At 39.2% G+C, this 114,041-nt stretch overlaps 2 protein-coding genes and 1 long non-coding RNA gene across 3 annotated transcripts; 1 reads left to right on the forward strand and 2 right to left on the reverse strand.

Moving 5' to 3' along the window:
* Window positions 1–27,599: 27,599 nt before the first annotated feature.
* Window positions 27,600–34,521, reverse strand: LOC134550581 (uncharacterized). Its single transcript, XR_010080362.1, has 3 exons — window positions 33,755–34,521; window positions 29,782–29,959; window positions 27,600–28,962 (listed from the first exon to the last, which is right to left on the reverse strand). It is a non-coding gene; the product is annotated as an uncharacterized LOC134550581 (long non-coding RNA).
* Window positions 34,522–50,230: 15,709 nt separating this feature from the next.
* APIP (APAF1 interacting protein) lies at window positions 50,231–62,881 on the reverse strand. Its single transcript, XM_063398302.1, is given in 9 exon segments — window positions 50,231–50,684; window positions 51,743–51,865; window positions 52,399–52,566; window positions 55,108–55,243; window positions 56,280–56,397; window positions 57,679–57,727; window positions 60,445–60,545; window positions 62,763–62,824; window positions 62,827–62,881. Coding segments are annotated over 8 exon segments (774 nt in total). The 5' UTR covers window positions 62,867–62,881; the 3' UTR covers window positions 50,231–50,684; window positions 51,743–51,765.
* Window positions 62,882–63,026: 145 nt separating this feature from the next.
* On the forward strand, window positions 63,027–96,608 carry PDHX (pyruvate dehydrogenase complex component X). Its single transcript, XM_063398301.1, has 11 exons — window positions 63,027–63,315; window positions 69,431–69,514; window positions 74,116–74,216; window positions 79,080–79,285; window positions 80,535–80,633; window positions 85,103–85,274; window positions 86,683–86,830; window positions 90,199–90,257; window positions 91,370–91,528; window positions 93,712–93,776; window positions 95,020–96,608. The coding sequence occupies exons 1-11, from the start codon at window positions 63,174–63,176 to the stop codon at window positions 95,282–95,284; spliced, it is 1,500 nt and encodes a 499-aa protein (XP_063254371.1). The 5' UTR covers window positions 63,027–63,173; the 3' UTR covers window positions 95,285–96,608.
* The last annotated feature ends 17,433 nt before the right edge of the window (window positions 96,609–114,041 follow it).

Below are 114,041 nucleotides of genomic sequence, written 5' to 3' on the forward strand. Positions count from 1 at the left end.
GTGTTCAGTCTATATTGAATCAGTTTATCTTTGAACCTGTAATTTCAAAGGGGCTCCAATATTATGTCCACATAAGTAGGAGGATGGGTTTGAATTTTGAATGTAGGTACAAACCCCGTGTTTAGCATACAAAATCAGTGTCCCAAAAGAGTGGTCATAGTTGGACAACTTGGGAGTCTCAAACTGGATTTCAAAAGGAATTGGAACTAGATTTCAGGCAAGTTCAGACTCAGATTTGAATAAGCACAGCTGGTTTTCCAGTAAATGGTTGGGGCTTTTGTTTCAAACAAGCTGAGGCCAATATGTGAAACAAACACAGATGAGAATATTATTTGGAAACATGCAAATAAGTGCACACTTAATATACTCCCCCTACAAAAAAACCCAACCAAACCAACCAAACCCCAAAAACCCCAAACAAGCAAACAAAAAAAACCCCAACCCCCTTCCCCCATAAAACCACCACCAGCAACAACAAAACAACAACAACAAAACCCCCACAAAAAACACACAAAAAACCCCAAGCAAACCGAGACTCTTCTTTGGCTGTCACTTAAAATTGAGGAAAACTTCAGCTTTCAGCTGTGTTCTAAGGCCACCTGAAATAAAAATTCAAGGCAAAATTCAGTTTACAAATCCTATGTAAACTGAGAATAAGTAAGAGGAGTGGTGTAAACAGTCTGCCTACATCCTAATGTTATATAAATTTGGGTGCATGTCTGCATCAAAGACAAGTGAGAACTGCTTCAGGTAAGTGAAATCTGGTGAAAGTGAAATCTGGTAAGTGAAACTAGCAAAAAAAAAAAAAAAGGTGGTTTAGAGTTACCATTACTAATAGCTTCCAATAAATGGGTTAGTTACAATAATTTGAAAGATAGGTTATCTATCTGGATTTTCAGTATTTGCTCCCTTGCTGGTGAAGCTTTGCACACTAAGTCCTAAACTTTGTGCAAGCCAAGAATTTCCTCCAACAACCACCCTTTCCCCAGATATTTAGCTCCTTCAGTACTTGAATGTTAGAGAAAATGTTAGGGAAAGAAACAAATAAGGCAGGAGGAAGAGACTGAGTTGATGACCAAGTCTTAATGCACCAAAAGTTCTGTGTGGAAATACAAAGGCTGTATGTGCAAAAAAATTTAATAACATCCACGCCAGTCTATTTATAGTCTTTCCATCAGAGGATGGTTGCAAAAATTGAACATAAATTAGTGTTTACAAGTTTAATTATAACTTTTAGAAGAACAAGAAATTATAGTACTATGTGTACAGCATCATCTTTTGTACGTGAAAAAATCAATTATGAAAAATGACTGAAGCATTATTTCTGCTGAAGAGTTTCTCCCCTCTGTATTCAGTATGGTGTGATACCCTCCTTGCTTTCATCTTGGTTTGAAATTCAGCAATAAGATTCAATCTCAACAGAGGGAATGAAGATGGAGATGGAGGATCTGTATTGTTGTAGCAGGTATTTCAAAACAAATAGGCAAACTGTAGCTTCTTCTTGCTAAATTTTTCGTTCCTTATTTAGCATTTATACTGTCCCTGGGAACAACATATGAAATTGGGGATAAATAACAGTATCAGTGACACATCTTGTGAATTTTGCAGAGGAGTCTCCCTGTCTGTCTGTAGGAGTGGTGAGGAGACCTCCATAGCATGAAGATTGTGAAAGCCTCCTTCTTACACGTGAGTATGTTGAGAGGCTGAATACAACACCTTAAAAACTGTTTTCTAAAGCTCCTGTGTTTTGAAAGCTTTGGACAATAATGCAGCCTTCAGCATTGTGTAGGAAGGGGATTATTGTACTTCACATCTGACTAGGGATGCGCAGGATGGCCTCAGAGCAGCCCATGGGTGAGGAGAGGTGCTGTGTTTGAATCCTTGCTGCAGCCTCTGGAGACCGCAGGACTCGCTCTGTTCTGGGGTCTGGTGCCACTGCACACCTTCATCTGCATTTCTCAGATGTGCCAAGGCAAAGGCTGAGGACTTTTAAGAATGCATCCCGATGCTTTTGTGAGTGCTGCAGAAAGGTCAGAGGATTACAGGCACTGCTAAAGTTCCTGGAGGTGCCATGAGGATGCTAAGACACAGCTGCCAGCTGGAGATACTGAAGTGGTTTGGGAGAGGAGACTGTCCCTTCTTCAAGTGTTGCCAGTTTTGCTCTCTATTTGTCAGCTTCTGTCTCCATTTTTTTTCTCACATCCCCTTTCCGCAAGGGGTGTGGTGGTTGTAAATCACTGGCTGTACTCATTGGAAACTCCTCTTTCCCTGGAAGGGGATGTAAAATGTTTGTTTTCTGAGTTGGCTTTCATGGGCTAAGACCAAACCCTTTGGCTCAAGTTCACATCTTTATAGGCTGTTAATATGCCAAGATGGGGAATTTCAAAAGTGCAACACAAATCTGTGACCAGGGCTCTCTTAGAGAGTCACTGAAGTTCAGAGAGGATGGAGGCTCACGCCACAGGTCTGATCTTGCCCAGCTCCTGTGGACTATGGTGCTTCTCAGCACAGTCATCCCGTGAAGCCTGTGCCCAAACACTGACAGAAGGAGAAACAACATTCACCACCAAATACTCACAGACTGGAATCTTATGCTGTCTAAGATCCCTGTATTTTCAAAGAAAGCTTAAATAGACAGACAATTAATTAAAAAAAAGAAAAAGAGGAGAGATCACCTTGAGTTTCATCCTGCTCACAGCAGATAGAATCATAATGTCTCAGGTAATTAGCTTTGCCTGAGATGATGATCGCTCATTTTAGGAGTGTATAAAATCTATGAGTTGTGAGGTGAGGCAACCTGCAACTCTCCATGCATCCTTCTAGAATTCCCTCTGTACTCCTATATCTCTCTCTAAATCATACCTCCTCTCCTGGGGAAAGGCTCACCAGAGTTTATCAGATTCAATTACTGCTGTTTCATATCAATGTTCTCATGTGAAATCAGAATACAAATAAGCCAAGACTACCTCCATACCCCCAAACAATTACAAATGCCGATGATTCACCAGTTATTCATGCCAAACCAATATTTTTCAGTATTTTATAGTTCATGAGTGAAACATTTCAGCATGTTCAGACTGAAATCACTGGCATGCCAGGAGGCATTTCGTGTAGAAGGGCATTCTGCATGGGGACACATGGCATACCCAGCAGCTGTCATGCAATCACATTTGCTTTATGGACACTTTTTACTTTTCCAGGAGGTTTGGAGGTGAAGGGTTAATAAAAGTTCTATTTACTTTCAAGAAAGTTTAGAGTTTGATGATAAAGATAATCCAATTTTTTACTTTACTGTAAGACACACACATTGCCCTGCTACTTGCCAGACTTTTCATCTGATGTAATTTTTAAATACACATACAATGAAAAGTTATGTGCTGGTGTTAAAACTTTTTTTTTCCTGGTGTGTAGAAAGAATTCAATTCACTATGCATGGATAACCCATTTGTTTATACTCAGGTTAAGAACAAAGCCAGCTAATAAGCTTTGCTGTCACCTTAAATAAATGGTTTCACAAGATAATAACTCCATGCAGCTACGCCCAAGGGTCATCAGCATTTTTAAAGACTCTTTATGTTTCAGAAAAAGAAGACACACTGTAAAAACCAGCAACACTGTGGAGAGCTATTAAAAACTGCTATTTTGTTTGGATGTCAAGGTTAAGTGTTACTGAGGACCTGTGGCCACCAAGGCTTTAAGCAGATCCCGCAACCCAAAAAGGGTGTACACCATCAAGCCTTTCCCCAGCTTGGAGGAAGGCAAGGCTGGAAATTCAGCCTTATCACAAACATATGTCCCAGCTCATCCACCATGTGAAACACCTTGAGCTTGATTGCAGATAATAGTCATAGCCTGTTCAAGCTGACTTGAAATCCTGCTGAAAGGGCAGCTCTGGCTCTCTCGTCTTGTTTCTCTGTGCCTGTTTGTTGCCTAGGGTTTGTATCAGCACTGCCAGATGTGGAAGTTACTCTGAGTGAAAGAGGGTAAGTCTTTTTGTTACATCGCCCTATGCTGAGGCCACAGGATCATTAGTCCCAACTCAAGGGAGCAACTGGAAACCTGTAGTCAGAGGAACAGGAGTGGGAGATTACTTCCTACCCCTTTAGCAGCTCTTTGAGTTAGATCAGTGTAAGCCAATCTGTGAAACCTCAAGTGATCACCTGCTTCCTGCGTATGTGTGTGAGAAACTATGATGTGTACAAATATATAAATTAGCAACACCTTTCTTTTAATTTTGTTAATGAGATAATTTTGTGTTTTACTTTTGTGATGACGTTTCTCTGGCCTTAAGATGTTTCTTTATACTTAGCAAAGCACAAATCTCCAGGGACCAGTGAGATTGGGGTAACATAAAATGTGGCAATCCAGGGGCATTGCACACTTCCTCTGCCAGGCAACACAGCTGAGTTTTCTGGGGAGTCAGTAACACTGGGTATTCATTTGAGAAAGATACCTCCTACTGTGTGTCCTCACAGGATGGTGAGGAGGTCACATGAATCACATCATGAATCAAGGATCTCTGAAACTCCGACAACCATGCCTGGGGAGTAAGGGAAGAGAGGGGATCAAAGCTACTTATAAACGGGGTGGGGGTTGGTGTTATTTATATCTCTATCTAAGATAAAGAGATATTAGTGGTGGAATATAATTTTTAAAAAGGAGAAACTGTAAAGATGAATTTTGGGAGTAACTTCTTAACGGTGCAGCTTGTACTTCTGAAGGGCAGGTTGAGTAACTGGAGGTACTTGTCTGCAGAGCTGCTCTGTGCTCACTGTTCTGCAGCACACTGTCAGAACTAGAAAATATTTTAACAGTTATGACTGGCATTGCTGTATGATGCATTAATTGAGTCCTTTTGAACTCTGAATGCTGCATTTGCCCCTTAATGTCTGAGAATAATTACCTCATCTCTCCTAAGGGACGTGGTTGAGGCCCCGTCACTGAGCACCAGTAGGGCCTGATTTTCAGAGGCAGTGAGCAATCACCTATCCCGTGAAAGCTGAAGATGGAAAATAAATTGCAGATAAAAATCTGGTGCCAGCAGAGGGACGGGATAGCTGTGACCTGTTATATATTTTTTCCGTTTCAAACGTCTGGGATTGTGCTATTTGTGTTCACCTGATATGCTAGTAAATACATTTAAAAAAAAAAATACTCTGTACTCAACCCACACAGCTCAGTTCCTCTGCCAATTCCCACCACTTGTTTCCTCAGCCCATTGAAAATGCTTGGTTGAAAAAAAACCCTATGAAACCACAAGTGGAGTGGATCATTACACCCCTGCAAAGGCTTGGTTGCAGACAATTAATTTCTTTTGGCTAGATTATTCCCAGGGCTTACACATCTGCCCAAAGGAGCGAAGCAGCAAAATGCATCTCCTACCTAACGCTGAGCAGCAACTACACATTTGGTTTTGGGTGTGGTGTACAGGCCAGAAATCTGTTCTGTACTCATGAGCATGGGCATAGAGGTGATATGGAGACATGGCAATGTTTCTCTGCCTCAGGTGGTGGACAAGAGGAGATGAGAACTGCCCTGTGAGGAGTAGATGCTCCTACTTCCTTCCAGGAAAAGTTAGGAAAGAAAATACAACTCTGAGTAAGTTTATGGGTTTATTTGAACCAAGACAGCTGCAAGTATCCTTTTATGTCCTACTTAAGGAGCTTGAGGTACTGTGAGGTCTCTGGTCCAAATGTTTATGTAGTGGAAGGTGGATCTCTTTATGGCTGGGGAGGCCAAGACACTGCAGTAACAGTGCCCATCCTCCCTTTTGTGCTATGTCCCGGTGAAAAGGCAGGCACACACACTGCAGTGGAAAGGGATAGCATTGAGAGAGTTCAAGTTTTGCTATCTTGAGATGCTCTGGAGTATGTTGGTTTTTTTGAATCTACCAAATGCAATAAAGTATAAATCCTAACTATGACCTGGATCATTACCTGCATGTGGAAATGTACCCATGACCCATTGTGTCACACACGTATTTGTACGTGAGTGGGTTCCCAGAGAAATTATCCTACATATGGAGTCCAAACTTGCCAGTCACTTCAGGATGTGTCCTCTCATTTTCTCACTGGCAAAGTCTGATTTTTTTTTTCCTCCTCTGGCTATTGTAGCAAAACTATTGTTTTGAGATAATGGAGTTGGAGGCTACATTCTTATTTCCTTTAGAGTAATCCTAATCCATTTCTCCTAAATTCTGCTTTTGATAACCAGGGTGGTGTGCTCATACCTCTATGAAGTGCTGTGTGTTTACTTATTAAGGGACTTTGTTGAGTGCACAGGAATATAAAAAGAATTGTTTTGGTTTCGGTCACTTGGAGGGATCTTGCAGTGGATGGTATCAACCATTTCAGACAGAGACTCTGCAGAGTTCACTGCTGTGCCATGTTGTATTCAGACACAGATCTTTCTCAGTGCTTCAGGTGATTGCAGCTGAAGCACAAAGCTGGCTTTAGACAAATGTGTAAGTGGGAGATGCAGCAGCAACACCTATTCTCACGGAGTTATTTCTGGAGTGTGATATGCTTGAAAAGACCATTTCTGCAATGCCTTTTGGTTTATTATACAGCTTTATTTTCTGCTCTAATGTGGGTAAAGCAATAGTTTGCCACAGGTATATACTCCATATATCCCACAGATGAGACAGCATGAGTAATGGTCTCTGGAGTTTTTTACTCATAAATTTCTAACTCTGGGCCTGTCAGTCTCATTTCACCACGTAGAAACTATAGCCTAGGTACTGAGCATGGTATAAAAGTGAAAAATTTCTACTAGTAGGTTTTCCTTGATGCATGTCTCAGGGAAAAAACAGGAAAGAAATACTAGGTTCTTAAATTAATCACAATGTTTTTTGTGTTGGGTTGGTTTTATGCTTATTTTTCATCCAGAAGGCATGTTGCAAATAAGTAGAAGCAGCCATGACTTATAACTTCTAAAATTTTAACATACTATTTTTAAAAATATCTTGAATTTTTAAAAAAATATACTACAATATATATAAAAAAAGTTATTTTTTAGTTTGGAATAGCTTTCTTTTATTTTTCCTTTTTTTCTCTTTACCCATATGACCAATGAGAGCCTTTTGAAACTTTCCCACTGGAAATTTGGTTGGACTCCTGATTACCACACCCACACAAATTAAGATCAGAAAAAAAGAAATAACAACTCAGAATGGAATGCTAAAAGAACATGAATGTTTCACATCAGCATTCTTTCCAAAATCTACTCAAAAGGTTTAGGAAGGTGTTTGATGCGATCTTTGAGTTGTTAACAATTTGTTCAGAAAAGCAAATCAGAGCTATGGTAAACAGAACAAGGTAAATACAGAAAATGTACTGTAAAGGGGGATGGTGAGGAGAAGAGGACCAAGTCAAATGTAGGTCAGAAAATGTAACTTCAGCATCTCCAAAATTGCTACCCATACTCTATTTGCAAAATACGTGTAAAGACACAATGGATTTCCAAGCACAATCCCAACCACTCTTATTCTGTGTCAGCATGACAGGCTGATATCTCTTTATAAATAGGAGAAAGAGCATGTTAGGTTTACCGTGGTGGGCTTTTGACTGCTTCATAGATACCTTCATAAACAAGGTATGGAAACAGGATCCTAAAGAAATTACTCTAAATTGTGCTCAAACTACTTGCAAAATTGTACTCCAGGAGTAGCTATTAATGATTCACTGTTAAACTAAGTTGAATTAAATGTGACTCCACTGTGATCTTTCATGGGCCAAATACTATTCAGTATTTTCATTAATGACTTTGCTTATGAAAAACAGAGTCAGTTTGCTGAGTTTGTAGGTCATGCCAGCCAGCTCTTTGAAGGAAAGGATGAAAATTCTGAACAATGATGATACATGAGAGAAATGATAAAGTAAATAAGTAAAAGGCCATTCCAGACAAACAAAAGCAAGAGCAATGGCTCAATGTGTTGCACAAATATACAAGTTGCACAAATATGAAGTGGTAAATAACTTACTGGATGGTTGTTTTGTAAAAAGAAGGAATGCAGTGCTGCAGTGGATCACTGGTTATAAATGAGTTGGCAGTGCCATGCTGCTGTGGAAAAATAGATGAGAACGTATAAATAGGTGTGACAGCTGTGAGATAATAGCACTGCCCTTCCAGCCTACTCAGCAGAGGAGGGACTAGCTTTAGATACAGCAACATGTTCAGCTTTGGACACTGTACTTCTTTTAAAATTAAAAATAAAAAGCCAAACAAAACTGGTTGCCTGGTAGTGCAACAAGAATGACTGGAGAGCTAGTAAAGATGTTTTATGGAGAAAGTCTGGAAAACCAGGGTTATTTTACAGAAGAATGGTAGCAGTCTTCAAACATGTAAGAAGTTGTGAGAAAAAAAGAAAAAAACCCTTCTTCTGTTAGTGAGACAAAATGAGAAATAACAAGCCAAAACTATACTGAATGAAATTTGGATTACATGTATGCAAGAGATTTGTGATGATGTGGATAGGAATCCCAGCACCAGACATTTGTTAGACCAGTATCTTGGGGAATTACATAAGTGCAGGCGATCTTTTGTTTGGATGAGGGATGAACTGGCATCATCTAAGATCTTTTCCAGCTTGGCTTTTTATGACTCTGCAATATGCCTTTGTGAATCATGTAAGCATTGATGAAACACAAATGTCTCCATGAAAAAAAAATTTTTTCAAGATCTTCTGACCAAGCTACATGCCTTGACAGTTCATAAAGTTGGCTTTTGTAAGGATTTCACTGTTGTATTTGGTCACTTCTTTCTATATTTTGCAAGAAATTATAGGCATTTCTTGGACAGAAGAGTAGCATGTGGACAAACCTTTTAAATTCCAACATGTGCAGTATTCAAACTGACTGCAGAGGACAAGTGGGAGAACAGCTCACAATGACCTACTCTGAATCATGTTTGAGCCTCACCTTTCTAACCTGTTAAGAAATTGTTTACTGTGTCCTGTTTCCCTGCAGGTGAGTGATAATGAAAGTTCAAATGTTAAAAGAAATTGAGAGGTTGTTGTTCTCATTAGATTGTGGGGAGCATTAACCTAGATTGGTCTATACTGCTACACCAGCAGCATCATGTGCTGCAGATAGCTGCCCTCCTATCTACAAAAAATACAACAAAAAAATTCCTGTTTGTGTATACCACAATTACATCACCCATCCTGCTGCAGTATCCTAAAATACCTTTCAATCCTGTCTTCAAAATATTTTTCCAGAAACAGAAGTACAATAATCCTTACACCATTTATATGCACAAAAGAATGCCAGTCTCTAGTTGGTGTTTTTGAGATGTTTATGTACATGCCTGTGTAGACTTGAGCTGAATCAACTTCCTCAATGACATATGAATAGATCCTGAATGCAAATGCATCTGCCAGATACAAGCAGCTGTGCTGGGATTGCCCTTTCCTTTCATTTAGCTGTCATGAAGCACTCTCCTTTCTAGTGAAATGCTTTTGCTGAAAGTGTTAGAAAATAAATGTTGTCTATTTGTTAGAAAAAATTTAAATTCTTAACCTTAAAAAATGAAAGGTAATATAGACATTTCTAGTTTGGCAGAAAAGATTACCCATCCTGTTAATCAGCTTGCCTAGTTGGCTTTTGTTTCATGAAAATTGAAACTTTTAGCCAATCCCATTTTTCTTGTTGACCAGTGGTAGACACCTAGTGAAAGGTGAATATGTGTAATCTGCTTCAAAAGAAACAGAACAAGTTAAAGGAGTTTTGCTATTTGCTTTCTTTCACTTGTGGATCATCTCTTCTGCAACAGTTTCATTCTCTGGTTTCATTCTCCAGTGTAGTCTTCAGTTGAATTCTCAGCTAAAGAGAAAAGCTGAGGAAGCTTATCCTCAAACTTCAATATCACTATCAACAAAGCAACAAGGAAAGGAGATCTAGCCATCCAAAATACAGCTGGTATGAACAAAATGCATTGGTGTCGATCTTCTAAGCTGAGTGATACCTGCTATGTAGGAAAGTAGTAACAAAGGGCTGGCTGCAGCCTGCTGAGGTCAATAGTCTGAGGATTGTCTGTAGTGAATGAACAGTTTTTCTGTTTGCATGTGGGTTTGGGACATGCAGGATGTGCAATGCCTGTGTTGGGAGAGGCAGCAGACAAACATTGCAGGTCAGCAGCACACACTGCACGACACTGCAGGAAGAGTAAAAATCCTATGCAAAGAAAGAGCAAGCCTATGCCGGCTGTGGTGTCAGATCAGTTTGTGGCAACAACAGATAAGTGCTAATGACTAATTTACTTAGCACTACTAAGTTAATTCTATTCCCTTGAACAAGGTTCTGTCTCTTGGAGTTTGGAGAATTCCAGTGCAAAATCAAAAGAGAGAAAATGACCCAAGAGTTAAACAAGGGGGAAACATCTCACTGCACTTGCCAGACCACAGCAAAATGGATTTGGCACTTGGTACTGTCATCCTCAGGTGCATGAAATGATGTCAGGCTCGGCTATATCAAGGAGCAAGGACTGAGCCTCATGCTGCTATCTTCTGAGGATAACTTGCTGTCTTCCTGATGCTTAATAGGAACGGGGATATGCCTAATCAGACCATACAAAAGATGGAGAGATTAAACTGCACCTTTGGTATGCACTGGTGAGATGACTGGAGAAGATCTCTCACATGCAACAGCTTCATTTCCATGCTTAAATGATTTACTTCTTTATTAAGTCGACTTGAATCAGCATTTCATCCCAGGAAATTAAATGTATGTGGAAGAAGAGTTGGCATCTTGACCACAAGCTATGCTATAGGTGTGGATTTAAATACACAAGCCTGCAAAGTTACATATTACTAATGCGGGAAATAGAGCAGAAAAATAATTTTCATATGCTCACTCTTGGGGGAAAAAAAACCTTACAGAAACCCTAAAAGATCAATGAAAAGTATTTAAAAGATAAAAGAAACCAGAGCTATCACAAATATATAATTTCTTAAAGAACTGCTGTTTCACTTCATGGGTAGACTGTTGATTTCAGCAATGTAGGAAAGGTGGCAGAACTATCTGCTTATAGCTATGATATTCACAGCTTTAAGACTCTCTGAATATTTTCATCATTCTGGGGAAAAAAAACCCCTATGTCTTGTGAATGACTCTGTCCTCCCCTCCTTGAGACAGAAGCAGTCAAGATATTTTGGCATGAAATGTTTTATTTCCAGGAACTGCTAAGGTAAAATTTTGCTAATGATTGTCTGTAGATTTCATGGACATTTTAAAATCAGCTCCTGCCTCACCCCTTTTCAACTGCAGGGTACAGGAGGAGGTTTGGAGAGATGGTGCTGGAGGTGGCAGTCCTGTTAGGCACCAGCTTTGTGCACCAGGGACGATAGGCTCCATCCAGCAAGACATTTTAGACATTCTTAACGTGAGTTGTGAATTGGAGTTGACTGCTGTAGGTGAAAGATCCATATCCCAGTCACTCACTGCTCAGTTATCCAACACCCTCCAAGGTTTTAAATTTTTAACAAAAACACACTTTGATCTTGGTTGTCTGGAAAGAGGACAATTTGTTAACCACAAATCAATAGGATTGCCTCAGCCATGCTTTGAGATCTTTGTAAAATCACTGTGGCACAGAAACTGGGAACTTCTCCCACTTAGAGTTTTCTCTGTTATTTACAGAATCTAGGATGTGATATAACTTTTCAGCCTCGATTTAGGTTGAATTTGTCAGTGAAATGAAGATGTCAGGGAAAATAACAATTCAGAGGCATTCCAAGTTCGTTATGGGAGAAATCTTCACAAACAGCTATTTGTATTCATATGAAGTACCTTAGATTAATATTTATTTAATTATTAGCTGATAACAGATTTACTTTGTTGTTGTAAAGTGAAGTTGTAGAGGCACATGGAGAATTAGTCATCACAACTGATGGAGAAACATTAAACCCTTCCCAGAAGCTGACAAGAAGGGGCACAGAGAGATGGCAGGCAATGCATTGGATACTTGAACTTAGAGCAAAAAACATCCCTAAATGGGATTTGTTGGTAACTGAGCACCTTGCAACCATCATCACAGCACCCATCACATAACTAGCCTGGCCTACTGAAGAACAGCATGTTTTTCTGGGGGCAGATCTGCACATTAGCACAGAGGAGAACAGGGGTTGTCCCAGGCCACACAGGCAGCACCAGGATGAGGACATTCCTGTGGCTTCTGTTAATCCAATACATTTCTGTTCATCCTATAGAAGAATATAGTCTAAACAAAAACCTGGCAGATGGGTGAAATTTTTGAAGTAGTTGAAGCAGTGAAAGAATTTTATAAATAAACATAGGTGAGCAAGTATTTGAGAGATTTTCCCAAGAAAATAGCAGAAAATCTCTGCTTTTTAAAGGCTGGGAGGAAAGATTTGAGAAAACAATTGCAGGTCACTGGGGAGCTGCCCAGGAATAACACTAGTATCTCTGTGGCCTTTCCAATGCCTCTGAACAATATCCCAGCAGTGAATCAGTGCCTGGTGGAGGCTGGGCACCTGCTGGTCCCATGGCAGAGTCCCTGTTGGTCACACAAGCTTGTTCCTCTCCCTCAGTGCTTGCTCAGCAATGCTGTGGTTGCTTTGAATCAGGCAGCCAAAAGCAGCTGCAGTTTTTTCCTGCAGTGACTTTGTTTCCCTTGGTTTACAGGCTGTAGTCATACATGTTCCAGAGGTGACAGGGCACAGCTTTGGACAGAAGGCATAGCCAATGGCTTTCTTTCTCAGTCCCTTGTGCTCTGACCCAGCACTCCCTTCCATGTGAGCTGCACAATGCTTGGCTTCTCTGTTGGTGGCTGGTGGCATAACCCAGTGGTCACCTTGAAATGTGGGCGCTAACCCAAGTGCCTGGGAGGCAACGCTTTGTGCCCCGGTAAGTGTCCCCTCCGACTTCTGTACATAAAAGAGATAATTTTCTTTATATCTGACATTTTCTTGTCTACCTTACATGTAACTTGGTGAAGTTGCAAAAGGAGTCAGTTTATCTGATTGTATTTGTTTTCCTTCACACTTCTTTAAAAATAATTAGATGTGATTAGTAATATTTGCTGTAGCCTGGCAATACATATAGCGGCAACAGACAAGATTCAATCTCAGGTGAAACCATCATCCCCGGCTAATGTGTGTGGGAGAGGCATGCAGACAAGATTTGCAGCCCGTTTATTCAGTTATGTAATGGCCTTTTAAACATTTTCCATTTATGGTCCCTATTTAGTTTACTCTAAGTCACAGTGGCTTCATGTCAACCCAAGCCATAACATACACCAGACAGCCCAGCCATAAATCAGAGCAGCCTATGATCTCTGTGCATTTCTTATTTAATGAAAAACCAAAGTGTCCATTCCCTGCCCTTTAAAATCAGACTTGAGAAAATAATTAATTTTGGTTGCTGCATAGAACAAACCTGTTCAGGGAGACTATATCTTCACCCATAACAAGTGAAACAAGGGCTTAGAAACTCCTCCTTTGAAAAACATTTGAACTTACCATTTGTGTTATCTGTCTTCAATCATGATTGAAAGAGAAAACATGGTGGGGAAAATCAGGCCTGCAGTATAATTTTCAAACTTTTCAAAGTCAGGAGCACTGACAGGCTCTTTTTGCAGTATTTCCATACATCTCATTAAACGAGGTTGATGTCTAAATTAGGATATTTACTGGACTAAGAAAAACCCTGGTTCTACTGGAAACTAGTCATGACATGAGTTTCAGCAGTGTTTGCTTCTTTAATTATCTTCACTTTAGCACTTCACTCTCTTAACTTTTTCAACCACCATGTACCTAACACTCAGGATGTTTGTTTTTTTTTGTTAAGCATGTCAGGGGTGAGTTATTTGAGCTTCAGTGTTGGGAGTCAATGCTTTTCCTTCCATCCCACCTCCCTCTGGGCCCTCACCATAGGCATGAGCCAGAATGCAAACCATGAAGATGAGGTTCTAGGGAGTGTAACACAAACACTGTGGTGTCCATCAAAGGGATGCTGTACCCCAGCATCTACTGTCCTGGGTTATGCAGTGCGGTCAGGCCCTCTGCAAGGTGCATCTCATACATCTTTCCAGAAAATGAGTAGAAAAAGTGAGCGAGGAACACGGTGATGCTGGCAAAAGCTGTGTTTTTAAGAAAACCATTGTGATGTGCTGGGGCTTCCCCCATGTCAGAGTCAGGTGTGACTCAGGACAGGGTGTAGTGTTGAGGTGCCCTGGGTCATCCTCAGCAACCAAGCTGGGTGAAGGCTTTTGTGGAACCAGGCTGGCCACAAAATTAGCACAGCTGTTCTGCTGAACTGCCTGTGCACAGTGCTCAGTGCAGCAGAAATCCATCCCCTGTGGTTTCTCACCTGCTGCCCAGGGCTGTTGTAGCTCCATAATTAGCAGGGTTCACCTCTTACATCATTAGGTGGATCTCTGTTTTAAGGGTGATGTTGTTTCTGGTGTTTGGACTGGCTTGCACAATTTTGCGTGGTGCTGCTTGTCACCCTGAGCACACAAACTGAAAGCTCTGATCAGCTCTCTTGCCTCTGTACTGGGCAATGAAAGACACGTGGACATTTATGCACCCAGCTTGTGAAGGGAGACAACCCCTGTGATAGGAGAGCGTGCCAGGTGTGCATGCAGATGTGCCCAAGGTGGCTTCCACTTACTGTGCTCACGTACTGGTGGCACCTGAATTGTGTGTGTGGCCAACAGCCAAACCTTCCCAGGAAATGGGATAAACCTCCAGGCAATCAGCCCGTGCAGCACTCCATACAGACACAGCTGGGTCTCCAAGCTCGGGGTCTGCCCCCACTGTGCTGCCTCCTGTGTGCCCTTGGGATGCACCCCCAGTGTCCTGGGTGCTCCTGGTGCTGACAGCCAGTGCAGGAAGGAGAGGGGTGGCTGTGCTGTGGCACTGCTGAGCCACTGGGCTTCAACACCGATGGCCAGGGCTCAGCCTCTCCTGCTCTCCACCTTTTCACTGTGATGCACCCACATTCTTTTTTAATGTATTTCTTTCTTGTTACAAGGGACACATTAAGCCACAGTAGGCCCTAGGATGGATGTTAAGGTTCTGCCAGCTGACTGACTACCTCAGTGGGTGCCTCCCTTTTAGCTACAGGCAGAGATGGGGATAGAGGTCAGTCCCTTGTTGAAGGTCTCTGGACAGGTGCTCCCAGGAAACCAAAATGCTGCCTGGTCTGTCTGCCTGGGGGAGGGCAAGTCCCTTCCAGGGCATTTCTGAGGGAAGTGAGCTCTGGTGGAAAAATGCAGATCTTCAAATTCCAAACTGCCAATATTTCAGCCTAAGAGGCTGATTCCTGCTTCTGTTGGGTTAAGAGCATGCTGCAGAGGGAGAGTGGAACTGCTGTGCCTATTCCTGTGTTAATGAAGACAGACTGTACCCTATATTTCTTCTCTGTATTGACTTTATCAGATTGAAATCTGACAGGTCTGGTATATTTGTGAGAGCCTTGTGTGCATTGTTCTGGTGTTTGGTTTTGATAAAACGTGGTATTGTACTTGATGTTCTTTAGCTACGTCAAACCTTGCTTCATGGCTAATGCATGGCATCAGTCCATACCAAAAGTTGTGCAATGCTTTACAGCAAAAATATTGATGCTTCTTGGGGATTAAGAGTGTTATTTCAGTGTAAGTTCAATTGAAGAGGGAAAGACAGAATTGAGGGAAGGATAATTTCACTGCAAAATTAGCTTTGGTGAGTTGGTTAAAAGAACAATCCCAGTTTCCTTTACTCATTCACGCATTATGTATTCATCTGTTTCTAAAAGCAAACTTTTTTTCCTTTTTCATTTTAGTTTTAAGCTGAAACAAAAGAGTAATGATAAAAAAGCAAAAAAAAGTTAAAGTTTTGTCTGGAGTCCTTCAGAAAACTCATCTAACCCAGGCTGGGGGAGAGAATTATGAAAGATTTTACAGTATCTGGTCTTTTTCCCAGTCAATATTTCCAGTAAAATACCAAGAACTGTGAGAGTTCAAGCTAGTAATGTTTCCTGTATCTGACCAAATTCCTATAATTCTGCTGAAAAGAATGAGGTGTCAGCAGAGTTAGATTTGATCCATTCTGCGCAGAGCTGGCACTTGGATATAATCATTCTGGGAAGCTCTGATGGGAACTGAATACTTATGGCCTCTGTGGTTATATCTGAGCTGCTAAATTGAACAGTGAAGAAACACTCCTTGCTCGATTGTTTATGCCATTACACTTTCACAACATGCCTGGCACACTTTTCCAGCAGTTCCCAGCATGTTTCAGGATAGGCTGCTCCCTGATAGAAGTCTGCATGGAGAGAGGCAGCCCAATGGTCTTGAGGACTGCAAGGTTCAGTTTGCCTGCAGGGACATCGTGGCAGGATCTGCAAACTGAAGGGGCTTTGCAGCATTCTTTGAAGCAGGGGTGACAAAACCACTCTGCCCTTTGGGCACCCCAGGCTGAAGGCTGCTTGTTTAGCTGAGCCCTTGGTGAGCTTGCAGAAGTGTGGTCTTTGCCTTTATCATGAGATTTTTCCCCTGCCAAGTAGATAGCTCCTTGTCCTAGCAGTGAATTTATTCTGCTCCTTCTTTTTCCCAGCCAAGGAGGCCCCTGTAGTCTGGGGGACAAGGACCAGTGTGGATTCAATGGTCCTGCTTACAGGAGAAGTGCCACCTCCATTTCCCCAGGTAGCAGCAAGATAATTCTCTCACATCCACCCTTTGGACTCTGATTCATGAGCCCTGTGCATGCATGCTGGGCTGATAAAAGAGATTACCAGCCTGATGGGCTGCCACACCTGTCTGTCTGTTATTGCCCTGCAACAGGGGCAGAGAAAAGGCAGAGTGTCAGCTTTGTACGCTCTCCAGGTCATATGCTGATAAAGACAAACAAGCTGCTTTTTTGCTTTTGTTTTATGCTACTCTGCCTTAAGACAGTGTGTGGCAGTGACACATCACCCTTCAAATAAAGAAAAAAAAAGTTTTAAAATTTTATTTCCAGCATAAATTCTTTGAGACTTGTTCTGCCTTTTTTCTTCCCTGCAAAGCTCAGTCTCTGCTAAGACTGGCAGATTGTTATTAGGACTGCTGCTATTAACCACAAGAATAATAACAGCAGTGAGTACCTACATGAACCAGATAATGAGTTTATTAGATGCCACAAACACTTTTTATCATGCAATGAAAACATTTATATCATATAGCCTAAATGTCTTGACTCCAGCTAAAACCCAGACCACTGGCTTCCAGAGTATCTGTGACTATCCACATAGCAATTCTGGGGTCAGTGTTGCATGTTCAGAGCCAGGCTGTCTGAATCCAGAAAGTCAGAGAAGGATGTTCCACACTTATGCAATGATTTACTCCAGCAGAATCTCTCCATCCTGCTCTAAAGCCAGCACTCATACATATTGCAGGGATCTCTACCCACTGAAGTTTGCATGTGGTGTTTTTGCATATTAAATTCCCAAGTCCTCGGGTCATCATTTGCATGGTGTATCTTCCACTCTTGGGCTGATCATGTTGCAGTATAAAAACACTGAGGCTAATTGTTCTAGTATTACAAAGATCTCTTGAAACAAAGCAGGTCTGGAGGATAATGCAGAGCAGGTGTTTAGAAAACAGGATGTTCTTTTGTCCAGTGACAGGCACCACATGAAGCCACAGATACTCTCCTTGGTATTGGCTACATTTGTCTCTAGAGCTTTCAAACCTTCACAGAAAGAGAGGCAGCATAGACAACCTCCACAAGTATCTTCCACATCTAATCCCATAAGCATAACATTAATTTATGTTTTGCATAACTAGGCATGTCTTTCTGGAAGTGGGTCTGCCTTTATTTTATTTACACTGTGTTACAGCTGTTAGTACTTTCAAGGACATAGATTCAAAACTGCATTTAATTTCTGTGGATAAGTCATCTTGAGCAGATGAAAGAAGGAAATCCTGCAAAGTCCCGTAAAAGTATTTTCAAGTCATACATAAATAATTTTTTTAGTAGGATGTTGTAATTCACCTTAATGATCCTTACAGAGGGATATTGCTGTAGCAGAGCTGCATAGGGGCTTTAAGGTTTTTACAGGAATGTTAGACATTAAATTCCACAAAATTTCCAGAAGAAAATGAGAATATATGCTTTTATTATGACTATTTTTTCCTCAGGCTATAGTAAGGGAAACAAAACTTCAGCCAGTGAAAGAAGAGAAAGCTGAACATCACACTGCAGATTCCTTGCAAAATCTTTTTTTTTTTTTCTGTTTAGCTGCAAGTATTAATTGGTGGCAAAGAAAAGTGAGTAAGACTGCAGTGGAGCCAGACATAGCAGCAACCTTGTAAAGGGCCACTCCATTTTTGAAGGTAATTTCCATATTCACATGACATAAAACATTTTTTTAAAATGCTTTGTTTTGTTCCTGGAACCTTTGTAGTTGTAATCAAAATAGAACAATAGACATTTTACTATAAATTATTAATGAAATACTGAAGCAAAAAAATAAGGTAGAAAAAACTGTAGAAATGAATGTGAAGAGGGTTGAGAGGTAGCGTTGGTTTTTTTTTTTCTTGGTGTTTTTATAAAATATCTTATTTTTCTTCTTCAATATGAGTAGCATAGGATAAAGGAAAACCTTAGTAAAACACAGCAATTCCAAAAGTGATCCTGAAGAAGCTGTTACATTATTTTACCCTGAAAGAAAAACTGTTTTAAGCTAGCCTGTGCAATTTGCTGGTTGATTGAGGTGGACATTCCAGGAAAATCCCTTCCATATAATACCTAAATATTTCAACTGCAAACCCAGTGGCAACTGTAGCAATATCCAATTACAGCACTCAATAGTCAAGCAACATTATTTTATGGCAAATACCTTTGATAACAATTTGCTGGGGTTTTTTATGTTTAATTTAAAGCAGGCTCATAATATAGCAGCCTATAATGGTATGACTCCTTGTAATATATATTTATATACTGTACCTCATCAGTTAAAAAAAAAAAATCCCACAAACCAAGAGAAACAGTCATGATTAGCAGCAGAATGTGCAGGGGAAATTAAAAAAAAATAACAAAAAGCCTAAATGACATGTAAATGAGCACTTATCTCTTATCCAGCTGTGATGCCCAGATGAATAAACAAGAATTAGTGTAAACTTTTTTTTTTGTTAACAGATCATTCCTTAGAATTATATATGTTTGGTTCGTTATGAGCTTGTGAGCTGTAATTGGGGATTTTCTAGGTGCTGTGCAATGAGGTGGTAATTTATAATTTTGTAGTGGCCCTCACATTAACCCCCCCCCACGTACATGTGCTTTCAAGTGCACTCATTATTAGCAGCTAACTAATGAAGAGAATGGGCTGAAATTACTGCATGTGAGGAGTTAATGAAGAGTTTTTAATACGCTTTATGATCGTAATTTAGTGTACGGCACAATTACAAACATGGGAAGAGTAGAGCTTTCAGCCTGATCAGAGGATAATATGGTGGATCATTTCTCTTTTATAAAGGCCTGCTGATTTAGCATTCCTTGCTTGATAGAGTTGATCTCCATAAAAATACATGGTAAGAACCAGGTAGAAATAATAACTAATTGCATAAGGCATTTGGGATATGCATTTGCCTTGCATGTATTCATGCCTTCCTGCTAGCTGCCAGCTAAGAAATTGATGTATGTATACACATGCGCCTTATGTGAATGGGTGAATGGGTTATTCATGTTTTTCAGAAATTTTATAGACAGAAATTCAAATATTTATACTAGCTTTAGGAGCACCACGAAGTTAGATTTCTTAATAAATAGCTTGTTTTCTTTCTAGAGATAATGAATCACATTTTATGTTTCTTAACTACCTAGGAGTAGTTCATGAATAGTCAGTCATGCAAAGCTGTCACACTTGGTTAAATAGCTCAGTCCTGTTTTTACTGCTTCAGTCCTTTATATCTTTAATTACCTTTATTTAGCTGATATGAATCACCCCAGAACACATACTCTCCTAGGCAGCCATACCTCTGCATGTATTCTGCAAAGCACCCATTGAACTTCTGGCTGAAGTGCAAAATACAACAATGTCTCTCTTTTTCTTTGCCATGGTTATGGAAATATTTTCCATAGTTCTTAATCCTTTTATCTACAGAGAACTTGTTCTTCCCCCCTCCACCATCCTCCATTCACCCCCTGCTCCCCTTTCTTAGACATATTACACTACACTGGTATTCTTGCTCATGGTTGCCTTCTCATACAGATACACATTTTTGTTTTGTGCAAAGTCCCTTGTGAGAGTATTTCTTCCAGACCTTCACTACTGGAACAAAGTTCTTTGGATATGCAGCCCAAAATGCTTTCATGAATCCTGCATTTGCTATTGGCTCTGCACTCCCCTGTGCCTGAATCCATTGACTCTAAAACCACCCCACACAGCTGGTCTCTAGCTGACAGCATGAAACTGAGTTTTAGACAACAATTCACTCAGAAAGGGCTTGATAATTTCAGACATAAACATTGCTGCTGTAATAAATGCCTGAAAAAGTCACTTGCCAGCCTAAACCTACTCCACTGCTTGGGTACTTGTAATGAAAAAGTGATGATGGGTTAAAGTCATAGTAACTAGAAGAGCCAGTTAATGACTGCCAGAAACACTCTCAGGCTAATGTGAATGTCACTTTCCATTTATTTTTTCATAATCCTGCTGTTACAGTGGACAGATTTGGTATAATGGCTAGTGTCTGCAGATTAAATGTGATTAATTCTCCAAAATGAAAGGACTTCATCTTCATGCAAAAAGTTAATTAGGCTCTAAAAATTGTCTTGCAAATCTCCAAAGGAAAGACAGACAAAAAACCCCCCAAAGATAAACTAGCTGGATTATTTCATGAAGATAATTTCGTTAGATTTATTACTTCAAATTCTTTCCTCTCTTTTGAATATGTTTTAATGTCTTTTCAAGGACTGCAGCTGATTATGTATACATGAATATAAACAAAGGACTCTTCCCTGTTCATTGCAAGGGGGTTGGACTAGATGACATTTAAAGGTCCGAAATAATTCAATGATTCTATTACTGCAGCTGAGAAGATGAGTTTGTGTCCAGTATTTCTGATTTTTTGATAGGCTTGTGACTAAGGACATGGTATTTCACGTTTGTGTTTTGGACTGAGTAATGTGAGGGTTCAGACAAGCTTTCTCTCTCCCTTCTTCTCTGCCCCCTTGAGCTTTTATCTTGTTTTCAAAATTTTCCCTTGAAACTTCCAGCTCATGAGTAATAGGGAAACATCTATAAAAACAACACTTACTGTGAAAATACCTGCTCAGAGATAGCTGCATAATGTCAAACACATCAACAAGTCATTAGCACCCTAACCTTCTGATGCATTGTCTGACATCAGCAATGCCTGCAATCAGACTGGCAGAGGCTGCTGTTCTGGCTGGTCTTGCTTTTTCAAATTCCTCTTTGCATATTCACTGCCAGCTGCACAAAACTGATACGCCTTTTTGATGAAACAAAGGAAATATTATTGGACAAACTGCTGATAACAATATGTTGTTATTTGCATATCTAAGTGCTGGCTTGTGAGTAAGCACTATAGGTCTGGGAATGGGTGGGTTTCTGTTAGAATGACTGAGGCTGTACGTCTGCTTTAGAGAGTTATACTCACCAAGTGTCCTCCCATGGTGTGTACACAGAAAGATAGGAGCTGCTTTTTCCTGTCCACAGAAACGTTTGCCTCAGTACATGTAGAAAAAGCAGTAAGTTTTTACTCTAATGTGATTTTTTTTCTTGATGGTCCATTGATAATTTTCATCCCAGAAAGTTACGTGAAATGTTCACAGAGGTTTAACCACGTTTGAAGTTTCTGATACCCAAAACTGTGACCCCACTTGAGTGCAGTGTATTGATTTTTCTAACACAAATGTGTTTTTTCCAAGCCTTGGACAATGAAGCAGATGAGATCATTTGCGCCTCAGTCTGAATGTTTTACCTCTTTAACTGGGATATAGTTTTAATGTTTTCCCATTCTTCTTTTCATCCCAGGGAGGTACCTGCTTACCTTAATTGCCTTTTACAGTACTGCTCCTCCACAATTTTAGTGATAGACATCGATGTCCCTTCCACTTCCTCTTGTACTTCCAACGTTGGATCTATTCTGGTAAACAAGTTCATAAAGCTGCTCTCTTGCACATTGTGCCAGGTACACCACTGCTCATACAGGGTTTTATTCACCTACTGCTTATTTATTCCCTCCAAACTCAAGTATGCACTTGGGAGTCAGCATGGATAGAACAGCTCCAGGTACCCACCCTTTGAAGGGAAAATCCCAGGTGAAAATCAAAATGCAGCAAACTCTTGATGACCTATGGACGTGTTTCTTGTATAACAGGTGTTTGCAACACTGGAAATTCAGGTGCTTTTTGTGCTGCTCCAGGCTTTGGAGGTGGTCCAAAGCTGCTCTTAGAAGACCCTGGTGAGACAGGTGTATTTTGCATGCCATAAGACAAAGTGTCACTAGTCCACAGTCTCTCTGAGCTCCATAATTTCCCAAAAAAAAAAAAAAAAGGTTCTTCCTTCCAAGTTCTTTGACAGATGAAGACCTTTCTCTAGATACTACAGCTTTCCACCCACCAAAGAGATTAATTTGGAAAATGCTACTGGTGGGGCCTCACACTGACAAAAACTCTTCTGCCTTGCATTTAGCTGAGCAGGAAGTGCTCCCTGTGCCATCCCTGTGCACAGACAGGGAAACACAAATCCTGTGGCCCTGTCACACCCACTCCGCACCTGAGTTGTGGGACTGGGACATGGGGATGATAAGCAGGGGGCAGCCTGTACCTGGGTTTCGCCCTGGTGTGAATTTGTATGTGTGTAGAACGGTCTGTAATAAGATTCAAGGGATCAGAATCTCCCTGACTCTCAGGCTGTGTGTGCATTCTTTACCACCAGGAAATCTGTCCAAGCATTGATCTTATTAAGGGTTCTGGGGCAGTGGGAATTGTGCTTATGGTTAAAACTTCAAAGCTGTGGAGATGATACCCTGTGGGACTTTAGGAAGACAGGAAGGAAGAGAGAAAAGGATAAATAAATAATGGGGCTGATGGACCTTCTCCCCTATGGTTTTAGTTCATGCAACACCCAGATCTTTCAATTCTCAAGTTCACTGTAAGAGCCCTTGTGGAAAAATGAGAGCTGGGTTGTGTTAGGAGTGCTGCACAGTAGACACATCCATGGGGAATCTGTGGGAGATAATTGCTGCCCTGCGTCTTACAAAGCTACCCATCTTCTCTTGTTCTATTCAGCATTTTGTCTTTCCAAATGGTCAGGGCAGTTTGGAAGTTTACAAATAGTCCCACAAAGAAGTGAAGGAAGTCAGTGGCCAGGTCTCTTTAGTAGTGCCATTTTTAAGGATTCTCCTCTCTGCTGTAACCCAAAGTAGGCCATTCATTCTCACTGTGCCCCTGCACGACCTCCTCTGCTAGGGCTATGGGAAAGACTGGAATCTGACTTTCCAGAGCTCTGCAGAAGCCACTTCTACAGAGAGCAGCATAGCTTGTGGAGGGTGGGGTATGACAGATCTCACCTGGTCTGCTGGCAGGATTGGGTAGGTGATGATGCCCTCTAGTGACACCCGAAAGAGAAAATGGGATGGAGCAAATAATGAGGGAATGTTTTTGAGCTGGTAAAAGACCTATGCTGATAAAGAATTCTGTCTTTATTTCTTGGTCTGACTGAATGCAATTATTGTATTTAATGCCAGCAGTATTTTAAGTTGTTCCAACATGATGAGGCCTTTGTGAAATGTTTGGTTTGGTACAGTTTAGCTCTTGAGCCCTTTTTGTTAAAGAGTTCTGTTCTACTCTAATGGAGTTTGTATAAATAAAATATGCAGCTATGCTATTCCTCTTTAAATAGGAGAGAACTTTTTATAATACAAGGGCTTTGTTTTCATACAAACCTTATTAGTCATACTATGTCTGTTTTCTTGCCATGGAAAATTCAGGTTAAAAAATGTAAAAACTGGTTTATTATCTGCACTCATTTAGAGGACCTTACTTAACTTTTCGAGATGTCTCCACAATTTCCTTATTTTTTTCCAGCAGAGTAAAGTGGAATTTGAATCAGGTGCTTTATAAGAACAATGTTAGTTATGTGGGCAGTGCTTGCTGAATGCAGATGAGTCACTTGTAAGAACGGTGGATATAAAAGGTTGACAACCACCACGTTTGCATTCAAAGTGCTCTGATCCACTCACCCCCTTTGGTACTCCCTCAGTTTTCCATGAACGGATCCATTCTGCAGAGATGCTCTTGTGTCTGTGCAGCTTTTCTTGTTTCCCTTGTAACAAAACATTCCCAAAGATCCTCTTCTGTGAGATCTATCACATATACACATACTACTTAACTTTAATGCTTGAATTACAGCAGAGTTTTGCTATGCCATTTCTCTTGGAAAGAGACCTCTTTTGTGTGTGTATATGTGCATCTTCTCTTATTACTGAAAATATGTTAATGCTAAAGAAAAAATTCCAAATCACCTCATGTCCAAAACCTCCAGTAGTTTCCCTTGTTGTTTCACCATGGCTGTTCATGGCTTTGTTTAGCCTTAGTCTGAGGTGAAGGAGTAGGATAATGAGGAGGGGATGATATATCCTCTTTGTGCTTGGCAAAGGAGCCACCATCCTGCCCCTTCAGTGTCTTTTATTTGTGCCTGGAATGCGTGAATATGGCCAAACATACGATAAGCAAATGTTGTACCTTGTACAAAATCTGCATCCTCTTTGTTTGCTTTACCCCTTGGATCTTCAAATACTCTTTGTGCAGGATCTCCAGGATGAAGGGAGGGCTGTCCTGCTCTGTGGGTTCTGCCCAGCCTCACCATCACCTCTAGACCAACACTGTACCTGTGGGTGGTGCATGAGTTTGCAAGGACTGCATGAGAAGCCTGCAGGCAAAATGAGAACCAGGTAGTACTGGTGAGGTGAAGAGGGATGCAAAAAAGAGAGGACACGCAGGAGAACAGAGGTGATAAATTGAAAAATGCAGGGAAACCAAAAGGATGTATTTGCCTTCCAAACCGTCCAGGTTTTTGTGTTTCAGTGCTCCCAAACCTGGGAAGCAGAGGAGTCATGTTCGCAAGAGATCGACAGTAACAAGGGCAATAGAGAAGGAAAGAAATACACAAAGAAAAGTGTGTTGGAAATGGGACAGATAAAACCCAGGTACATGTCACAACATACCCCAGCCTTTTATCTTTGCTGTCACTTGCCAAGTGACCATCTGAAATAATCAGAGGGTATTAATTAGATTAACAACAAAAATTCAGTGGGTGGAAAAGTGGGCCAGTCTGCTTGCATTTCACATGTCAGCACTGTGACTTCTGTGCTAACTCAAGGTGTCTGTTTTGACAGTTCTTGGTGCTCCCTCAAGCTGACAAAAAAGTTCTCTGTGTGGAAAGAGGTGTACTTAATCTGTATTTCACTACTTACAGACCTCAATTAAAAGAGTAAAAAGTGTTCTAGGCCCTGTGTGAAAAGGGCATTATACCTACAGAACCTCCCATCTGAGAGGATAAAATGAGATGTGAAATAGAGGGAGGTGTCTCTATTTGTTTGGTTTTAGGAGTCTTCAAGTAAGACTGTCAGTTATCAAGGTTAATCTTATTCTTTGATCATGCTCTTTTTTTCATGTAGTAGCTGTCCTTTTCTAGTGTACACAAATGCTTAAAGAAAACGAAAGCCCTACCTTTTTTGTGCTATTATAATTCAAATTATTTTCTTGGTAACTTTTTGTGCACAGGTTGTTTTTATATATAGATAATGTTTTTGAAAACTTGAGTGAGTTCATGCAGTACTGGAGGAGAAGAAAGCAAGCCTGTGCAGGTGAATTTGAAAGAGCAGATCTCTCTAGGACATGTGATGTACAAGCTTAGAACTGTATGACATGGCTTTACTGGCTGTTCTGTCTGCACTTGTGGGAATCCCTTCAGCTATCACTCTGCCTGACTCACTCCTGTGGAAGTGCTCTTTAGGATGTGCCTCGCCATCATCAGAGGACAGTTTCAATATATTTGTTGTTTTTCTGCACTAACAGTACAGATGGTGCAGGATGTTACACCTGTGTGCCTACGTGGGGTGAGGAAGAAGATAGGTTTTCTCCTTGGCAGGCAGGGTGATAGAGAAGCAAAAAGACTTTCCTAGATATACACTGAATATTGGAGCAGGATTGATAACAGAACTGGAGAATGCCTCACTGCTACGTCCCTTTAGTTTACCAGGGGAAAAAATAAAAATCATAAAATGAATTAATAAATAACTTCCATTAGGAATTGTTGACGGATGTGTTACTCATTTACCTTATCTCTGTATAAGGGTTTACCATGAACCTTGAAAATTTTATTTCTGAGTGTATACAGTCTCTGTGTGTTGATGTATCGGGGTTTATGTTGTTTCTTCAATATCAAGTAACAATCTTTGAAACTGTGGTTTTTAAAGTACCTCTGTGCATGTACTCAAACCACAGGGCTTCCAAATTTATGCTTTTTTCTTCATGCAATATCTGAAAAAGCTGAACAGATAAGAGAAACTTATCACATTTTCAAGGGAATCAATACTTCCAAGTGAATGGACGGCTCTTACATTTAAGCAAGTTGTTCTTTGATATTGTTAGTCTGTCACAGACAGACTGACAGGAATAGGTCTCTACAGGTAGAACTGAGAGCAGGGTTTGGCTGCAAAGCCTGGATGACTGGGAAGGGTACACAGGAGGGCAAGGATTGTAATTGCATAACTGACAGTTGAAAAAAGACTGCTTTCAATTATGAGCTAAAAAGTGCACAAGAAACACTGAGATAGTGATTCCTTTAATCCTACACTTTCAGTCACATGATGGGACAGGACCACACTTTGAGGCAATCTGATTTTCTTCCTATAGATTTAGCATTCTTCCACAATTCCCTAAGTGCTGTGGAATGTTGGTAATAACAACCAGAGCATTATCACTACATCTGGATTGTACAGTACTAGAATAGTTTGCATTTCTTTAGTCTCATTTACCATGGGCAATTTAGATGTAACCTGACTGGTGAACCTACATGATTAATATTCCTTTTTTTAGGCATGAAGAAATTGAGATGAACTCTGCTGGTATTTTTTTCCTCCACTCTGTACAGACTAGAAAAGTCTGAGATTGGAACACATCCTGAAAGGGTCAATTGCTTTAACCCCTAAAGTATATCTACAGCTTGCACAAAAATCTTCATTCTCAGCGTCAGGGTCTTGGGCATACTCCGAAGAAATTCACAGAAGGAACTTCTTTAATGACTCTTCTGTGTTCTTTAACACAGAGTAGTTTTATTAGGCTTTCAATATCCACTGTACTTCTAAGAAATGCATTAAAAATATATTAATACTGAGAACATGCTCAGTAATCTGTTCCTGAGACCTGCTTTGTGAATGGTTGAGTGGTCAGATCACAGTTCCAACATTCCTTCTAGGGTCTATTTCCATAGCACACAAAATTCATATGCTTCTTAGATACTGGTTTTGACTGCACTGTAAGACAGCAAAAGATTTGCACCAAGGCTTACTGAACTAAATCAAAAATTTTAATGCTTTTAAAATCTACACAGATTACTTCTAAATACCACTTTATTTTGAGCAAAATATATTAGATCTTCTCAGTAGAGTGTGGATCTTTATTTTCCCAGAACTGACATCTGAGAAACATGTTGGCATTTCTGCTCCTCTGGCGGATCAGGTTTACAATTTAAGGGAAAGTGTGTCGCATGCTGACTACTTTAAAATGCTTCATTATTATCTTTTTTTTTCCTGCCAGAGAAACACATGTAATACAACAGAGTGGTTTGGATGGTGATTACCAGACAGTGGTACACAAAGAACCAAATGTATTAAAGACAGGAGCATCGTGTGTGTGCTGGGTTTGGCTGGGATAGAGTTAATTTTCTTCATAGTAGCCTAAAATAGGGCTGTGTTTGGATTTGTGCTGGAAACACTGTTGATAACACAGGGACGCAAGCAGCTGTGTGGAGTTTAGTGGCTGGCTGGCTTTGAATCCAAACACTGTGGGCTGAACTCTCTCTGTGCTCTTCCAGTGTTAAAGTGCAAGTCACAAGAAGCAAAATGACAGTCTCTCCCTTCCATACAAATGTGCAAACAACTAAACCTGTGTTGATAGTTGGAGAAAAAAATGACATAATGCTTGGGTTTTCTGTTTCCCAGCAGCACAGTTAGCAGTATGCCCAATAGCTCACTGTAATTATGATCCCAAAAGTGTAAAATCAGAGTCACATAGAAGTAGTTTTTTGGCTGATTTACTTGGTGAGAGCTGAAGACCCTGGAGTTATGGATATTTTGTTTTTCCTTCTCCCCTCACTGTTTTTCTGAGGGATGTGTACTGAAGTGCCCTGCTTATTGCCCAGGGATCTCTCAGCCATCTGATGACCCCTACTAACCTTGGCCAGACTGGAATGATTGTTCAGCCATTTAACTGTGGGAGATAAGGTTAGTCCAAGTTCTTGGCCATAGCTCCCCTGTTTCCAGGCTAGTGATGAACCTATCACAGCTGTGGTTTAATGGGCAGAAACAATTAAGTAATTACAAATCAATGAGCTCTGTAACCCTGGTATTACAATAATTACATTTTAAAAGGCACTACTTAGTTACAACTCAGGAATTATTTACAGGCAATAATTAAGGTCAAACTGACTTCCTCCTGTTACACAGAGTACTTGTATGAGCAGCATGTCAAACTATAAATAATTAAAGGCAAACCTAATTGCCTGGTGTACTGAAGTGTGTCATTATCCTAGAGATTATGCTCTCGTGTCCATCACTGGTTGTATTTTAAAGATAAAATATGTCTTTTTTAATAAAAATGCAAATTGTCTTAATACATTACTTTTTGGTTAGAATGGTATAATTTCCTTCAGGGTTTTTTTACTCAACCCACAGGAAAGGGAATAAAGTAACAGGAAAAAGAGGATGGCAGATTCCATGTATGAAGCAATCCTATGAAGAAAGAATAGATGAGAAAAATTAGTGCAATCATTTTACAGGATTATTCCCCACAGTATATTTCCCAGTGCTTTGTCTGGTCTAGTTTGCAAAGATGCAAATGATGTTGGTTTTATTGCTTCCCTTAGGGGAGATTATTCCAGTCTAATAACACTCACAGTTAGGAAATTTTACTGATGTTCAAACTGTTTTTCTTTACCTGACTTTACCCCCATGGCTCCTAGTCATAAATTCCCACAGGCAATTCGGGATAGTTCCTCTCCTTCCTGGGTGTTCTGAGCCAAGCAATACACAAGTATTTTTTTCAATCTGCCATTGAAGTCTATCCACACGATGGACGCTGCAGCCTTGGAGAGCCTCCGAGCTTGAAGGAAGCCTCTGGTCCCTGCCCTGTGTCCACATGAGTGTCTGTGCCTGGACACACTTGTGTGCAGAGATTTGGCTGTTCCCAAAATGCTCACCCCAGACAGGGCCCTCATGGGACCCACTGACCCATCAAGCATTCTCTTACAAATGGATTTCTTTTGCAGTTAGAAGAAAAGTCACCTCCAAGGCTGGTAACCTCAAGGAAAGGTGAATCCATAGGCATCAGCACAGTCATAAAGGTGGGGAAGGATCCCAGGAGGTCTCTGGTCGTACCTCCACCACAGAACATGGCAAATTATGAAAGCAGACCATGTTGTAGAAGGTTTGCCCAGATGGCTCTCAAAAGTTCTCAAAACCCCACATTCCCCAGCCTTTCTCAGTGACCTGTTTGGACACTCCATTTTGTCATTGAAATATTTTTTCCTTTGCACACAGCCAGAAACTAACCTTGTACTTAGTAGTCTTCTAGGATTCATTTTATGTTTGAGCAGAAACAGCAGTCAAAAATTGTCTCATGAGCTTTGAAAGGTAGAACAGACTTCTGCAATTTTGGGTCAACAGGATGTTGTAAAGTTACCTTCCCTCTTTCTTTCCAGTCCACTGACAATTTTTTTAAATGTTAAACCTGGGGGGAAAAAGAGTATTTGCAGTAACATCTTAACAAGGCATACTTAAAATGGTTGTGTTAAAATGCTTCAAATTTAGTCTTGTAATTATGAGAGTAATTTCATAAAATGTTGATAAGTTTCTAATAAAATAATTCACATTACATGACCATTGTTGTCACACTGTGCAGTCTTTCTGTATTATTTGTATGGAGAGTGGAATTTCCTATAGGGAATACTCTTCCTTCCTGTCATGATATTGACATCAGATGCCCTTGGTGGCATCTCCTGAGGGGATTTGCTTTCAGAGCCTGGTGTACAATAGACTCTGTCACCAAACTGCTGTTCCTGCTTGGTGCTCCTCTGTTTTCTCTGCATTCCTACTGCTGAACAGGATCTGAGCCTTTTCTTGCTCCATCTTACTAGTGCAAACCTCCATTGGCACTGGATAATTAAGTCACCTACTGGTCCCATTCCCTGAGATATATCGCTGTATCTCAGAGTTCTGGCACACTTGATAATCATCTGGGAATAGTGCTCCTCCCAGATGAATGTGTCGCTGATAAATGGATAATACCTATAGTTTTTGCAAAAGAAAGTGTAGCGCACATATATTTGCACTTTTGTTTTTAGCTGACAACCTCTATTTCTTGCAGTCTTTTGAAGACCCCTGCCTCTTCTTGCTCTCCTCTGTCACTCCGAGATGCCATATTGACTGAACTGGGATTATCAGTTCCATGGACTCAGCATTCCAGCTAAAGTCTCACAAACACAGAGAACAGATATTTCATGTGTCTGTCACGCTGTGCTCTGCTTCACACATCCAAGGATGATGTCAGTCTCTCATTTTTTGGTTGTGGCAGCATAATCTTTACTCAAGTGTGGCCTGGGCTTTGGTAGATTCCCTGCCTTCATGTACTCAAGTTTTTTAAAAATGGTCATACCCTGTTCTCTTTTTATTGAGTTGAACACATCTGTGTAATGTAGCATCTTCTGCCTGACCCTTTTTCAAGTTCTGTTTTTCTTCCAGTTTTGTGAATTTTCTTATTGAGAACTACAACAGTCAGTACTGTTTTCTGAGGCTCTTCTCCATATTTTATTCAGAGTTAAGGGCTTTGTAAAAGATAGTTGTAGTGCCCCATAGACCAGCAGAATAATTTCACTAAAATCAAAAAGCCAGTATTTGTAGTGGGGAAAATAGGCATTAGTTTAGGAACAGATGTATCTGTAAAGGCAACAAAATAGAATGCCTGCTTTATAAGTTATTGCAAGGAAAAAATGATATGTCTTTGTGATAAAAAGTTTCCAAAACTCAAGGATGACGTATTTCATGCAGAGGCTGCCTAGGAAACTGTTTCAAAAATAACAAATGAAAGAGTTATGTTCTAAAGCAAATGTGTTTATTTTTCATTTAACAAAATATTGGGTTGACAATAAGATTCTTTTGAGGAGATGTACAGATATGCATAGAATCCAAAATAATAACTTAGGGATACTGGAATAGCCTTTAGCAAAAATATTTCAAAGGGGACAGGAGTTTCAAAAACTTGGCTTTGCCTTAAGAGCCAAATCAACTCACCGTGTTCTTAAAGACTTGTGGCACATATGGCTTTGAGCACTTCTGAAAATTTGCCTATGGAGGTGGATCCTGAACACTTGAAAAAATTATCCTTGAGCTCTTTGGAAAATCTGGCTACATTTTAGACAAATGCCTGTTCTATGATCTCTTGCCCTGTGATATACCAAAGCTTCTCATTGCTATTTGATGAACTGCTTGCTGACAGATATTTATTAATATTTAGCTGACTTAAAAAAAATAAGGGATGAGGGGAATCCTGCATTTTGTAGAGATGTGGCTAAACTATAGAGGGAAAATAAACCAGCCAGCCAAGCAATCAATGAAATTTCTCAGTCCCTTGAGATAACCCAGAGTGTACAGTCCAACTGCAGGCCTGGAGAGACTTTCTCACACTCCAGTCTTTAGTTGCATTGAGGTTTTGAGGTTTTATTAATGTTACTGAGAAGTGTTTGCATAGCCTTTTCCACCAGCAAAGGGAAAGAAAATACAGCAAAACTTAGTGCTGATGCAGAGAATTGTTAGACAGTTTGGAATGTATTTTACAGGTAAGTACCATAACTAATCCCACTGCAGATTTTTTTTTCTGGTAAAAGAAACAATAAGAGCATGTGTAGTGGGATGTATCCAATATTTCTCAAAAAACTGATTTTAAATATCACCTACGGTGGCTTTATTAATCTAATTTAGTGTAGCAGGCATTTATTAAGGTTTCTGGATTACATTCTTGTTTTCAGGTATACATTTTGACACAACACATTGTGCCTATTTTCCATTCTGATAGTGCAAATGTTAACCTGAGCATCCCATTCCAACCTCCCACCCTCTGAAGAGCATCTAAAGTGAATGTGCAGAATACACATTCCTGTGTATTCAACTGACGATTAAAATCTTGTGGCTTCCCTGCATTTCTGAACATATATCAGACAAAATGTGATCTGGTGCAAATTCAGATTGGATCAGCAGGGATATCCTGGCTGGCCTGGAAGTGTCCTAGGTGAAACTGTAAGGCTACCTGCTGTAATTATACCCCCAACTGTTACATGAGCAGAGATTGATTCCTGTCAGACTGTCTGGAAGAACACTGTTGAATTCTTTTCTACCCATGTATATTGAAATGTGAATTTTTTTAAACATATGCCTCTCTTGCTGTATTCACAGATGTTAAATTTACAAGAGTAGTAATTATTTACAGGACTAGGTGGTTAACTTGCTCTTCTTCCAACTACCAATGCTATCCTGACTAATCAGTATTTAATTCTGCATTCCACCTCTCTAATGACCTTTGAAAATACTTTTTGCTATCTATCAGATAATAGCATATAGTAGGAATTATTTTAGATCTTATGTGGATGATTAATTCTCTGCTCTTTAACATGGTCAGAAGGGTAGACTTCTTCAATGTGTTTCTCAAAATTACATTGAAGTAGTTTCTGAGCAATAGAAGTGGCAGAATTGTGCCATTGGTGCAGTGATCCAAGCTACATGAGAGAAGACAACATGAATGTTTTGTTTTTAGAAGTTGTTTGCTTATTCCCCATAGCCTCTTTTCAAAGATTATCCAAGAGATGCTTAACTATACCAGCAAGGTGAAGATATGATTGCATAATAGATATGGTTAAGGATGAGTTTTAATCTGTACTGAATCTTCTTACTTAAATAATGAATGATATGTAGCTGATGGAAGAGATACAGGAGAGAAAGAGCAGCTGGTGTTTTGACTGATTCTGTGATACTGTAATTATGTTTCTAAATCTGTGCCAGGTGCTTTAACAATTCTAGCTAGGATTTATTTTATGTGGATGTAAATAAATAGAGATTGTGGTTAATTTTCCTATTTCCTGAAATAAGACTTTATATGTGTCACTGAAAACAATGTGATTGAGACCTGGAAAAAATAGGAGACTGGATTATTGGAACTGTGCAGCAAAAGTAATGGGGTACAAGGGGTGATTTAGAGATGATTTATCAGGTTATTTTAGTCCATCAAAGGGTCTGTATTTGTCTTAGTAAGCACATGAAAGCTAGGAAGTGACCAAACTTAGGGCAAGGTGCAGAAGACTGGAGTGAGCATAGGTACATACTGTATGGGTAAGTCATTAATCAATTGAAAAATGCCTTGCAGATTGATGACAGAAGCTAAGCAGCAGGGAATACAGGGGGGGAAATCAAAACAAACAGATTAGATGTAATTAAAGAGCAAGGGAGAAGAGATTTGCATACAATTTTTTTGACTCACCTGCCTGAAAGCTTGACCGGCATCATGCTTCATTAGTTACTGAGCTACACCAGGACAGGGAACCCAAGCAACAAATCTGCTCTGGATTTAAGTGTGTGGTTAAGGGTGAATGGCTGAGTGAAAGTTCCTGACTGGCAGCAGAGAGAGGCTCCTGCCAGGGATGAGGAGCTGATGAATGCACAGCCAAACCTAGAGCAGCATCCAGGGACCCTGGACAGCCAGTGTGAGTGGGGCAAGAAAAGATTTGCAGCTGCCAATAGCACACACGTCAGTTTTAGGAGATCCTAATTATTATATTCTTAAGGGTTTATCTTGATTTAAATTTAGATATTTATTTAAATGCAACATAAGTCAGATAGCATTGGGAATAAAATGTTATTACTTACTCCCAAATAACTGTATTTAGCACTGGTTGCCTTCACTGAAAGCATAGAAGTAAATAGGAAAGAAACAATCTTGTTCAATCCAGAATGGAAAAGGACTGAGGTTTTTGTGAAATGTGGACATATTTTCTATTTTTTTTTTGTTTGTTTGTTTTTGTTTAAAGTATCCTCTAAAGCCATACAAGATTATAACAAATCTCATAATATTCCATTTAAGTCTCTATGACAATGGTTATTGTGCAATTTGCATTTCAACATACAGTTATGCTCTCTGGACCTGAGCCCTACTGGAATATGATCAACCTCAGGATAAACAACAAAGAGAGAATATAATTATATGTACTCACAGGAGATGAAAATTAAAACTGTTTTCCAGTTTATAGATGTCAAATGGGCTTGAGTCAATTAGAAAAATCATCTTTCACCATATGTTACAGCAGTTAATTAATTTTAAAGTGAGGGATGGTCACCTAGTGCAACTGCTTAAGCACTTGTGCTTCTTTCAGTGATAAGCAAAAGTATTAAATCTTCTCCTGCTGCAGTGCCTAGCAGCAGAAACCAGTCCTTGCCAAAATCCATAAAGCCTTATGCCTTATCCTCCTCTAAATCCCTCCTCAAAACCTTTTTCTGCTGTGATGCTCATGAACCACTCCCATCAGTCAGGCAAGTAGTGAGCTGTAGTGAAGTCTGTCTGCTTCACAACTGTAAAGCAGCCTTTCCAATCCACTCCCACCCTGTTCATCTCTTTCATCCATTGCTTTTATCCTGTCTGATAAGAACCCTGTTAGATCTGTGATGCAGGAACTCTTTCTTATTATTGTTTGCAAAATACCTAATTAAATGGAATCCTTTCATTTGGGGTTTCTAAGTGCAACTATAATATAAACAGTAAATAATAACTTTGTGAGATTATCATTATCTCTAACCCAAAAATCTCAAAATAAGACTTCATTAGTAGGTGATGTGCACTGCACTGGGGTGCCACAAGAGAACCTCAGCACCAGACAAATCCTGCCCACTAACATGGAGGAATGTTCATAGATTTGTGGAACTGTGCATGTGTAAGTCTGTACAGCTTGTTCTCAAAACACCATCCAGACTAGGAAGTTAGAACAAAAAGTATTTCCATTGTAAGAAATTTTGTAGTAAGCAGCAAAATATTCTGTACATACTTAGGTCTGTTTTATTGGTCTTCTGGTTGACCACCTGTGCCCAAAGTGCCTCCCACATTAAGAGAGCTTAGGAGTAAAGTGTAACCTGAGATTGCTCACACTGGGACCATAACAGCATAGCTTGTCCTGCTGTGAAAAGTGTTTCATTGCAGAAGTTAAACCTTACAGGAGAGGTTGCAGGTGAAAAGTGCTGGGTCATTTCTGTGTGACTGGGCTTTTAGTATGTCAACATGGCTGTGATATTGATAATTAATTCAAAACTGGCAATGAAAATGAATACCCAAGGCATCACTAAGCCAGGAGGAGAACACTATGTCTTTTGAGAAGTCTGTGTAACTGGTCATACCTGTTCTAAAATGAGCACATTCTTTGAAAAGCATTAAAGGAAACTGACCTTACCTTAGTGCCTAATCATAATAAATGACAGACTGAGTTAATTATTACTTGGCAATTCTTTATTTAAACTTTGTACTAAGATTCATTTGCAGTATATTCTTTCATGCAGAACATAAAAGATGTAATTGTGTGCAGAGTGGGAGTGGTGTTTCCCTAGGTCAAGTAAGGAATAATTCCTTTATATCTTTGCCCTGTATGAAAAATACATGCATGCTGTACTTGAGTATCCCAGTTTATGGGACTGCTTCTAGTAATTGTTTGCACAAATTGGGGACAGTCACTTTCCTAATGCTTGGGTGTCACTTTTCTTCTTAGACTGGTAGAAGGGAGCAAGATACTGATGTGTTTGCACAGTGCAGTAGAAACTAGGTAAGCCCTTCAACACCCAGTCTTCATCCTTCCTCACTTCATATATCAGTATTTCTAAATTAGCTGGCCTGATCACTCCATCTCACAGTCTTTTAAAAAAGTAAAAGAAAAAGACTGGTAAAAAGTCAGGCCCAGACTTTGCTCCCAGGCTGTTGATTAGCCATCCCCAGGGATAAAACAAAGTAATTTTCCCTGAACCTTTATACTCAGTGGGCTGAAGCTGGCCTTTTGCCTTAAGAAACCTTTTCCAGACACTGTCTCACTGGGTAACTTTTCTGACCCAAAACATATGTGTAGCTTTTGTACGTGTCCCACACATGTAGCTGTGAAGAAATTTTTGTGAACTAACAGAGGTATAGAACTTGTGGAATGAGACGTAAGCAAATAAAAGCAGACATCATGTTGGAAAGCATTAATGACATTTTCTGAAAATAGTGTGGCACCATGAGAAAGGGGGAGTACTACCAAATAGTCTAGGGTTTTCTTCTGCTAATCATCCTCTTGCCCCCTCCCCAGCTCTCCCATCCTCCAAATAACAAACTTCACCTCCCTCCTTCCCTCTTCCAACCCCCCAAAATAAAAACAAAAAACAACCCTCTAAAAACCCCTGAACCTAATTTCCCTGGATAGCCATCAGGTTTCTATCAAAATCAATAGGATCCTGTTGAGATTGAGATAATTCAATGCCAAACTTGTAAATAATTCTCAGCCAGGCATGGAAGAATTCTTCCAGCACATTGTTCCTCAAAACTCCTACCCTTTCTCCCATCTTTGAGCACACTTCCTACAGCTCACAACTGTATTTTGAGCTGAAAGCCCTTGGCATTCCCTACCTTGGGAACTGGTGGCAGGCTGGCAGCATCTCCTTGTGCTTGTTTTTAGCATAGCACAAAGCTCCCCATGCACAAGGAAGGGTGAATGAGCTGAGACAACATCAACACAAAGGTTAAGAATGAAAGTCAAACCCAATCACTTCAGTCATGGCTGGCTGAGGTTTGTCAGTAGTATCTGGGCCAGTACAGGTGAATTAGAGAACACCAACAAAATTTATTCATTCAACTTTAGAAGTTTCCATAGAGAGGGAAAAGGAAGAAAAGTAATTGCCTTTGCTCCAGGGGATCAGGAGTGATGTGTTAGCTGCTCTACATACACAGAAATAAGCTGTGAAAGTCATCTCTGGACATCCTGTGGGAGACTGGAACCACAAAGCTGCTAACAGACACTTTAATTAGTGCTGAAGTTACTAGCCCTCAGGGCAACTTCCTTTAGTAGCCCTTCTCTGCAAGTACTTTGGGTTCACCAGCTCAGCTCTCTGGTAGTCTGCACTGTGGAGCTCTCATCCCAGAAGGGTCCAAGATGCGTGGCTGTATCACAGAGGAAGGAAACTTGTTCTACCAGTGTGGGGAAAATGGATGGTGTACCACAGAGTGCTCATTGTTTCATCACAGAGCCACTGTTTTTCTCTGTTATCAAATACTTTTGTAAAGTAAATGTTTTTCTAAGCTATCCAATTTTTCTGCCCTTTAGATACTCTTGTTCTAAGTTCTTCACCCAATATTTTTCCTAGTGTTTTCTTCATGTGTGTGTTTCTTAATGTCCTCTTGACATCTAAAGTCTTTGTCCTATTTGACTTTTTCAGAGGGTTTCCTTTTTTCCTTCTTTCTTTTTTCCCCCCTTTATTCTCTCCTCCATATTCCTCTCCCTTTCCCCTAGTGTTATATTTATTTATTAACTGCACTTAAGCAGCCTCAGTTGACCACAGCTGACCTACCATGAGGGCATACTATACTGGTCACAATCTACAAAGCATAGCAGAAAGGAATTTTATCTTCTTTTCACAGATAAGGAAAATGTGGCTCTGGCCAGTCAGTGTCTCGACCTAACACATGGAAGGAAACCAGATGCTTTTGGGGTTGAGATCTTTAGGGCAGAAGAGAGGATTTCAGTTGGAATGGAACTACCATGATCATCTAGTTTAAGTGCCTGACCACTTTTGGGACCAGAAGTTAAAATCTGTTACTAGGGAAAGTGCCTATGTTTTTAGGGAAAATCTCAAATGCCTCTGAAATACAGACAGGTTTGGGGCACTGATGAACTCTTTAGAAAGCCTGTTGCAGTATTTGACCTCTCTTTCAGCAAAGAAATGCTTTGCAATATCAAGTAAGGGTTTATGTCCCCTGACGCTGTCCTGTCACTCAATACCAGAGAACAGATCAGCACTTGCCTCTCACTTCCCCTTAAGAAGCTGTGAAGAGCAAGGAAGCCACAGCTCAGCTTCCTTTTCATCCCAACAGACAAAGCCAAAGGCAGCCTCCTTGCTATAGGACATTCCTTCCAGCCCTTTCATCAGCTTTTTTGCCTTTCTCTGGATACATTCCAGTACTTTCACATCCTTCTTAAATTGTGAGGCCCAGAACTGTCCACAGTGAGTCTGTGAGGCTGCACCAAGCTGAATACAGTGGGTTAATCACAACTTTTGATCACCTGGGATGCTTTTTGATGCACCCCAGGGTGGAATTTGACCTCTGGGCTGTCAGGGCACACTGCTGATTCTGTTGAGCTGCTGCCAACCAGCACCCCCCAGATGCCTGCTGCTGTCCAGCCACTCTTCCACCAATTTATATTTGTGCCCAGCATTCCTCCATCCCAGATGCAGAAACCAGCACTTGTACTTGATAAATCTCATCCCATTAATGGTAGCCTAATGCTCCAAACTATCCAGATCCCTCTGCAAGGCCTCTTGTCCTTCAAGCCTGTCAACAGCATCTCCCAGTTTCGTGCTGGGAGCAAACCTGCTGATGATGCATTCATCTCCTGCATCTGGACCATGGATACAAATATGGAGCCAGACTGAGCCCAGAGCTGAACCTTGAGGAATGCTGCTGGCGATTGCCAGGCAGATGAAGCCCCATTCACTACAACCCTGTGGGCCCTGCCCTTCAGCCAAATCTTGTCCCAGCACACTGTGTATCTACTCAACCCACAGCTAGACAACTTGTCCAGAAGGATATTGAGAGGGACAGTATCAAAAGCCTTGGGAAAATCCAGAAACCCCAGACTGTTCATGAGTCCCACTGATGCAAGGCTATCAGCCTTTTTTTTTTAAACCACACCCTCTCTGTACACTTTCTTCTCTCTTTTGTACTTTTCCAGAGCGAGCAGCACTAACCCCTGGCCGCTTTGCTGAGTGGATACCTTTCCACCCATTCAGTAGCAATGGTCTCAGGTTACAGGATGTTTCATCAAATACAGAACACCTGTATTGCATAACTCAAGCAAGTTGAACAGTACACCCAGCTTGAAATAACACTAGACACACAAGTTAATTGCATAGTTGCTGTGGAAAAAAAAAGACTCCACTAAAATTAATTATTTAGTAGTAACTATTCTGTGACTCTATCAGCAATGGCAGTAACTTGCATGTTTAACTTAGGATAACATGTTCAATGCTTGCTATTGGCAGTAATCATGTAACTGACTGGTATTTAAACATTTAAAAATGACATTTTGGAAGAATGCTTGCACAAAAAATCCAAAGCTAACACAGCAAGAAAATGTGACTCCCACTACCTCTCTAAATATTACTGACAACTCTTATCATAATTTATTAAAATATAAATGGAAAAAAATAGAGTGAGTATCCTTGTTTAATTTTACCCATGTACTGCTGTAGGGCAATGGGGAAAGGTGCACAACTGGGGGAAAAGGAGGAAGAAAAGAGGTACTTGATTGACATGTACAAATGAAGATCAAACAGTCTTTTTGGTTTTGTTGTCCTCTTGTGTGGCAAGTGATTTGGTTGAGGACAGGTTTTTTGAGTTACATGGTGAAATTTATGCTCCATCTCATTTACAAAGCAAAAGGACTATTGTCCTTTTACTCTGGGTGACATTAACTCTCCAAACCTCAACTTCTAGTTCTGAGAGCAAGATAGAATCAGCTTAATTTAATGGAAGTGAAAATGAAATATGCAATAGATCTAATAATTAGATTTGATGTTTCTAACATGGAAATGAATATTTGGCTGATAAGAGAGAAGATTTGATCTTTAGGCTTTCTAAAAATTAAAGAAAGAACCATTTTTTGGCAATTGTCTCAGAAGAAGTTTTGAATGAATACGTTAAAATCGGTGGATTTTAGCATTTATGGTTGCATGTTAACAGAAAAAACCATGTTCATAAGGGTCACCATCAAAATAAAGTAGGGTATGAATAAGAGGTTGTTTATTCAAATCCTAAATGTATGCTTGTATTCCAAGAAAAAAACTTATTTGTATTAAACCTCTTCTTTTAGATTAGAAGACTTCACCACTTAGAGTGACACTGTTACACGGGTATAGCAAACTCCCTTCCTTTTATACCACACAAAAGGTCTTTTTCTGTTTTTAGTTCAGGTGAACTCAACCCATTTCAAGTCAGAACAATGCAGCATTTAACACTGCAACATTACCACATTCACAGAGGCACCATATACCCGTGTTGCTGCATTATCTTGAAAGTGCATTTACTCATTTTTGCATGTCAGCAGTTGAATTGGGCCTGAGATAATTTTTCCTGTGTGTCTGGAAGATTGGGATTCAGTGTCTTGGTTGCTAATGTAATACAGAGATCTTGCAGGAATAGTATCTGCTAGAAGTTCACAGCAGCTGTTTTTCTGTCTGTATTTTGTTAAGATGTTTCATTATTAATGGAAATTCTAAGGGAGTTGTTATCCCATATTAACACATAACAAGAGATTTCAATCTATTATTGAGTCATAATAGCTACTGGCATGGTGTTTTTTGAGTAGTAACTGGTTGGAGAGCAATTTCTGGACATGTTCCTGCAGCAACACCCACTCTTCTAGGGAAAAGGATTATCAATGCAAATTACTGGGGTGTGTTTATTAAAGGTTACTAATTTGAAAAATGAAAAATTTGCTGAGATGAATGATTGGACCAAAGAAAGATTATAAGAAACATGGAAAGCAAAAGAGGTTTTTGTTAAAAGGGTGGCCTGGAATCTGTAATTGCTCATTTCTTTAGATTTATTCTAAAGTGCCTATTCAAACCTCCATTTCAAGATCAAGGACTTTTCTCAAGCTTCTTATGTATTTGTATTAGAGATAGCTAATCCATAGGTTCTTTTCCTTGTCATCTAAATTTCTTCTAGAACTGTGTACAATAATCCAAAGCCTTGAATAACCACATACATTAAACCTAAACCCTTTCAGGAACCAAAATCTTGATATGACTTCAGAGGGTCAGGCTCTGAATGAAATGTTTTTCATAACTGACACAGAAAAGAAGCTATTATAAATCCATTTTATATAAATGACACTCATTCAAGAATCTCCAGTACAGAGTACACTGTGATTCCTTCTGCTGCTGGAGGGTCTTCATTTCTGCATCTCCCATGACAAAAGCTTTGCTGAGTGACATTACTTTAGCTTCCTTCTCCTAACTCACCTTCCTCTAGCTCAAGCTAAAAAAAACCCCTGACAAGTAGGACAGAGGTTGAAGCATCTATCTATAAACTAAACACAGAACACAATTCAAGACACCCCTGTCTTGAGTAAATGACCTATTGGTTGCTTGAGGTACCCACTGCTATCTCTTTCTGAGCCAGTGAATAAATTACACAGCATTTTCAGCCAAAAGGAATGAGAGCACTCCCACCAAATTTACAAGACTGAAGTTCTAGCTCTCGCCATGAGATGGGAGAAACTTGGTTGTACCTCCTCACTACAAAAGGGTACCAGGTTTTCATAATTCTGAATAACTGCCTTGGATACAGCTTGATGGAACTGGTACTTCCTTTTCCTCAGGAAAAAAAAAATCCCTGGTTACATTTTATTCAAAGACAGTGCTTAGTCATCCACTTTGGGGATGGATTCTGGGTTGAGATTTCTCCATAGGAGGAGGCTGCTATTCTGCTCTGTTCAGTCTAACACCCAGATATGGCTCAAGATTAAAGACCTACTGTTGCTCTTGTTGTGTGCTACTGGTTTCTTATTTTACTTCACATACTTAAAAGCTTGCATTTTAAAAATGTAAATTTTATTCTACCTTTGAATACAAATTTTTTACAGGAGAGTTCATTATAGGTATCAGAAATCTACCTCTTTTTTGGATAGCACTTTCAAGCTGTAAATGCTTGGAAGGTGTGTAAGGAAGAACAAAACATTTACAGAGCTTAGGTAAATCACAGAAAAGTCAAACACCTGATATTACTTCTCTGAATTGGAATTGATTAATATCCAACTTGGAAATCACACCTTTGTGCTGGTTTTGGCTGGGATAAAGTTAAATTTCCTCATGGTGGTTGGTGTAAGGCCTGTGCTTTGGATTTGTGCTGGAAACATTGTTGATAACAGAAGGATGTTTTTTGTTATTGCTCAGCACTGTTACATGGACCTGAGGCCTCCTTGCCCCTCCCCAGCAGCGAGGAGGCTGGGGGTGCACCAGGAGCTGGGAGGGGACACAGCCCAGACAGCTGACCCCAGCTGACTGACGACATATTCCATGCCATGTAGTGTCCTGGTCAGCATATTAGTATGGGGAAAGAAGGAAGAAGAGGGACACTTTCAGAGGGATGGCATTTTTCTTCTCAAGCCACCATTCAGTGTGATGGACTCCCGCTTTCCTGTGGTAGCTCAACACTGCCCATGGGCGGTGATGAATTAATTACTTGGTTTGCTTTGCTTGTGCTTAGCTCTTGCTTTACCTATTGGACTGTCTTCATCTGAATGCTTGAATTTTCTTTTTTCCCCTCCTGATTCTCTTCCCCAGCTCACTAGGGAAGTGTGAGCAAGTGGCTGTGTGGGGCTTAATCTGGGATTAAACCACAACAGGAACTTAGAGCTCCTCTAAGAAGTCAAGCATTGAAGTTATAATCTGGAGAAGGATGTTGTGATTTTATACTGCTCTTGTGCTCTTGAATCTGAGTTGACTAAATATTTTAGGTAATCCCAAGACCCTGTTTGGGTTGTAGAAGCTAATTCCCAAGGACATCTGCAAATCCTGAGGAAGTGTTGTATCTCCTGCTCCTGAAATCACTGTCTGTGCTCAGCCTCTCAAGGAGGGTGTGCAAGAGTTCTGCAAGGAAGTCTTCAGTTTCTTACATTATTCTTTATCCTGGTGAAATCATCCCTGGCCTGATCTCAGCCTTTTTAATGTTTTAGTCTTTCTAGTCAATATAAAAGGCATTGAAAATGGTACTAATTTTCTCTATAGCTAGAATTAATCCATTTAATTAATTAGTTATATCCAAAAGTACATCTTCAGTGCAGAGGTGGCAAGATATAAAAATACAACTTAGGAAATTATCCTGACTTGAACCTCTCCTGGACAACAGCATTTTAGTGATCCCTGCTATATTACTCTGATTTTCTGGGGGTTTAACACTAATTACTTATGGCTTTTAGCATGTCCCTTCCTGTTCATCTGCACCCTGTTCCTCTGTTCAGGAATCTCGTGCTCATGGTGGAATTTTTGTTACCATTTATGAATATTCTCTATTCCTTCTTACATTCTGAAGCAGTCCTCATGTGTGGGCACTTCTTCTACGAAGAAGTCTTTGTAGAACTGTCCCCTATGTTGTTAGGATCAATTCTGGATATGGTAAGAAGGAAACAAAAATCAGAGACTGGTAAAGATGGGTAAAGCAGATTGGAATACTGCAGAGCTTTGGAGGATTTCTGGAAAGTGAAGCTCTGAATGGCCTATCATTAATAATAAAGGAAATAATAAAAGTAGTATCAGGATTTTTTTTCCCCCAGAGATTAATCCTTCTAATAAATTTCTTCATATCAGTTTCTGCATAGATTTCCAAATGCAGAGGAAGATGATAAGGGAAAACTCATGTCTTGCATAATGCTGCTATATGGCATAATGCCACAATTTTGGTCTCAGTTAGAGTTAAACACAGGCCATATTTTATGGTGAGACATTAAATATAGCTGGGATCACTCTTCAGTCCGTTGTCTCCCTATGGGAACAGGTTGCAATATATTGTCATTTCATTTTCTTTAGTAATTAATTTTGTGCAATGTGAGTTTCGAGTTACACCGAGGGTTACACTCAGGTTACACTTATTGTCTACGCCATCAGCCTTTGTTCTCTTCTGGTTTGAATGGAATTAGTTCCTACTTTTCAGTACGGGATAGTTTTGCTTTTGCATTTTCAAAAATTTAGTAGGAATCTGTGCTATATGAACTACTTGAAATGCCTAGACCTTCTTTTTCATATATAATAGTCTTCCTTACTGAGGACTAGAAGTCCTAAATAGGACAATACATCTTAACGTTAGTTACTGTACAACTCTTTTATTAGTAATATTTAAATACTTGGGCTACTAGAGCTGTGCTATTTTAATCATAGTTATAGTAAATCATGGTACAATTTTCTAGTAGAGTGGAAGTGTTTTATTAGTGTTTAAACTGAAATGGACAGTGATCATCATGCTATTTGTTCAACTACGCTTATCTGCTAATGTTGCTACCGCTGCTACCAGATGCTTTTTAATTTAGGTGTCTGAGACCTTAATTATATTCTCCCTTGTTGCCTTTCCTACCATTAAATAATTTGTTGTCATAATGTTTGCTCTTCCCTCACTTGAAACGTTGCTCCCCTCTTGTGCTATGGCTGGAGGCTTGATAGCCTGAGCTGTCCCTGAGATGCCACTGAGTGGGTTCTCCTCCCTCGGCTGCTTTTCAGAAACAGCAGCTGCCCTCTTGCTCCACCTACACATCTCTTCATATCCCCATTTGTTTTAACCATGGCATGCAAGCATGAAAGCAGCCCTGGGATTTTTTTTTTCTTTTTTTCCCCCGACAATTGGACTTCTGGGTTCAAAGAACTTACTTATCCAAGCAGAATAAATAAATAAATAAATAAATAAATAAATAAATAAATAAATAAATAAATAACCTTTCAGATACCACTACAGCACTCTAGCCATACACCTCTAAGCCTGTTTACCTGGAGGAAGTACCAGGTGGCAAGTGTGAGAAATTCTTTACTTTGACCATGAGATTCTCCAAATAAAACTTCAAGCATGCACATGAATTTAAAATGGAAATCAGGAACCACCAGCCCTAAGTATTAATCTGTTCAGAAATAGTATTTATTATTCATTGCTAATGTACTTTCTTTAGAGGCCCTTTTATTAAACTCCTATGTGGACACTTCTTTATTTATACACAAGTTGAAAAAAATACCCGCATTAGGAAATCTCATTGGTTTTGCCTATGTTTTCCATAGGTGTAGTCCTGAATCCCTGTTTTTGTGGTGCATGCAATATTTCTGAAGTTATCATAACCTGAAGGCGAGGGCATCAAATAAAATGATGACCCAAGAAGATGCTGCAGCTTGATTTTGAACACGTGACAGAAGTCATAAAAGGAATAATTTTTTTATTGTATTAATTAAGTTGCAGGGACTGTTAAGTTAAACTTAAAATAACCCTTTTAAAAGTTGCTGAGGATAATGAATTACCCAGGAGGAGTTAGAGCCTGCTGCTGCCAACTAAAGTGCTTGGAGACTTGAGATAGAAGTGAACGATAAGAAGCAGCTTTCATGCATTCAAATAAATTACATGTTGGGCTTGGCTTAATCCTGGCAGCAGAATGATCTCAGGGGTTTTCCCTACATTATCCTGGCCTATGATTATGCAAATATCCTTTTAATGTAGCGACTCCTTAACAGGAAATTAGTCTCATACTTGCTCATATGCTCTTGCAATCAACAGACACTTGCTTGCAAAATCCTACTGTGTCTGATACAAAAGGCACATTAACTGTTTTAAGTACCAAAATTTTGCAAACAGACAATAACAGGACATGCCCAGATATGTCAGGGATGTAGCAGATGAATCAGGAAGGAGATGTTTGCTAACACAAAAATATTACTGGGTTTGAAAGTTCAACCAGAATGCAAATGTTACTAAGTTTACATTTGGTTTCAAAGACTGTAAGGAAAAGACCAGAAGGAAGAAAATCTTACAGAAAAGCAGGATTAAAACTGAACCAAAGATGGAAATGAGACAAAGCATAAAGACGAAATGGAATCATTCGTGTTAAGTGCCCAGGAACCTGCTGAGCCCAGGTAACGCACAGTCATCGACACGTATTCTTATTGCAGTGTTCTCAGGAACTGCCCTGAAATGGGGCTGTCAGGGTAACCTGCTTTGTCTGGAGAACAGGAACTAAAAAATGACATTATAAAACAGGGTTCATCTGGAAAGACAGAGAGCTGGTATCCTTTGGGAAGGGAGAAATTGGAGTCACAAAAATTGTGCAGTGTTACTTTTGGTAGCCTTAATGTACATTCGAGTAAGCAGGACAGCTCAGTTCCTGTTTTCTCGAGTTTGTAAATTCCTTCTAGGTGAAATCAAGTTATGTAACCTTTTTCTTAACTACAAGTTTCTAGTATGGAAAAAAAATACCAGTTAGGAATTTGATATCAAACTGGGATACAGCAGTGATAAATTGGCAGGTTGTACTCAAGATGACCCCCTCTGTTCTTTTCTTTTTTTCTCCTGGTTAAAATAAAGACACCTACATGCTTGGAGTTAAGAGGGGAGCCTAACGAAATGAATCCCCTGACTTTCCAATGGGATTTAGGGTAGTATCTGATTCATTCAAGGTCTTTTGAAACTCCCATCAAAGTGAGCTGTTCAAGGCATGACCTTAAGGTAACAGTTCAATCAGCCACAAAATCTAGACTTCCAGCTCTTTATTTTAAATATAAGACGTATTCTTTCTTCTATATCCAGTGTATTCTGTTTGTAATAACCAGAAATTACCATTAGAGAAATTGAAGCTAATCTGAGGCTCATTAAGGAGTGAGAATTTATGCTTAACTGCTTAAATAAATTCTTGTTGATCTGGTTTCTGGAGATTAACCTGTAATTTTATCTGTCATAGATGGGAGAAACTTGCTAGTCCAACAGCACGGTATCTTAAACAACCCAACACACATTTGTAAGTACAGAGAGATTGTTTGTCAATGCTACTCAGAGTATATGAACTTCCAAGATTGCCTATCCAGACAAACATGCTCAATCCATTTTCTGTACTGAGCATCAGGCAGTCACTGTTTTTTTCTGACTGCTCTAGCAAAAACTAGAGGTCTGAAACCTATAGAAAAATCTAAAAATTTAATATTTGGAATAGCTTTTGATTTCAATACATTAAAATCCTAAGAAATAGGCAATGGTTGTGGTTCCACTAGAGGTTTCCCCTCCAAAATGATTTTGCAATGGTCCACTCAGTATATGCCGAAAGCCTTGCACTCGTATTTAGCAGAAATACAACCAAAAGCCAGATTTTATTTACTGTCCATTATATGCAGCAAAACCTTGAGCAGTACCAGGACAAATGCCTGAGAGTTCTTTTGCAGACTCAGGGACTTAAAAATTCACTCTTTTAAAAATCAGGTCAGGTAGAATTCTTGTGGAGTAATATTAAGCCTTTAACATTAAACCAATTTGAAATTTAAGCAAATGTCCAGATCCATGAAGGCTCAGATTAGTTGGTAGCAAAGTGCAATCACAGGCTCCTCTACATGCTGTTACAAAAGTCTCTCGGCTCAGAGGGCTGTCCTTGGACACAACCTGGCTCTGTAAGGCACAACTTCCATTTCACCTAACAGGCAGGAAGACAAAACCAAACTAAAGCCTACAAGGGTTCACCTCCCCTTAGAACAAAGCTTAAATACAAATACGAGGTGACTTGAAAAATGAAGCATTTTTAGAGGTTTTTAAACTATTTTGAAATCAGGCAGGATTAATATTATACTATATATGTTTTTTCTACTCCTCAGTATGAGAATAATCCACCTAGAGTGTTCCAGGGATCTTTTTTCCAATTTGCCATCTTCTGTAAAATAGCAAAAAATCATTACAGACCTCTTTGCCAAAATGCACAGCAAAAAAAAACAATTTAGAGGAAGGCTACTGGTTTATTTGTAATGTTCCACTAGTCAGTGGGCTTTCTTTGATTTTTAAATTATAACTTCAGAGTTGGAGAGGATGCCAATTGTTCAGGCATTACAGCATTCACGACAGAACACATATTGGCATCATAAATGCTTACGGTAAGTTAGGAGTTCTATCTCTTTAACATTTCAAGATCCTGTATTCTGCAGTTTTATTTCCTTCTTGGAAAGCAAGCAGGATGTTTGCTAGGAAGTTACTTTTATTGAGAAATGTTAGAACTTACTTTGCTTTTTGGATGAGCCATTTAAATGGGAATTATGTCATTTTGCCATAAGCCTATCTGGTGATACTAAACCTAGATAATCAGCTTTGATGGAGATCAAGTCTTTGCTGCAAACACAGAAAAATACCTAGCTGGCTTATAAGCCTACAATTCACATCAGGAAAAGAGATAGAGTTAAAAATTATGTGAGTTAAGGAGCTTTGAATCATATGAGACAGTTTCCTATTTTGTTCTACATAATCAGAGCTGAACTGGAAGAGCTTTCTGAGCACTTCAGAAAACAGTAATGATTTCACAGAGTTATGAAGCTACCAGAGTTGTGAAGGCATTAATTTCTTTGATGAGGGTTCATATGAGAAGACATAAGAAGGGTGCATTTAACTCATTTTTGAATCACTGAATGGGACTCTGAATATCCAGGAATCCTGTATGAAAGAACTTAACTACTACTGTAGAAATGTGATGATTTACGGATTTTAGAAAGGCTACAGTGGCAAACTGTAGCTGCATGAGAAAGTGAATCTTGTAACTAACACAGCCCCAAAGGAATATATTTGGCAAAAAATACCTTTCCTCATGAGCGTTCCTTTATGATTTGCCATTATATATGCAAAACAAAAAAACACCAAATGCAAAATGTTCTTTATCCTTACAAAACATCAGTATCATGGAATGATACAATTATCACCTATTCTGACATCATCATCATCAGAATACCACACAAAGTTCTTTTTTTGCAAAAATCAGGCGGTTTAAATAAAGAATTAAAGGCCATAATGAAGAGATGGCAACTAGATTTCAAGACTAACTGGATTGTCACATGAAGAAGTATTTTTCTTACTACATCCACAGGGAAGAAAAGCTAAGAGAATTACAGTCTGCTTTCCCTTCACACCTCAAGTCTTGAACACACTTCAGAGATATTTTATGCTTAAGTGCAGCAGCCTGTCCAAAGTCACTCTCTGGTCCAAAAATAGCATTTTCACACAAGTTCTTACTGCAATCCACATACACTCAGAAGCTGTGGAATTGCTGCAAAGTATTTGCCACTGACAAACAGGTGTCTGATAATGAAAAAAAAATATCAATAAACATACAGCCAACAACCTGCAGTTACTTAGTGATAATCATTATTTCACAATAACCAAGGTCCCCCTAAGGGTTAAAGGTTGCACACTGCAGGTACAGAGCTATGTACAAGAGGGAAGGGCAGACATGCCTAAGGTACACAAAACACTGACCTTAATTGCCATCTCCAGGAAAAGGGGTAAGTGGTGTCTGCCACCTCTGGCATCTGCTACCTCTGGCATCAACCATCTCCTCTTGCCCTGGCTCTGGTTCTCTTTGGACCCACCTTGGACTCGATTCAGTGTTTTTATCAGTGGCTTAGTAGGACATAATTAAAGCATTTTTCCCCCACTCCTACAATAGGTTTATTTTAGATTGAAGAATTATTCACCTTACAGAAGCTCAAAAAAAAACAAGTGCCAGAGATGATGGAAGGGGAAGTGGTGGGAATGCATGGCCCCTAGCAGAACACAGGGTCAGCTGGCACAGCCTGTCTCAGTTCACCCTCGGGACTGAGGTCTCAATACTCAGTCAGAAAGTTGGTCACTCAAGGCTTACACTGATGCCACCAGGGGACCATTCCAGATTTTGAAAGAAGACACTAAGTGTCATAATTATGTGAGACTGTATTCTAATGAGCAGTTTGATTAAATCTACCTGGGGGGGGACTAAGCAGAGGTCATAAAAAGCTGTTATTCAAAGTTAAGGAATTTTAAGAGGTAAGACCCAGAGCAGTCCCTCAATAACAACTACAAAATACATACTATAAATTCTTCTTATTATAATGACAATTAGGAAAATTTAAAAATAAATATGCTACAGGCTTAATTAAAACAAAACAAAACAAACCCAAACATAAACACAAACATGGTATGAAGGAATCAACATTCCAAACAATGCTTTAAACTTTATTTTCTTTTAATTAAGGGGTTGTCCTTACTTTTTCCCAAAGAATAAAAGCTACAATAACTTTCAGAAATGGAGACTTATTTCAAGTTAAATGATGTAGCATTAGAGCAGGATCAACAAAGGTAAGTTGCTGAAATATAAACTGTTAAGGCACAAAACCAAAATGTGACATTAGCTCTCCAAAGCTTTTCAAAGTATTTTTGCATCTGAATTTTCATTCCTCCTACTGTGGTATTCCACAGGACTTGTAAATTACAATGATTGTTCATTAGTTGGGGTTTTTTTAACTCTCCTTTTCTTCTTGGATGCATTTAACAGTTAAAAGTTCCTGCAGACATTTGTCAATCAGCTGAAGATCAGCACCCCCTTCTGGCTTCAAGAGTGTGGGGTGAAAGCTGGATGGGTGAAAGTTCCCATCATCATATAAGAAACCTGTATAGGAGAAACAAAGTAAAAGCAAAAATATTCTAAAACTTGTCATAATAAATAGACAAAGGAATATTAATGCCACTACAGTAGCCCAACTTATCCAATTGCAGGGGCTCAGGAGTAACTTGATAATGGCTCTCATGGGCCATGAGGTAGCTCTGTGTGGGTGTGGCAGCCAGCGTGTCCTCATCACTGTGGCAGTGGCAGCACCCTAAATACCTGCTAAGGCAGAGGCTCACTGACAGCAAACCTCCTGTCCCACTGCCTCCTCCTCTAGGGTGGGCATAAAGGCTGAGGAGCCAAGTCCTTGTCTGTCCTGGGCTCATGTTGCTTGAGCAAGCATTTGTCATTAGTCTATCCTGTTTAATTACACCACTGCTTTGGTCATGAAATTCTTTTATACTCTCAGTACTGGTACCTTTCAACTCGTATTTTCCAACTCTGCAATGTTATGCTACCACTGCGTTTTGCCATACCAAGCTGTACATTACTTATGTGAGAACTGTTTCAGGTATCCTTCATGTAAAGTACACCCTGATCATTTTATCTATGGGTTTTAACTTCAAAAATTGCTTATGAAAACTCATCATTGCTACAGTAGGAAACTGTGTCACCCCCTAAATGCCCCAACCAACCCACCATATAAGTAACACCACTGAAATGGTCTGAAATCAAACCTGATCCTGCAAGCAGAACAAATGTGGGTGTTCAGACATCTCTGTACAGACCAGCTCACTATGCTCTGGCCTTTTTAGTCCATTGGATTTTCTGGAAATGCTTGATATTATTTTGTTTTAAAAAGAAATCACAATCCATGCTGTACATTGGTACTAAATATGCAACAGACAAATCTAGCTATTAATACATCTATTTTTTTTTTTGGTTGCATTGTGTAGAAAAGGAGCGCTATTTCAGGCACAGATACAACTGCAGCGGTAATGGAGTAGACTGGGGGAAGAGGAGCAATACTGAACTTTCCTGAGTGGGAAAGCAGACTGAAATGATGGTGTCATCTGTAGTTTCTCCCTCCAAACAGATCATCCTTACAGATAAATTCACACCTGGATATAAATGTTGTTGACATTTACAAGATCCCATTTTCTCCCGCTGGATGTTTTGAAGGATCTAGCCCATGCTGCTTCATCTGCACTGCGATATCAAACAAGTAGTCATAACATTCACACCTAAAATAAATAGGAAAAAATGCAATGTAAGTAAAACTCAAGTCTTACCATGTTTTATGAAAATTAGTATTTTCCTTCCTTAAGATTTTATCACCAATGTGACAGTCTGACTGGACAGCTCTATTATTGTTTACTTCCAGTGCTGTGGAATGGAAAGTGCCATTTTGTGACATAATATTGATTTGATACATTTCCATCAGCAGATGAGATGAATTCCAAAAATGGGACTAGGGAGGGCTACACAAACAGTACTGGCAGGTGTCATATAAAAGCAGAGATTGCCTGCATGTTTCATATGAGGAGGGACTTGTTGATTTGTCTGAAAGGAAAATGTTGGCAACCCTATCAGCCAGCACTGATATGAAAGGAAAACCAAGCAATGGAATCATGCATGAATGCATTCCCAAAACCTCCCTATACATGCAGTGAAGCCTTAATATTCTGAATCATTGTCCATGGGCAGGAAATACACATAGCATTAAGTTCATTAAGATCTTGAGGCAAGAGATAGCATATTCCTGAATTGTACTCACATCGTTTTGGCTTTTTCCCATGTCTCTCCCCATACATAAACACCGTGGCGTCTGACCAAGACAGCACAAGAGTCTGGGTATTTTTCCATTGCACGTGCCATTCTCTCCTTGAGATCCTTCTCTTCTGGAGTATTCTCAATAATAGGAACCACTAGGGTATCATCATATCTATAAAAAAAAAGGCATGTTCATGTATTTAAAAAAACCCTTGCTTGTATGTATGAAGCTTTTCCCTAGGAAAGAGATTATCCTCTGACTGTGTAAAATGTTAAATTCCCAGCACTAGATTTTATGCTCTTCTGTTGTGAGTCATACTGTAGCATAAGAATTCTCAGAAAGATCTCTCACTCCCAGACACATATTAAGCTGGCAATACCTGAGCTATACTTGAGGCACAAAAAGAAAACAACACTTTAATCTATTAGGTGTAGCTGTTTATTCCCATATCACTTTGTAGTTAGGTCCCTTTACAACTTTTTCAAACTTTTCATCCTGTACTGGCATCATCTACAAGCTTTACCTCAGATTAAATTATTTAAAAGAACCGTATCATGAAGAAGGAAATGAAGCAGAAAAAATTAATTTAGGTAGGCCAGAAAGCCCCTGGAAGATTGTCCTGCTAAGGCATATAAATAGAAGGTAGAGTCAACACATGAAAAATAAATTCTCTGTGATGGAGTCATTGGTGGGCTACAAGTGATCTTAAGAGAGCCTGAGAATCCCAGTTCCAAAGACAAGATGATGCACGTTACTCAGTGGAACTTGCCTAAGAGTTTCTTCTGAAGGAGGACTGGGATATTTGGCATTGTTTGAGCCTTAATTAACACCAGCAGAAACTTGTTTAAATAGTTTTAATAAGTCCCCAGTTCAGGTTCAGATTTATCATTGAGATCACATAGATATTTCATAAATGGATGCTCGTGGTACTTTCTTTTGTAAAACACAAAGAAAGCAATGATAAAAAAACCCCAACACCAACAGCTTGTATTTTAAATCAAATACTCAAAAGATAAAGTCTCATCCCTTACAGTTCTCAATGCTGATGCTTTCTCAAGGAAGGCTATAAAAATGGTGAATGAAGAAAGCCAGGTGGTATTTGAAGCTTTACTTTGATGCTTACAATTTCTGATCACTAAAATGACACTTGGAGTGTTTGTTACCAATGAGGCCAAATGAGTTAATGGATTGGCTTCCTAGGTTCTGCTCTTTGCTTGAGCTTGGAAGCTGCTATAAATACCATCACTGATTCCTAACCAGGACCATAAGCTTTATGTAAAGAACTAATACCTCAGAGAGGTCCAGAAGACTCTGAATGAGCTAAATATGTGGGATCTCTTTTTTAACTGAAATACAAGCAGCCTACACTTAACCAAACCTTGGTGTAAAGTACCTTGTGACAGTCTGACTTTCAAAGCTGTTTACTACTGATCTAATTCTCCTTCTATGGTAAACAAAGGTAAACCTAGTCTGGGATCACTGGAGTCATATTTAGGCCAACATATACCTTTGATTATTCTACCTGTAGCATTTTCCTAGACAGCTTCCAGAAAAGATTTATGAAACTAGAAACAATATACAATCCCTTTTTTGAAAAGTCCCCTTTGAATCCAAGGTCTCATTTTTCTTTTGAATTCAATGGGGAGACTTGTGTGAGGGAAGTCACTGGAATCAGTCTAGTATGGATGAACATGTGCTTATGAGCCATATAACCTGGAGCTTTGATTTCTTGAGTTTTTCTGGTAAATTAATAAAATGACACAAAAGGAAAACTTGGAGGTATGGAACCAAAAAAATACAGTGTTTCCTGACTAATGTTTAGAAGTGCTTGAGAGTTCAAAATGCATATAAAAAAAATGTTGTGGATTTTTTTAAAACCAGTGTTATTAGACAATTCAATACAAGGGCTTGTATTTTACCACATTAAAAATGCACATGCTAATGGTAACAAGAAAGTAAAGCTGGCAAGTCAACTAAAATGGAATAAAATATGCTTGGGTGTAAAATCACATATGGCTTGCTCCCTTGCCAAAGGGCAATAGTTAGATACAAAAATTAACATCAAAAAGTGGAAAGAATTTAGCATTTTAATTTTGCATCTCCTTGTCACATGTTATATAAATGTTGTTTGCAGATCTCAATTCAACACTCTGTGGGTGGAGACCTCAAAACAAGCCATCACACATAATTTGGAATAACTCAGCACTTACCTCAGAGCTCATCCTTGAAAAGTAATAACATTATCTTTAATGAGCTGTTTATTCTGAATTTTCTTTCAAACTCTGTCAAGTAAATCTGAAATCCTCTACTCTCTTAACATGCCCTAAACTAGCACAGGCAGTGGTATGCAAAGTCCACCCAAATGTAGTTTGTACATGCTATCAATCCAACCTGGTGTTGCTGGCTCCAGTTTCAGCTGAATGTTGTACACATGTGGTAACATCTCAGGATGTAGCTCTTTATTTGGCTTCTTCCTGTAGCTCAACAGATCACAGCAGCCTTGGCACTACAAGATTTTATCTCAGATCTCTTCCACAGGCTTCAGATCTTACAGAAACAGTGGTGACTCACTCATTCCAGATGTCTTTCTAATTCTTATTGCTAATACTTTATATTACAAACCTTCAAGTATATAACTCAAATGACTTGTATTTATATTGCTGAAAAAAATGATCAAATATCATGCCTCATTTCCTAAATATAGAGAAGTACCTGTAATAGCCTCCTGAAGTACACTTCTGGATTCCTTTTATCATCTCCTGATGGGTAATAGAGAACTCACTCCCTGGGTAAAGAAGGGTAGCCATAACAGCAGCCTTGGAATGTGTATGGATCACTGCGCCTGCCCCTAAGAACAGAAAAAGAAAATTTAGAATAATTTCAAAATGTGTCTATTAAGAAAATTTTATTTACGTACTTGATTAATTTCCCTTGATTAGGCATCTTAGCAAATGGTGATCTGCTGTATGAGAGGAAAAAATATACAGCAACCCAAATAAAGCTATGAGGCAACTACTCACATACAAGGGAGATAATTATGGATTGTCTTAGGACACTAGTGATAACTTTGTTCGTGACAAATTCCAGGAGAGACATTACTTGTACATTTTTTTACATTCTGCAATGACTGAGACACTGTTAATTTTATCAGAGTTCTGAGGTTATAAAGAATTCCCAATTTGTGAAATGAAAGTTTAAAGCCTCTTATTTTCTTTTTTATGTTTTCTTCAATTATCTGCTGATTCCCTGAAAAAAAATTCATCATTATCTTATCGTGTCATGATGGAAAGATAGGTAGGCAATTATAATCTACTTATAAAGATGCAATGTTGCTATTCCTTGAATACACATGCAAGCTGCTTGTGCAGGATGACCAGAGGAGACTCCCTAAATCCTTCCTAAAATAAAAGATATACATCAAAAACGTCAAAACATCAACATCAAAAGCTATTACTGTGTACCTGCAAAAGAAATGTTTCATACTGTTTTCACCTATTTCTAATTTATAACTGTTAATCTCAGCCAATGGATGCAAAAGGATTTAAACTGTAATAGCTGAATTGGCAAAACCACTGATATAAAACTGATGTAATCCCGGGCTTCCCCTGCAACCTACCAATATTCTGCACTAAAAATCAGTGCTGAAAACATGATCACAGGCACAGCTACAAGAGAAAATTAAATTGCAAGTGATACTGAGAGGATGTTACTATGGATTATATACCACTCTATATATACACCTTTGCAAATCAATTTATTTCATAGTTTCATGTTTATTTCACTGTAACTTGTATGTATAAGGAATATGGTACTGAACAGCAATTTTGTGGATGTACATATAACAGTGTTTCAGTCACTGCTGAACTGCAAAGATTGCTACATACCTCTCATAGTGTAGGCATTCATAAAAAGAGGTGTGCACTGGCTTTTCTTTAGTTTCTTGTGCAGTGGAGGACCACTGATGTCCTGTTCATTCATGTCACAAACAAACATATCTTCTGGCTGTAGGAAAAAAGAAATTATTTTGATCTGTGATAGTTTCATTTGTTATTTGCCTTCAAAGAGTTTTGTTTTCCCTCTAGGGAAACAAATATATACAAACATGTATTTAATACAGAATGTGATTTTAACTTTGTAAATGCTGTAATGCTACACATTTATTCCAGCTTCTAATAGTACTTGCTGACATTGTGTAATGGAAATTAATATTAAGTATTCTTTTTCCTCAGAGTGATGCCATGCAGATATTTGTAAAACCACAATTTTCTCAGAAAGGAGATAGTGTAGCTCAGTAATAAGAATAGATCAAAAAGAAAAGTAGTAACTGATTCAAAATAAGAAATGTAGATGTACTTTTCCTTCCCTACTTAAAAGAAATAACAAAAAACATGAGTTAAACTTAAAAATAATACATTTAACTTGTAGAACTACTTATGTTTAAACTTTGTTTTAGTAGCTTTACATGAATATCACCTTTGCATCAATTAGCTATTCATAATAGTACAAAGAATTGTTCAGGACAGTAATAAAAATTTAATGTTATTTTAAAAATCAGCAGAAAATACAACTGTGGATTTCCTCGCTGACTGCTTAATTCTCTGTTACTGTGAGCAGAGACCAGACTATCGTGGTTATCTTACATACCTCTGCCTGCCTTACTTCTCCACATCCCCAGCAAACACTGCTGTGGGACCCCAATTTCCTATCAGTGAGGAAATTCCTTTCACTCGTCACTGTATTTATCATCAGATTTATGAGACAACAAATCCTTTCGATGTATTACTCTATTCTGGGGGAATAGAATAGAGCTGTCCCCTCCTCTTATATTTTTGGTTTTTTTGGAAAGCAGACAGATAGACAAGGTCACCTTTTCAAGGGGAGAGCCCAGTTATTTACTGAGAATATCAAGACAAATATTTGCAATCACTCAAATGAAAACAATCATCGATGAGGTGTTAATGTCTGTTTACATGGGTAACTTGAAACTGTAGCCAGGCAAGTATAGCCAACCAAATCTGACAAAGAATAAAAATGGACTGGAGTAATGCTCCCCTCTCACACTGCTTTGTGTTAATTCAAAGCAAGGAGAACATCAAGACTAATCTACACTGGCCACTGAAACACATACTGGCTTGCTATGACAGTGGAGTAGGTAGAAACCATCAATTGTTTCAGTACTGTATAACAAGTTTGTAACTTCACAGAAGGAAAATGAATCTCTAAACAAAGGCACTTTCACCCATCTCAAGATGAGCTCTGAGGTAGAAGCACAGTTTAACACACCTGTATTCTTTCCTTCTGGACTCCTGAAGGAGCGATGTAGATTTCATCCCTAGGGTAAGTTGCAGATGAGAAAAGTCAGTAAACACAGTTGGGCAATGACTGTTCCACTGTACAGGCACTCAAGCTCTTGAGCCACTGAAAAGGAAATAGCAAATCTAGACCCTCACAATTTAAAAACTTTCTTGCTCTTTCCATACACTGACAGGTAGATAGTTTTCAAAATAAAACAAAATGGTACAAGGGCAAATAAAATCTAACTTGCAGGGGTACAAAACCCTGCTTTCAACTTGACAGATATCTGAAACACATGTAAGAAGTGCAGCCTTATTTTTCCAACAAAGAAAAACAGTCTCTCCCTGCAGCAACTCAAACCCCTAGAATTCAGAGTAAAATTAAATGAGAAATTGCAAGCAGATGACAAGGCAAGTGACAAAACCATTACATAAAAATCCATGAGCTACCCATAAACAGTAATAATTATCTGCAACATTCAGCATTGTAAATACTTTCTTTAACTGTGCAGGTCCATGTTTATTTGTGTTGATAAAGAGATAGCACTAATTCAGTGCAATTAAAGGACTGAAATTTAAGTAGAAGTGTGCCACTTTCTGCAAGGACTACACGAACAAAAAACTGTAAAAAACTGATTGAAACGAAAATGATTTCAAGATGGTACTGCATTATTTTCATTATCAGCAAAAAACCCCCAACTAGATTCTCTCTCTGAATTGCAATCACTATTTGGCTCCAGCAGTCACGTATTAAATTCAGGTGCACAGAGACATCTAGTGAATAATTAGTCAAGTTACAGACACATTTCCTATGGACCATGGGATCTTTGTATTTCTGGACAAGAATATTGGAGCTGGTGAAGGGTCTGGAGCACAAGGTGAGGTTGGTGTCTTCTTCCAGGTAATCAGCAACAGGACAAGAGCAAATTATGTGAATTTGCATCAGGGGAGGTTTAAGCTGTATATTAGAAAAAATGTCTTCACTGAAGGAGTTACCAAGCATTGGAATGGGCCCCCAGGAAAGCAGTTGGCTCACCATCCCTGGAAGTTTTTGAAAGACATTTAGGCATGGTGCTTAGGAATGTGGTTTAGTGGAGAACTTGGCAGTGCTAGGTTTACGTTTGGACACTGATGGTATTAAGGATTTTTAACAACCTAACAATTCTGTGATTTTAATTCTTCCAAAAATAAAACTCTTATGAGGATGTACTATTCACAGCGTTAAAATGTCTCTGAAGCACAGAAAAATGTGGCTTTATCATATTTGTAATTTTTGACATTCATGAATTAACACTGCTGGCATTGCATTAGTTTAGTCTTGATTCATTTGCATGAGCAAGAAGAGAAATCAAGTGGTAAATTCAGTCACTTATGACAATTTTTCTCAAATCAGAATTTTTTATTTTTTAGCGCTTAACCAGAAAGAGAAAATCTGATGACAAAATAGTCTTCAAATACAAAATACCTCACAAAGAATTCTACATCCAGTTTTAATATGCTGTGCCAAGTCAAAATTGGCATTTTTTTTCTTGATAGTTGATATGAACTGCACAATGAGTAAGGCTGATTAAGATTAGCTGGTAAAAACAGTTGTTATATTTGAATCAAATTTCAACTGTTCTTTTATATTTTCCTTTCTAAAAATGCCAAATAAACATGCTATAGGACTGCTAAGGAAAACATGTTACTGTATTAGTGCATTCTCTGATAATGCCATTTGTCTTGCCACAACCATCAGGGGTTGCACTGGAATGATAAAGAAAATAGGCTACGTTTAACTACTGATGACAAATTAGTGCTAGAAAGATCTTCCCACAGACAACTTCAAAAACAAGAATTTACCCTCTTTTCATTCATCTCATTATTACTACTGTTGTTGCTTTGCTTGCAAAATCAAACAGGGAGGTGAAAAGATTTGCACAAAATCCAAACAGCTCAAGTATGAGCATTTAGGGTCTTTTATTCATATATATATTTATAATGCATATTTGAATAGAAATGGCTGTTTGTGCATGCATGCAAGTGTATACCAGAAAAATGACAGGTCAGACACTTTCAAGACCATGTCACAACCTTGTGACTGGGTACGGAATTGCAGGCTCTGTGCAAGGCTTTTTGCAGAATGAGGACTTATCTTTTTTCAGTGGCCACTGAGAGGAGCTCTGTTTCCACTGAAAGGATTGGAGATTATGAATAGGCAAGCAAATTAAAACACACAGTGGTGCTTCTTTGTAGGAGATACAGATCAAAAATTGTTGCTGTTACCTGTTGTGCTTTAATTATATGTAAAGTATTTGTCTCCTTAGAAATTACCTCCAAAGAACAGTAATTTCCTTCTTAGTGGAAATATCTGGCCTGCAAAATGTCCAGGGTGAGATTGATCTTATTTAACCACATGCATTTGAAAGCTGTGTGCCTGATGTAACCCATGTTAAATTCCATTCCAGTGAAATGAAAAATGGGAAACAAATTGTTTGTTAAAGACAATTCATCTACCTTAAACAAAGGTAGGAAAATGGGTAGGGGTAAGGTCACTCTCTGAAGCTGTCTCTCTCCACTGAAGGGTCTGCAATGATTAATTCAGACTATTCATCTCCCTCCTGTATGGTTAAATTTGGCATACTGTTCATTTCCCCCTCTAACTTCTTGCTCACTCTTGACTTGCAAACATTTCTCATGGAACTGAAACGCCCTCACCAACCACTAAACACAGCCAGCCTCTCTCTCACCACCACATCATTTCATCATTACTTACCCAAGTTTCAAGCTGATTCCTCCACCAGTTCCTGTTACCCAGCCTAAACCATAAAACAGCCTACAAAGCTCTGGGATAAGATTCCTTGGATGTAACCCATCCTAAAAAGAAATTAAATAAATGAATGAAAAATCATCAGAAACACCTCAAACGTAAGAATTTAAGCTCTCCAACTGAGTTTAAAGGATTAGTACTTTCATACTGCAGCAAAATGGCCTAATTTATGCTAATGAACTTTAATTACAAAATAATTGCATGTTTACACAATGCCCTTTATGCTCTGCCAGGGACATCACAAACAAACAAAACCTCCAAATAAGGTGTATATCTGACTATCCTTCACAGGAAATCTAAAATTTATTTGAGTGGCCCATAGATATTTCACCATCAGGATTATGTAATGGACTATTGCACAAAAAATGGGAAAATAAATGCAACTAACATGATCTATTTTTAGAAGGTTGACTAACAGTTTTCCTATTAAATCAGTTTTTCTGTAGGTTTATTTTGCTTGATTTACAACTTTCAGTAGAACAGACTTTATTAGCCAATATATATTTTTAAACACCACTCAAAAATACCACAGAAAATACATGCAAATTATTTTATGAACTTTACATTCCTACATTTTTAGAACACAAAGTTACTTTACAGGTATTTAGTCAGAAGGCAAATTACATTATTTTAGTATTTCTTTAGAAGGAAAAAAACCACCTTGTATTTTTTCCATATTCCATTGTTTATTACATTAGTATCCATATCTATACATTAACAAAGGTATCTCTGGTGTCAGATCTGTACCTACATTACCACAGTAAAACAGCTGCTTTTATGGTGTGCCTTTTTTATAGGATTCATTTTTTTCTTGCAGTAACTAGCAGCTTTAAAAGTTTTTCTTAAATGACAAATAATTAGCCACTTTACTGCTCACATTGGTCATTAAGACCATCAAATAACATTTCCAAGAAAAATATTTTGTTTAGCAGCAAGAATCCTCAATAGGGGGGGAGTATTTTGTCAACACCCACAGAAGGGTGAGAACAAAAGCAAAAGCAGCACACAGCAAAAATGGTAGGCAGGTGGTTACTTGGTGCCACTACCTTTGCTGAAATGTTCAGAAAGAAGTGCTTCCAGGTGGTGTTGGACTTGCAGAACTAAGGGTGGGGAGGCAGCAGGGAACAGGAGCATGAGGCACTGATTCTGAGACAGGAGACTGGGAAGGTGAATTACTGGAGATGGGCACATTTGACAATGTTTGGAATCTCCTCCTCTAACCCCATCTTCACAATCTCAAATGACAGGGAGTCACAAGATTTGTTCTCCCTTACCAAAGATCATGGACATGCAGAAGATGGTCTTTCACCTCTATGACAATGTTTTATCTATTATGACAACTCAAACTGCTGCTTTCTTTTAGCTTTGTTTTGGTTTGTTTATGATAAATTAGATTCTTTCCCTCTTTCCTGACACGTTATCTAGGCTGTTGCTACCCCTCATCTCCCTGCTGTCAGTTCATGCTGGGTTTGCAGCACGGGCTGGTTTCTCCACCAGTGTCACGTACAGACTGCAGAGGAGTTCTGAGCCTTGTCCTGGCGATGCTTCCCCATGCTCAGTGTTACTGTGTTTGATGAAGCACAGCACTTCCAGCTCGTGTTCTGGTTGTGATGATACATAAAACCCCAATCAAAGACCAATTCAAGAAAACCAAAAGAAACCAAACCACAAAACAAACCCAAACAACCCCAGTTAACATAGAAAGAGCCATGAGTCCTGTAGATGCAGCCAGACTGACAGCTGGCAAGATTCTGGAAACTGTACTAAATTTTGTAACATGCTTATACAGGACCACAGAATAGTTAGGGTTGGAAGAGACCTTTGGAGATAATCCAGTGCAATCCCCCTGCCAAGGCAGGGTCACCTAGAGCAGGTGACACAGGAAAGCCTCCAGCTGGGTTTGAAATGTTTCAGAGGGAGACCCCACGGCTCCCTTGGGCAACCTATTCCAGTGCTCTGCCAGCCTCAACGCAGAGAAGTTCATCCCCGTGTTGAGGTGGAACTCGTGGTTTAGCTTACGGACACTGCTCCTGGAACGCTGGACACTGAATCCGCCCGATCTTGCTGGCTGAATTTGCCCCTGGCCGCCAGGGCACACTGCCTGCTCACAGTCAACTTGGCATCCGCCAATACTCCCAGGACCCCCTCACTTATCAACTGCGAAGCTGCTGGCTAACTCCCACAGTTCAAGGGCAGCCTCGTCCCGCTTGGCGGGCCGCTCTCGGAGCGCTGGGGGGGCCCCGCCGTCCCCCGGCCCTCGTTACCTGCGCCGCGTCCCCGCCGGCGGCCGCCATGGCGCGGCCAGCGCGGGGTCCTTGCTCGGGGGCTCCTTTGGGGGCCGCGCGGGCGCCTGCGGAGCGCGGGGCATCCCCCGGCCGTGGGCACCGAGCCCAGCCCCGGCGGGCGGGACGGGGAGGGCACCCGGGAGCGGACAGTGACTAGAGGGGATGAGGGTGCGCCCGGGGACGAACAGGCGGGCTGGGCGCGGGTGTCCGCGTGGTTGCACTTGCCCGTGCCTGGGCTGATCGAGGCGGCCAATCCCACGGCAGGTGCCGCGGGAGGGGCCGGCGGGGCGCGGGGGTCGGTGAAGCCCCGCGGCGCTGGGCCCGTGCCGGGTTATTTCTGCTCAGGCAGGCGGCGGGCAGCCCCGCCGCGGTCGGGGGGTGGGGGGAAAGATGGCGGCGTCCCTGTGGCTGAGCGGCGGCGGGGAGCGGCTGCTGCGGCTGCTGCGGGCCGGGCGCTCGGCGCTGGGCGCGGGGCTCTCCCGGCCCGCCCGGGCGGGATGGAGGCACCTGCATGGCACCCGGGAGCTGCTGGGTGAGTGGCGGGCGGGTGCCGTGCCCTAGGTGTGTCTGCGGGGACGTGCGGCGGAGGGAGGTCTGAGAGGTCGGGCTGGATGTCAGGCACGCTGCAAAGCGCCTCTACAGCTCCCCTGGGCAGGGGAGAGAACATACAGCAGAAGGGTCACGTATGGAGACAAGGACGGGGAGAGGACAGTGCTGTCAGGGGCAGAGCAGAAGTTCGGGGATACTAATGGAGTTTATTGCCAATCAAAATCAGAGCAGCATAAAGCCAAGGGGGAAGCCCCAGCCCACCTTTCCTTCACTCTGCTCTGGCTTCGTCCTTCCAGCCGCGCAGGGAGACGGCGGTGAGGGTTCCGGCCAGTTCATCCCGTGTCGGCAATGCCGCTGCTCAGGCGCAGCACTCGGAGTCCTTCCCCTGCTCCAGCGTGGGCTCCCTCCCGCGGGACACAGTCCTCCGTGAGCCTCTGCTCCGTGGTGTGGGCGAGCAGCGAGGCTGTGGCGGGGAAAGGCGAGCGGAGCGGGGCAGGGACCCGCGGGCACCCCCGCGCCCAGAGCCGCCGCTCCCGGGGCGCTTGGGATGGGCTCGGAGGTGCTGGAAGCACACCGGGATGTGCACGGGCTGAGAGGAGACAGCTCGGAGAGAGGTGTGAGAGTTAGTAAAGAAAGAAAGCAAGAAATTGAAATCTAAGAGAGGAAAATAAATTAGGCCTTCAAATATGTAAATATTTTGTTGTGGGTAAGGAAAAGTTCTCACCATTGAAAACAAGAATGTGTTTCTTGGTATAGCTAAGCACTGAAAGTTTTTTATTTGGTTAGTTTGGTCTGTGTTTGGCAATTCCACCACATTTCTGTCATCTTACTCTCCTGGTAATGTTTCAAGTAACTGGAGAAGGGTGTGTGATGTGTCTTTTATGTAATTCTATTTGGGTTTTAAATGGAAAAATAGAGTTTATTTATTGCATGCCTAGCATCCTGTCCTACATGGAAGTCAAGGAGTGAGGTTATGACAATGCCCTTTCAAGATGTATTTCTCAGGAGTTTCTTGTTACACAATTATCAGGCAGATCATTTACCCTTCCATGTTTTCCTCGAAGAGATGTGGGAAGAGCAATGAATCCTGAAATGAAATGTGATCTTTCCCTAGTTGCTCTATAAGTTATGACTTGTAAAACATTTATACAATGATCAGGTGCATTGTTATGAGGTCCTGGTGTGATGCTGAGCATGAAACACCTGAACTGTTTGGGGTATAAGAGCACTTACAAAAAAGTGAGCCTTCATTAACCTCATGTAATAAAACTCAATAGTAGTTCAGAGATGGTTTAATCATTGTGGTTTAGACCTCAACATTCCCTTTCCAGCACTGATTGCCTTTGCTGCTTTGCAGTATGAAAATCTTTTCCTTTGTGAAACCTGCTGTGTGTAATACAGGAAAGTCTATGCCTTTCTTGAAATAAATGTGTTTTGTTTCCAAATTTTATTAGAAAAAGCTTGCTTCTTTCTACATATAATAGTATTCAAATGTGATATAATGCAAGATAAGCTACTCCTAAATTTGTCTTATTATTTAACTTCCTAAATAACTCTGTCTACAGTCCTCCAGACAATTGTGTTTTTAATGTTGAGAGTACTTAATATATAGCTGGAGTTAGATTACTAAATTTGGACATGCAAATGACTAAAATATTTTCATTCCTTACGGTAAGCTTTAAAGTGCTAGGGTGGATAGATCACACCTTTAACTCATTCAGGCTTTCCTCATTCAACCCTTCCAGTGTATTTACAGCTTTTCAATGTGGTGTGTATTTTGGTGACACCATTTTTCTTAACTTTATAGTTGCCTCTGAAATGAAAGATGAGAAGTTGTAACTTCTGTGGTAAAATACAGCTCATTTGGACATAAAACTCATTCGTGGCTCCTAGTCTGACAATGTAAATTTAAGTAAATTTTATTTTAGTATTACTTTTATTTCTCTGCTTTTCTCTTTCTGAAAAAGCCACTGTTTGAAGTATTGGTTCATGTGGATCTAATTTTTCATGTCTCATGAAAAGTTTTGTTTCTTTCTATGTTTCTGTCCTTGTTTGTGGTGCTGGTAGAGGAAAAGTTGTTCTGCACACTTAAAACAATTCAGAATGGAATTCCTAGTTTGTTGGTCACAGAGAAAGAGGAAAAAGAGAAAATAGAATAGTAACCTCTTTATATTAGAGTGTGTAATTTTTTCCTTTTTTTTAATGTTTCATAATCTTATCATTGTTGTTAAGTTGCGGTGCATTTTTAAATTTTCTACTGACTACAGAGTGTGTGTAGGAAGTTATGAAATATCTCCTGGTGGGACAGGTTAAAAATGCACTGAATCCCTTCATGGAGAGGGAAGGCAGCAGAAATGTTCCCAGATTCAAGTTGAGGATTAAATGTGTCACCAAGAACGAATTCCCTTGGATACACAGACATACGCTGTCATTAAAATAGCAGTTTCTTGTTCATATAAAGTTTGTTTGGGTTCTTTTTAACTCTTCCTCCTTTTATATTCAGATAATTGATGTGTAATAACACAGTTGCTGTTGATAAAAGTAAAAATCTGTGGGTGGTGACTGGAAGTTCAGAAGTTTTGCTTGCTTATGATTCTAAATTCTAATATGCCCGTGAGCTTATTCTTTGAGATTCTGTGCAAATTGCCAGAGATTTTTGCTGAGCCACAATTGCAAAGCAACAATGTTTACTTCCCAAGATGCTTGTAAGGGCTGCCTGTACAGTGCAACTAACTTGCATTAATGTGGTGATTCCTTTTACTATCCCCCTTTTCAATATAATGAGGGCAAATCATGTTTGGTGAAGGTAATTCTACATTGTAAGGTTGCTTTTCTTTGAGGAGGCGCATTTAAGTCTGGTTTTTGCATGTGCGTGGTCATTAACTAAAAAGCCATTAAAACAGCTCAGAAAGACTCTTGTTTTGGCTGGTGTTCTCCTGTACCTCATGCTGAACGAGGCTCTTAATTGCAACAGCACTGAACTTCTCTAAGCATGAGCCTCCCTGGGCATAAGCGTTAAATGGATGCACAAGGTCCTGTCTTCTGCTTTGTATCCAATTTTATTTATTTGTTTGTCCATTTCATAGCTACTTGCTGGTGAGTTCCTCTTCTAACTTGATGAAAGGACCAGAATGGATTGTATGTTTTGTGGTAGTTGCTTATAGCATTGAAGGGAAAATGTTACAGTGGCACAACTTTGTTGCTCACTTTTATATTTGTGCCAAAGTATGAAGCATGTTCTGGGAAATGGATCAAGTACCTCTTTATGGAAGAGAAATGTGAACAACAGTGTTTAAAAATTAATTTTTTCATCATTAAAACTGTGGATTATTTTCCCTTTTTTAAATGAGGTCTGCCCACTAGTTCTCAATAATCCTAGATAGTTGTGGGATATGACTTCAAATAATGTTTTAATTGTCAAAGTCAGACTTGTCAAGTTAGACTAATGAAACTACCGACACTTTTTTGCATCCTGTAATGTATCATATAATGTATAATGTTTTCTACTTGCTGTTATTGAGAAATTATTTTTGAGTAAATATGTATAGTAGAAGACAATTGTGAACTCATACTTTAATTTGTCAATCATACTTCAAATTCTACAAAATTTTATTTGGTAAATGAACACAGATAAGCATTCACATACATAACATAGTTCCTTTTTCTGTATATTAGTCCTAGATGAAAAGTTGCAAGGAACTTTTTAAAGAAAATGCATGGAGATAATTCAGATGGGAATTGTGAGTGTTACAAAGAACATTGTCTGGATGCATTTCTAAACATGACAGTCATGACTAATATTAAACTGAAACTACCATGGAAAGACTGAGACAAAAAATGTGTATTTTCTCATGCAGTCTTCTGGGAACATCAACCATGCAATTGAGCTTGTTTCCACAAAACTCAAGAGTTTTGGGTAGCGTGATCCTGATTGTGTTGCTGTCTTGGGGGCTTTAGGGAATAACTAACTCACTTTCTGTTTTTGGTGCATTTTAAAATGTCAGGATCATTGATGGTTGCTTAGCTCATTAGAGGTTTGCTACAATGTTTCCATTTCACATTTTTAAAAAATTATAGAGTGGTTTGGCTTGGAAGGGACCTTTAAAGGTCATCTAGTCCATTCCCCCTGCAATGAGCACGGACATTTTCAATAGACCAGGTTGCTCAGAACCCCATCCAACCTGACCTTGAATGCTCCCAGTGAAGGGGCATCCACCACCACTCTGGGCAGCCTGTTTCTGTGTTTCACCTTTGTCATTGCAAAAATCTTCCTTACACCCAGTCTAAAGCCTCCCTCTCAATTCAAACCATTACCTCTTGTTCCATTGCTGTTGGCCCAGTTTAGAAGTCTGTCCCCATCTCTCTTAAAAGCCCCCTTTAGTAACTGTTGAAAGACTGCAATAAGGTCTCCCTGGAACCTTCAATTCTCCAGACTGAACAAGCCCAGCTCTTTGATGTTTCTTCATTCAAGAGGTGCTCCCTCCCTCATCATTTTTGTGGCTGTTCTCTGGATCCCCTCTAACACATTCATGTCTCCTATGCTGAGGACTGAGGAGCTGGAAGCATTTCTCCAGGTGGGATCTTAGCAGAGCAGAGTAGAGAGGCAGAATCACCACCCTCGACCTGCTGGCCACACTGATTTTTATGTGTCCCAGGCTATGTTTGCCTTCTGGTGTATGAGCCACAACCTGCCACATGACAGCTTTTCATCTGCCAGTACCTCTAAGAGACTTGTCACCAATGTCCATGGGGGCATTGACATGATGACCACTATGCTCTGGATCCAGCCCATTCCTCACCCATAAACAGTCCACCTGTCAAATCCTTATTTCATGGACTTACAGAGAACAGTGTTGTAAGTCCAGAGGGGTGACATCTATAGCCTTCTTTGCTCACTGGTGTAGTCATTCTGTCATGTAAAGCCACTAGGTCAGTGAGGCAGGACTTGCCCTTGGTGAAGCAATTCTGGCTGTCCTGAATCACCTCCCGGTCCTCCTTAGCACTGCTTCTGGAGAAAAAAAAAAAAAAAAAAAAAAAGGGCAAGTAAAAAAGCTAGAAGGATTTTGAGCTGAAAAGCAGATAATAAGGAAAAAAATTATTAATTTCAAAGTGTTTCTTTTTAGCTGTTTCTGACTACTCGCAGCAATACAGCAAATGGGAGAAATGTGCTGTTGTTTACTATTGAACAACAATCCTTAATTCTGAGTATTAGAGAAAAGGGAATGTGAAGCAGAAATGAATCTTTCTGTTATAAACAGTGTAGCTTCTATGTGTCTATTTCAGTTTTGTAACTGAACACAAATTCAGACATAGTAGTTCAAGAAAGAGCCTCAAAAATCAGGTACTGGAAAGCTGCATTTACAAAACTGATCTGAAAAGATGGGGTTTTTTTGGCCTCATAACTATATTTAAAAGTTCAGAAAGGTTGTATCTCTCGTGTCAATGTCAGAATACTCCTTTGGTATAGAGAATCAGATAATAAGAGGTGTAATTTTCTGTGAAGCCAAGGACTGTGCTGCATCTTGAATTCTGCTCTCAGAAAAATCCCACTACCATGGCACACAGTTGCTGTAACACAGTGCTGCTTCTGCATATGGGTTTACTGAGCCAAGATGAAATCAGTGAAACTTGAAGGATATAGTTTTCTAGTAAAAAGGATAAATAAACATTTAAAAAGTTTATCAGTGAAAGAGGTAGATCGCCAGTGTCTGGAATACTAGGTTCACAAAGGCTTTATTAATTTAAAAGAGATGCTTTAATTTCGGAAAAAATTTGCAGCCTGAGTCAAGGAGGAGAAGGACGAGAGGAGAAAGGAGGATGTAGTGCTTTTGGTGGATTTCAAGATGATCAACAAAACTTCAGGTCTAGGAATTCAGGGTTTGTGAATTTCCATTTCTCTTGTAGTGTGCCTTTTTTTCTTTGAGCCCTTTGGTGGGCATGCTTGTAAGGTTTTTAAAAAAAGAGCATCATAGTGAATCTTTTGTTCAATTATCTTTCAGATTCATGCACTTCTAGTTTCATTTGTGTTAAGCAGTTAACTGAGAAAAAAATTATACTGAAAAATACTCAGTTGAGATAACCACGTGCTTGTTTTGCAGGTACACCTGGTATTAAAGTTCTTATGCCTGCACTTTCTCCAACAATGGAAGAAGGAAACATTGTGAAATGGTTAAAAAAGGAAGGTAAGAGAGCATTTTCTCATTTTCTGTAGTTTTTCAGCTATGTAAATCTAGTCTGTAAAAATAATTCCTCCTGGTTATAGATCAGTATTTTGAAGCAAAGTGTTTGGTGTATGGATGCTGTCATCATGAACTATACCTGCTTTGAAATTGTTCATTCTTGAAATGTTTTTTGCTTAATTGTCTTCCAAGAGGTTGCATTGATCATAGTTTTGAAAAACTTAGGCTGTTCCAGAGTGTGTGTGTGTGCTGTTTTTAATTCCCAGTGTTGTCATGGTGCTCTGTAGCTTTGGAAGTCAGAGAGCCATTGATTTTAGGGAGGGTCTCTCTTTCATTATTCTGCTGTGGTATGGAATACCATGAAAGATACGATATTTCTGAATATCTTTTTAAATATCTTAATCATAGTCTACAGTTAAAACTGAGAAAAATTTAAATTACTTTCATAACCCAAAAGAACCCAAACTGAAAACCAACCTGCTCATCCAAAAAAAAGCCTGAACTCTGTGCTCTGACCACTGTGTGCTTAAAATAGTTTGGACCAACTGGATAAAAAGTCCGTCAGGTTTTGTCTTCACATAGGTTGTATGTAAACGAAAAATGATCTGTGGAAGAGTCAGCAGTTCCTGTTCTGTCAGGACACCGTTGTCCTGTTTACTCCTACCCTGTCCCTTCTTCAATTTAATATTAAACTTGAATTTTGACTGTAGTTTTGGATTCCAGGTAGCTGTTGTCCATGGGATGCATTGCAGGGTTTTGGATAGCAATAGGAATATGTCTTGTTCACAGGCATTTTTAGATTTCCTAAAGAGATGAATACATCTGCAGGAAAACACCTTAAAGCTTATTATCTTTGACAGACACAGTTTGGATAGCTAAACGTGTTTTGACTACTGTGCCTAGATAAGCCTTTTCCTTTGGCTGATCCTTTCAAGTGCTGATCCAGCTTCCATTATTGTGCTACTGCACAGCTTTGCTCTCCTACATTTTGAATCCATTTTGAGAGGTGGCTGGAAGACAGCTTCTTGCTCCGGTAGTGGACTTGGCCTTTCACTCGTGAAACTTTTAGTAAGAATTTGTGCAGAATTTACTGGGAACAATTCAGAAGTTTATGTCTATCAAAAAAAATTGCACTGTAGTTCTTGAAACTTGAAGCTTCAGTTAATCAAGTCTAAGATGGTGCAGAGAGGAAAGAATGATCCGAAGTGCTTTTTGTATTCATTAGTTGTCAATAATTGTAAAACATTAAATATCAACAGTAGCCTTTTACAGTAATTATAGCATTCAGAATTGCAGGAGAAAGCAAAGAGAACGTTAGGAGTTGAAGTAGATTCCAGTTTGTTCCCTAACATGAATGATCCACTTTCCTCATAAAAAAGTGTTAGAATGTAAAAGCTATGCAAAGTTTTTTCTCAGTCTTTCCACTAGCCTTCTATCCTAATGTGAAAGAAAAGAAAGCTTAACATGTGTATTTCAATTAAATTAAAATCAAATCTTAATTCATGATTAGACTTTAAAAGAAAATTATTTTAATATTTTTGAGAAAGAAGACCAAAGCCAAATATAGTATTTTATCTTATTGTCCACATCTATGACTCTAATTAGTTCTTATCAATACTTCTGTTTCCTCTGAGAGTCTAGACAATACACATAAAGACAATATTTAAAAGAAACAAGATAAATTTTGAAGAAAATAGTGAACTGATTTAATGCTTACACACCTCTTTGTAAGGGATGCTCTTAACTACTTAATTCTCTAGAGTGTTTGCCATGTAAAAGTAGTGTTATTGCTGAATAAAAATGACAGTCTAATGTCCAAGAAAATAAATATTTTTAAGCAGTTGACAGAAGCAACTGCTTCTCCTGCATATGAAATGTTTTTCCCCCTGTATAACCAGAAGGGGTCAGTATAATACTATTTTGATAATCTCTCTGTTCTTTGTGTAAATATCAAATGTTTTCATTTACGGTTTCACAGGATGGACAGATAAATTCACTGCTGTGGAAGGGAAAGCACTGAATTTAATTGATAGCTTTACTTTTCCTTCTCATTGTTAATGCAGTTTCATGTTGATTCCTGGGGGTAATAAAGTCATTCTCACAAAGATAAAACTATGTTTCTAAAAACTTGTATTTATTATGTATGAATTTAATGTTGATGAAAGATGGGAGAATGACAGCCCAGGAGACCAAAATCCTCTTGTTAATGTGGGCAGAAAACAGAAGATACAACGGTGCTGGCAGCATCCACACGCAGTGTAACTGCTGCCTTTTGAGACATCAGCTCCAGGGACTTCAGTATCTGTGTTCAGTCAACTCTGATTTTATTTGCAACATTAAGAAATGCAGTTTGTATCTTGTGATTTGGATTCTTGTCTGTCAGTAGCTGAACAGAGCACCAAGGCTGTTGGATGGCAATTGGATTCCCTGGAAGGAAACTCTGCTTCAGCAGAGATTCTAACCACTCAGCTTAGCTATGGGAATTTAATCATTAAAACCGAAAACAAATGAAAAAACAAAAAAACCCTAAAAAAATGAACAAAAGAACCTGGACCCCACCCAAAAAATTTGAAGGGCATTATATATAATCTCACAGAGCTCTCGTTGAGGTAAATACTGCATTCTCGGTTTAAAGTGTAAGAGCAAAGATATGCTTTGCAAAAGTGTTCTTTCCAGTCCCAGTTATTGGGAAAGCTGATTCGTAATTGACATCAAACTGGGCATCAGTTAGGAGCTATCACAAATATTGCAATCTCTAATGAAAATAACTGTGGTCCTTTCTATTGTACTTGGATACTGAAACACACACAGGACTTGAATGCTGCAGTGAAGTGAATTCTTATCAATTCCTATATTGCATTTATTCAATTGCCTTTCAAATTTGTGGTAACTTTATGGCTGCAGCAATGAAAGGAAAACAAAAAAAAAGTAGTGGAAAAGTGGTGGTTCATCCAGTTCTTGGAAGACTTTTCCTGTTGCCCTCCCTGTGCAAGACAAAGTTAATTTATCTGTGAACAGCCTCAGGTACCCAAGCTGAGATGTGATGTGTGACTAACACATGGATGAAGGTATTTGCTTGGCTGGTCTGCCTTGCTGGAGGTACTGCTCTCAGTCTCTGAGCACTGAGATTTCTTTTTAATGATGCAGAACACTTACAGCCTGATGGCAGATTAAGATACAAAGTTAACCTCCTTTCTGCTTGCCAATCTTAGCTCTGTAAATTACAGAATTTGCCCAACAATTTGATTTCTTAACAGCTGAGAAGTACTTGCCTAATGATCTGATATATGGCCTACTTGAATTAACGATCCAGTGAAATTAAAACACTCGTATAGAGCCTGGAGTTTTGACTTCCTCTTGTAAACTGTTCATGCTCTAGTTATTGCAAAGTGGAATGTGGCTGTTGGGTTATTACATTAAAAAGATGAAGTATATTTCTCTACCAACTTCTGTAATAGGAACATTTATGACTTACAAAACTATGTAGGTGACTGAGCTTTTGATGTTTTCCTTCAACACAAGTGAGGTAAACACCTCATTTTCCCTTTCTAATTCATGTAGTCCTGAAACAGGAAATGATTTTTTTTAAATAATGTTGTTTCTTACCTAAATGTAGGTGGTAACCTGCACTAGGTTGTAATTCTGCTCCTTAAGCACAATAGAGTGATATCCGTAGTTAAGCTAAATGCCTGGACAGGTAATGCTGTTGCAGCGTTTCTGGTAAAGTGGCAATATTAAAATTTTACTTCATATGAAATTGTAGGCATGTTTTAGGCTTATATGTATTGTCTCTGTAAGGAGAAAAAGCTGTGTTTTGTTGGAAGCCAAAATGTTCAACTACCTCATAGTTTTTAATGTAGCATCAGTTTTAATGTTGGACATCTAGTCGGTATTGATTTGTTGAAATAATCCAGACATATAATATCTTTATCATCTGCTAGCAGATACAGATATTCTTCAAAAGCAGAGGAAGAGTAAGCTTCAGAATTAATCTTGGATTTGTGTAATGTAGCAAAAGCAATTTCTAGCACTTGTGCATATTTTTATTTCACAAAGTATGAATGAATGAACGCTTAAAAAGACCTTTCTGAACTATATAGAAGATTAAGCAGGCTTGCAGTTGTGCTTTCCCAAAGACATTAAAATTCCTGACGTTTTTATTTGAATGTCTTTGATAGTGTAGATACCAGTTACAGAACTGAGATACCATTGTCCTAAGCAGTTTTAGATAGCTTGCTCTGACTGGTGGCTAACAGTGAATATGGAAGGCTGAGTGTTTTATTCATGGCAGTGCTACTGAGTAGGGGGTTCTGGAAATAAATTTCATTGTGTGTGTACTTCCTCTTGGGAAGCCTGCTGTAAACATCAGTACTTAGAACATGTCAGTGTTCTGCCACAGTAGCTTGTGGTGCTTGAATCTTGGTGATTTTATTTGTAAAGGAAAGATACAATATGATAAGTAATGATGGGAGATCAACTAGCTATAAAATACATAAAAGAATACAAAATGACTATATTATATGGTGACTATCTATCTTCCATGGTTAAACAAATCTGATAATACATTTAGGGTAAGTATTCTTAAGTTCTGTTGTATTTTGCAGGTGACACAGTGAATGCTGGAGATGCGTTGTGTGAAATTGAAACGGACAAAGCAGTGGTTACCATGGAATCAAGTGATGATGGCATTTTGGCTAAAATACTGGTAGGAATCCTGTATTTCTCAGTAGGCTATTGTAACTTAAGACTGTTGTTTAGCATATTGCTTCCAAAACTAGTTTAGATAGCTACATTTCTGCACAGCATTCAGAGAAATGCACTTGCTTGCCTTCCTGAGGAGAAATAATTGCTCTACTTGTGCCATGCATATACCAGACTATTGGTATGTGATTCTGTATATATTTAATGGATTTTCACTTAACCTAGTTGAAGTAGGTTGTTTTGTGTGTTTTACACCAGGTGAATTATATCCATGAAATATTGTAATTTATGACACCTCTTACTCTGAGTTGTAGGAAAACAATTAACAATCAGTTAGAATATGGAATTTTGGGTGGCACTTTACTCAGGATGTGTCATCTCTGTGCTAAATTGTTTTGTGCCAGTCATTCAGGGTGGAATGTTATGCAAGATGCGCTGACCTAGAGAACAGTTCTTGGAGTTAATAATTTCCTCTATCAAAATTAGATTGATCAAACTTAATATAAAGAACAAGAACTGGGATGAGTTGGAAGTTTTCTGAACCAGTCTCAGCTGGTGGTGTATTGCAGCTCTTTCTTCTCTCCCTCTACAATAATTAAACAACAGGCTGAACTAGAAGGATTTGGAATAAAATAAATAAAAATATGAGAGATGTGTACTTTCAGTAAATATTATGTCATTTGGTCAGGGAGGTCTCATCTAGGGAATATCTACCCATGCAATGTGGATCATGTAATTATACAAGTTAGGCATACTGGTATTAATTGCAGTCCTTTTACTTAGGAAACAGCAGAATGGGCATGGGTACGAACTGGTTCCTGGAGCCGTGAGAAAATTCTGCCCTATGCACACTGAGACACATGTTTCTGCTGCTTATTACAAAAGCTTTTTGGATTGGTATATTAGACTTCCTATCTCTGCTACAGTTGCATTTTCTTACATCAGCATGTATTTGCAGTTATCCTTTGCAAAAATTGAAAAGGGAGAGTAGTTTCCTGTGTGGCAGCATTTGAGAAGCGATTTTCTGTTTGGTATCTTTTTTGTATAAGCCAAGGCAACATCCTTTGCAAAGTCTCAAGATAGCTGGGGTAGGGAGGAGAGGGGATGTGAGATGGAACTCAGCTGTAAATGAACTCCATCAAGGCTTACAAAAACTGTCATTAGGGTTCAATTTATACAGAATAATTTGCATTTAAGCACTAGTGTATATAGACAAGAGTTTTAAAAAGAATTTTCCTTCTTTTAATTGCATTGCTAAATTTGTGTTCAACAACACTGTAATGGGTTTCAGAGGATCTGCTCTGCTATGCCAGGATGAATTCTCACACCAGAAATATTTTTTAATCTGTGTTTAGTCTCCATGTAATTATTTAAATAATTGCTGGGCAATGCTTTCACTATTTTTAAATCTCTCTTCTTTAGTTTTGAGTGTTTCTGAAAATCAGTTTGCCCCTAATAGCCTTGACAAAATCTTGTGCAGCCTATTCTGCATTTGCAGACATTGCTTTGTTAGATAATGTGAGGGGGAGATACGGGGATTCTCTCTATCAAAAGTACTAATGAATTAATCCTAGAGAGATATTTAAAAATGCAATTTGCTAAGTTTCTTTAATAGTAATTAATGATGGCTACGAGTAAGTAACATTAGTATTTCAGAAGCTGTGGGGGTTTTATTTCCTGTCTTGTGTTTCAAATGCATTGCAAATTTCAAAATTTCTCTGTGTGTATTGCTCTTGTAGCACATTTTTTGATAGATCAAAGCCAGACTTTTCAGAAGCTACGTGATAGCAGTGTCATGGAGCAGTGACATTCAGCCTTAGTTATATCCCTATCATCCAGTAACAATCCAATGCCAAGAGCTGAACCTGAGCAGGAGATGCCAGAAGGTAGAAAATAATTATAATGTCTTTCAGAATAAGGGAAGAGGGGCAGCTTTATTGAAGTAACATGAACAGCTCATTATACAAACCCAATTTTTAATGGATTAGTTTAATCCTTGAAATCTAGGAATGGTGGGCCTAAGAATTAAACTATGTAATGGGCTTTTATTCCAGTCTTCTAAAAAGTACAGAAAAAACCTGATGTTTCAGAAACCAAAATGACAAGAAGAGCAGTAAGATCAGAAATATTCAGGTTTTCTTTTCTTTTTTCCCTAGCTCAAATGTGATTCTTGGCTGTCTTTCTGCAGTACGTGGTAGATATTCTGCTCTGTATTAGGTGTTCTGTAGATGTTTGTTTAAGGCTTATAAAATGAGCTATGTCAGATTTGAGAATGTGATGATGATCACTTATTGAAAAGATTGTCCTTCCAAGGGCCACTCAGAAATTTCACATGTGATGTAATTGATGGGAATTTAGGAATGTTTTGTGCCTGTGAGCTAGAATCTGGCTGAATTTCACTCACTTCCTAAAAGAAATGAGACAAAAATGGTGTGCCTTTTGATGCCAGCTACAATTCTGAACCATCCTGATGGAGTTCAGTATGGAAAACTTGAGTCAAATGAGCACACTCTCTGCTTAATGCTTTTGGTCTTGCATTTAAAGATAGGAGGTTCATTAAGTAAAATTAATTTGACTTCTGTAACCTTTTTGGTTTTTCTTGACTGTATAATCTATGTATGGTTTAGGAAGAGCAGGCTAATAGTAAAATAAGAACTCATGCATATATATTTCTTCTCTATCTGACTGAAGAGGTCTTTAATGATCACATCTGATTCAGTGTAAAATGCAGTAAAAGATTAAATAACTGAATGAAATATTAGAAGGGTAATTTCAGAATGATGATTATTCTTTCAGTAGAGTTGCTTCTTAAATTGACACTGACTTTTTTTTCCTAAAATACTTTACAGTTCAATTTGGAACAAAACAGATGATGAACGATTGTTTAAGAACTGTAATTAATTGTTGAGGAATACACCTAGAGCAGGTAGCTGGGTGTGCAGCTGCAGTGGGAGCTGCAGGTTGGGTGCCCTGGCTGGGGGACCTGGTGGGAGCCCCAGGAGAGGGACCGTGCCCTGGTGCTGGCCCTTTGCACAGCAGAGGACACAGGGACCTGTGGCACTGGCCAGGTGAGCGGACACTGGGACACAGCAGGAGCCAAGGGCTCGGCAGGAAGACCCCAGACTATCAGCAACACAGACTGAGGGTATGAAAGCTCAGGGATTCCTTTGTTTGTAGTCCTTCCCTGGAGGCACCAGCTTGAGCTGGCTTTGTGTTACTGGGCCACAATTAAAATTGTTTTAGGGATCCAGGTGTCTGAGATTGTGCTATGGGAAGCCCAGGGTCAGTCTGGTGAGGAAGCCCTGTCTGGATGTGGGGGCAGGGTGTGCAGACAGCCAGGCGAGGCACCCATGGGGTCACTGGAACCACCCACTGTAAAGGGGCCTTGGTCACCACTCACGTGGTGGGACTGTGACTGCCAGAGTGGCTCCTGGACAGTCAGACAGGAAAGCTTTCCTTACATTAGTATCCATGACCATTTTCTCATTCACAGCCTAAATGAGAATTGGTATGGGAACCACTTTGTATAAAAATTCCACTGCAGAATGAGCCAGCATAAGTTCTGTCCCCTTTTCTTCCCAGTGGAGGAAATAAGCATTTACTTCAGTATCTGTTTGTTAGTGACTAAAGCAGTATGTTGCAGTGGCAAAAGCCCCAAGGGAATTTTACTTCTCTGTTCACTTTAACTCCAATTTTTTCTCCCTGTCATGGTCACCTGTGCTTTGTTGGTTTCACAGCAAAGCTAGGATTTTTTTGACTCTTCTTGAGTCAAAGCCCAAAACTTTCAGTGATTCTATGGCATAGAACCATAGAATCATTAAATGTTTTGGGCTGTAAGGGCCCTCAAAGATCATCTTGTACCAGGAATGCCATTCACTAGATCAGGTTGCACAGGGCTCCATCCAGCCTGGCCCTGAATGCTTTTAGGAACAGGGCATCCATCACCCTTACGGGCAACCCGTCCCAGTGCTTTACCCCCTTGGAGTAATTTCTTTCTAATCTAAAGCGTTTCTTTCTAATCTGAACCTGCCCCCTTTGACTGTAAAACCATTGCCTGTATAAAAAGGCAGGTATGAGTCCTTCCTCCCTTTGGTAAGACCCTCTTAAGTACTGCAAGGCTGCTATAATGTCTCTCCAAAGCCTCCTCTTCTCCAGGCTGAGCAACCTCAGCTCTCTCAGCCTGTCTGTAGAAGTGCTTCAGCCCTCTGCTCATCTGTGTGGCCCTCCTCAGGACCCACTTTTAGCAGGTCCATGTTTGAGGACCCCAGACCTGGACACAGCACTCCAGGTGGGACACAGCACTCACAGAAGTGGAGTAGACAGGCAGAATCATCTTCCTTGCCCTGCTGGCCACACTGCTACATTTGACTTTCTGGGCTGCAAATCCACACTGTTGGCTTGTGTCCAGCCTCTCATCCCAGAACCCTGAAGTCCTTCTAGTTATTTCAGCTCTTTCTACATCTGAGATTCTAGAGTTCATTGAGGTTTATGCAGAGGATTTTTATTGTGAATAATGAATATGTAGCAGTGACTCAAAAATCCAGGAGATGAAAAAATAAGCAAAATTGTAACAATTTTTCTTTTTCTAGTCTAGTTCTGAGCTGTAAAGGCTGTGTGTATAAAAAGTTACTTTGATTTCTGAGTGCTAACTTTAGGTTTATGGGATTTGGGGCATAATTTAATGTTCCTCTTCTTATAATAGCAATTATAATTAATTTCAGTCTTGAAATATTTTATTAATAGTAGCAATAAAATGGGATATATCTTACTGATGAATTGTCATTAATATGCCTGAAACTTGGACATTACTGGTTTTAGTCACATTAGAGCAGACAGTGTAATATGTAACTTAATGTTCTTAATTTAGGTGGAAGAAGGAAGCAAAAATATTCGCTTGGGCTCACTAATAGGTCTGCTGGTAGAGGAAGGACAGGACTGGAAGCAAGTTGAAATACCAGCTGATGCTGGTGACCCATCTTCTGTGGCTCCACCAGCACCTGCACCTGCCTCAGCTCCTGCAGCTCCTTCAGTTTCAGCCCCTCCTAAATTGCAACATCAACCTGGGAAATTGCAGTAAGTTTCTATGTTTGTTATGAAATGGAACTCTTCATTAGGGCAGTAGGACTGAACCAAGAAATATTTTTTGTCCCTTTTTTACCTAGTAATAGGCTGTTAGCTGGAGAGTGTTTCAGTATGAGTGAGGTGATAAACCTTGCAGGCCTAGACTATTTCTTTGCTCATAAGCCCAGTAAATCAATTCAAACAACATTAGAATTAAATGTGCTTTTATCCTGTCCTGAATTATGAAGGATTCTAAGCTTACAGTTGGAAAGAAGTTGTGCAGGATGGGCAATAGTGCTCATTCATCAGATGCTAGGTGTACCTAGGACTTGTTTTCTGGTTTTTTTGAGGAGAAAAAATAAATAAGGAAATGACACGCTCCAAGGTCTTTATAAGCTCTAGCATTTTTCATATTAGAAAAGAATTATTCTAATACTTTCGTGACAGTGGGGTGCAAAAAACTTAAAATAGCTGGTTTATGTGCTCTTTGTTAATTTGGTTTGGATCTCTTGGTATTCTAAGCATTGCAAACATCTTAGAGGAGGGGTCAGCTCCAGAGCATTAGTCAGGTAACAATAAGCCATAATCACTTTGTGTCCCAGGAAATGTCCTGTTTGGAGCTATCACTCTGTATTTGTGTCTTTTTTCCCCCAAACCTCATTACCTTTTCTATCTGGTTTGCTGTGTTCTAAATGCTGCCAGCATTTAGGTTTTTCTCATGCAAGTGGAAGACAGCTGAGGTCATTGCCCAGGCATTACCTGTAGTAGGAGGATGATCCACAAAAGGATCCTTGAAAGGATTATGTCTTTCATTTTAGTACCAAAGAACATCAGAAGTGCTGTTTCACTGCAGCTGTTAAGAGATGTATCAGCCGGTTTGGAACCAAATGATCATTTATGACATGGAGTTTTTTTGGCAAGGGCTTAATGGACCATTCTTAAAATTCAATGAGGTGCAAATATAGTCTCCTTTATGAAATAATGAATAGGAGATTTTGGGAAAAGACTTAAAATCAATTATTTATCCTTTTATGACTGTGTTGTTGCTTTGTATCTAAGAATTCTAAAACATTTTCTTTAGATGCTGGCTTTTCTCCTCATTTCAGAAAGTAAATTGTATTAAGATGCACTGGGTACTCTGTACAAATGTACTCTGCTTTGTAGTTGACCAGAGAGAAATGTAGTTTCTCATGCTGTACATTAATGAAATAAGATAACCTTAAAATTTAAATAATTCCTTTTCTCCCCCTTATTTATTCAGGGTCCGCTTAAGTCCTGCAGCTCGCAACATTCTGGAGACACACGGACTAGATCCAAGCAATGTGACACCTACTGGGCCTCGAGGAATCTTCACTAAAGAGTATGTAGATAATTTGGTAAACCTACAACTTTTGATACTAGAGCAACCTCCATTAGATTAAAGTTTGTTAAAAAAGCCATGTCTTTGTTCCATTTTTTGCTATGGATAGGTTTAGTTAAATTTGAAAAATCTGTTGAAAAGATAGGGAGAATGGTTAGGAAGTATTTGAAGAAGCCCTTAATTAGAAATAAACCAAAACATATATTTGTATTTTCTAAGTCCCATCTCAGCTGTGTGGTACTGCTGTCATGTTTCCTGCAGCTCAGCCTAGTGGTGGCTCTTGCCTCCTGAGCACCACTATTTGCTACCATTGTGGATCTCAAGAATTTTGCTTGCCAAGATGCAAAAAGAGCCAAAATAAAAAAACAGTGGCCTGTTTTCTTCAACTCCTTTTCTTCAGGAAGTTCTGATTTTTTTTTTTTTTTTTTTTTTTTTTTTTTTTTTTTTTTTTTTTTTTTTTTTTTTGCTGCAGTTCTGTTCTGAAATCTGTCAGGATTTCATTTTTTCCTATTTTTATTGGGCTGGGAAGAGCAATGAAATATAATGATAAGAAATTCCAGAATTCTGTTTTTCTCCCATTTTTCTTTTTCCTCTATGATTTCAAGAATGTTTGTTTACAGAACTGTAGTTTATGATCTAGTAGGTTTTTATACCTTTTTTGAGTATTCCAGTGTAATGATTGGCACTCAAGCCTCTGAGTGAGAAAGCAGAATGTAAAAAATGTGGTAGATCCAGTGCATTTAGCCTTGAAATGATGCATTCTCCTCACATGGGTATGTATGTTACTGGAAGTGAGGATTTTGGCAGAAATACATATTTTTCTTCTCGGGAATTTTTTTTTTTTTTACAAATAGCATCATGCACTTAAACAGACTTTTCTGGCTGCTGTTATTTTAGTTCCATTCAAAGATAACCAGGATCAGGTCAGTGTAACTTGAAACTGGACCCAGAAAAGTTGCAGTTTTTCAGAGCTTTTTTTTTTTCCTATGACTTTGGCTGAGTTGAGATGTAATAAGAAATTGAATAGGTAGAATATGCTATGTAACAGGAACTCATCAGAGAGAGTTCTTTCTTAATTATGTAAGTGTAATGGTAATTTATGGTGTGTAACGAGGCTATGGCAGGTGGAAACCCTCTAGGACTTTGAGCTAACGAATTAACATTTCCTAGTTGTCATGGAGATCTAGCAAAGATTTTTCTGTAGTTAGGAGTATTATCTAGCAAAATCACTTCTTTTTAAAACTGTTTTTTTCATACAAAAGGTTTGACTATGAAATGTCAATTTAAGATGAAGACTGTCTGGGGTTTTCTAACCATTCTTTTGAAATGGGGTTAATCTTTTAGGTGCCTACAGACTGATACTATATTCAGTTTGAAATGAGATGTGCAGATTTTTATAGAGAGCTGCTGCAGATATTCAGGGAAATATTTCCTTTGTTGCACGCACCAGATTACAAGAAAGAAAGATAGCCAATTACGTAAGCAAGGAAGAGTCTTTCCCCCAATTTTCTATCTATACCTTCAATTCACTGTAAAACCTGCAAAAGCAGTTGGAACTTCCACTCAACTGGCGTTCTTTCTTTATTTATCTGTATACTTTTGTTTATTTATATTTCTCTTACATGTCTGTTCAAGGTTGAATTACTGTTGGTTTTTTTCTTGCTTGTTTTGTTGTTGGTTTTGTGTGTGATTTTTTTTTTAATGGAGTGGCAGAGGTTTTTTATTTGTTATTTCTAAGTAATATCCTCTTATGTCACTCCATATCATTTTCTTCAAAAATGTCCTAGAAAATTGGTGTGCCAGTACAAAGTAACTCACAAATTCTGTCAAAGATTGTACCATGTTTCTACTCGTCAGCTCAGACACTGTTTGGGAGGACTATATGAAAATTGATTGTTTCAGCTACTACTGTCCTTTCCCATTCTATTTCATAGTGGCCTAGGGATTTATACATGCAGCCATGAAAAGACAGGTTACTGAGAACCATGTTTTTCTGAGGCTGTGTTGCTCCCAGCTGCTGTTAAATTAGTGTGTCTTGGGATCTCTGAGCTGCTCAGGCATTTTCAGCTTGCAAAGAATGCACAGCACACATATGGAGTGATGTTTTTCTGGAATTAATTCACATGCGCGTAATGAGTATGAACTGACCCTGGGATCTCTGCTGTGTGCAGTTTGTTAGCAGCATGTGGGAGGAATGAGTTCCTTCTGTAATGACAGGCAATAAGTCTGATACCTGGCAGTTTCTGATGTGCTTTGGATCTGTGCTAACCCTTTGCCTTCCTCCAGGAAATCTGTGAATTGAGTAAACAGGTGTAAACATGTGAAAGGGGAATATAAATCCTATGAAAGGGGTTGGGTCCAGTTTAAGAACAGTAACTGCCACCACAGGAAGCTTGTGTCAATCCATGCACCGTTGGATTGACACATCACCTCAGTGATTCTTAGGTGTCCGTGTAACCTAACTTGTCTATATTAAGAAAAGTCTATTTTGAACACAAAATACTCAGTTTGCTTTCACCATTCTTTGGATTTTGGCTAACATGAAGTGAAAAGACTACACATTTCTGTAGTAGTGCTGGACTGAATTGTAACTAAGTTGCCAGAATCTGCATATTTCTAATTAATAACAGTTTGGTAAGGCATATTTTTGTTTAATAAATGTTTATTAAACTCTCATATCTTTTCTGCAAAGCAGACTGCTTTCGTGTTTGTTGCCTCTCTTTCTCTGTTACTGACCCATGTTGATAGAAGTTTATAGAGTTATTGGAAAGATCCTTTTCCAGTTGCAATAAAATATCTGTTTACCTGACTTATACTTAAACCTGTTTAATTTTATTTGCTTTGGTGCCTCTTTTAACTCTACTTGCATTCAGGCTTGCAGTGTTGCAACTATGACAGTCATAACATTGCTGTACCTGTTTTTCTTAACCTGTTAAATCATTTGGAATTGATGGGGGATCTCTATTCATATGTATGTGTAATAAATATATGTGAACTTTGATTTTTATATAAGTGTCTTTTGTACAATACAAGTTAGTTTCAGAAAGTCTTCAGCAAATCTTTTATCTAAAAATAAATTATTAAATTATAAAAATAATTTTGGCAATTAGTACGCATTTTCCAATTAACACACTAAAACCAGATGGTCTCTCTCTAACTGCCAAGTGAAAACCCTTAACAAAGTTTTGGTAGCTTCTAGTATGTTAACCAAAAAGCTTGCATTATGTCATATAATTACTTTTTATGTCTGAAATTGTCATGGTTGGGAGTGATTGTCATTCTGTCAAATCTAATTTTTTTCCCCTGGTACAGTAGTTAAGTCAAATAATAAACACTTAATTTTAAAACAAATTTTGACTAGCATGTTAGTTTGGGAAAACATGTAATAACTTTCAATTAGAAAAAATTTTATCTGGAGCTCATTCACTTTTTTGTTTCAATATCATTTGTTGAATTATGTGTTGAAGATAAGAATAAATTGAAGCAAGTCAGCAATGGTAAAAGGCATTATATAAGAGCTTTTAAATTTTCAGTTCTTGTTTCTGGAGTGCTACTTTTTAGGAAGAACTAAGAATGCATAATGTCCTGAGATTTTGTTCTTTCTATAAAAATTTAGTAACAAACTCTTGTTTGTCACTCAAGCTGCCACTTTTGGCTGTCACTCAAGAATAGTCTCTCAAGCAGTAATGACTGAAATTAGATAACTTTGTTTGGTATTTGTGCCTTGTGTTTTAAAACCTTGGTAGAGTTGTAAGGAGTCTGATTTTTAATTTAATTTCCTCTGAATGCACCTGGAGCAGACACAGTATCATGGCTTAGAGATGGAGGTCTCTCCTGTCTGTCATACTGTGCCCACAACAGCAAAGTTTTGTGGTGGTAGCTGTATCAGTAAAAAATCCTTGAAGAATGCTTCGACTTTATTTCTCCAGTGTGGTGTTGGGAAGTATGGGCTTGTATAACATCTGTGTGTGCCTGACTCTGCAAATTTATGACAGAAAGGTGCAGAGAAATGTATTACTCAATCTTCACTTAGCAGCTCTAAGTAATTACATTAAATTCAGATTATTACAAATATAACAGATCAAACAGCTTTTACTTGAGACTTTATAGCCTGAATAAGTGTACTCTTTTATTCAGGAGAATTGTTAGTGCAATTCAAAAATCATTATGCATGCTTACAGTTAGTGATGATGATTATTATGCTTTTCTAACACAAATGTTTTCTGTTACTGCATATTCAGGCCCTTTTATTTATGGAATTTAATGAGAATTTACTAAAAAGATACCACAAAGGCAACACAAAATTAATAATTTTAAATAATAATTGCCTTCTTAATGTTTGGTTTGATAACAGAAACTTGAATGTCCAGAAGTGACTAATTAAACAGATTAAATGATGGAATAGTAATACTTTGGTAAGTGTTAAATAGTTTCTTTGTTGTCAATCTTTCACTCTGTTTAATCACCAGGGATGCTCTCAAACTTCTGCAAGAGAAGCAGAAAGGTAAACCCAGTGACTTCAAACCTGTGGTTTCTCCAGCTCCTGCTGCAGTGCCTTCTCCTTCACAAGCAACAGCCGTGACTTCTTATCCAAGGCCAGCAATTCCTCCCGTTTCCACACCAGGACAACCTGCTGCACTGGTAACACTTCTGCTCAGATTTCAGCATTGCTGCAGCTGAACAGTGCAGCAGCTGCTTCAGTAGCTCTGAGATTTCTAGATCTGGAGAGAGGAAGGAAACTAAGGCCACTCAGATGTCAAGCTCAGTGATGTGCAGTTTTTAGTATGTTTCAGTGATTCTAAGGCAATGTAATTAAAACTGTGAAATCCTTGAAATGATGGTCTGTGTACTATTCTGTGGAGCTTGCAGATTGAAGTGGTGAAAAACTGATATTGCAGGCATTGGAGAAACTAGACTGATGATTTATTTTTTCTGTACATGGTTTGTTTGCTTTCCTGCAAGATGCAAGTGTCCATTAATGAGTTCTCAAGAGGTGAGGAAGGAAAAGGCTTCTTGGTGGTTGCCTTGGAGAGTAATTGTGCAAACTCTAAAACCTAAACGAATTTCTATATTAAACTGAAATTTTAGAAATACCAGAAAATACTTTTTTTAAAGAATAAATACCCTTGCTGAAATATACATTAGTAGAAATTGAAAAGCTTTTGTGAAAAACATTTTCTGGCTCTAGAACTAAATTTGATGTATCTTTTTAGGCTGAAGTTTACAATGTAGCTACAATTCATAATAGTCAGAAAATGCCTTTTTTTTTACTGTACAAAGAGCCAAACAAAGAACTCAAAAGCTCAACTTAAATCCGTTACAGAACAAAACGCTTCTATGATTACACCAGAACATACATATTCTGATTTATTGTGTGTTGAGTACTATTGAATATGTATTAAGGATTCTATGAATCCTTGTATGTTCAAGAGATATGTGCTAAAGATTGAGTCATTTTACAGAATCATTTATCTTCTTGCTTTCTGTAGTCACTAATATTTTAAGAGATTTCTTGCAAGTTGACCTGCTTCTAGGAAGAAGTTGGCCATTGAAACATTATAGGATATATCTGGAAGGAGAGCGAAGAACAACAGAAAAGATGTAGTAAAGCTTATCTTAAGGAACTACACAGGGAATTGAAAAAGCAGTAGTTTACTGAGGAAATGTTATTTTATAATTTAAATGGATCAAAGCATAATCTGAGCAATGTGCCAGGCCTGGAGGATGGAATAGTGCTTAGATACTCTGGCTGAAAAGAAATGCCTCAATATTTTTTTTTCCTTAAAACAAGGTTAATTCTATACTGTAAAGCAGAATGATTCTGTAAAACCTGTTGTGTTCATCTCATTTAATAGGAATACACCAGAACACTCAATGCTCTTGGTCATATTAATTTCAGTAGTTGGAATGTATCACTTTTGGTAGCAAGGGGATAGCTGACATGGGCAGGAGTCACTGATGATAATGCATAAATGCTGGAGTACTTTCAACAAAGGGGAAGTGTGTTTACTGTACTGATATTTAATATTCAGCATATGATTTCTTTCAGGGCACATTCACAGAAATCCCAGCCAGCAATATCCGAAGAGTTATTGCTAAGAGATTAACAGAGTCTAAAACCACCATACCTCATGCATATGCTGCTGCTGACTGTGCCATTGATGCTGTTTTGAAATTAAGAAAAGAATTGGCCAAAGGTTAGTAGTCTGATTTACTTTAAATGTGGCAATACTAATGTGGTTATACAAATGTATAATTTGTCCTGTTTATATAAACTTCCCCAGGAGGTGTAGATTTTGTGTAGGTAGACCACTATGCATTCAAATAGGTTTTTTCAGTATTCTGTATGTTGGAATCAAGCTGTAGTTCCCAGCAATTATTGAATTGTACAATTTGTCAGGATACATGAAAACTGTGGTGTTGCTTTGCCAACATCACTCTAAAGTTTTATTTTCCAGAATGATCAGGCTGCATAAGCAAATAGTGATGCTCTGTTTGGTGATGGAGACATGCACCTCCTAGACTAGTACTAAGTCTGTGACTTGGGTAAAAAAAATCTGAAGGCTTGTGTCATGGGTTAGCACTGGCTAGATGTTAGTGCACTCATGAATATATGTTTTTTTTCTAACAACTCCTGTGGGATGTGATCAGGAACAGAGCAGAGCAGGCTTAAATTTTGAAAATAAAAAAAACCTACTAAAACTTTATTAATTACATAAGAACAGGGACAGAAATACACTTAAATACACACAGAGACAGAAATAAAAACTTCTTAGAACATTTCTTCCTTCAGTTTTTACTTCCCCACTTATCACTTTTCACAGACTAACCTCTGGGTTTTAAATTAAACAATCTCCACTCAAAAAAACTAATCTTTAATTCAGCAAGGGAGAGAGGAGTCTCTCTCGCACCACAAACTGTTCTTCAGAAAACAGGGGTTCACCCCTTATGTGTTTTCATGTCACCTATAGCACCGCCTGGAGAAGTCTGCTAAGGTGACACTCTCTTTTTTCTTATGTCTAGCGCTCTCACTGCTGTCTCATAGGCCAAAACTACATATAGGGCTTTTTAAAGATGCTGCATGCCGAGCTCTCCCCTTTTCACTCAGGGGCTGGAGTTCTAGGAGCAGGTCTGCCCTGAGGGCAGAAGGCACTACTTCACCCTCCCCCTCTTTTCTCTGCTCGCTCTACTCTTCTAAGTGCCAGTCACTGTAGCAAAAGCAAGGGGCAGCTGCATCTACCCAAAAATGCAGTTTATGTTCAAAAGAGACTCAAGTTTAGTCTATAGCTGACATTATGCAAGAAAAGTCTAGCTCTAAGGCTACTCTTCTCATTCTTCTATCGAGTTCTTTCTAATCATGCTTTATTATCTCAGTCCTAGGCTGCTTCCCTCTCTCTGAAAACTACTAGTCATGAAAATCAATGTCTAAGAAAAGTTTCTTTCTGCCAAGCAAAGGTTAACAGTTTCTTCTTGGCAAGGTGCTGCAAGCGGAGGCATTCCCAGGCTCGGCAACTCTCCACATGGCTGAGCACTTTTTCTTAGAGTTTGGGGGGGAGGAGAGAGGTGAGCACACACAACAGGCACTTCTACAGTTTTCCACCCCTCTATCCTGGACGGGGCAGCTCAGTTCTAGTCTTGTCTCTTCTCTTCTCCCCCCTCCCCCGGGGGGGCTCCGGCTTACCTGAGCCGACCACGTGTTTCTCTTCTTCTACTCAGCCTTGTGGCCAGGCAGAAGAAAGAGACTTGAGACATCTCTCTGCTGACACCCAGATCCGAAAAGAGGCTGAGCCCCTCAGACTCCTGCTTTTAACTCTTTGTGTCCTCAAAAGCGTGTCTAAACCTCTGAGTAACCAACCCAGGTGCCAGCAGAAAAGCTGATCACTGATTGGACTGCCCACATCCCCTTAGAGGAATTTACCTCCCCCCTAACCACAACAGCTTGTTATTTTGTAGAGTGAAGAAACAACAGGGTGGTTTTTCTCCTACTATACTTTTTTTTTTTTAAGACCACAGATTAGTTCTAAAGACTGAAGACATTGATGGGAGAATACAGCTGTTTGCCCAAGAGAAACGTACATGAACAATTTAATGTGGATTCTTTTTCATGGTTTTTTATTAGTTCTTCTTTCTGGTACAATTTGTGTAGTTTGTTTTCAATAGTTCAGCTTTGAGATGTTTCTCCTCATTACCACAAGAATGAAAAACGATTAGTTTTAGGTCTAAGAAATGGCAAGTTTTGATCTAAAGCTTCACGATTGCTGTCATGGTTTGAAAGCTTATAGGTTCAAATGGTAGCTTTCCTAAGCCATGTGAGCTCTGCATTCAGAATAACACAGCAGAATAGTTATAATTTACATGAAATTCAGCTGGTATATTCAGATTTCCTAGGTGATGATGCAGGAGCTGCTTCTCCTTTCACTGGAGTTTTGAGTGACTAATTTTTAATGCAACACTACCCAGATAATTTTTCTACCTGTTACTTTTCCTAATGGTATCTTACTCACAAGTGAAAGTCAAAGACATTTTCTGATGCTGATATTTTCTTTAAACAGCAGCAGCTCATAAGGAATGAACCAAAAAAAGATCTTAGGAATACTCACTTGAAATTTTTCACACCTCTCCTGCTGTTGTCGATTCTTAATGAATATTTCCTTTAAATGCAGAGGTGGAAAAGCCATATGTCTTTGCATGAAATTGAGTTGCAGAGCTTGTCCTGGTAGATTTTTATGTTTCCTCTGATGGAAGTTATAGTATTTTCTACTACTATAAACTTCAGTGATGCAGGGTAAAATATTATCAGATGTGGATCATTTAACTGTATTCCTACTCTGCGACTGGACAGTAACATTTTTGCCAAGGGTTAAGAATGTAGTATATAAACAGAAACCAGTGTATATTTGATGGCAAGGTACAGGTTTGTCTGATGTGAAATTCTGTCAGTGCAGCATAGTAATTGCAAGTTCAATTATGTTCTGTTGGAATGCTGTCTCTCTTCTTATACATAGATTACTAATCATGGCAAATGTTGCAGGCCAGTTATGTGGTAAGTGGATACTTGGTTCGCTCCTCTAAATTTGTGATGACTTAAGAATGTTTCACTTGATATAATTATCTATAAATAATTTTGTCTTGCAAAAATATTTCTCAAGGTGTGTGTTATATGCCATAAACCAGATTTGGAAATAAGGCAGTTTTGCTGCTTGATCAGTTTTGCTGACAGTAGTGATGGTGGTGGAAGGATAATGTAATTTTTTTTTAATTGTGAGAACGGTGAGTTTAATATTGTGTAAATGTCATGCATTTCAGGGTAATTTCATGGCCTAATCTGCTTTGTACCTATTATCCCTGCTTCTGCTGCCATTTCTGATTTTATTTACCAGTTTCAGTCTTCTGAAACTCTCCTGAGTGTCTCTGCATGAGATTTTTCTTGATGGATATGCCTTTTGTCCCAAGGGGGAAATCACTGAATCACTGGAATCTTGTCATTACACAAATGCTGATAAAACAAATCTTAGGAAAAATAACTGTGACCCTTTTTTTTTAATTCTTCTGTTTCCTTTTGCAGATGACATTAAAGTATCTGTAAATGATTTTATTATCAAGGCAACAGCAGTTACTCTGAGGGTAAGCAAATAATTGACTTTAAAAATACATTCTAATAGTAAACTGCCAAGGAGACAAGAAAAGTATTTTGTGAGTCTGTGTGGAGATATGAATGGGATCACAGTAAAGCTGGTAATTCTGTATGGCTTATTGTCATAAGTTTTTTTAGATTTCCAGGTAAAATTCTGTTCCCTGTCTATGCTGTGGACTGTAAAAATGAGAACTTCTTAGTGAAGATCCACTTACTGCAGTTAACCTTTGCAAATCACAGTAGTTGCTTTGTCAGCAGACTAAAGCCATTGTCAAGATCATTCATCTAGTCTTAGTTACACCTTATTTCTTTTAGTTATAAACAAACATTTATTAAATTCTTATACCAACCTTGTTATTCCCTCAGGTAAATTCTGATGGCACATTCAGTGATATCTGCTTTGAAATAAAAATTCTGGCAACCACTCTCCAGCTCATTGCTAGGAATTCTCGTTGCCTGGATTACCTCACAATGATATAAAAACGTTGGAAGGGACGTGAGAGCTGTTTTTCTCATTTGTGAGGGTAATTTGAGCTATTTAAAAGTTGAGAGAGGAAGTTTAAGTAAGGGAGACTATTCCTATTCCTGTGGAGGTATGGAATTGAGAGAACATTGGACTGGAAAAGACCTGACAGATTTTTAGCTGAACACGACGTAAATATTAATGTATAATTTTAAGAGGTATAGCTTAATGCTAATGTGTAATCAATGTATAATTGCGGTGTAGACAGAAAATAGGATTCTAGGCATGGTTTAAAATTCAGCATCCTGTGATTTATTTTGTGGGAGAAGTTGCACTGCTTTGAAGCTTTGCTTGCTGGGCCATCATAAGGTGATATCAGTGAAGAAATTTGTAGTAATTTGGGGTATTTTCCTAGCAAAACCAAACAAACTTCTGTCTGTCCGGCCATTTTTGGTTTCTGGTGCATACATTTCATGCTTTTTGACAAAGCAAACATAAATAAAATCAGTGCAAGCTAATTCCCTTGGTGGATGCCTGTAGGTAGGTGTGTGTCTTAAAGGAATTTCCTTTTCCCTAATAACTACTGCACTGTTATTCTCCTAACAGCTGTCTCTTTTTTATTGTCTGTCTGTGTTGCAGCAAATGCCAGATGTGAATGTATCGTGGGACGGGGAAGTCTGCAGGCGGCTGCACTCCATTGACATCTCCATCGCCGTGGCAACGGACCGGGGGCTCATTACGCCAATCATAAAAGATGTTGCTGCCAAGGGAATAAAGGAAATTGCTGCCTCTGCAAAGGTGGGTCTGAAATGTGCAGCAGGCTGAGGAATGGAGCAGCTGTATGGCTTGCTGTAGCAGAAAATGTAGCGTGACCCAGATACACAGCAGTAATAACAAAGGCAGTGGATCTAAAGCACTTTCAGCATTCCTTACACTTCAAAATTCTTATTAATTTTGCAACTTTCTTCATTTTTAATGAACAATATCATGTTATTTAGTTGAATGGTTGCTGCTTGAACTGCCTATTTTTCAAGACTTCTTGAAAAATAAACCTGTACAGACTTTGTCAATTTAATATAATTGTATTTCTGTATTCCTCAAGGGAAGGCTACTTAATGCTAGTTTCATTAGGATTTCCAGTCTTGGGGTTTGAGATTTTGGGTTTTTTTGTGTTTTATCCCTTTCTCAGAAAACGTCTCATGCCTGGTTTTTTTACTCTCTTTGTAGTTATGTTATGGAACATATTTCCATCTGTGGTTTTTTCAATATGCAGTTCAATTAAGGATATAGCATTAAACTCCTCAGACTAATGAGCAGTATTTTGCATAGACCAGGTGCCTGTCAGAGTAGTATGTGGCAGTTGTTGCCAGATAAAGGAGAGGTTTTTGGCAGGCAAAAGTAGAATGAATGATGAAATGTCCCCACATAGGCCTTTTTTGTCATTTAATGAGTGCTAATCAAAGCCTACAGCATCTGAGGAATGCAATGGAAGGAGATTCCAGGGCATGAAACTGTCCCCAAACTAGACACCACTGCACTAAGTAAACTCTTGCCTTTTGTGTAAAAGCTACAGAAACCATCATAGTCTGTTGACAAAGGGGAACAGCCAAAAAGTTGTAGCAGAAAAAATAACACAAAACATTCATAAATGGGTGTTTTTAAAATTTTTTTTCCAGTCCATATTGCTTATTTTATGCTGAATGTGTTGTGAAAACAATTCCTTACACTAGTAGCCAGCTGAGGAGGAAGGTCAGCTGAGATTGTTGTGGGGCTAGTGACAGAATGACAAGAAGAAAAGCACAGTTCAATGTTATGCTTTCATTAGCATCCCCAATACCTGTAATAGTGTGCAGTACTGCAAATCTCTCTTGCCACAAATCAATGTCCTGCAGTTCCCATGATGGAAATGCAGCTTGTGTTGCATTCAGTGGGGCAATGATAGTGAGCATTCCCCTTGCCTTTCAAGTGGAATGTGTGTGACATTGCTGTCCACACCAACATCATTTTGCTTTTCAACTTCTTCACTGAATTACTGAAATAAATCCGTACCTGACATGCACAAGGGGGAGGCACACACTGGAACTGCAGCTGCTTCTCTGTCAGTCTCCCTGTCATTTGGCAGGCACTTTCTTTGTGTAATTGCTTTTATATCTCCTCCTGCTGCATGTTAATTTTGACTTCTTTCCACGTTATGTGCATCCTGGCACCATATTGCCATCATTCAAATAATGCAATTGCACAAATGCATCGGGCTTATATTGACCCTGTTGTGTGAATGCTGTTCCCATGGCTATTGTCTTCACTAATTATTCAGAGATGAGAAAAAACCTAAAATAAAGCTCAGTGTATCCTTGTAACTTTGACACGCTTATTATAAAGTTTAAAGTTTGGTAACTCTGTGATCTTATCTTGGAACGTAGTGTGAACTTCTTGGGCTGTGTTTGAACATTTCTTCTGTTGAATTTTAAAGAAAAGTCTGACAAAGAAATGGAGAGTACAGAAGGAGTGGCCTTACAAACACCCTTCAAAAGGTAGTTGAATGTTTAGCTGGGAGAAACACATTCATTCAATCTGGTAGAAGATTCTGAAATGGTACATGCCAGTTTCTTTTAACAAATATGTTAGGAATACTGTCAGTTTATCTCATCAGTATTTTGCTAGATAATCTAAAACCACCAGGGAGATTGGTGGTTCCATTGTAAAAACTGGAACAATATTTGTGAGGTGAGAGAACAGCTTTTATTGAACAGCCACTGTTGGTGGGAAAATGAAGTTTTGTGTCCTAGTCTCTTTGCCAAATCACTGCAGATACAACAACAGTGTTGCTGAAGTGCTGCCCTAAATTGAAAAGCAGGTGACTTTTGCTGACTTAATGTCTGTATGCTACTTAAAATGTCTTCCTGAAATAAAAAGAATTAATTTATTACAACACACTAATTTCTTTCTTTTCTCTGCCTATTTTCTTCTTTCATCTTCTTTAGGCTCTAGCAAAGAAGGCCAGAGATGGAAAACTGTTACCAGAAGAGTACCAGGGAGGATCTTTTAGGTAAAACTCCAGCAGCATTTAGTACATGCAGCATGGGTTCAGAACTGTTTTACCCTCAGCTATTCCACTGTCTTTTAATGCATTGCTTTAAAAATCTTGCTCTGTTTAGGATGAAACTCCATGTGATGATTCTGAGGGTCAAACCCAGACAGAGTGTGTTGTATCGGGGGAAACAATTACCTTGGTACAGGTTCATTTCATCTGTGCTTGGCACTGGTGAGGCCACACCTTGAGTTCTGTGTTCAGTTTTGGTTCCATCCCCACAAGAAAGACACTGAGGTGCTGGGTGTGCCCAGAGAAGGGCAGTGGAGCTGGTGAAGGGTGTGCAGCGCAGGTCTTGTGAGGAACATCTGAGTGAGCTGGGATTGTTTAGTCTGAGAAAAGGAGGCTCAGGGGGAACAATATCACTCTCCACTCTTTCTGCATGAGAGGAGTGTAGTTGTAGTGAGGTATGGGTTGGTCTTGTATAGGAAGTAAGTAACAGGAGAGGAAATGGCCTCAAGTTGTACGAGGGGAAGTTTAGATGGAATATTAGGAAAAAAATCTTCATGAAATGGATTGTCAAGCATTGCAACAGATTGTCCAGGGAAGTGGTTGAGTCACCATCCCTGGTGTTCAAAAAGCAGGTAGGTGTGACACTTAAGGACCTGGTGTAGTGGTGAACATGGCAGTGGTGCTATTTGATGGTTGCACTGTTCCATTTGTTTTTCCACTATTTGCTGTAACTATAACCAGAAAGGAGGAGATAGCATTCTCCATAGAATGCTGCTCACAGAAGAGTCCAAGCCTTTCCTAATAGACCACTTCACAGGTTATGACATGGACAGAAATGTTTTCATGTGCCTGCGTGATGCCCAAATTTTATTGTTTCGTGGATACCAGCAGCCATTGTAACTTGCAGTTGTGAGGTTCAGTCTAAAAGACATTTGGCTTGGAACAGGGTTAGGCAAATAATATTTAAAGACATTGTTTTTCTGGCTTACTTTCTGGCTTCAGTGTGTGCAGTGCAAGAATATATTGTAAAGAAATGGGACATTTAAAAAGGTGCATTATTTTTAATTGCAAAAATTCCAAACCCTTAAAAGTCTCAATGTTCTCAACTGAAAACAGTTCAGATCTATTTTTACCTTAAAGGCTTTTGGCTTGGAGGGGATTTAATCATAGTAGTTGTTGAATATAGATGATTTCTTGTAGGGAATATGTTATTTCTGATGTTACTGAACCTCTTTTCTGTTTTATTCAGTATCTCCAATCTGGGCATGTTTGGCATCAGTGATTTCACAGCAGTCATAAACCCTCCTCAGGCCTGCATCCTCGCTGTGGGCCGAGCAAGACCAGAGCTCAGGATTGTGGAGGATGAAGAAGGGAATGAGAAACTTGAACAGCATCAGCTCATGACAGTGACTCTCTCGAGTGATGGTCGAGTGGTGGATGATGAACTGGCTTCCAAGTTTCTGGAGACCTTGAAAGCCAATATAGAGAATCCAATGCGACTGGCCTTAAATTAAACTCAGTGAAGATTGCTTCCTGTTCTGACAACATAGATAACTATTACATACCTAGGGTTGTTCTTCTGTATAGAGGAGTAAATAGCTGAAGACGGACAGTTTAAAATATTTAATTTATGGATTAATGTGAAACATTCATGATTTTAGTCTTCTGTATTAACCAGGTTTCCTACTGTAAAGCTAAAAGACCTTAAAGTTAACATACCACATTTCTTTAAACGCATAGTACCAATGGCACATGTTTGCATAGGAAAGTCAATCTCATCTGTAAAAAACCCTCAATAAAACTTTATGAAATATAAAAGGGAATAATAGAATAATTTGGGTTGGAAGGGACCTTTAAAGGTCATCTAGTTCAGCTTTTCCTGTAATGAGCAGAGACCTCTTCTGAGCCCCACCCACCCTGACCTTGAATGTTTCCAGAGATGGGGGAATCTTCTGCCTCTCTGGGCAACCTGTTCTTTTAGCACCCTCACTGTAAAAATCTTCCTTATATCTAGTAGATCTTGAATCTACCCACTTGCAGTTTAAGACTATCACCCCTTCTCCTGTTGCAACAGGCCCTGCTAAAAAGTTTGTTCCGATCCTTCCTAAAAACCTCCTTTAAGTACTGAAAAAAGGGAACTTAATTGTGCAAGCAGTGTTCTCATGGAGGTCCCAGTATGAAAGGTCAAATTTTGCACACTGAATAGTTGCTGATTAATACTGTTCTTTGCATGGATGGAATGTAGATGTAAGTAGAAAGTGTTTCATCATCAGTGTATATTGAAATGTAACTCGGAGGCTCAAGTGCAGTGGCCTGAACTTTAAATTAAGAGAATTAAATTGATATCTTTCTTCCATATAAATATGGAACCACATATTGCATGTAAGTGTTATGAAACAGCTGTGTTTACAGGACCTCATGAGAATATAAATTGTCAATAGAATTATGGGAGTTTGTCTTATTCTGGTTTGTGCAACTGCTTTTTCCTAATGGTTCGTAGGAATTGTGGCAGGAGCTCAACAAGTAAACAGCTTCTTGCAAGACAACCTTTACTTAACTCTGAGGTGAGAGTTTTTGCTAAATGAGTTTGGTTTTTAGCTGCTTTTGATATCATAAATTTCACAGATTTACAGTCTGACTGTCGGGAGAGATTTTGATTACCAGAAATAGTGTACTGCACAGGAATGGGCATTGCTGTTCTGTATTTCCAAGAGTTTCTTACTGATAAACCATATTAAAGATTGGTTCGTAAGGATTAATTTGCAATTTGAAATGGTTGACTTCCAATTTTTCCAAAGCTGTTTGTCAACCTCCTATTACTGGGGGGGGGGGGGGGAAGGACCGATTTCTGTATTGTCCTTAAAGAAGCTCTCTTTATTTGCTGAATCTGAGGCGCTGCCATCCCCGCCTGCAGCGCTGCTGCTGCGCGCTCGGAGCCGCTGGAAGGCGCTGCTGCATGCGGGGATGGGATGGGCTGGGATGGGATGTGTGTCCCGTCTCACCGGTGTGGGGCTCACATCCACTGCGCTGTCCCAGCAGGCAAGGCAGCTTCTCCGGCTTAAATAAACCTCTGAAGCTTCGGAACTGGGCTAGGCTGATACAAGCTGGAATTGCAGTATCTTTACACCTGGCTGCTTTGCCAGCATTGTTTGAAGTGGGTATAATTTGTCCGTCATCGACCTGTGAAGGAAATGTGTGGAATTCAGACATGTGATAGCAGTCAGATCTTCTTAATTCAGAGGAAATGTACCCTTTGGCAACATCTGCCACTTCAGCAGAAGTGAGACAACAAATACCTGCCCATACAGATTAAATATTCAGGATCTTCTTGATGATTTGGGTAAACTGCCAGAAAGTGAATAATTGGTAATGGGTATGCTTACTTTTGAAGCAAATTTTCCTGAAAGTAAAATTTTCACAGATGAAAAATCTAGCTTTCAGTGTTTTTTTCTTTCAAATGTCTTCTTACAGCCTATTCTTTACATACCAAAGCAAGAAATGCAATGAAGACATCTACTTTCTTGAGTAATTTTTAAAAAACATAAAAATGAAGTATACTAATATGTGCTGGAAATGTGTGCCTTTAGGATACTTACTGTCTTTGTGTCATTTCCCATTGCAGGAGGCATGTTTACGGAAAAAAAAAAAGGTAGCTATTGTGGACTTTGTGATTGTTGGCAAATCTTGAATTGCATGTCACACTTTAATCGCTAATCACAATGTCAGAATATTTGATTTTTGGGTATTTTTTTTCTCTGCAATCTACTCCTTATGAAATAAAATATCTCTAATTTATCTTTCTGCTTGATGCTGTACCCTGCATCTCAGGATACAGTTGGCCCTTATGGCTGCCAGGGCACACTGCTGACTCATAGGCAGTCATGTTGTATTACGTTTGTCCCTAAAATGTTGAAGGCATAGAAAGCAGATTCCTCTAAGCCAGTATAGCAGTTATTTCCATAATAGATTAAACAGGAAAAAACCTGATAAGCTGAAAGTGTCTTTCAGCATGTTCTTTAGTTAAGCATAAGTTATGAACTTTAAACTTGGGATTTCTTTCTCTGTTGTCATGCTTGAGTGAATCAGGAGGATGTTCATGGTAGCCTGCTAGAGATGTGTAGAAACATGTCCAAGAAACACAGAAACGTAGGATTTGGGTGAAATCACATGCTGATTAAACTGGGGTGAAAATCACTTACGGGAAGCTTGACAGGCTACTTTGCATGTTTACTTTACAAAATCTACATCTTTCATCTTTATCTATGAAAAACCATCGCTGTTTGCTTGAACTCAGTTTGCGCTCCTTCGCTTTTACGTCAATTTTGTTTCAACTTGTAGGTGTCATGGTACATAATTATTCAGATACAATAACCATACTGTTCTTCCCTTTCTCCATAAGAATAGCCCTACCTGTCAAGTTAAACATTTGTGTCATTATTAGAAAATAACTAGCTGGAAAATGATGGCTATTTCTGTTTGTTCAGTACCTGTACTAAGGAAAATGATTCATGCTACATTAGTGAATGCCACTATTTATCTCATTTAAAGATAGAACAAACGAAGATTCCCTTTTATACCTCAGAAGTTTTTCTTGTGGCTTAGACTTAGAAAAGAAGAAAGGGCAGCTGTGAATATTTTTATTTCTGCTCACTATTGTATGAAGAAGGAAATGAATTGTTAGAGCAGCAGATCTCTCCTGCAGTTTCATGATTTTTGCATTGTCTATGTGATGTGCATTACAGCACACTCTTCACTTCACTTTGCAGGGATCCAAGCAATTGAAGGATACTCTCCATTGACCTAGACATCAATTAATTCCTGTTTCAGTTGCCTATTTTAAGAAATAATTATGTTGCATTTTGCAGCTTTGCTACACTTTTAATTTCTTCTCTGCCAAATAAATTATAAGCTTACATGTCCAGGGAGGCCATTTGCTTGTGCAGATGCTTATACTTGCTGGGTCATGTCCCAGTCTGCATTAGCATCATGTACTGACTTTGGGGAAGTTTTGGCAGACAGCAACATGCTGTTTCTTCCTGCTTACCTGGAGAATAGGAACTACTACAGATCCTTGGGGTGATCAGGAAAAGAACTCTTCTTAATCTCTTCTGAAGTTTGAAACTTTTGGCTTACAGTGTGAATTTCAACCTGATATTTTGAGTGCAATATGTTACTTGCTCATTCTAGGATACTAGGAAAGAATTCTTTACTATTCCTTTAAACTACAAACAGTGCACAGATTCAAATGAAAGTAACATTCAAATTCCACCCCCACCCTCCCAGAGTATTTAGAGAGTGAACTAATTTGCAGTTATTTTGGAGTCAATTCAGAAGTTAATTGGTTGCACCCAGGGAAATTCATGAGATGTTTTAACACCTTGCATTTCCCTATTGACAAATATAGAGGAATTACAGCTTTTTCAGGTAGGTTTGGAGTCTTTCTTCTGTGAATTCATATTTTGAACCTACTATGACTATCATAGTCTTCAAAGCAGGTGGCATCTTACTCAAGCTCATAACAAGGACTAAGGATTCTGAGTGATTCCCAGGCTGGAGCAGAAGGAAACATTTCTGGATATGCAAAGTTGTGTGAAACAATGCTCTAAGGTACCTCCTTGGCTGCTATCCATATGTATTTGTATGCTCTCTGGCAGCTGCAGACAAAGGGCACAAACAGAAGGTCAAAGCCCTCTTACTGAAGTGAATAATACTCATAGAAGAGGAGTGATTATTGAAATTTGCCTGCCAGGGCTGTCTCAAATATGTTGGTTTAAAATTTAAGTGTAGTCTGAGTTGAGAGAGGCATTTTAGCCAAAGACTATTTAAGGAGTTGAAGGAAGATGTCTAATTTTGAATACAATCCCTACTGTGGAAGGTAGAAGATATAAAAGAAAGGAGTCTTTTCCACCTGTGCTTGAACAGCATTCTTTGTGTAGCATTGTCTCTATTTTATCCATTATCGAGGAGTGCCTGGATTTCTTTAAGCCATGAAGTATAAGCAGGTGATCTCTGACTATGTAATTGTCATAGGCAAACTCTGAAGGAAATAATACTTCATACCTTCAATATTCCATAATGCATTTAGAAAGGGAATTTTACTTCTTGGACCTCGTTTTAAAGGAAATGCATAATTCCCATGCGTGTGTGGGCCCATGTACAATCTCTGTGTGTGCAGAGATGGACTGGTAAAGACCACCTGCTTCTTCTTCAACCAGGTTTGTTAAAACCTTTCCGATTTTGGCTCCAGGATGAACAGGGGCAGGCTTCTGAGTTCCCCTGCTGAGACCTTGACATTCCTGCTTTAATGTTCGTGTTTCAGTGTGTGTGTACAGGCACAACACCGGGGGAGGCCTGAGAGAAACCTGCCCTGGTTGCATTGGAGGAGGGGAGTTGCACCATCGCCTCTGTTGCTCAAACACGATGGTGAGACAGGTGCAATGATAGCTGGGGGCAAATACTCTTGGCTAAGAGAGACCCTGAGGAACCTGTGAAGCAATCTTTGGGTGAGAAAGCAGCCTTCCCCTGTACCTACCTCTTCACAGTATTTTGAGGCTGTGGAGGGAGTGAGGGCTGTCTTGTGTGAGAATAATTTGTCCAATGCATTTGAAGAGGTTTTAAACTTTTTTTTTGGTTGTTGTTGTTGTTGTTTGGGTTTTTTTTGGTTTTTTGTTATATAATAAAAAGACAGCTAACTGAGTAAAACCTGCAATTGTTGCAGAGTACTTAACTTGCAGATCAATCTAACAGTCTAGAAAATGTGGTATTGGGACTGATTTAGGCATAGCCTAATTATTTCTCTCATTATTTTTCTCTGTGCTTTTCTAAGCGTTAATTTTTAAGCTAATATGGTAATTGTCCTCCTGTGGATGTGCACTATATACAGCTCAGTAGTGTGTGTCTGTGTATACCACTTAAATTGAACTAGCTGTGGGTGGTAATTGACAATTTAATTTTAATTTCAGAATTGTGGCATCAATGCCACACAAAATGCCATCTCTAAAATAACAACAAGCAAAACAAACAAAAAACCAACCAATCAACTAAAACCCACCTCCTGAACAACTGTAATGCTCCACTGAGACAAAAGTTTGCCTAACTAGTGGCAGAAAGTGACATTAGAACATGAAAACAGTAGCTCTGTGGAAAACTCAGTGACAAAAGAACTCTGGATTCTTGCATACCTAAAGACTGGGAGTGTGGGGAGTGTTTGTTTTGGGTTTTTTTTTCAGTTTTAGATTAATTAAATACAGAAAAATATGGCTTTGTTATAAGTGACAAGTTTTTTCCCATAGCAACCACAAGTTCTAATTAACAGTTCTGGAATACGTTCTTTTGGCTCTGGAAGTTTTAGGGGTTTCTTCTGAAGTTCTTGTGGTATTAAAAATAATTGTTTTCATGTGGTTTGCCATTATTTTTTGTGGTAATTTAGAATGCTTGGCTGGAGTTTCATGAGTGAAGAGCAAATTAAACAACCATAGATTGCAATTTTCTTTGCTTGAAGTATGCAACTGTTAGGTCAGTTTTCTGGAGTTGGTGCCCCGTCACCAACAGGAGGAGATGTAAAGGTGGCCTTTTTGTAGGCTCTCAGCCATGTGAGAAGAATAGATATTTTTCTTACTCAATTTTCTTTTTTTTTTTTTTCAATTAAAATTAGTTTGAATGTACTGAAAGAATTAGTGACTTTGTTAACCAAAACATTTATAAACACAATGATGTTTTTACAAAATTTTGAATTATATCTGTGCATAAAAGTGTTTTCATTAGAATTCTGAAGGACATTCCAAAGATGTTCAATTGCACAAGTTTTGTTTCAGATGATGATTCATGTAAATACTAAAGTGTATGCATAAAGATTATTTTAGTACTCACCACCACTTTTAAAGTAAGAGGTCATTTAGTAAGAGGAGGTTTATGTGTCAGCTGTTTAAATAATTTGAGGAATTTCTTATCTGGCAATGCATAATCAGTTTCTACGACAATCCCGAAAAACCTTGACTCACCTCACAATGAATTCCTAACAATCTGTGTTATGTCTGAAATCCTTATACAAACAGACCTTTTTACAATGGAGGCATATTTGGACTTGAAAGAAATTGTCAACTTTTTTTGAAGCCTGTAAGAAGTCAACTTTCTCAGAAAGAGTTAACATTTTTATGAGTTTCTGTCTATCCTTCTTGTAGTGACTGTTTCCTTGCTAATACGTGAAGAGAATATAGATTTCTGAAATAAAAATAGTGCTGGGACTGTCCACAGAGGTGCCGAGAGATTGAAAATATGAGGATAGCAGCTCAAACTACATCTTAAAAAGCTGCCTTGGGCTTCCAGTGATAATGTGAAATATCAGTGAGGAAGTCCTTTGTGTTCGTGTGTCTCAGGTCTCCTGGGGCTGCCTCACCTCTTTCAAGTAATCAGACTGTGAGAAGACATAAAAAACAGCTGACCACACAGCAGAAAACTGAAGCATCTCTCAAGTGTTCACTGGCAGTCCTGGCTAAACAGGAGGGTTCCAGCTGGCTGTCATTCAGCAAAAGTGTCACCCATCTACAAAAAAAAAAGGTTGGAAGGAGGATCCAGGGGATCCTACAGGTCTGTCCTGAGTCTCATCACACCACGTGCAGGGCAACTGGGGGATCAGGCCCTGCCAGCATGGCTTTGGGAAAGGGAGGTCCTGCCAGACCAACCTGATCTCCTGTGACAAGATGACCTGTTTAGTTGGGAGGAGGAAAGGCTGTGCATGTTGTCTACCCTGCCTTTAGGAAAGCCCTTGGCAGCATTTCCCACAGCATCCTGGAGAAGCTGGCTGCTGATGGCTTGGATAGGTGTTTACTGGGTAAAAACTGGATGCTGAGCCTGGAGGTGGTGGTGACTGGAGTTACATCTGTGCTCTCAAGCACTGGAACAGGCTGCCCAGGGAAATGACAGAGTTGCCATCCCTGGAGATATTAAAAGACACATAGATGTGGCACTTCAGGACATGGTTTCGTGCTACACTTGGCAGTGGTAGATTTACATTTGGACTTGATGGTCTTGAGGATCTTTTCCAACTAAATGATTCTATGATCTAGTTCAGCTACTTAGAGACATTTTAAAGATTGCAGAAATGAGGGTGAGAGAGATTTTACCAGAAAACTAGATGTGTGTTTTCCCTGTGCTGATTTCAACAGTGCTCCTATACTGTATCTTAAATAATAACAATTTCTCCACCACTATAAATGTGAAGACTGGTGTTGAGCTCATTCTGTTTGCGATTGAGTTGATCTAGAGGCACTTGGTTCATATTTGGTAGATGTAGGTCTTGAAATCTCGCCCAGTTTGTGAATCCTATGACAAAAACCCCCACAGCCCTGCTGCCTCCTTCTCCTCTCTCCCAACCCAGGCTGCTGTCTCCTCTCAGTCACTAGGTGCACTTCCCACTGGCTCTGCATGGTCCTTGGTTGTGCTGTTTCTCTCTGAAGCTATCTCCTGTGCTTATCAGCACGGTGACAGAAACTGGGTGACATTTATCTTCACAGTTCTGCAAAAGGAGGAAAGCAGTGGCTTTAGGTAAGAATTGGTGACTATTTTCTATATATGTGAATGTGCTGTTGTATTCATTTGCCTGGCCAGAAAACTCTTTGAATGCTTTGCTTTGAGCTAAGTACTGAAAGCCTGTGAAGCAGGGAGAAATATTAAGATTACTTTATTTCCTCCTTTGTAAACTGTTCATGTAATCCAGTAGGATTTGCCACTCCTTCAAAAGAGTTCCTTTGTCTATCTATAAACTGGTTTAATTCTTTTACATTCACTAAAGCAGGACTCATTAATAACATAATGTGTTTTGCATTTCAGAGCAGGGTACCCCTGGCTGTTGCCAAATCACTTTGTTAGAGACTGTTCACTGACTGATATATAAAATACATTGTTGAAGCTAGCATGGTTTGTAATTTTCTTTTACTGATTTAATTTTTTTTTACCCCTCAAGCCATGTTGTGATTGTAGTGGCTCTTTACATCTGGTTTAAGAAAAAGAAAAAAAAAACCTACAGGAATAGGGGACAATAGTTGCTTTTCAGCACTGGCAGCTGGAGACCAGGTGGGATATCCAAAGGTGTGTAAAATAACAGAGGCTTTCATGTAACCAGCTCATCACTGAGTTACACCACTGAGCACAGAGGGAAAGCACTGTTGGGTTTGGACTTGCTATTCCTTGTTTCCCTAGAGAATAAACTCCAATGATTTTTTTTAATTGAATGTTTGATTTTTTGACAGGACCTTTGTACTTTCACTATAAAAGGTAAGAAGTCATTTTGAATGCTGCTCTCAACTGGATGACAAAGCATTTGCTGGAAAACAGCTTCATGTTATTATTATTCTGGTAGGTTTCAGATCTTTCATGGCAGTGAACTGAATTTCAATGGAATAGAAACAGGAGGCACTTTTGTCTTCATTGTGGATTAAATCTCATCCAATCTTCAGCATCAGCTACTATTATCTTTAACTTGGAGATTTGGATCATGACTTGAAGAGGAGGAAAGTTCCGTCTATGGAGTCCTGGCACAAAACTAGCTGTAGTACAGATGACTGCTGAGTTTTAATTTTAGGTGCCCAGGAAACTCCAAACTGCAAACGTAGTATCAGCCCAGATTTCCAAGGACTGCCTGCTCACCAGGTGCTTACCAGATGATTCACTGACGCATACAAAAGAAAATACAGAAATTTTTGAAAATCAGGAACTGAAAAACACATAACTGCTACTAAAACTGTATAAGGCATGTGCAAACAGTAAATTAGAAGTGTGCTCTGATTTGTATTGAACAGATCCAGCCAAGAAGACAATTCTCTTCTTTAATGAGTATTTAGAGTAGAAATAACAGTTAAAATTAAATACTTCTACTCAGTATAAATGCACTGCATAGTAAATTAATACGAAATATAGTTTCTTCTTCTGTAAGATTTTTTTTTATTTTCTTAAATGAAAAAGTCCTCAACCCAAACATAAAAAGACAAAAATCTCACTAAGAGTATACAGACTTTTTGCAGCATGCATCACTTTCCAAAACCTGAGGATAATTAGCTAGGCATCTCTTAAATACTTGCATGTGCACAATAAAACATTTCTTCAGTGAATAGTAGGCTGACACTGTGGCAGGAGAACAGCAGGGGAGGAAAGCAAGAGATGCATGTACATGTTGGTGCTGATTGCAACACAGCAGCTTTGTTGTCTTAAACCAAGAACATCATCAAACCAATGCCTTTGATCTTAAACACCAAAGCAAATTAATTGCTATAAAATGCCACACAATGGATTTTTTTTCCCACTAACATTCCAGCTGATTATTTGGAATAAGAATTAACAATTAATTACCATCATTGTCATTCAAAGTTAGGTAATTAAGTCTGTAATTACGTCTGATTTTTAGAACAGGGGAGAATGCAATTCCAACTGTATTCCAAGGAGCATAAATTTTCTGGAGGGGGAATACATGCCTGCAACTGAGATAGAAAATTCCAGAAGGAGAGCAAGCTAAGAGGGTTATGGATTTCCAAGGAGAGGAACATATGCCAGAAATTAGACATGAATACCAAAAATGGAGGTGCAGGTGACCTGGCTGGCACTGTAGGAAGCAGAGCAGATCTGGGGAGCCAAGGGAGAGGTTTGCTTTAGTGTTGTTCACTGTCCACTTGTGTATTCCCCATGAGAACCCTGTGCTTCAAAGATTTTCTGCCTCTACCTTCTCCAGCCATGTTATTAAGCTCTGGCGTTTCAGAGAGTCAAATCTCTTATCCAGATATCAGCACCTTGTATGGCAGATTCCTTTATAAAATTGCTTTTGCTCTTTAGCTGGAAGAAAACATAATCTGGATTTTATACAGAAGACAGTCTTTTCAGAATTATTAATAGTAGGGTGGGTACTTGTGAAGGAAAGAGTTTCTGTACAATAGCTAAATACATGTAATTGTATGTCATCCCTAAGGTAGAGTGATTAACTTCTGGTGGGGGTATCATTCATTCTTTCTGGAATTTTGGAAATGGTTGTAACTTTCCAGGCTGCATTTCAACAATGTTTTGTTTATCATTAATCTGCCAGAATTTTAAGCAGGCTTACCCTCATCTTCTGATGTTAAAATATTCTTCAGCACCTATTTTACCAAGTAAGTTCAGTTTAATTTACTGTAAAGTGAGCTCTGTTTTCTGGAATGCACCAAAGGGTGTGGAAAACTGTCTACACTGGGGACAGAAAACAGAATTAAATAGGAGGAAGAGAATTGCTGATACCTAAGACTGCTTAAAAAATCCACTTACTAACTTACTATATTACCTTATAACAGCTGAAGTGATGCAGAGAAGGATGTCTGGAAAATGAGTCATTTGCAGTTAAGTATTGGACATAGATATGTCACTCATAAGTTTTCAAGTTCTAGTATGGAGAGAAAGAAACAGGAATCAAAGCCTGTAATAAAACTGTCCCCTAGATTTGGAAGAAACTTGGTTCTTGTGATTTGAATTTTCCACAGAGTTTTTTTAATCTTCAACTTAGAATGAAGTATTTACTATCTTAAGCTTTAAGAATGTCAGGCTTTCCATCCTTGACATTTACATGCACTGCCAAACCACCAAAGTAACTGTTATCCTTAAAACAGCAGATTAATTTCTATGCCAGTAAATAAGCTAAGGAAAAGACAGCAGTGTACTGGAGAGTCAACACTGCTGTATTGTCTTGAGAAAAGTTCCATTGTGCTTCATAAATAATATGCTCCATCTCTAATGTTTACTACGGTGTTACTGCGTCTCACTGATTCATTATTTGCCATCTGTTTCTGAGAAAGAAAAGAGCTGTCATTGCTGTTTTGTCTCAGCAGCAGAATTGTTATGATATGCCAGTGTGTTTGTAGCAGCACAAATGCACTATAACCTGGCTCCTCTGCAGTTTTCATGGACTCCAGAAAAAGCAGAAGCTTTGCTGTGCTGGGTAAACCTGTGGTGGCCAACCACAGCATTGTGACTGATGACTGCAGCTAAAACAAGGCAAGAGCTATCCACTCAGTCTTCCTCTCAGGGGTCATTGAACTCAGGGGCAGATAGCCAGAACAAGGGGCACATTTCTGCTGAAAGCAACCAGACAATTGTTCTTTGCCAGTTAATGTTTTATTTGTATGGGAGTAGCCATAAGGCCTCTGTTTGCAGATTGCTTTGCGCAATCTACCTGTGGTATCTGTTGCTGACCCTTCCAGTTTCAGCAAGCTGTGTGTACCCACTGTTTCATTTTCCAGACTGCCTCAACTTCTTTTCTCATATCTCTTTCCTTACCTTCTTCCCTTGAGGCAATTTTCTTCCTTTGGTCTCTTTTGTCATCTGTAAGTATTTTCCTGGATGGGTCTCATGCTTATGTGATGACCCAGTACCTCTAGAGGGACCATGGTAAATCATAAATGCAATATTGCAGAAATCCTTAGAAGGCTTCAACAAAAGACACCATCTTTATAAATCTGTGCAGAAGAGAACTCTTAAGGAAAACCACTCTTTTTAGAAAGAATTGAGGAACTCTTTCTAAAATGAAATTTCCGAATGAAATGAGGGTGAACTTTGAGGGTGTACACTGCCTTGCAACAGCCTCAGGTTGACCAAGAAGTCAGGACAGAGAAAAGATGCAGAAAATAATCCTGTTGAGAATGTTCCTTGCAGCATAGTTCTTAACCTGGAGAAATAGCTGGAGAATGATTACCTGGAGAAATAGCTCCAGAATTATTCAAGTTCCTTGTGAAGCTTCTCAGACTGCAGAAAGTCATTTGCTAAGAAAAGCGGATTACAGACATTGGACCCTGGCTGTCAGCAGCTTGTCTCCTGGAACAGACCCTTTGGATGTACATAGATATACATATTTTTAATTATGCATTTTCAAATAAAAACATGAAAATGGCAGTCCCAAAGTTTAGGCTACATTCTCCTTCTCTTATTCTCCACTAGCAGATGCAAGATGAACAAGTTTTTCATCTTGCTGTGGATGCAGCTGCCTTGACGGTGGCCAAAGGAACCCTATGGCACCTTCAGGTGCTCTCCTGCCTAGCTGACCATGCACGTCTGTGGTTGTTGTTTTATGCTCTATCTCTACCTTCTTTTCTGACAGCTGGGCCTGTTTGCAGAACTCTTGCAAAGCTCTTTTCATTCAAAGCTCCTTTTTCCCAGTGCTGATCCAGGGAATGGTTGGCAGTCTCCCGCTGTGGTGCAGCTCACCCAAGGTGCAGTCAAAGGCCTGATGTGATCTGCCTGCTGGTGAGCTGCCAGCTCTGTGGATGCCCTTCACCTAAAGCAATCTAGACCAGTATTCTGCCTGTGCCTCCAGTCTCTGAGTATAGAGGTAAATTAAGTTATCTCTGTGCAGCCTTTTCTGAGTACAGAAATACACAGGTGCAGAGCTTAGGTTCGCTAGAACAGGAGTTCCAGTCACTTGTTTTGTCTAGCAATTCAGTCTGGGAGATAACAGCTCACCTCTGCATCCTGTTCTCTGTAGTGTGGTATGACAGATGAGCTAAAGTAAAACAGGAACGAGACTCAGGAGGAATCTATTCAAAGTTATACACAGAGGTGGGGAGAGGGAGGGAATTTTCCAGTGATTACACCCTGGCTCATGAGACTTAATTATCCAAAGCAGTCTGATAACTAATGAAATTTGTTTGCATAGCTAACTCCCCTGATTAGTTCTGAGGAGGTGTGTGTCTTTCTTTCCACTGCAGGGAATTTCTTGTGTAAGTTCCTTCCGAAGGTGACAAATACCATATTTCCCTAAATGCAACAGGCTCTGAGAAACAAACTCTGAGAGTCGAGCTCTGCATTCAGCAACTGAATTTTCAATTTCATATTGTTTGATAGTTTCAACTGCTACAGGAGTTTCTCCTTTTCAATACATAACTTGTACAAGTTATTAGCTCACACTTCAGCCCATGTTATAATATCTTTAAAGCACAGCAAACCTGATCAGCTGTGACACCTCTTTCCATAATTTATCTATTCAAATCTCTGGCACTGTATAAGAAAGACAGAATTATCACAACCATTAGTTTAAATGGCAAACCTTTTTGGAACACCTTTTTCTTCAAAACTTAATTGGATTGTCATCTAGATTTGGGGTTGTTTTTAAACAGATCAGCAAACTGTAGTGTTCATGCATGGTTATCTAGACTATTACCTGGTTACTACACAGAGCAGGCAATCTCCTGACAACACCAAACAATTAGTGTGAGATCTCTTTGGTAAAGTAATTTTTAAGACCTTCTATTTTGGTGTTTGTTTTGATCCTCTAAACACATTTCTAGAGACTTAATGGAAGATTTTTTTTCCATCTGAAAGTAAAGGCCTCAGCCTAGCATGGCAAACTGAGTGAAATCAAGAAGAAAAAAGTAGAAGGTTAATAGTTCCCCTTTATGCTTGTCACGTCTCCTTTGAAAGTAACTATTTGAAATGTTGACTGCAGCCCCATATTAACATGGGGACAGAAATAGAGATGAGTTAATCCTCCCACTGACTTCATGTCATGCTGGACAAACTGAAATCATATTTTCAGGATGAAATGTGCTGCTGCAGTTTACCTACTTTCCAGACATGGGCATTTCTAATTCAGACAATGCAACATTTGCTGTTGTCTGTGTGCTTGTATGTTGTGTTTTCTGCTGCCTTAAGAGATGTGGGATCATAATCAGGAGAGCACACTCTAGTGATCTTATTTGACTTCTCACCTGAAATTACCACTAATTGTGGATATAAAAGGAAACAGAGTACTTCATGAAAGCTGACAAAGCTTAAAAGGCTTTTTTTTCCCCCTTCTCCAAGGCATAAAGGGGAAGAAACCATTCTCCATGAGAATAGGATGTAGTGCTCCTCAGACTGGGATCAGAGGTGCATGCAAGGAGGCTTCTCATTCCAAAGAAATCTCGTGGAGTAAATGTTAGCTACACACGAAGGAAGAATACAGGGTTTTGTCATGTTTTTATTATGATTGTAATGGTCTTGCCTGGTGAACTTTGAATGCAGAAGTTGATATTTTCTTGCCATCCAGCATCTGAATGTTATGAAGGGGCAAATGAGACACTCTTGACTTTCAACACTCTGCTTTGCAGATTTTAAGAGAATATGTGCTTCCAAACAAGGCAATCAATTCACTGTTTCTTGCAGAAGGAAGAGACTTTGGTACATGCTCTTATAAGAGATTTTCCTCCATATGTTTTGCACACAGCTGTCCCAGTACTAACAAATCTATTCCTAATAGAATTAGGGCTGTCAAAATTACTGAAAATCTTGGAAGCTAATGAGAGAAGTCTCAGATAAAAAAGGAACATCTGGACATTAAGCATTCTGCAATATGTAGACAATTGGGCTAGAAGTCAGTCCAGTTGTTTTAGGCAGAATTATAGAGGACAGTAGAGAAATAATTTTTAAATCTGGCCCTTTTTTCTGTGCTTGGAATTCTACCTTAGTCATTCCTTGAGGTATATGAGAACCTGAAATTCGTGATTAGAAACCCCCTTCTGGAGTTCAGAGGCCCATTTGCCATTTCAGTCAGGATTCTGGCTCAGTGGGGTGGAGTTTTAACATGCAAAGAACTCTGAAAAAAGATCTGATTTAGACTTGCTGAGGAGTAAACCTTATTACTTCCTCTAAATAAAAATTATCTTACTGTTCCGTTTTGGTTGAACAGCAAATTCCCATGAGTGGTAAGAAATCTGATCACACTTTTAACTCTGATGATCCTGGTGAATTTTGTAATTGAACTTTCTGAGCATATTCAGTAGCAGGAACCAAACTCATTTAAAGGACACAAGCCTTAGGTCTATTCTCTCTCATAGCTGAAATTAGAGTGTTGGCAGTCACAGCCTTCAGCTGAGACCTCCCTGAATCCTTCCTGGTTCTTTGTGTGAGTCTGTTTTGGTGTGGTTCTTTTTAGGCATATATTTCTTGGGTTTGCTGTCTAATGGTGAATCAGTGCTCTGTCATTTCAGGTCTTAGAGAAAAGAAGAGCCAAACCTTTACCAGAGAAAATGGACATAACCCTCCTGCCTGCAACCTGGTTTTCAGTGGGAGGTAGATATCTTTTGCAGATATCTCCTGCAAAAGAAAGGTGTAAATATCTTCTTTCTTTCAGTTGTAATACTTGATGCGAGAAGGTGGAAGTATTGTCTTCTGAATGATTGACACCACTTTCTACAGGTGTTTCTTTATTAAGTGCAGCATCAGAGAAGTAAACATTTGGAAGTGCCAAAGGAATTGCAGCACGCTGTGGCTTCACTATCAGTCTGTCTGGGTGGAATAACCCTGGCCAAAGATGACGTGTGTGTCAGTGAAGGAATTTGTCAAATATTGAGTGTGGAGGTTCACTACAAGTGAAGCCAAGGGAAGCCTTGGATTGTGAGGAGCTAGACTGAGATAATAGCACAGCCTGCGTGCATGGGTTACAGGAGGATGATTATCCCCCTGCCACAAGGTTTTCCATGATTATACTACATAGCTACAGTCCACGCAAACGGTGTCCTGCTATAGCAACATGACTCATTTGTTCTTTTAAAGACATTTTTATTACATCAGGGAGACAATTTTTGGAAATCTGATAATTTTCACTGAGTCATTTTAACTGTCTTGTCTTTTCCAGATGTGTCTGGTTATCTTCTGAGTAAGCTTGGAGAATGTGAGGCTGAAGGACTGTTGTTGGGGTCTGTCTGTCTACTGGCAGAAAATATCCTGAGTAAATACCTGGTTTGTATGACGTGCTGGTATTATTCATGCACATACTAACTAGGAAAGAGAACAGTTTAGCAAACCAGTAATGTTTGGGTTTGGGTTTGGTTTTTTTGTGTGTGTTTTTGTTTTTTTTTTTTAGTAAATTGAAGAATGCCCATTAACGAAGAGTGAACTCTTCTTTCTCAAAGGAATTTTCCAGGTTGTTTGTGCTTGGAAAAATAATTTTTAAATTGGTACAGAATAACTCCTTGACAAAAGTCCAGGTACTTCTTTGTGTTATACAAACTACACTTCATGAAAAAGCAACTTAGTATCACAACAGATAAATCATAGCTAGTAATCTTTAAAGAGCTTTAAATGTTGATATGATAAAAATATGCAATTGTCTATTATCACACTGTCTATTTCAAAATTATTTTTGTTAAAACTATACAGTCCAGAGTATTTTCTCTGAATTTTTGGAAAGGTCTTAACTAAAGTTTTTTACCTAATGTCATCAGAAGAATTTGGTTTTATATCTCTTTCCAAGTATGTATCATTTTATTGCAGAAGTTTCTAATAGAAAGCTATCTGCATAAGAGCACAATAATGTGTGTGCTATTTAACAGAAAAGACTGATTTTTCTTGTTTATGAAACATTAAGCCTGAAATAGTCATTTCATATAAATCAGAGTAAACAAACAGATAAACAAATCCCACTGGGTAAACTGAAAACAGTCCTGCATGCTGCCCATAAGGTTTGTGTGTAAATGGACAATGATAGACCCTTGTAATTGGAAAATATAAAACTTAGAGTGAGGTAAGACTAGGTTTATTTTTCTAAAACAAGTGTTTCCTTAAAACGGCTGTAAGGAGAATATAGGCACTGATTTTTAAATACTGCTGTTTTGTTTCACTGACATAACTATTCTGCAACAAAAAAATTCATGTGCTCAAGAGGAATTCAGGCAGTTTTGTTGTAATTCTCAATTTCAGGTAAATCTCACCCTAAGTACTTGTGGAATGGCTCGTGACTGTCTGGCAGCTGGTAAGAGTTACAGCGTGGAATGGAACAGCAGGGAATTCCCCAGGCTTGGTGCTTGGCAACGTGGAAACGCTGATTCTCTTCATTTAAAACACTTGAAAAGTGTCTCCTCCATCTCTGGAAAGCGGCGTTGTGCAAGCTGGGAGCCAGCAGAGCTCTGCTGTCTCGGGGTACTCTGATGTGCTGCTGGCACTGTACACATTCCTGTAACTTGGAGCTACCAAGTTGGAGGCTTGCTCAGCGCCACAGCAGGCAGGAGCAGCTGAATTAATAACTACTCAGCTATTGAGGCTGCTCTCACAGGATCACCATAACCAGCTCCTAAGAAATAACATGCCTCAGCTTGCTGGGTTGCCTTTAGTTTTACTTTCCTGCTTGCAGAGGTAGCAAACAGGAGCAGTTGGGGCTTCAGTTTAATCTCAAAATACACATAAACTTTTAAATTAAATGATTCTTTTAAACTCTTACCTTATTCTATGACCCTTTAAAAAAAAATTCAACACCCTTTTCTGTTTGCTTTTACACAAAATCAGATGAAGCAAACTCCTGTGAAAGCTGGAACAGAAGTTGCAACCACTCACAGTTACATGATATGGTGTCTGCCTGCTATTCAACTGCAGGTAGGTCAAGATTGAAAATAACAACAGAGAGCTCCTAATTAACACGTAGGTGCTGTTTTGGCAACCAGGAGCTCCTAAAATATGAATGTGCAGGACAAAGCTCTCTCAAATCTTGTCTCCCCTGTACTCCAGCTTTATATGAAAGACATTGGCAATTTGTTTTCTGCATTTATTCATATTTGCTTTAAAATGTACTATGTTTAGTCTCCACAGAATTTTGCATGCAAATCATTTAAGATTCGATTTTTCTAGGCATTGATTGATCACATTTAGCTGGTGCTTGGGCCCAGAGCAATTGAAAGAGCAAAGCACGAGTTAAATCACTCTGGGTTTTGTTACGGGGAGGGTACCACAAGCTTTAATCCTGCTGATTCAAGCCAAAAAACAAACAAGCATACAAAAGGACACAGAAAGCACCTGGAAAAAATATAGCATGGGGAGTGCAGGTACAAAAATGTCTATGCATATGTCTGGGGGCTGGGTTTGTATTTCTTCAAAGCAAACTTTGTTTTAAAATATTTTACAGTGGAAAAAGACCAGTTAGGATCTTTAACACTTGAGAAAACAGTCACTTGTTTCCTACATATTTTCTCCTTTTTTCACACTCAATGCATCATAAACTTGTTTTGGATTTTTTAAATTTTTTTAATCATTACGGGAACAGGGCAGAAAGAAGCCATAATTATATAATGCATTACAAAATAAGGTACTGTTGAAACCAGAAAAGCAGCAAAGCAACCTGGTTGTGGTTTATTTCCCGGGTGAGAAAAACAGCTCAGGGTGTGACTGGGAAGAGGAGGTTTATGCCATGGAAGTGTAGCAATCACCACCCATGAATAAGGAGCTGTTGAATAATGGACAGTGAAGTTTTGGGGTGCAGATGACTAACATTGGAACTGATTTCATTCTCTGCATCCTGCC

The sequence above is a fragment of the Prinia subflava genome, chromosome 5 (genome assembly GCF_021018805.1).
Source record: "Prinia subflava isolate CZ2003 ecotype Zambia chromosome 5, Cam_Psub_1.2, whole genome shotgun sequence".
Taxonomy (NCBI): Eukaryota; Metazoa; Chordata; class Aves; order Passeriformes; family Cisticolidae; genus Prinia; species Prinia subflava.

What these genes read in the sequence shown, in the direction of transcription:
- PDHX (XM_063398301.1), top strand. Translation starts at nt 63,174, where the DNA reads ATGGCGGCGTCCCTGTGGCTGAGCGGCGGCGGGGAGCGGCTGCTGCGG. An exon ending in CAACAGCAGTTACTCTGAGG is followed by an intron (nt 90,258 to 91,369) that starts GTAAGCAAATAA and finishes TCTGTGTTGCAG; the next exon opens with CAAATGCCAGATGTGAATGT. An exon ending in TACCAGGGAGGATCTTTTAG is followed by an intron (nt 93,777 to 95,019) that starts GTAAAACTCCAG and finishes TGTTTTATTCAG; the next exon opens with TATCTCCAATCTGGGCATGT.